The following is a 115,330-nucleotide window of genomic DNA, read 5'->3' on the forward strand; positions in this document are numbered from 1 at the left end:
TTTCGGGAAGCTCTAGAAGAAGGAAACTTTCCTTCTATACAAAGTGTGCCAACTTTGTGATTAAATCACAGTTTGATTTTACCTTTTCTACTTGATTTTTTTTAGATAAGATAATCCAGAAGATAACACAACCAATGGAAGGCTAAAGACATTCAAAAGACCAGCACCTTTAAAAAAAAAAAAAAAAATCATCGCCTTCATCGAGCTCTTTTTAGAGAGTAAACATACAAACATCAACATAAATCAGTCTTGAATGAATTCAATCATGTTTTGACCATGATAATCCACATATACAATAAGAGGATGAGCAAATCTTCATCCAATCTATGTTTTTCTAGGAGAGAAAATCAAACTTCTATTCTTAAACTGGGATTTTACATTCTCTTGCATGATTCAAAGCAAGTCAAGCATAAGAAATCATGTATGAGATGTAAATGGCTCTTCATCTCCTGCTTCAAATTCATCTCATTCATCTACATGAAATTCAACTTCAAACTTGGTGTTAGTGTGGACGCGTTCATGTGCATTGAAAAAGAGTTTCTAGTGTTAGTGCCCCAAAATGAGAAAAATATAAAAAACAAGAGAATGAGTAACTTGTAATAGTATACTTAATTAAAACATAATACTTAAACCCAAAATTAGGTCAAACAAACATGATTACTACACGAATAAGTAATTTAATGTATAATTAAAATATATTAATATACTAATTAATTAAATTAGATATTATTTTATTTAATGATTGCAGTTTATTGTACATTAATATAGTAATTACGTGAGCCAATTAACTTTGCACGTGATTAATTATAAAAATTAAATAAATAAAATTAATCAAATGTTAACTTTAACACACTATATTTTTACGTTTAATTGCATCGTCTGAAGGAAAATCAGCACTAGAGGTGATTGGGGCAGATGAAATTGCATCGTCCAGAGGTTAAGCAACGACAGAGAATAGGATTTGCAAAAAAAAATTATAAAAAAATCGCATGTGCGAAACTCGCACGTGTGAACTGCACGTGCTAGTTCGCATGCATAATTTCCTCCCCCCCCCCCCCCCCCCCCCCCCCCCCTCAACTTTGGTATCCAGGGGGGTTTTGTGCGGTGCCAGCGAGAGCAATGGCCGGCTGATCTGACAGCGGCAAGCGATGGTAGGAGGTGACGACGACGGGAGAGGGTTCAGAGCAGCTACTCTGGCTGGGGTATAACGAGGCGAAGGTGAGGTTGTGGGAGTCGACAATGAGGGCAACGGGCGGCAAAGAAGGTGATGCGCAGGGAGAAGGATTAGGTGCAGTGCCGGCGACAACGACAAGGAGAAGGGAAAAGCAAGAGGGAGAAGGGATGGAGGCTGAGAGGGAGGAAAAAAAATTCGGAGGAAGAAGAGACGAGAGAAGAAGGAGACCGAGGGAGGGGAGAGTGCGGGAGAGCGTGAAAAAAAACATCGACGAGGTTTTGACGCGTCCTGCCCGCTTCATCCAGATGATTCGCAATATACTGCAGAATCCAGATTCCCGAAATTAAACCGTGAAGATGATTTTTGGATTCATCTGATTCATCAACATGATCAGGCGCTGGTGTTCCACTAACGACGTCAGGAGAGGGACTGAGTAATACAGATGAATTTCAACTCTTGCGTCCCCCCAATCTTTTATCCAAAGAAGAATCAATCAGTAAACATCTTGCCAAGATCAAAACATCTCTTGTAAGGTAGAAAAGAAGGAAAAGCAACACTAGAGGCGGTTGGGGCGGACAAAATTGCATCATCCGGAGGAAAAGCAGCAAATGAGAATAGGATTTGAGATTTTTTTTAATAAAAAAATCGCATGTGCGAAACTCGCACATGTGAATTCGCATGTTGTGCGGGACGGAACGTCGAGGGGGGAAAATAACATCTCATGAAAGGTAGAAGAAAAGAAACTTATCTTTGCTTGTTGAGCCTTTGCTTCACTAACAAAACCACATGAAGCTTGATAAAACTCACTTAATCACCACCTTAATTTTGTGATCCTAAATCCATAACTCTGACACCATGTTGAATTTAGGATCCCATGATAAGGTCCTCGACCAAGATGGTGAGAGAGGGGAGAAAGAAGAAGAGGAGAAGATGTAGGAATTAGACGCCCTAATTCCAACCTAACGAGAACAATAATAATAAATGCAGAAGAAATGAAAAACAAGCACAGAAAAACACAACAAGATTTATACAAGTTCACCTCAAGGTGAGACTACGTCCTGTCTTCCGTCGCTACAATAATCTATTATAAAGATAAAATAGTTTACAAGAAAAATCACACCCACTTACAAATATTTTTTCTCTAACTTCTCCTTAGGCTGCAACTCAAGATTCTCCACAATGATCAAACCCTAATAGCAGCGCCCTAAATATAAAGAGAAAACTACCGCAATACAAGAGTAAATTTTCTAAATTGCCCTTAATGAAACAATAGTTAATATTCGTGGGCCTGGTGGGCGTTCTGCCCCCTTTCGCGTACCGACTCAGTGTAGGGCGTTAATTAGGCTCCACAACTTAACAGAAGAAAATGAAAGGAAAAAGGAAGAGAGGGAAAAGGAGAAAGAAGGATAGTTGAAGAGATGAAGAGAGAGAAAGAGAGAGTTTGAGAAAAAAGTCTAAGGACGAATTTGAGAGAGAAGAGGGGAGACTTAATGATCTACCCCATGCCTTAGTCTAAAAAGAAATTTAAAATAACTACAATGCCCTTAGGGTTACAAACTCTAAAAAGGAAAAGACATAAATAGACATACACCATCTTCTGTAATTATACCCTTGTATTATCCTTACGAGAAAACCTTTAAATTACATTCTTTGACACCTCCTTGACATGGAAAAGGTATTTACCTTAATGACACTTTAAAATGTCTTCCAACACAACCAATAATCGATCAAATAAAAAAAAAGTCACCAACGACCTCTTGTCTGATCAATCATCTTAAAAAACACTCATAGATGAATCAATATACAAACCAAAGATCCATCAATGCCCTTTCAGTCATCAATCAATCGTTGGAAATACAAGAGGTTCAATTTTGCCCTCAAAGACCAAATAACCCATCTCAACTTCACCTTTTAATATCAAACCCTATCTCTTCCATGAATTTCATTTCCAAGCACAAACAATAACCGACCAATAGATTTTGGCACGAAAAAAAATATATAAAAAAAATTACTGTCTGCTACTAACAATGCAGAGTCCAAACAGTGCAAAATAATGGGAAACCTGGCATTCACGGCCTCCCTGTGATTTTGCACTGTTCGATGCTGCTTTCCGACGAACCCAACAGGCAGCTTTGTCATATTCTTCTCCGTCCAGTCCTAAATAATCCTTGAAGCAACTGGAAGCAACTGTTAATTTTCTAACTAAACATCTTTGTTTTCAATAATATCTTGCGTGCCTTTGAATCAAAGGATGTGAAATGATTGTCTTCTGGGCGTGTTTTTTACTCAATACTCTCCTGTTTGATGCACTGCATCATTTCAGTCACTGTCATCTGGTAGTGATATATTCCAATTCTTAAGAAGAGACATCTCCTCATCAAGCGGAACTTTTGAGAGAGAGAACTCCCCAATGTGAAGGATGGCTTGTTTACACAGGGCGTCGCCAGCACTGGAGGAGATTTTGCACAAGTTATACAGGTAATATCAATCTCAGTTCAATTAATGTTTCTGTAAGGCCTTTTTCCCAGGCGTTAAACTTCCAGTTCATGATATAAAACTAACTGAAACTCTTAACTGCAAATCATGTTGAGAATTACGTTTTAAACAACAACGCCGTCAGGAACTGCAAAAGCATATAACATGATCTTTGCCATTTACTGAACAAAACTAGGACAGTAAGGACTATATAGGATGAACAGAAAATCAAGAGATGCCAGTTTAACCGATTATACAGATGAAGTATTACTGTTTACTGCTGCCTCGCCGAAAGATCAGAACTATTAGATTGCAAACTAGTCGGCAAGTGGCTCAAAACCTCCTCAGGATCTTTGCATTGGAAAAATGGAACAATACTATGCAGAGAAGTACAAAAAGCACAGAATACTCTTTTTCGCAGAACAACGACAAAGAAGCAATTTCATCTAGAAATAAGCTGTAAATCTGGTACTAGATAGCCATTGGGTTTCCCTGCTCTAGAATTGGACTGATGCGGTTTTTGAATATCTTGCATTTTCGCTGAATGGTTTATGTTTCATATTATTACAAATACAGTTGCACTTCAGCCAAGTGAACTTTCTAGTGAGTCACATTTGTCATATCCTTTTCTCACTTCGACAGCAAAGAGAAACCTATGGAGATTGACCATAATATATATGAAGCTGGATCTGTCGCCTACCACATTAAGGTATTCACTATCTGCTTTAACTGTATTAAAAAAAACTGAAAAAGACTGTATTCTTAAGACTTTAATACTTCAGAAAATAAAAGATTCCTTTTGTTCATTTCCCCTTTCACTTAACCAGTTTGAAAATTCTAGCTTTGATGTCCCTTGAAATGGCATTGCCTAGGGCTCAGCATCAGAAGCTCAGGAGCTGCTTTTGTCAATTACAACCCCTTTACTGTCTCCGGAAGTTCAGCCAGTTAAGGACATCCAACATAATACCCTGCAGACGATAAGAAAAGCTTACTCCAATGTTGCAGCAATTGTTGAGCCTCCAAGAGCAGGATTTCAACTCACTCTAAGACTTGACTTCAGTAAATTCCCTCGACATAAAGGTCTGAAATCTTTGCCTACTATCTGAAAATTGGGTTGGAATTAGTTATATGACAAGACATTAATTCTGCTCATTCAGATATTGATGAACTTTTTTCTTCCAGATGATAGCTCCAAATTGATCACAGAGATTGCTTCACTTCAAGGAGTAATTCTCAGTTCACAACTGAAAGATATTCTTTGGAATCTGGGGTCACAGGTGCCCTCTGAAGGGATGTACAGACCCATCAAACTTATCCACCATCCAAAGGAACCTTTCTTCATTATTAGAATGGTGATGTTATAATCTAAATGTGTTTATATTATACATATGCAACTCATAAACCTTCACACAGTACCTAGAATTATCATCCTTATTAGAAAAAAAATGTCTTAACATCTCAGCCAGACAAGATTATTGCAGTTTTCCCCATGCGTTTTAAAGAGGATTCCGATGTCATTCTTGCAACAGCCTTCTTTCAGGTTGGCTTCTGATTACTATTGACATGAAGTCATCAACATTTTTCACTTTAGTAGTATAGCATTTCTCCTGGCAATCTCATTACTGTTGCTCAAAGCAAGAAATCTGAAATCCTTCCACAGGAACTAATGGATGTGGGAAGCTCAACAACTTGGGCCAAAGCACCTTTCTGCACTTGGTCACCAATTCCACCTCCAGAGTTGAGAGGGGAGCCATTCAACGATCTTAGTACAAATGCAGGATTTGTTTCTTTTGGTGCTGCCTCTCCTTCATTATTATTATTATTATTTCTTTTTTGGAAAGTTCTTTCTTTCATTAATATTTCTTGACTTTAAATATAGTAAGCTTTTCTAGGGTTTGATTGAGAAAGCATTGAGAAAAGAACAGGTTAGTTGTAAGGGAGCTTCAGCAAATCTAATGTTCAAACACTTTCTCATCTATTTGCTCAGACATCCTTTCCCAGCATGTTGAAGGTGCAAAGCTAGACAAAACAGTATGGTGTCTACTGAATTTTCCTGCATATGTTAAGTACCACATAAAGGTTGGGCTTCTTCAGGGATCTCATATTTCCTTCCTAGTTCAAATTAACAGATATTAAGCACTAATAGGACTTAGACCACGCAGTGTACAAGAAGCTTCATTCAAAGGAGGATGAGAAGGCGATTAGAAAGATTGGCTGAGGTAATTTAGTGATTCACAAAAGCTCACTGAATCAGAGTACACATATCTTCAATTATTTTGAACCATGAAGCATAGCATGAGGATATAGAAACCTAAAAAATATTCTAATATTTGAAAATATATCGCAAGAATATCATCCTGCAATCGCAATTGCAAATTTCTTTTTCATGATTCATAGGTGATGCAAAAGATAAAGGTAGAGGAAGATGCATATGGAGATGGAGATGGAGATAAGAGCAGGAAAAAAGGTATGTAACCAATCAAATGCACTTGAACAACAAGTTTACTAGAATCAATACTTATCACTACACCGCAATGTAGGTAAATCCAACACTTAAAGCAAATATTGTTTCAAAGCTATCTATATCAAGACTAAACCATGTGAAGTCTTCACTTGGAAGCTCTTGGAGCATTTCATCTCATGTCAAAAAAACGAGAACCTTTACGTTAACTGATAAGTAAGAAGTATTCAACCCAAGTTCCACATCTAAATGCAGGACGCAGGTATGTGAAGAAACTGATGCCCATCTCCAAACCCATGATATTGAGAAGAAATTGTAGCGCTTTCAAAAAACACCTCAGGAGAATTCCTTCACCCATCAAGATTCAAGGGTTTGCTCGCTTCCGTAGAAGATGGTTGAGAATTCCCAGGTTCAGTACCTTAAAAAGATGCAACAAACTAGAATAGAAGTCTCGTTTAAGGTTCAAACACTTTCTCCGTTAACTTCATTATTTTGATTACTTGAACAAGGTCTGTATATTAACTTGGACGTCTTTTGAAAGCTGGTACTATGATTATTCGTGTCATTTCCCTTTTATGATGAAGAGACCATGATTTTCAGTTTTTAGATGAAGCACAGAACCTGATCATACTTTGGTGAAATGATCAAAGGCATGCATACTGATTGTTATTCTCATTAACACATGTTAAAATAGATATTTGAACTTCACCAGAAAACAGTTAATTGAAGCAGAAGTGATGCTCAAAAGAAATACAAAGCACTGCATCATCTGTAAAATTGCAGGGTCAGGACCAAGCCCTAAAAGCCTTAAACAGATGACCGAAAACACACATACCCGTCCCAGAAGGTAAACTCTTTCACAACCGATCAATCTCGCAACTCCAGTCAGGATCAGCAGCAAGACACTAGTCACCTTTACAGACAACACTCACCCTTCATTCTAGCTCAAACTCCGGAACATGCCGCATTACTAAATTCTCAGACTCAATTTCAGACATCGTCAAAGAACCAAGCCCACCACATCTCATTTTCCCTTTCCATGACACTGATCCGAACCCCAAAAAGATCAGCAAGAAAATGGCAAGCGCATGAATAACAAACAAGAAATTAATTAAAGCCAGGCCCCTCAATCTATCCTCGTCAAGCACACAATCAACGTCAGTCTTCTCCAAGGCTAGCGACACTGGAATGCTCTTGCAACCCCTGGGAACAAACGTGTCGGAGAAAAGAGACAAGCCGGCCTGCAACACCCAGGTTGCCTTAAATACAATTCCCGATGACAGAGCGACGTCGGCGAAAAAAGCCGTGGGTCTGACGGCGAGAAAAAGGCAAGAAGCCGCGCAGAGGAGCGTGCAAGCAGAGAGCAAAGCGTAGACGTGCCCCCCAAGGCCCGTAATCCCCAGACCTATTACTGAATATTCCACCAGAAAAGCGATTGCCGCAAAGAGGAAGATCAAATTTTCGTGTAGCAAAAAGATGTCGAAGTTTTCGCGGAGGACGATGGCGAAGGCGACGAGCCAGAAGAGGGAAAGGACTGCTGACTGTTGGAAGAAAGCAAAGCGGTAGGTGGGGTGACCGGAAAATGTCAAAAACCAGAAGACCTCAGAGAAAGCGGCAATTGGGAGAATGATTAGAATACCATAGAGATCGAGGTTCTTCCATTTTGACTCGGACAGGTACCATACCCTGGATCGGTAAAGAGCAGGCGATTTCAAGTACAGAGAGAAAGAGGATAGAAGGCGCCGGAACCCGATCGGGAAAAGGAAGACGAAAGCAGAGAAATGAGTGGGTAAAGAAGCCATCTGTTTTTACTTCGCTGCTGAGATTCGAGTTTCTGAGTGTACAAGATCATACTCGAAAAGATTTAAGGATCTGAGAAATGAAACCAGCATAATGAAAGGAAAATTCAGACATGAACGGCATTTGTTTTTGACGTTTTTTCCTAGACCAATAACCAATTGCATTAACCAAGCAACATGTTTTTTATATTTATAAGTATATTCTTTTAGAAGGTAAACAATTGGCTTAAATCAGAACCCAACTTCGTTCTGATTATTAAGATCTCTTCTTTAATACTATGACAAATCTTAGGATTTTCTTAGAATTTGTTTGAACCCCAAAAAAAAAAAAAAAAAAAAAAAAAATTTGATCATCGCTCCTGCCAAGTCCACGATATATTAAAGGCAGTTTGAGAATTTTACTCTTGTATCGTGATTACCCTAGTTTCCTCTTTATATTTGGGGCATCGTTATTAGGGTTTGATCATCCGACGGGGTTAGAGAAAAACAACACATGTAAAGTGTTCGATCTCTTTTGTAAACTATTTCATCTTCATAGTGGATTACTGCAGCGGAGAAAGACAGGACTTAATCTTAGTTTGAGGCGAACTTGCATAAATCTTGTTGTGTTTTTTTTCATGTTTTTTTTTTTACGTTTATTATTATTACTCTTCTCGTTAATTTAAAATTAGAGCGTTTAATTCCTAACAACACTTTCTTTTTTAAGAGGTACAACTTGTAAAAAATAGATACGAGAGAAAAAAAATCATCCAAACACAGCAATCAAAAACTGGTCTATCAATTTCAAAAGAAAAAAAAAACAATTTTAAAGCATTGAAAAAAAAAAGACTGTAATTTGGTTATTACTGCATTGTCGGAACTACTTTCTTGATGAGGCATTGCAGGCAGTATTCAATCTCGATGAATTGGATTGACATGTAGAAGGTAGAATCAAGGAAGAGAGTCGATCGGGCAAGAGGTGAAACCATAAGAAAGCTGCTCGTTTTCGATTTCCGTGATTTCAGAGTCCAGATTCCCTCCGATGGGTAAGAGGTGAAACCATACATGGAAGAGCAGTGGAAGCAGCCTCATAGGGAGGGAATTTTGTGCCAAACACGAATGGAATTTGACCACTTCAGTTGAGTAGTAACCTTTATCAGACCACCACTGCTCTTTCTTTCAATTCCATCAGAGGAAAAATTGAGCAACCTCTCTATGCAAGGTTCAAGTTCATATAAAAAAATGGATGTATCCTGTGATCATGCATGGGTACTGTGTGAGGCTGGTTTTACAGAGCCAGCCAACCCTCGACAGTGAAAGCTGAGGGAGGCGCCAAGCGTGCCAACTGTGGTTGTGCACCAGACGCATTTCTGGCGCACGGGGTGCGCCATCATCGATTTTCGACGAACCGCGCACGTATCTCCTGCGTCTCCCGGCAATTTATGTCGTGGAGTTGATTCTCTTGCCCCACTAAAATGCAGCGTTAAGATGCTGTCACAGAGCGTCGCGAGGCAGACAGCTGTGAGTACCTGGAGTTGTGCGCACGTCAGAGGCACATTGACATAGTGGCACCAGAGAAATGAGATGGAACCACCGGGGAAAGGAGAAAGGAGACGGTGCAGGGGAGCAATTGTGAGACAGCTAAGACTGGCGCTTGGAGCGTTGGTGACGAGCACACGACGAATAACTCCCTTGGTCCGACGCGTTCTTGGCTCTGCAGCGAATCGAGCTAGCACAGGGTGCGTCGGCACCGATTACAATGGTGGCATGCACTGAGATCAATCGCTGCCTTCTCTGAATGCAAAGCCGACTAAAGCTGTGTGCAGATGTTCAATGTGCTCTTGGTGGAGGGCTGCCTAAGCCAGGTGCGCCAATGACGATTACAATAGTGGCCGGCGTTGAAGTTGTGTTGGAGGCCAGCGCATGACATTGCTTTTAGCACGAGGTTGAAGATAGACCTCCAGCCTGCAGAAATAAAAAAATTAAATGATTAGTATAGTTGAGCACGACATTAAAATGTTGAGTTGGTTCACACGGGTTGAGTTGGCAGTGACTAGCTCATTCCAACCCACTCAATCGAGTCGTCTGAGTGAAGGTCGGGCTACCTCAGTTCACATAAAAAAAAAAAAAAAGTTAAGGGAAGCTTGAGCGGCAACTATTTGTTTGACAAATATCAAACCATACCTTGAAGTTGCTAAGACTCAACTTCTTAGCTCTTCCGTACTTCCATCATTTGATGATATCAGTACCACATTGTTGCGAATTCCCAATACTTCTCCTACCTCAAATAATGATACTTCATCTTCTGTGTATTCAGGTAATAAATGTACTTCACCCTCCAACTGAAATCGCGATAGAAATTATAGAAGAGGTCGAACAAGAGGTGGTGGTAGAACAAGTTCTAGTTCCTCTCGCACAACGCCTCGAGTATGCCCTTATTGTGGTGGTAAAAATCACCTTGTGAAAACTTATTGGAAGTGCCATGACAAACCGGAATGGGCCACAATTAATCCAGCCTCTGTTACTAATGATAAAAAGGAAGAAAATGATGAACCACAATCTGGGAAGGTGACTCTCACTCATGAAGATTATAAAATATTTCTGAAAATGAAATCATTAATGGTGTCTTCCCTTACATCTTCTCCTACGCCTGTTGCCGCTATTGTTTCAGGTATGCTTTCTTTTACTTCCTCCTCTTCGTGTTGGATAATAGACTCTGGGGCCTCCGAACATCTCTTAGGTAACAAACATGTGTGACATTATTTATCTCCAGGTGTTCCCGATAAGTTTGTTACTATAGCTAATGGTTATCAAACCGAAGTACTTGGCAATAGATCATCTTCTATTATATTTTCTATCCCACTTCGAGATGTCCTATTCGTTCCTCAAATCCCTTTAAACTTACTCTCGGTAAGTCAACTCACAAAACATCTTAATTGCTATATCACCTTCTCACCCTCTTTTTGTGTATTTCAAGATCTAACAACAAAGCATGTGATTGGTGGAGGCCATGAACAAGGGGATTTGTATTACTTAGACATGCCTCCTTTAGTTGCAATTTTACCCTCTCCATACGAGGCACAATTATGGCACAACTGTTCTGGCCATCCTTCTATATTTTCTCTTTGGCATTTATTTCCTTCTTTAAAGTCTTTGTCTACTTTAAATTACGAAGTTTGTCAAGCAAACACCAGAGGAGTACATATTCTCCTTGCATTACCAATAAATGTGTTGCTCCATTTTCTTTAGTACACTCTGATGTATGGGGACCTTTGAATATCTCAAACATGTATCAAGTTAAATATTTTGTTACCTTTTTTTATGATTTTACCCAAGTTACTTGGTTATTTTGTCTAAAGAACAATCTGAATTTTTTTCTATATTTAAGGTTTTTCATGCTATGGTGTTAACCCAGTTTGACAAGAAAATTCAAGTACTTAGGTCTGATAATGCCAAAGAGTACTTGTCTAGTGAATTTCAGTCTTTTTGCTAAGATAATAGCTTATCCATCAAACATCTTGTGCTTACATGCCTCAACAGAATGGTGTTACTGAAAGAAAGAATCTCTATTTTCTTGAGGTTGCCCGAGGCCTCCTCTACTCCATGAAGATACCCTACTTTTATTGGCTTCATGCTATACTAACAGCCTGCTTTCTTATAAATAAGTTACCTTCATCCATACTAGGTTTAGGGTTTTATTCTACACTATTTCCTACTGAAGTCACATTTTCTCTTCCTGTAAAGGTCTTTGGGTGCACTTGTTTTGCAAGAACATGAATGATGGCTTGTCACCCATCAAAGAATTGTGGGTAAACTTTTCTAGCTCATCATAACTAGACTAGACATCTCATATGCAATATATGTGGTGAGTCAATATATGCATAAACCACAACTTACCCATTGGCAAGCTTTGAAGAGAATATTTCGGTATTTAAAAGGAGCCCCAGGAAGAGGGCTTCTCTATAAAAAGAATGACCACTTCAACATAGAAGGTTTTTTGGATGCAAATTGGGTTGTATCACCTAATGATAGGAAATTTACTTCTGGATATTGCACTCTTGTTAGAAGGAACCTGGTTACCTAGAGAAGCAAAAAGCAGAATGTGGTTGCAAGGTCTAATGCAGAAGTAGAATACAAGGTTATGACACATACAGTCAGTGAACTCCTATAGATCGGGTCCCTTCTTACCAAATTGGGATTCTATACAAGGAGCTCTATGGATCTATATGGTGATAATCAAATAGTTATTCATATCACTTCGAATCCGATCATCCATGAAAGGATAAAACACATTGAAGTGGACTGCCATTTTATACGGGAAAAATTTCAAGCAGGTATAATCCCTCTAAAAAATGTTTCATCACAAGAGCAAGTAGTAGATATTCTTACAAAATCGGTTATATCTAAGATTCTATCTTTTATATGTGGCAAATTGGGTATTTATGATGTGTTAGATGGGCTCAAACTCACATGTTCAAGAGGCGGTATCTTGGTAAATAAGGAAATTTCTCATAAGGATGACATGAAGATGTAATTACATGTCTATTTATGTCTCTTCTCTTGCAAAGTTTGTAGCCCTAAGGGCATTATAGTCATTGTAACATACTCTCTAAAACTATAAATAGAGGCCCTGGGCTAAGAGGTAGAGTATTAAATTATCTCCTCTATTCTCAAATTTGTCCAAGCTCGACTCTCCCTTTTCTTGGTAACCGAGCTCTAAACCCTCTCTCCTTTCTCTTTTCTTTCCTTTTTCTTCTTCTTCCTCTTCTTCTTCTCTCCCTCTTTTGCTCGAGATCAATGTGATGGAGTACTAAATTCTACAATTGTTAGAAGATGGGAGCAAGTCCACACGTCTAAGAGGTAGGCATCTTGGTAAATAAGAAGATTTTTCATAAAGATGGCTTGAAGATGTAATAACATGTTTATTTATGTCTCTTCTCTTGTAAAGATTGTTGCCCTAAGGGCATTGTAAATATTATAACAACTCTCTAAAACTATAAATAGTAGCCATTGGCTAAGAGGTAGAGCATTAAGTCATTTCCTCTTTTCTCAAATTTGTCCAAGCTCTCCTCTCCCTTTTCTTGGTAGCCGAGCTCTAAACCCTCTATCATTTTTCTCTTATTTCCTTTTTTTTTTCCTCTTCATCTTCTCTCCCTCCTTTGCTCGAGATCAATGTGATGGAGTCCTAAATTCTACAATTGTTAGTACACGTCTAAGGAAGAAAACATACACGTCCAAGAGGTGGCATCTTGGTCAATAAGAAGATTTCTCATAAGGATGACATGAAGATGTAATTACATGTTTATTTATGTCTCTTCTCTTGTAAAGATTGTAGCCCTAAGAGTATTATAGTTATTGTAATATACTCTCTAAAGCTATAAATAGAGGCCCGTGGCTAAGAGGTAGAGCATTAAGTCCTCTCTTCTCCCTTCTCTTGGTAGCCGAGCTCTAAACCCTTTACCCTTTCTCTCTTATTTCCTTCTCCTTCTCCTTCTTCCTCTTCTTCTCTCCCTCCTTTGCTCAAGATTAATGTGATGGAGTCTTAAGTTCTACATGGTATAAGAGCATAGGATTTAGGATTACTTTTGAGGAAGAAAATTATAAATTTGATCTTCAAGTCTGTTTACCATATAATTCTAAACAAACCCTGTAAGTTCACAAACCATTGTATATTAAGCAAGCGGTCGCTCTAAATTAGTCACATTAAGCTACTAATGAGGATTCTAATGTCTGCTTAGCTCATAGTAGGAAGTTTTCCACCTTATTATATTTTTATCGGCTACATCTTGGTAGTCTTACTCATTCATCCATTTTTTTGTCATTTATTAAATAGAATAAAAAATTTAAAAAATTCTTACGTAATTTGAAAATTAAATATTTTACCATATTATGCATTTATTTACTATTTATTGGTTTTATTTATAAAACGTTTACACCCCTATAAATCAGCCTTCAAAAATAAAAAATAAAAAACCTAAAAAAATTATCAGAAAAGTCATTGGCTAATTTTTAATAATAGTAATTAAGCCACTTTGCTTATTTCTTACAATATAAATTGATCCCCGAAGAGGAAAATAATTAAAAATAAATATTAATAAAAATACACATTTCTATTTCTTTTCCCGAGCCGAAAGTCCACTCTCCTTTAGACATCAGACATCGACGACTTTTAGATCGCATTGCAGCGTGCTGTTTAAGTCAAGGTCTTGTATCGGCGCATTCTAGTGAATTCATCTGCCTGACAGGTTAAGTTACGCGAGTTACAACTGCAAAAACCTGTCAATCACATAATCGTTCAGAGCAACTCCTTCCCTTCTCGTTTACACTTGAATAAACTAGTCAGCCACCACTTCCAGGTCCTCCTTTACTTGATTCTTCAGTGATTGTGACGCAAAATACTGTTTGATCCGGCCTTTCTTGGCTTTCTCTCTTCCTTTTTTTTTGTGTGGTAGCTGAATTTCAAAAAGGATCTTTCTTTCAATTTGTTATTTTTTTTTCTTTTTTTCCAAATATTATCTCTTTTGATTCTTCCTTTCTCTTCCATCTTCTTGACCTTTGAAAAAAACATCTGGATACAATTAAGTTTGAAAACCGCATTTAAGGATTTTTAGATCCGCGCGGCCGGTGGAATTCTAGGGCGAGAATTCTGAATTACGGCAAATTAAGAGGAAATGGATCTGCGTATGCAAGCTCTCCGAATTCTCCTTTCCGGATTGCTCTGTGTCTACTTAGCTTCATGAGTTTGACAAGCTTTGGGACCTTGTCGTTGCCTTTTTTAACTAAAGGATGGATTCTCATGTATTGAACCCTAGCTATTGCAAAAAGGGTAGTGCAGAGGTACAGCCTCCAATAGGGGAGGATGGAATTGGCAAAGAAGATGATGACGAGTTAAATGCTTTGCTATCACCTCAAAGAAGTCAAATGTTGAATAGGCAAAAGAACTCTCGCCGGAAAGTACAGTGGAACGATAGGAATGGGAACAATCTTGTGGAAGTTTTAGAATTCCAACCAAGGTATAACACTTTTTCTGTAAACTATGTTGCTAAGATCCTAAGTTGATTTACTCAATACTAACTATGCTTTATTTGTTTCTGTTTCTGTAATGATTTTTTTTATTTTTTATTTTTATCTACATGAATTTTGTGAGAGAATGTAACACTTTTCTATATAATATGTCGTTAAGATCCTAAGTTGATTTACTCGATCGCAATTATGCTTTAATTGTCTCTATTCTGTAATGATAATTTTTTATCTACATGAATTTTGTGATAGAACTGGACCTGGACAAAGAGCTGTGACGTGTGGAGAGTAAATTCTAGGTTAAGTTTTAGGCCTTTGTGATATTGGTTTGTTGGATATGATTTTCGGTAAGGAACAAGATGAGTGCATGTAAACCAGCTTTTGGCATCTAGTAGAGTGGGCCCTGTGAATTAATTGAATCAAACATGTAGACTCATGAAGTAACAGTACCAAGTCATGAGAACTTCAGCCAGTGAAATGGAATTAAAACGCATGCTTTATGCAATTTTAAGTTTGGGAATTGGTGACTGTTGACTCATATTCTGTGTTTTGACAAGCAGAAGAGATTGTTTAGCTTCCATGAGTGGAAGGTATGATAAATGAGAGTAAATCATAAGTGAAGTCTGTTCTGCTGCTTCCTTCATGAAAGTCGTCGCGATAGTTTGACATGCAAAAGAGCATGTTCTTTATCGTTATGTTCTCAAAAGATTACTTTCAATAGAGTTTGTTACATTCTGAGTGAAAAGCAACGTGGTTTAATGGCCAAATTTCTGATTGTCTCTTAGCTGTAGAAGGAGATAGAGAGCAGGGAATTTCCTAATTTGCTTTTTTGTTTTAATTTTTTTGTATGCACCAATGCCCTCCTTCCCTGTGCATGGGCAGGGGAGGGAGGGGTAGTCGTGTTTATTCTGAAGTCATGAAGCTTATTATTATCCTTACATTTTCTTTATTGTCACCTTAATTTTCTTTCTTAGATTTGATTGTCCACCTTATTCATATCAAATTTGCTGATGTGCAGATCACTTCCATACGGTTTTTAGACAAGATATTTGTGAAAAATCAGAGAACGAGAGTGTAAAAGATAGGAGAAATCATGAACTCAAGGAGAGCAGGCTGCCCCCTCAAGTCACACTCGTTTATTAATAATATGATTGAGTTTCCTAATTACATTCTAACTAAACTTCCAAATCACCCAATTATACCTAAATATAAATTTTTAAAATAAACATTAAGGAAATTACTTAGGATAAATCAATAACTAAAACAAAGAGAACTAAAAATTAGGAAACTAAACACATATTGCTTTATTCCTCCCTTGCTCTCTTGCATGCCTCCGACTTTCCTTCTTGAGGTGCCTTCTCTTGTGAGGCTTGCTCTTTCATGAGACTCTCCTTAGACTCCATAAACCATCTTTTCATGCTGCCCGTCAAGCTGGAGTTCGCAACTTCAGCTTGTAATGGAAAATTTTCTTGGTGTTTGATCTCCAATCTTCCTCTATCTTCAATACTTTTGGCTGCAAATTATTTAGCTTCCATTCTCCCCCTTACTTAGATGTTCTAGTCACTTTGATTGCAATGCCCACCACTACTTGTGGAACCCTTTCTTGTACGCTCCTCCCAACACCTCCTTTCTTTGTGCTTCTCCTACTATTTGTCTCCCTCAAGCTGGGGATGAATGACACTAAGAGACATGGCTCGTTCCGAACTAATATGAGAGAAGAAACACCACTCTTAGTCAAACAACAACTCTATTCTCCTACAATCATGAGGATCGACATTTACCAAGCACTGACACAAATGCTCAACCCCTCAATGATTTCCTATCTTGCCACAGCCCCTTGCAGTGATAGAACTTGAACCCAAGGACAAAGGTCCTGCTTATCGACTCTAGTTAGACATACTCCTTTTTACAGTAGCATAAACACGTGTACATCCTTCAATTCTTCAAAGAAGGCATGTTACAAAGTGCTGCTATGGGTAATGGGTGTGTAGGCATTGCTCCGGATTGAGGAAAAACATAACCAGCCAAAGAAGTGCTACCATTGATCATACATGAATTTCCCCATTCATATATGTATGGACTACCAAGAAAGAGATTGACCAGATTGACCCACAAAACTTCAAGATTGACCAGCTATTAACACCAAGTAAAACCAGAGAAAAACAAAACTTTGATAATGCTGGACTAACACATGTAAAAAGCCTTCTCCTGTGACACTAAGCTCCATTTGAGCAAGTTACTAAGCTTCTGTTGAATTAGCAAAAACATGTTGTAAAAGTCAATACTTAAAACGATCCTTTAACACAACCAGACAGACATTGATAAAGGCCAAGCTGTAGGTCTTATTTGGCTGGTTTAAATTCAATTTTGTAATAGCAGCACCGGACTCCCACCTATCACTGACCCTGTGCTAGGAAAAGTAGAAGACATGGAACTATGATGAGCATCCACTACGAAATGAAGTAGAAGATGGAAACTTTAGCAGCTGGAATAGGTCAGCAGTGAGCTCAAAAACAGCATCCTGTTTGACTAAGGACAACTGGACGAACATACTTTAAAACACTTAGAAACACCTTAAGAGGAGCAGAAACCAAGAAAGTTAAAACACATTAGAGGTCTTTCCACAAGAGACAAAGACATGCCATGCTATGGAAGAGAAATTGTAGCAGATAATCATGTCGGTTGATAAGAGAATCCTAAACAGACCTAAAGTCATATGGCGGAGACATCAATGCAGGAAGAAGACTAATACAGTACTTCTTTGTAAAGACGGCAGCAGCCAATATCAAGTGGGCCCTTCTGTCTTGATATCATAGTCAATACTTTATCAATTACAACAAGGCAGAGTAACCCAGAACCCAGAATATAACAGCGGTAGGCAATACGAACATCTCAGAGCCCAGCATCCATTGCTGTAAATACAGCAGCAGGTAAAAGAAGAGCTAACAATTAGGAAACTCAACATACATTGCTTTATCCTCCCTTGCTCTCTTACATGCCTTCTACTTTCCTTCTTGAGTTGCCTTCTCTTGTGAGACTCTCTTCCATGAGAGTCTCCTTGGACTTCATGAAACCTGCTTCTTTTACAAGATCCAATTGAACCTATGAAGTTGAGGCCTTTAAGGTTATGCATTGTAGCTTTTTTTATGTTTGGCCATATGATGCCATCCAATCGGAGACTTGTTTAAGATATGTATTATCCTTTTTGTGTGGAAATTTCAGTTCAGTAATCTTGCATGTAGGGAAGAGAGACTGCTGTACCTTATGAGGATATGACAAATTGTGAGAAGCTTGTATCTTTTGTTGAATTGCTTTCATTTCATGGGCTACATTTTGATTGGGGACAGAGTGGTGCTTGAATGTCACTAGTCTTACTGTGAGCACGATGAATCTGCAAACTGCCACATCTGAGAAATAAAAAGGTCTACTAGATATTTTCACAATAAGTCAAGTAAGGGAACATGCACAACAATCTACTGAGTTTCTGCAGAAACATTGTAGCAAAATTTTTGGAGTATTTATGTTAGTTTCTGTAGAATTTGTAAGTCGTTTTGCTAATTTTCAGAGATTATGCAACACCTATTGGGCAGTCTATGAGGATCATCTACCTCATTGTCAGATCTCATGGTTACTGGTCAAAATTGTGCTGATGAGACATACAACACCAAAACAAATACTTGATGTTCTGATGAAGAAAATAATCTCCTTCTTCTAGGGAAGCTGACTTGATACTCTTCCTTCTAAAGCTAGTAGCATTTTTAATTCTCAATTTTTTTCTCATTAAGAATATTTGTGAAATTTGTTCTTCCATAGAATGTTTGTGACAGCATGCTAGTATATAAAAATTGATGTGTTTATTTAGGAGATAATACATATTACCCTTTAATTTGTTTTTTTTCCTTTTTCTCCCTAGCAAAAGCTTACAATTTGTATACTAGCTTATTTAGTTGTTTCTTAATTTATTTTAGATAAAAGGCAAGGTGTAGTGGAGATTCTTGTGTAATATTTGAGGCATGTTTTAATGTGCCCTAGGGACTGGAAAGAATTGGCACTTGGAATCTTTGTGCTGGCTAAAAATTATTTGCAAATTTCTTGTGTTTGTCTCAGTGAAATGTGCTAGAGATGTCTTGATGTCCTATTCCATTATTTGAGAATGAGAGGTCTGTTTTTTAAGTCTTTGGTAGATGCCCAGTTATAAAATATCGAATGAGCAAATGAGAGAACATAATAATCCCTAATTTTACATTTTTAAAGAATCATTTGCATAATATTTCATGCAATTGAAATATTATAGACTTGTAAAAAAAAGTGACTATTCTTGAGCTCTTTAATAAGAATTATTTTCCTGGGTAAAATTTCATTATTCTCTTGTTTTTATGTTCTCATATTTCCCAGTCTTTGGTTTGTTATAGTGATTCAAGTGACTCCGATGCTGAAGAAGATTCAGATTCTTGCTTATGTATCATAATGTAAACCTCGAGCAGTCCATCATTTGTTGCCTTTTAACTTACTGCCAGCAGCCCAATCACTCGAAGAGGTTAGGGATCTGGGAGAGTTTGCAACTCGTTTCGATTACTGGATAATGGGATCGAGGGTCCAAAAAAGGAATGCCAGGATCTCCATGTTGTAGTATTTGCACGGTTAATCCATGGTGTGAACCAAACTTACGGATCAACAGATTTCAGGCCACACATTCAGACACTTCAATTTTCTCGTCCTGCTCTGTAAGATGATAATTGTCTCGCTACTCTTTACGAGGAAGAACAACTCTTTTACCATCAGAAGCAATTTGGGTTCTGTAATATTAGTTTTGGCATTTCTTCACACTTCACTGCAATAACGAGTCCCAGGTCCAAATGCTTTGTTACCAAATGGGATTTGGACTGTACAATCATTCCCCCCTGATGAGGAAATGTTCTGAACAAAGGTAAGATAAGTTCCATTTCTATATGAACAAAAAGATCAAACAGCATCTGCTAGATGGTATCGTCGATCTCATTCCAAAAGGTTGCCTCTCTGACCTTGAGCAATATTCCATTACTTCATTGAAAGGAGAAGAGAAAGCCCAAAGTTGCATGGGCAGATGTGGCTGTGTGGTTGTTGGGAATGCAGGTCTCATTAAAGAGAAGCAGTTGGCTACTCACATGGTTGTTGGGCCTCATATAATGTGCTTAGGTGAACCTATCTACTCTCCTGAACGACCCAGCTCATATTAAATAAACAAGCTTAGGGTTTATTCCCCACGGATATCGACGGTGAAATTCAGTGGGGCTGAGGCCTGTTCATCTGCTGTTTTACAAGGCCCACTTGATAACAAGAGGCATCTGTGTATGATGACTCTGTCTTCTTGTCCTTGGGTTCTTGAAAATCAAAACCAACTAACTCATAACTTCTGTCTACCTGGAAGCATTTGAGCCTAGCACGACTCATGGACCAACGATGCTGCCTTGCTTCTTAATAAATAACATGGTCTGGTACAGCTTCAACTGGACTGGGCAAACTGCCCCTCATTCATAAAACCTGAATCATAAATTCATAATACCATCAAGTGCCTTCTCTGTCCGAGCTTTAATGGGACATTAAGCTTAGTTCCCCAAAGGGGAATCTCATGGAAAAGAAAAAAAAATAAGAATTTAATTATTATTATTCAAAAAACATAGTAAGTGAAAAAGGGAATTTGATTATTATTTTATTTTATTAACTATTTTTATGAATAATAATGATCAAATTCTTATTTTCATTTTTTTTCTTTTCTAGGCGATCTGAATCCATTGGTTCTTTGATCATCGTTCAAGTTCCTTTAAAATGTTTTTCATTTGATCCCTATCTACACATTACAATGATCTGAATGAATTTTACATTTCCCATAATTGAATTGAAGTATGGTAAAACTATTGTCACCAAGAAATGATGCAGGAGTGAGGTGAGATGCAGGAAGGTTAGCATTTCTCTCCAGCATTAAAGAGTAGTTATCGTCCATGTGGAGGACTGAAGGTCCTGTAACCACGAAAAAGCCAACTACTTCCCTTGGACTGTGATCTTAATTTATGCATTACCGTTGGCATCTTCCAAAGCTTTCTGTTCACATTGCATGCCTGCGTTCTCGAAGAACTTCAAGCGAGTATAAGTATCAACTCCTTTGGAGAAGAAGGACAACCCATCAGAGGAAAGGAGGACGCCCAGAAATGGCTTCCAAACCAGGTTATCTCACTCAGTGGCCATGGCAGAAGCTTGGGGCATACAAGGTATTCCTCATTTTTGCTTCTTCTTCTTCTTTCTTGCCATCTTGCTAACTTGAATTTTTCATGTTTATGGTGTTAAGTACGTGGTAATAACACCTTGGGTAGCACACAGCATATACTCGTACGTGACTAAACCAGAGGGCGAGAAGGATCTGTCGAACCTCCTCATCTTCCCGTTTCTTTTGTGGAGGTGGCTTCACAACCAGATATGGATCAGCGTCTCTCGTTTCCAGACAGCTCGAAGCAAGCACAGGATTGTTCACAAGGGCATCGACTTTGAACAAGTTGATAGAGAAGGGAACTGGTCAGCTTCTCTCTCTCTCTCTCTCTCTCTCTCTCTCTCTCTCTCTCCCTCTCTTGCTTATGAGTTTGGATTTTTAAATGGCAGGGACGACCAGATTCTTCTCAATGGCTCATTTCTGTACTTGTCAAGTATGTTCCTTCCTGGGGCAAACTATTTACCCTTCTGGAACACAAAGGGTATAGTGATGACCATTCTGCTACATTTGGGTCCGGTGGAGTTTCTATACTACTGGGCGCATAGGGCACTTCATCATCATTACTTATACTCCCGCTACCACTCTCACCATCATTCCTCCATCGTCACTGAGCCCATAACTTGTAAGCTTTTTCAGTTTCATTTGTTCTACAGCAAATTAAAAAAATCATAAATGCTTTAGAACCTAGTAAAACCATACCTGAAGAGATGAATGCCTGGATCAACTGTCAAGATATATGTTCTAATCTGTCAAACTGGTGATTCCGCAGCCGTGATTCATCCCTTCGGAGAGCATCTGCTTTATTTCTCACTTTTCACTATTCCACTCATAAGCATGACTTCCACTCGAACCTCTTCCATCTTTGCCATAGCTGCCTACGAAACTTACATCGATTTCATGAACAACATGGGGCATTGCAACTTCGAGCTTGTTCCTAATTGGCTCTTCCATGTCTTCCCCCCTCTCAAGTATCTCATGTACACTCCCTCGTAAGTTCTATAACCCCCAGCTCGCCGCAATATATATTTTACAGATTGTGTTGCCAGTACCTCAGGTGCTTGTTTTTAATTTTTCAATCTAACCGGCCTGGTTTTATTTCCTTGCTCACAGATTCCACTCTCTCCATCACACACAATTTAGGACCAATTATGCTCTCTTCATGCCATTTTACGACTACCTGTATGGCACAGCAGACAAGTCTTCTGATTCCCTGTATGAAGCATCTCATGAAGGGACGAAGGAGGCTCCAGATGTGGTTCATCTCACGCACCCAACAACGTTGGACTCCATCTATCACCTGCGCCTCGGCTTTGCCTCCTTTGCCTCCAAGCCATACTCTTCTAAGTGGTATTTAAGTCTGGTTTGGCCCTTCACATGGCTCTCCACGCTGCTTACCACTGCCATTGGTTCTACCTTCACGGTGGAAAGGAACCGGTTGGATAAACTGAAAATGCAGACTTGGGCGATACCCAGATTTAGTTTCCAAGTGAGACGATGATCCCATAGGCTTAGTTTACTCATTTGTGGTAACCATGTCGAAAATTAAATCTAACATCTGGTTTTGATTCCGTAGTATGAGCTACCATGGCATAGAGCTAAAATCAATGAATTCATCGAGAAAGCCATTTCAGAAGCCGAGCAAGGAGGGACGAAGGTGATGAGCTTGGGATTACTAAACCAGGTAAAGACAACTCACGTGCCTTCTTATGCCTGTTCCTTGGCTGCACGATCAGTACATCAGATCTATTCAATGCACCAACTCAAGCTAGCTAGTATTTGGTCGTTGAAAGTATTAAATGTTCTGGATGTTGAAAACCCACCCCAGAAATTCTAACCAAAACTGTAACTGTCTCAAACACCAGGGTGAGGAGCTGAATGGATATGGTGAATTTTACCTCCAAAAGAACCCGAAGCTCAACGTCAGAATCGTAGATGGAACCACATTAGCAGCTGCCCTTGTGATTAATAGCATTCCTCAGGGAACAAAGGAAGTTCTGATGAGAGGACGCGTCTCTAAAGTCAGTTGTGCCGTAGCAGTAGCCTTGAGCCAGAAGGGTATCCAAGTAAGGGAATCGATTTAGCTGAAGCATTTATTTCCATATTGAAACAACAGTTGGTTCTCAAAGGAACTGAGTAAGACTTTGGTACAGGTAAATACAGTTCGAAGGGATGAATTTGAGAAGCTGAAGCTCCTAATGCCTGCCAAGTTTGCAAGTAAACTGGTTCTCTCAAGCAGTTATGATGTCCAGGTACTGCTGTTAATCCTTTAACCAGCTAAAAAAACAAGCCTTCCGAGGTGGATTTAACTAATTTCACTAAAATGGCAGCGGCAACATTTATCATTCGAGTTTAAAATTAGTAATTATGATGGTGAAAAATTTACAGACATGGTTGGTTGGTGATGGGTTGACGGAAGAGGAGCAGAGGAGAGCACAGAGAGGCACAAGGTTCATTCCCTTCTCGCAGTTCCCTCCATGGAAATTTCGTCAAGACTGCGTTTATCACTCCACTCCAGCACTGCGAGTTCCCAAGTCCGTCGAGGATATGCATGCTTGCGAGGTAACTTGTAGATCGATCATTCAGAGACACAGAAATCCGTTTTACATAAACAGAACTGAGAGCAAATTAAAAACTTAATCCATTTTACTTGAGCAGAACTGGCTTCCGCGGAGGGTGATGAGCGCGTGGCGAGTAGCAGGTATTGTGCACGCTCTTGAAGGATGGGACACCCATGAATGTGGGAACAGACTTCTGGACATGGATAAAGTTTGGAATGCCACTCTGCGTCGTGGGTTTCGTCCCCTAACACAAGTGTGATCTTTCGGAATAAAGCTAATTTCTTTCGGTACGATATGGAAATAATCCTATTTCTATATAATGTATACAGACGAGAAAGTGAAATATGAGTGGCAGCATTAATAATGTTGATTTTATGCAATAAGCTGAGAGCAATAGACTACTCCATGTAACTTATTCAAGTGTTTGGGGTTTGGTATATATTTTTCTGATTTTCTAGCAAAAAGAGCTGTCCATTACTCCATCATTAGTCAACATAACTCACGACATGATCTTCATGCGCATTATTCAGTTCATGTCCTGATGTCATTAGGGAGTGCCAAACTTCATGTCATGTACATGATCATCCATGACTCAGGAATTCATGTCCCAAGAGTAAACGGCGGAAAGTGTTTTCCGCCCGATTTTGAGAATCATGTACATGACTCACGCGCGGGGCTCTCCGTCTCGCTCATTTCTGCTCATTTCGTTCCCGCTCCCCTCTGTCGTCTCCCTAAACCCCAAGCTCTCTACTCCCTCTCTCGTCTCCACCGTCCCTCTCCGGTCTCCCTCTCTACGGCCTCTCCCCCTCAACCTCCGTTGTAAAGTACGGGAAACCGAGAGGCTCTGCGACAGAGGTCGAGAGGGAGGGAGGCCTTCCTCCCTCGGCGACGGCTTCTCTTCTCCCTCGGTGTTCCTCTACCCCCCGTCGGCCATCCTCCCTCTCCTCTCCCTCTCAACCTCCGTGGTAGAGCACGGGAGGTCGAGCTTCTCGGCATACCATCAGAGCGCCACCTCTATCGGCGTTGCCCACTGGCCTGTCGTAGTTGCCCGTTGGCTCGCCGCTGAGGTAGACGACAATGATTTAATTTTTCCTAAGTTAGAAAAAATTAAATTATCATCATAAAAATCATTAATTTATAAATTTTATTTATAAAAATAATTATTTTTATTTATAAAATAATTAATTTTATTTATTTAATATAATTAGTTTATAATTGCTATATTAAAATAGTGATTTAATAGTCATAATTAAAATATTGTTAAAATAAATATTTGATAAATTATTTTGGCATAATTATCCAATTGCTATAGTTAATTAAACCAATGGTTTTAAATTTTGTGATAATATATTATTAATTAATAATACATAAAATATATTATGTACAAATATATAGTGTGTTAAAGTTATGATTAGATCAATTTTTTCTCTTAAATTATTTATTTTTAGCTTAAAGTATATCATATGTTATTAATAAATTAATAACTCAACGTATTACTTTCGTTTTTGTTATTTATAACGTTATTTATTTATTATTTGTAATTAATCATGTGCATATTTCATTGGCTCATGTAATTACCATATCAATGCACAATAAAATATCTAATTCAATTAATACATATATTAATATATTTAATTATACATTAAATAACTTATTCGTGTAATAATAATGGTTGTTTTACCTAATTTGGGGTTTAAGGATTATGTTGTAATTAAGTGTACTGTAACGGTTTAGGGATTCTCTTGTTTTTTATGTTTTTCTCATGTTGGGGCACTAACACTGGAAACTGTTTTCCAGTGCACACGAAGTCATCAACACTAACACCAAGTGCGAAGATGATCTTCATGTACATGACTGACATGATCTTCATGTTGGACATGAACTTGAACTTCAAAATCCCATTTGGGGGACTAACCCCCCTAAGTATTTCATTGTGTTGATTTTCAGGACTCCATGGATTACATCTTAGGTGAAGAAGAAAATGAAGAAGATGATAGCAGAGTACACACATTGGAGAGAAAATAGGAGAAAGAATAGTCCAAATCCTTACCCTTAAGCTTTATTTATAGATGTTAAAAGTGCCAATATTATAATTATACCTTTTACCCTAGTAAAAGTGAATAAGAGATAAAAAAAAACATAAACTAATTATATCAATGACACTCCAACATATTCATATATTCTAACACATTGTTATCAACTTATTTTTTTGGAGTGTAGGTTTGGTAGTATATGTACTAGTCCCTTTCAATCACATGAAAATGATGAATGAGACCCATTTGTTTACATAGAGAGGTGGTCTTATTGATCGACCCATATAATTGGAGGAGACATGTCCAACTAGCATATCTAACCACCTTTGTTCATTTATAAATGAATGGAAAAAAAATATTTCACCCCACAAAAAGATTTACACTGATATGTATGTAATTGTAATTTAATTTGTTACAAAGAATTTTTTTTGCCATTAATAACTTGTTTCTTGTTTTGTTTTCCAACAAATTTATTTCATTGTTAAACACATTTAGTTTATTTTTATTTTTAGTTTTATTTTCCCGGTAAAATTTCAAAATTTAAAATCTCATCATGTAATGTAAGCAATCATACAAATCTAAAAATAAATCTCACTTTAATGAGAAATTCATTAATATAAAAAGTTAATTAAGTCACAAAATTTTGAAGTGTACTTAAAAATACTTGAAAAAAAAATAAGTTTTTTTTACATCGATGGATCCTCTGAGGCACTATCTTACTGAAAGGAAGGAACCCCAACAAATCTAGTAGCTATCAGTTGCACTTGAATCATAAGAATATGAATCAATACTTATTGTTGCTATAGAAGTTGCTTTTGTGTTCCTCCCTCACTCGAGTTACTCCAACCGATTCTTCATATTTTTCTAGCTCTTCTCTTGTTCAGGCTAACTCTGTCATGATGGTTCCAAGGTGTAGTACGAGTAAGTTCATGAACACCCATCCCCTTGACAAAGTTTGTAAAGTGGTCATACAACTACTCCTAATTCTTGAACCCCTTGTATTTGTTATGCCAATCTATTTTGGTAATCCCAAAATGGGTTCCTTGATATAGATCAACACATCACTGGATGTACAAGTGTACAAGTGTACAAACTCTTTCAAACAAAAAATTGAAAGATCAATATCAAAATTAAAAACAAAGGCAAATACAAAAAGAAAAAATTATTACCTCGACATAAGGGTACGAGTGTACAAACTCCTAGTCTGTGTAATCCTTAGACTTCACCTATTTGCATGCATGAGGTCTTCAAAACATGACTAAGATATGTCTTCAAAACTCAGGTTGTTGATCTATTCGCAGGTGTTTGCCTTCAATTTAAATCCATTATGTGAATCATCAAGTGGCACTTACAACAATGAAGACACAAAGGCTATTTAAATTAGTGTCCATTAAGGGACTTTATATAAGCGTATTAAAAAGCTTACACACAAAAGTCAATAGTTGCTTTGACTACGAAAGCGAATAGACCACAAAGGCCACAACATCTTAGGGTACAAAAGCTTAGCCCCAGTTGCGCACACAACCCAATAACAACTAAGTTTCTCTACCACAATTGTCTAACAAATATTGAGTATGAAGGTTGAGGGTTAAGTTAACACCAATCTCTCTCAATATAAATAGCACGATATACTTGCTTTTACAATTAACCTCACCCAATTCCTGTTTGATTAGACAACTAAAACAATGGAGCACAAACCAATTGTACCCAAATCTTATGTGCCCTCCAATGAAATAGTTATTCAAGGGTATGCAAATTTAATTAATTTGAACAATTTTCAAATCTAAAGAATGATTTGAAACTAAAAGCTTAAATGAATATTGTCCATTATATTGATGGATTTGAAAATATAAAATTGGTATTAATTTGTTGAATTGTAATTGATTATATGAAATTCAATTAAGTTTAACATGGAAAAAAAGCTAGTATAATCACATATTTAAAAATAAAAGTTCTATTGTACTTAGTTTTCAAAAATGGAGCTCAATGGCAAGGAAGATTTGAAAATTAAGGTTCATAGAAGCTTGTTGGGCTATATAAAGGGTTTAACAATCTAGATATATTAACAACATAACAAACTCAAGTTAAAACAATCAAGAACTTAAAATTAAAGCTTCCACTTTCCTTAGCTCATGTAAAAACATTTCAATGATAGAATTGATTTGAAAGTAAGAGCACCAATGAACTTCTCAAACCTTAACTATCATTCTAATGATCAATTCACAAGAAATCAACAAAGATTAGATTTAAAAGTAAGAAGCTTGTGTACTTAGCCTTTTCAAGATAGATTGAGTTCTTAATCTCTAAATCAATCTCCAAAGATGATTTCAAAGTGTGGTAATTCTTTGGAAATGGTTGGTTTATAAAATCATTCTCTAGTGAAATGAGGCATAAAAATACTTTCAAAATGAAACCCTAACTTTATAAAATAGAGCCGCTAAGTTTATAATGTGATTTTTTTTCTGTTTATAAAATCTACCAAATTTTGATAATAATTCTGAAAATTTTTAATTTAACTTTTTAACCTTATTGGTAGGTCAGTTACAAAGTTTTGAGACTTAACTTGGTCGAATCAAGGGTCAAAATTCGCTTTTGTATGGGCTTGGAAAATACCAGTTGAATGATTTACTTTTTGGCCAGCTTCTATTCATCCACCATTTGAATGGTTTTGACTTCTAGACAACTTTTGTGCAATTCAAAACGTTGAGTTCAACTACTTCTATTTAAGCACCATTCAATTGCAATGTGGAAACCATTCAAATGGTGGTCTTCTGGGCATTGTTTTTGGATGTTATCGCTACAATTATTCGAATAATCCTACCATTCTAATAGTAAGTATTTTGGAGGCTTGAAATGATCTAAAACCAAGTCAAAGCTTTCTTAAAACACACAATTAATTACAAGCATGTGTAATCATCAAATCTTCATGGAAAGAGGATCTTGAGATCAATATCCTCCCAAAATATTCGAATTCTAATTTATCTCATATATCTTTGGTTTATTTACATGGTAAAATAGAATCAATTGTTTCATTACTCAAAACAGTAAGCAAGAGGCTCATGACCTTGGCATTGGCATCTAAATAACTTGGTAACATCCAAGTCATCTCAATCACAAACAAGTTTGGAATCATCCAACTATTTATGTTCTAAGACAAGAGGAAGAGTCCCCATCTCCAAAGGATTCCCATAAATCAAAGCTCATTGACTGGATATAAATTTTTATTCTAAATTTTCAAACTTCACATTATTTTTCATCAAGTATTGGGGTAAAGGGATCATGACCTTCTTAAAGTATCAGACTATCATGGATTGTCATAATTATTGAGATTTATGAAGCCAAATGCGGTGTTGTTATCCAAGTGCTTGTTTGGGTTATTTGGCACTCAATCTTAAGACCAGGTTATCAAACCATACTTGCTCTAATACTTCTTGTTTGATCCCGAAAGGCACAAACCTAGGGAGTGGGAAGGTTAAACAATTTTGTGGGCATTAACATCGATTTTAAAATATTTTTGCCAAACCTTGTGTAATACTTTCTTGTGTAGAAAATTTAATTTGAAAATTGATATGAAATTAAAGTACAAAGTAAATAAATCAAGCCACACAATAAGTACACTTTGATTTTATAGTGAACCATAACCCAAACTCGGGTTGTTAATCCTCTCCTAAAGCATTTATTAGGAGTTCGATCCACTATTAAAGTTGTCTAGTGACACTTACAGCTTCAAGGCTACAAAAGTTAAATTACATTAATTGCCCACAAAGGAATTTACAACGACTTAACTAGGTTCTACAATCCCATAGGTATTAAGATCCCCATGGAGATAATTTTTAAGATAACACACAATTAAATTACTAATGATGTGGACTAAGTATGCCTTACAACTCAAAAAAAAAAAAAAAAACAAAGAAAATTTTAGAAGCCTATCCATTTACCCAATCAAAGATTGACTTGATGGACCAACAAAAAAGGAAAGCAAGGAGCTCATGACAAAAAGCATTGATCGAACGGTCTAGTAACACTATCCAACCGCGCATGAGAACACAACACAACAAGCTACACAGAGTCATCCAATTGGTCATCCCTTGTCAAATTGGATAGAAGAAAGAGAAGAAAAGAAAACAAGGTCATGTGAAGAAGGTTCTGACCGAACCGTCCTCGAGAGAGAAAAGGTCTTGTAATTACCTTTTTGATCATCCAACCATTTGTGTTGAAGAGGAGAAGAAGTAGCATATAAAGGCCTATCGAGTGGACTACCCTCGTTTGCTCAAATGACCGAACAACCAGTTCAAATGAAGTTGAACATCCATAACTAAACAAAAGATACTTCTAATGAAAACCTTTCGAATGACCCTCAATCGTCTGAACTACACATTCCAGAAAGTTATGGAATAAGATTGAAAGCTTCAATTTAGCCAATATAGGTGTGTGTATTCTATAAGTGACATGCCTATGTAATTAGCTTCTCGTTATAAAAAATTTAAGCATTTACTTGAGATTTTTAGTCGAGATTTGGAAAAGATTTGAGAAAGGATAAAATTTCCCTTTCCCAACTCAATAGTTTAATTTTTGATGTTGTGAATTGCTTTATTTAAGTTGATTTCGCCCTAAGATTTATTGTTCTCGGTTCCTAAGGCATCAACAACCACTCCAAAGTGGACTCATACTTTGAAATCAAATTTGGAGATTGGATTTAGCTTTTTGAAAAGGCAATCCCCACAAAAGCTAAGTATTTTTTAGTTTATACTTTGAAATCTTTCTGTTAAGCATATTTCATACTAGAATATTTGCTATCACATTTTAAAGTCATATTATAATTAACTACCCATATCCCGGTTACACCCAAAGTCTATCTCTTAAAAATAAATCGTTAAAATAATAAAATCCTCCCATGAGACTTCGACAAGATTCTATCATATTAATTATTTCTCAGTGAGAGTCATGTAAGACTTTTCATACCTGTTCTTCAATTGGTTTTAAAGTGCAAGAGAGCTCTGAAGTGGTTGTGAGAAGTTAGTTTTCTTTACTCACCTATTCTTCTTCTTGGAGCTTAGAAGTGGTTGTGAGTACTTTGTTTTTCTTTACTCACCAATTCTTCTTCTTCTTCTTCTTCTTCTCTCTCTCTCTCTTTCTCTCTCTCATTCTTCGTCTAACTCCACCTTCTTCTTAAACACTGAGCGCACATCTTATTCTTAAATTTGAACTCCATAAATTGATTTTAAAGTGCAAGTGAGTTTAGAAGTGGTCGCAAATACTGTAGCAACTATCTCCAATTTTCTTAAGATGGAAACAACTTAAATACATGACATCTCAACATTCAAAAATTAAACTGTTGAATGCAAAAAGTAACATTTTGTCTTGTTAAAAAACTTTATAAAAATTAATTAAAATTCACAAAAAAAGTATTTTGCAAGCTCAGTGTTGAACATAGTGATAAGTCAATTACATGATTTGGAGACCTTAATTGATTAGATCAAACCCTAAAAAGATCTCCTTACAACTCTTTGTCCGATGGCATTTGAATCACAACAGTTAATGTTGTAGCTTCATACTCCTATTGACTTTCAATGAATTTTTTGACAGACTTTATGTTTATGGTATTTGAGTTCTAGCTAGTATTTGAATGTCATATTTTTTTTGCATTTTTTTGCTTTTTGACATTCAAATATTAGATCTTTTAAAGAACTCTTAGGGCATTTTTTTGTTTTTTGACATTCAAATATTAGATCTTTTAGAGAACTCTTAGGGTATGTTTGGAACCCTTAGAAAATAAAAGAAAATGAGAATTTGACCATTATTATTCCCAAAAATAGATGATCCCTTCTCACCAAACGGGCTCAAATGGGCCCCAGGAATATGTGCCACTGCCCCCACAGTTTCAACTTCCTCGTTTGAAAGTTTCCTTATGAATGGGCCGGTCCCACGTAGAAGAGGTGAAACACCAGGCCTTGCTAACGGCCACTCCCGCAAGGCTCCCTCGTCTCAACAGCTGCAAATTCTGATTTATTTAATTAAAAAAAGTGCTTCCCTACCATTGCCTCCAACGGTCATATTCTCCAAAAATCTTCTTGACCTGAAACTTCGAATTTCCAGACCCTTTTGTCCTCCACTTCCGCCTTCCCCCCTCCCCCTCCCCTTCCACTTCTGATTTCTAGGTTCTAGGTTCTAGGTTCTAGGTTCGCCAGCATGTTCTAGACAGAGAAATCGAGCCTTCCCTTTCCTTCCTCTTCGATACATCTCCAAGACCAAACCCAGATCGTCGATGGGGTGTTTTCTCGCCTGTTTTGGTTCGGTTGATGGGAGACGGAGGAGGCGCGGAAGCAAATCGTTACCCCGAGATCGAGTAAGAAATTCTCCTAGCTTGATAAGTGGTGAAGAGTAATGTTTTTAGTACCCTCTATGTCATGGCCACTGATCAAATATCTCTTATTTATTCAGAGTCGTAAAAACTATGAATCTCTGCAAGCTTCTTCTCCTCCGACGCAGTCTGCAAACGAAGAAGCGGTCGTTGCCCCACTGGCATCGAGGTAAGTATTACAGTTCATGTTCTTCTTTTCCTTTGGGGGGGATATATTGCGTTTTCTTGTTAGTTTGATCTACCGCGTTCTGTTTTACTTGTTTAAGGGTTTTCACCAAAGTTAACAAGTTTGTTCTTGTACACGTTTGACATCTTGGCTAGCTGAAGATTTCTTTGTTCTCTTTATATATATATATGTATATATATTTATTTATTTAACAGGGAAAAAACGGAGAACTTGAGCTTCAATAGTAGAAAAAAGGTCACCTTTGATCTGAATGTCAACACATATATCGAAGTACACAACAGCACCGAAGTTCTAAGTTCATATGAAGCAGATGAAGAGAAAGAAAGGGAAAACGGTGATACCAAAGCTGAGAAACAGAACGAAGCTTCAACAGATAGTGCTAGTCGGCCCAATCCCATCTCTTTCCCTTCAAATCATCGATACCAAAATTGTGTGCTTAGTGACGGAGAAGTAGATGATGACGATGATGATGTTGAATATGGGAGTAGTGATTTTGAAGAGGACGACGACGATGATGATATAGAAGAGTCTTACGAGTCCTGCTTCTCCATACCATTGGGAAGCGAACAAAAAACAACTCCTGATTTTGAAGCTAAAAGAGAAGTTAATAGCCCCACGCCTATCATCTCTGTCAATGGGCCGCGAGACCGAAGCCAATATGTGCATTCTGTACTCAACCCTGTCGAAAACTTGTCACAGTGGAAAGCCGTGAAGGCAAAACCAATCCCATTAGAGAATAGAAAGGAAAACATTGCTGTGGAGGAAGGAGTACAGGTACCCTTAAGTTTTGAGCCAACTTTCCAGACTCCCAAGCCTAAAAAGGCTTTTGAAAAAGACAGTCTCTCAAGTCCATCTCCAAATCAAGAAATTCGTGTTGATGCCAGCCTCTCAAATTGGTTAGTTTCACCCATGACAACATCAGACACAACTGTATCATCAGAAAAGAATGTCTCTCCGACATCAAATTCATCCAAAAAGTACGAGGACAGACCAATCTTAGGTGCTTTAACAGTCGAAGAGATTCGGCGGTCAGCATCTTCATCACCAAGAAGGTCACCCAGCAGGAGCCCCGATGAAATCCCAATCTTGGGAACAGTGGGAAATTACTGGAATCATCAGAACAAAACTAGTGATTTAAAAGGGATACCAAATACTACGAGCAAGTACAGAGAGGTACGAGGTTGCAGAACTGAAGAAACAGTGTAACTAATTAAGGTGTTCTTCATATTTGCCTGATTAAGTATCATATTTTGGTGTGAATGCAGGATAAGAGAGTGAACTGGCATTCTACTCCATTTGAGGTGAGGTTGGAAAGGGCGTTGAAGAGTGGCGATGCAGAAATGAGTTATTAAGGAATATGTGTGTGTGATGCTGTTGTGTATTTATGAGGTTTGTCGTGTGTACCTTTTGTTGAAGGCTTTAATGGGTTTTTGTTTGTTGTAATGCCTGTGAAATGACTTGGTTATAGATATATGTATTTGTTATTCTTGAATATAGTAAATAAACAGAGACTCTGCTTTACCCAAAAATATGAAAAAGGAAAAGTGTTTCTGACTGGCAAACCCCATTATATAGTGTATATAACAATCACAGGAGAAGAGGAGAAGAGCAGCAGTGACCCTAAACCCTAAACCCTATATAACAATCACAAGAGAAGAGGAGAAGAGCAGCAGTGACCCTCACCGCAAATCCCAATTTGTAACTCAACGAATTGATTGAACTAGCTAGCCAATGAAGCGTTTAAAACAAATGCAGAGTGTAGAGAAATTCTGCCTTCAATGGACTGGTGTGAAGATAACATCTATCGAAATTCCATTTTGAAGATTGTCTTGGCAGTGTTTATTGAGGGTCATTTTGGGATTGGCCTTAGACCCAATTTCACAGTGTTTAGGGGCCTAAACTCCTAAATATGAGATTACTTCTACGGTATACAAGAAGGGCTTATCAACCAACTCTTCTCATATAGTTGCTGCCAAAAGACCGATTTTGTTTCTCTGTTTTACTAAATTTTTGTCAAAGTTTTTTCTTCAATTCTCGTAAGCCAGACCCCGGGGCTTCCGTTAAGTATGAATTTGCTGTTGACACCGCCGTTCACCGGTTTTAAGTTGATCAATTGAGCTAGAGAGGAAATACATTGAATGACTTTTCTTTTGATACTAATAAAGGGAGAGGATGGTGATACTACAAATCAACCATTCAAAACTAAGCTCGTTCGAAATTACAGGGACTTAGACACCCTAATTCAATACTAACGAGAGCAATTATAATTGCATAAGAAGAAATAATCAAGCAGAAAAAAAAAACACAAGATTTATACAAGTTCACCTCAAGGTAAGAGTCTACGTTCTGTCTTCCGCTGCTGCAATAGCTCACTATGATGATGAAGTAGTTTACAAGAGAAATCGCACACACTCAAGTGTTTTTCTTTAATATCTCTTAGCAACTAGGGCAACCATAATACAAATATAAAATCCCCAAACTAACCTTAATGAAACAACAGTCAATATATTGTGAACCTTTCGGGGGTTTTGCCCCCGAACCCTCGAGAAGTGGGCTACCGACCCTTCCAACCCCCATAGTGACCTTATCGTGAAGGTCGATCTACATGCTAACTCTCCATAAGGAGTTAATTAGGCTCTACAATTCAACACACCTAATATGACTCGAGGGAAAAATCTTTTGCTAGACGAAAGTAGGAAAAGTTGGACTAGAAAGAGGAAGAAAACCCATGGATTGAAGCGTTTTTATTTTTCTGGAAAAGAAATTTTGTTAAGGTATGAAGAATGGGAAAAAGATCCTTTAGAGTCAACAATACAAACTCACTGCTTTGAGTTGAGTTAACAAACTCAGTGGCGAAGGGGCCTTTTAACGTCTCAATGCGAAAAGTCAAAAAGTGTTTAAGCAGTAATTAAGACAAATTTTAATACATAATTACCAAGCTCTTCTGCCTATTTGACCGAGTAAAACATGGAACCACCACATTAGGGAGGCTAAGCCTTAATATAGGAGAGACAGCAAAGAAGACTGAGAATACGAAGAACAACCTCAAAGCTCTTCTTCACTGTTAACGTTTGTCTGGTTTGAAAATGGAATCGAACGGTATTAAGAGGATTACAGAACGAACGGACGCAAAAAAACACATGCCAAAAGAAGCATTCCAACCTCTCCCCGCAAATGTTTCGCTGGATCTCAACTCCCTTGAGTTGTCCCTCTCCCCTGGTTTTCGTCGGCGAGAGCGCCGGGTGGGTGAATTAACCAACTCTCCTCCTTTTCATCTCTTTCTCTCTCCAACAAAACACACCTCCACCGCCCTCTCTCCTCTGTCTCTTCTTCGACAACAGCAGGAGATGCCCCGGATCCCGCCACCATCGTGAGACCACAAATAGAACCAACCCAGTACCACCCAATGGGTCTCTACCCCCGCCGGGAGTCCATCACCTCCACCTCCGATGTCCTCGACGCTGAACTCGACTGGCCGTTTGGCAAGCTCGACGCCGTCGACCGGGATGACCTCAGAGAGACAGCTTATGAGGTTTTCTTTAAAGCTTGCCGATCGTCGGCGCGGTTTGGAGGAACTAAGCTCAGCTACTACCACTCGGGGGCGCACCAAGATGGAGAGAACTCACCGAGCGCCGTTGGGTCGAGCCCCGGAAGGAATGGACTTGGGTTGGTAGCTACCAGCAGAATCAAGAGGGCTCTCGGGCTCAAGCCGGCCAAGCTTTCCTCCCCCCGGAGGAGTTTGTCCACTCCAAATTCCCCTGGTAATAATACCACTGGTGGCGGTGGCCCGACAATGGGCAGCGGTGGAGGAGCAGCGGGGCCCTACGCCACGGTTCCAATCAGACTCAAAAGGCCGTTGACGTCCGCAGAATTGATGAGACAGCAGATGAGGGTGTCTGAACAGAGCGACAGCCGCCTCCGGAAGACACTCGTGACAACACTCCGCGGTCAGGTACCAATTTTCTCTATTCCCTCTCGTTAACATTCATGCTTGCTCATATTCTTTCAATGTCGACGCAGCTCATTTAGATTCCCATTCCCATTGATCATAGATGTGTTGGTAGTCATAAAGTGCTCGATTCTTCCTGATTTTTAACTTATTTCGAGCAGAACGGGCCGCGTGCAGACACTATTATCCTCCCTCTCGAGCTCCTCCGACACCTAAAACCTTCTCAGTTCAATGATTCACACGAGTATCACCTCTGGCAAAAGCGCCAACTAAAGACCCTCGAAGCCGGACTACTACTCTACCCTTCCATTCCCTTAGAAAGATCCAACTCCTCCGCCATGCACCTCCGGGACATTATCCGCTCCGGTGAGCTCAAAGCGATCGACACTGGCAAGAACTCTGAAACCTTGCGAACCCTCTGCAACTGCGTTGACGCCTTATCTTCGCGTGGACCTAGAGGATTCCCTACCAAAACTTGCCACTGGGCTGACGGATTCCCTTTCAATCTTCACCTTTATCTCGCTCTCCTCCAATCTATCTTTGATCTCAAGGATGAGACCGTGGTTTTGGATGAAGTGGATGAGCTAATTGAGCTGATGAAGAAGACGTGGTCGACGCTGGGAATCAATCAATTGTTACATAACGTTTGCTTCACATGGACACTCTTCCACCAGTTTGTTCTGACAGGGCAGACCGAGCAGGACCTCCTCGTCGCAGCTCTTACCATGTTGGCTGACGTTGCCAATGACGCTAAGAGAGCCGACCGGGAATTCATATACATGAAGATCTTGTCATCCGCATTGACGTCAATGCAGGGCTGGGCAGAGAAAAGATTGCTTGATTACCATGATAGCTTTCACAAGAATGCAAGTTTAATGGAGAACATTCTACTTCTAGCACTTTCAGCAGTCAGGATCTTAGCTGATGATGTTTCTGGCAATGGATCAGCAGGTGCACAGGACAAGGAGCATGGGTCCATGGATTCCACCAGGAATAAAGTTGATTACTACGTCAGATCATCGTTGAGAAATGCATTTGCTAAGGTATTTGGAACTATTTTTTTCAATTAATGATGCACGATCCTCGTCTAGTGGATGAACTTCTCCTTAGGCTGTGAATTGTGATCCCTATCAATGAATGTAAAAATAGTAGCCTACGTCTTACCCTTTCTGACTCTTGATGGACAGATCCTAGAGGCTCATAATTCCAGCGGTACCGGGGAGGAAGAAGAAGACATGAGCGAAACTCTAACTAAATTATGTAAAGAAATAGAGGAATTAGCTACAAAAGAGAAGGAAGTATTCAGTCCTATCGTCAAGAAATGGCACCCAATTTCTGCAGGAGTGGCAGCGGTCACTCTTCATAATTGCTACGCAGTGGTGTTGAAGCAGTACTTGTCGACTGTCGCCTCCTTATCAAGCGACGTTGTTGAGGTCTTAAAGACAGCCGGCAAGCTAGAAAAGGTATTGGTACAAATGGTGGTGGAAGAGTCTATAGAATGTGAAGATGGAGGGAAGGCGATTGTGAGAGAGATGATACCTTACGAGGTAGATTCAATCATCGTAACTCTCACGAAGTCTTGGATCGAGGAGAGGTTGAAGAAGATGAGGGCTTGTTTGAACAGAGCAAAAGACACAGAAGTAAGAACGTGTGTATGCCTAACATGTTTAGCTTTCTTGGTTATGATTGAATTCTTTTACTTGTTAAATTTATAGAGTTGAAAGAACTCCTCGTTCTACAGACATGGAATCCCAAGTCAAAAACAGAGCCCTATGCACAGTCGGCGGTAGAAATCATGAGGCAGGCCAAGGAAAGTGTCGATCATTTCTTCGATATCCCAGCAGGAGCTGGCATTGACATGATTCAAGACCTCGCGGATGGTTTAGAAAATCTCCTCCAGGACTATATCACCTTTGTGGCTTCATGTGGTAAGTCGATTTGGTTCTCAATTGAAGTTCCCAGTAACTTTGTTCCCGCTGTTGACTGGTAATTTTTAACTGTCCGTCTTCCTCGTGCTTCTTCACAGGATCGAAGCAAAACTATATGCCCACATTGCCTGCTCTAACTAGATGTAACCAGGACTCGAGGATAATCAAGTTGTGGAGGAAGGCCAGCCCATGCCGGGTGGGTGTAGAAAGAACGACACAATCAGCGTCCAACCATGGTCACAACCCTCGCCCTTCGACCAGCAGAGGGACTCAACGTCTCTACATCCGCCTGAACACACTCCACTACCTCCAGGCTCACATTCACTCTCTTGACAAATCCATCTCCCTTTCCCCGCGACCCATCCAGTCTCCTCGCTCCCGTTACGCCAGCAGACGTCGCGGCCTTACCACCGGCCCCTCCTACTTCGACCTCGCCCGTTCCTCCATCCACACTGCCTACCAACATGTCTCCGAGGTCGCAGCGTACCGTCTCATCTTCCTTGATTCAAACACTGTATTCTACGAGAGCCTCTATGCGGGCGACGTTGCAAACGCCCGGATCCGACCGGCATTACGTATACTCAAGCAAAATTTCACACTCCTGGTCGCTATTCTGACCGATAGAGCCCAGCCGCTGGCTCTGAAAGAACTCATGAAGGCTTCGAACGAAGCCTTCCTCATGGCGCTTCTCGCCGGAGGAGGATCCCGAGTCTTTTTGAGGTCAGACTATGACATGGTCTCCGAGGACTTCGCGAACTTGAAACGTGTGTTTTGTACCTGTGGGGAAGGGTTGATTCCAGAGGAAGTGGTGGAACAGGAGGCTGAAGTGGTGGAAGGAGTAGTGGGTCTGATGGGACAAAGCACAGAACAACTAATCGAGGATTTTACCATCGTCGCTTGTGAAGCTAGCGGAATACGGCTTGAGGGATCTAGCCAAAAGGTGCCAATGCCCCAAACCACAGGGAGGTGGAATCGCACAGATCCGAACACCATTCTCAGAGTCTTGTGCCATAGGAACGACGACGCAGCTAACCGCTTCCTCAAGAGGACATTCCAAATACCAAAAAGAACATGAAAAGGAGTTTCAAATAACAAGCAGAGTCAACAGGATGATTTTACATCTCCCATGAATATGAGGAAAGAAGGGACGATCCTGGAGCTTCAAAGAGTTAAGAATCGTGCATGTTTTTTTGTTGTCGTGGGGTTGGTTTGACATAAATCTAGTGTTGGAGAGATGTTTATAGAGGTCAACTGTTTCATGGTTATGCGTGACTGTTATCTTCAAGCTAAATTAAGATATTTGTGTAAGAGCAGGAGTGTATCAGTGGGTTAAAGAACCCCCAAAGTAGAGATCCGTTATCTGATGTTGAGAAAAAACATGAAGAGAGCATTACAAGGAGCATTCAGATTTTGTTGATGAAAGGACTGTAGACAGATGCTTAACCCGTTATACACCTTTCTACGATTGAGGAGCTCGTAATGAATCCTCAATAAGCTTCCAAAACTGCCAATTATTTATTGAGGCTTTGCCAGTTTCACAGGATTTGTTGCCATCTCACTAAGAGCTTCTTGATGATTGAATGTGACTATCATTTGCCTCTACTCCACTTGGTTCCTACATCTAGAGGCATCTCCTTCGAGTGGACACAAAGGACACAACCTAAACCGGTTGTTTGACCTAGCTTCAGTCAGACATGGTCCCCTTTTTTGGTCTAGAAGTGTTACTCTTTTAACGGAAGGCAAAAACCTACCGATCCAACCAATTTTCATGGTAAAAAAACACTCCTCTAAAAGTTATAAAATAAGAAAATTTCATCTATGGAAGTAATAAACACCAAAGTGGGCAACCGGACCAATTCGTCTCCCGACGAATTCCCCCCCATCCCTTCCCCTCCTCTCTTCGTCCTCTCGTCTTCGCACTCCATTCTCATCGCCATCGCATCTCCTCTCCCCTCTCCCTTCTTCTCGTCTATTCATCTCCTCCCCCGTCTCTCTTAGCCTCCCTCTCGCTCTTCTCTTCCCTCCTCCCCCCCTTCCCCTTAATTTCCTTTGATTTAACCCATTTCGGTTTCGATTTCTTTTGATTTTTTATATTTAGGCTTTGATTTTCCCATTCGGCTTCGTTTTTCCCCAAATTTCAGAAGTTAAACCAAAATCCAATTTTTTTTCAATTGATTTAGTGTTGTATTTGATTTAATTTTAATTTATGTGCGTAATTTGTATTGATTGTGGCCTCATTATGGGATTGAGGGTTAGGGTTTATTGTATTTAGGGTTCAATTTCGTCTTTATAGGGTTTAATTTCAAGATTAGAGTTAGGGTTTATGATATTTTTAGGGTTTAGGGTTTTTTTTAATAGTTTTAGGGTTCTTGATTTTTGGGGTGATAAGGTTTAGGGTTTGGGGCTTTTAGGGTTTTTAAGTTCTAGGGTTTAGCCTTTAGGTCTGGAATTAGGGTTTAGGATTTTTTCAAAAAATATTAAGGTTCTCGGTTTTTGGGGTGATAGGGTTTAGGGTTTAGGGTTAGGGTTTGGGGGTTTTAGGGGTTTTAAGGGTTTAGAGTTTAGAGTTTTGGGCTTTTATGGGTTTTAAGGTCTAGGGTTTAGGGTTTAGGGTTTGGGATGATAGGGTTTAGGGTTTGAGGTATTTAATCCAGTTCAAACAAGGCTGAGTCGCCAACACAGGCGTCCATTAGCCAACGAAACCCGACTCCTTTCACTGACAATGTACGGTTCGTATTGATTGCGAAGTCATATGGGGCTCTACCAGTGGTTTTCGGTGAATTTGGACTTGAAGAGTTTGTTTTTGCATTGTTCTAGGCATTTATAATGGAATTAGTTTGATTGATTTTGAAATATTTTAGAATGTTGTTGAATTTTTTTAAGTGCTATGGAATGATCTTGTCATACGGTGTTATAAATATCCACCACATGGTATTTTTTTTTTTTTTGTTTGTGTTTTCATTTGTCCCTAGTTACTATGACGGGTAAAGGTTGTCTGATAAAAAAAAATTCCATGAGGACCATCTCGAATTTAGATTATAAATGGCTGGAAGAAGACAACAAACTCCTCGATCATATGATATTTGTACCTTCGAGGATGACAACAAAATGCTCGATCTCTTGGTTGAGCAAGTTAATATGGGGAACAGGATGCCCAATGGGGTTTGGAAGCATGAGGTGTATTTGGATTGTGTCAATAGGTTCAATGAAGACGCAGCTAAAAAAAAATAGTTGAGCAGTTCAAGAATCGAACAAGATCATGGAAGAAAACTTACCAAACAGTAATGAGTTGTCTTAACACTAGTGGGTTTGACTGGGATGCAACCACACATCGAGTTAATGCCTGTTATCCTATATGGCAAGACTACATCAAGGTCAGTAAATTATGATGTACTGTAAACAATTTTGTATGTTTTCCGCATTACTAGAACTCTATTCTAAGTCGTCTAAATGATGTTTTATTCTTGTAGGAGCATAAAGATGCTGAAAAGTATAGACAACAAGGTTGCCCCCTTTATGACAAATTGACTTTGGTAGTGGGAAACTCAATAGCCATGGGGACAGTAAGTCAAACTAGCGTAGACATGTGCAATGATATCCAACATGAGCAAGAAAATTCCTTGGACATGCTCAAGGATGTCGATTTTAGGTAGAGGTACTCCATCACTATTCTTTAGCGGGAATGAGTCGGCACCTGATCAATCTCGAAGTGGTAACTCATCAACTTCAACTCGTCATAGAAGAAGACCGGAAATGTCTACTGATGACACTTTCATGTTCCTTGAGAAAATGAAGGAAATTGACGTGGTATGGCATGATGCTATCAAAATTGGTTCGAAGCCCTCACGAAAATCCTGGACCTCCCAAAAAAGTTGAAGTTTTACGCTCCTCGATGGTTGGATACGAAAATTAAGAGGGACATGTTTACGAAGCTGACAATGGAAGAGCGGCTCAAGTGGCTTCAAGATTGTTCTAATGAAGAAATATAGTAATAAGTTTTAAGTACACTATCTACTTAGGGACGAGTGTTTTGATTTTTAATGATGTTTTTTTATGAATGACATTATGGTTAAGATTTGGGTTTTCATGATTGTTGGGTTCTTATTGTGTGGATGAATATTGTGGATGTGTGATTGGATATGGTCGTATAAAGCTGTGATTGAAAATAGGTTATGATTGAAGATAAGGGTATGTTTGTGTTTATAACTTTTAGGAAGAAACATGAATTATTTTTGTAGTCGTCATTGTGTTTGTGGTGGTTGTATTTGTAGGTTTCTATGGATATTAAGAAAGACAAAGAAAGGATTGTAAGTATGATAGCATTCACATGTATTTTTTACACCATGGGAAGATACTATCTCAACCATAGGAATAGACATGCACTACATCCTCGTGGGATTGGTGGTCTGATTTATTTGCAAAAGGCATTAGAGAAATCACCTATTAAATTTCAAAAAAATTATAGGATAATCAAATTGTATTTCATAAATTGGCAGAGATACTTTATAGTAAAGGATTTTATCACCTACAAAGACCATTTCAGTGGAAGAACAACTTGCATATTTTCTCCTAACTGTTGGTAAAAAATAATCGTATAGTATCACAAAAGAGATGTTTGATAGATCAAACTAGACCATAAGTAGGTATTTCAATAAGGGGTTGAATGATATTGTCAAACTTCAATCTGATTACATCAGACGGCCTTCAAAACGCACTCACTCAAAGGTTTTAAACAATCCAATGTTTTATCCGTATTTTAAGGTAATATTATTTGGCCTCTAATGAACAATTTTAGATTAATATACAAAGTTACTTTGTATTAATTGAAATGGTATAATTAAGATTGTATTGGGGCTATTTATGGAACTCATATCAAAGCAAATATCCCACTTGAAGAACAACAAAGGTTCTGAAACAGAAATGGCTATCCCTCACAAAACGTGATGGCAATATGTATATTTGACATGCAACTCACTTATGTTCTTGCTAGATGAGTGTTAAGTACCTAGCCAATACTACCCAAAAGACCGGCTTGTTAGGAGCGGAAGACATAGGTACTTAACCCCGGGACCATAACAGTACACCCCACCTTTGTGAGCTAACGTCCACGGCAGCTTAACACTCAACGATGGGTGTTGGGTCAAGATCCCATAATCCCTTACAACGACCACATCCGGGGTTCGCGACACCCGCGTCGGGACTCTCCTCGGGGATTCGAACTCCCGACGTGGGAGCCCGCTCTGGTACCAAATGTTAAGTACCTAGCTAATACTACCCAAAAGACTGGCCTGTTAGGAGCGGAAGGCATATGTACTTAACCCCAGGACCTAACAATGGGAGGGATCAGTAGCTGATTCCTGTGTACTGAAGAATGCATTGACTCGGGAAGATAGAGTTTTTGTATGAAAGTAAATAATAAATTTTTATTCACTATCTTTTTATCTATTATTATCTTGAATTATTTTAGGTGGAATATATTTTATATTGTAAGTAAATATTATCTAGTCGATGCTAGTTATGCAAATATGCCAAGATTTTTGGCTCTATATCAAGGAACTCGTTATCATCTACAAGAATTTGGAGACAACCTTCCTAGAAATGATAAAGATTTATTCAACTGAAGGCACTCATCTTTGAAGAATACTATTGAACGAACTTTTGGTGTTTTAAAAGTTCGATTTCAAATGTTGAAAGGCGCTCTTTCGTTTTCTTATAAGATTCAGATAAAAATTGTAATAGTTTATTGCATATTACTTAATTATATATTAGAGAGGATTACAATGATATGTTTGAATTGGAAGATGATAATTCGGGTGATGAGCTTGGTGGAGGAGGTGATGAGGTCTGATTAGCAGGTGTAAATAAGGATGAAACTAGCGATGATAGCGATGATCTTGTGGAAGAAGACAACCTATCAACAAACATTCGGAGGCGGCGTGCATTGGAATCCATAAGAGCCGCACAATTTCGAGATGTCATAGTGACTAGCATGTGGAGTGATCATTGATGGTTGTATCTTATTGCTTTTGAACATGTATTTTGTCGTTCGTATGTACTAAACTAGTAAGTTGATGATTTTAATATTAAATGCACGAACTCGTTGTTATATTCCAAGGCATAAATGTTTGCTTTATGCTATAAATTGTGGACTATTACGAGTAATTTAGTTCATTTTCAAGCATTTTTTTAAAATTTTTTAATTATATATATATATATATATATATATGTATATTATTAATAATATATCCTAGTTTATTAATAAAATGATATATTTATTTATTTATTATATTCATTAATGTTATTACTATATTAAATTATAAATTTAAGATTGGTAATTAAAATATTTTTAAATATAGGATTTGATAAATTATTTTGGTTTAATTATCTCATTTTTTTAATTATTTAAACTAATCATTTTTTATTTTGTAAAAATATATTATTAATTACATAAAAAATTCATCTTCTGTTATTAATAAAAGAATTGTTTTCATTTATTCATTTAATTTAAATAATTTATTCATTAATTATATTCGCTTATGTTATTTTTTACTTTTTTATAATTTATTCTTGTCACACGTAATTATTATATTAATTTATAACAAAATGCGATCATTAATTGGTTTAATTATCCCATATCTATAATTAATTAAACCAATGGTTTTAAATTTTTTGGTAATATATTATTAATTAATAATACATAAAAATATATATTATGTTATTGATAAATTAATATATTTATTTATTATTATATTTTTTTATTACTGTATTAAATTAGTGATTTGTAACGTTAAAATATATCTTATGTTATTAAAAAATTATTTATTTATTATATTTTTTTTCTGTTATTTTTTACTTTTATTTTTTTATTTATTTTATAATTTATTCTAGTCACGCTTAATTATTGTATTAATTTATAATAATTATAATTATTAAGTAATATAATATAATTTGTTTTATTAATTAGTTTATTTATATATTTTAATACTACACGTTAAAGTACTTATAAGTGTAGTAATTATATTTATTTTGGTTAATTATATATTTAATATATATTTTATTTAAATATATTATAAAAAATTACTAATTCTCTTATTTATATCCTCGTGTCCACCGACCCACGAGGATGGGAAACGGGTAAGTCGTCCGAGTGTTACGTATTGGGACACGTAGTTCTGGTCGAGTCGCGGCCAGAAAACAGTAGGGCGTTCCTGTCTTCCAGAAAGAGACGTGGATGCTATCCCTCCATACAATCTCGCAGATTAGTGGTAAAGTTTTTCCGACAATTGGTGCGGTAAGTTTCTACGAATTGCCTCTTTCCTCTACCCGTCTATCCGTCTATGTCACTCGTCAGTCGTTACCTTCTGGAAGAGATTTTTCTTTTCATCTGCTCCGTTCATCTTTGCGTCACTCATGTGTGTTCTCCAAAGGCGTCAAAACCTTTTTTGAGCGGCCGAAAATACGACAACGCGTTCCGTAATCTTTCGTTTACCTTGATCTGTGGCGCTGCCGCGGATTTAGACGGAGGCGAATCGAGCAGCATTACCTGGTTTTTGCCGTGCGGATCGAGCGGCATTAAGCTCAAAGCAATCTGCTTGCACTTTCAGGTAAACGAGATCAGGTTTATTAATTCAGCACTGTATAATGATTTGAAAATGAGACCTGCATTCATGGTTTCTAGTTCTATACGGAAGACACTGTCCGAACAGATATTACCTTAGTGAAGATTTTCTCCGAAATTTGATGCGTATGAGGCTCTCGTAGACTTTCCTGTTGTTTTTCTAGGCTTTTTTTTTTTTTTTTTTTTTCTGGCTTCTTCTTCCGTGTTACAATGCTCTCTCAAGTCTAGATTCTTTGCTTGAAGCATCGTTGCTTGCAGAAACTCCTCCAGAGGATAAGAATTTGTATTTCCAGGAGCTAGATTTCAGAAGTAGTCGAAACAGTAACAGATTCAATCAGTTTTCTGAGGAGCAAATGTAACTTTTATTTTTATTTTTTTTATCATCCATTGCGTGAACTTGATGGCTTAATCATTCCGCCATTGCTTCTTTCTGTTTCCATTTTATGAATTCCTATTCCAGCAACGATACCATAACAAAACTTAGTAGTGGAAGAAGAAGAGGCTATCCTTTTTGCCGAAACATCCCTCCATCCATTCCGTACACATTATTCTTCTTTTGAAACTTGGAAGCACGTGCACCAAAAGGATCATCCATGTAGCGGATGAGGAATCTTCATCTTCATCACCGCTGCCGTGAAAAGCAGACCTGTCACGCACACACACTGTCCCTTGCAAGACCAAGTTGGCATTATCTGATTGTCTTCTCTTAATCACAGTAACTTTTTTACGATTTGAAAGTGACGACAACAAGTCTGTAAATAAAGAACAGGAAGGAAAACGCCTAAAAGATAAAAAACACGTGTTCTTCATTACTGTTTGCTTTTGTTCCCCAGGGAAAGCGGGCGAGGGAGGCGAAAGAAGCTTGATCAGAAATATGAGGATCGCTGTTATTGGAGCCGGGATCAGCGGTTTGGTTTCAGCTTATGTTCTCGCCAAGGAAGGGGTAAATGTGGTGCTTTACGAGAAGGAGGATTACCTGGGCGGCCACGCCAAGACTGTCACCGTCGATGGCATCGATTTGGATCTTGGATTTATGGTCTTCAACCGGGTCAGTATTTACTATTTTCTCCTATACATCTGCATTTTGATTTCTTTGACTAGTCAGTTAACTTCAGTAATTCATTCCTGTCGAGGTTGACTGGAATCTTTATGGGATATAGATTGGCTTGATTTTTAACTGGGTGGGGCCTCACAACGGCTTAATGGACAGAGGTAGGGCAAGCTCAGTTTCGCTTGTCATTTTCTTGTAGTTAAATCGCTGCAGGAGCCTCCACTTCCGGGCCCATCATGAGTTGTCGTTGACTCTTCGTAGTAGCCGATAGCGGACTGACGTGAACCTCACCGTCCTTCATTGTCTGGGTTTTGCCCTCGACAAACCACACTTAATCTCGACCCATTCTTCCTAGGCAACCTAAAAGCCCAAAACAAAAAAAGAAAAAAAAAGCTGGAAATCTCAAATCTGACTCGTCCAATCACTGTCTGCTGCACCCGTTCACGTGCATCGTTTTGGTGAAATCTGTTCCCCATCCTGAACCCAATGAGTTCTTGTCCCCTCTTGACCCCAAAATCTGAAATCCAACCTGAGTTTTTGGGTTGGATTTGGTTCGCTGTGAAATCCGACTCCATGTATACCCCTAATTCTCAATAAGATAGGACAGTTTTCAGTCTATGGGTTTCCAATTAGAAGCAAAAATAAAAATTAAAAATTAAAAATTTTAATTCATTTTATTTGCTTGAGATTGATAAAAGCATATTATGTTGAATACTAAAAAATAAAAACATTTTAGAGATACACCTATTGTATAATGACAGGGCATCAAATCTGTTTGGATTCAGGGAAAACTTAGTCTAGGAGTATGAGTTGTTTAGGATATTGGGATATTCAACATACCTCGTATCAGTTGATACAGGCTAAAATAGAGGGTGTATGGGCTGTTATGTACAAAATACTAGATAGTATTGATGGTCGCCACATGTTTGTAAAGAAGAATTAGAAATAAGTAACACCTAACAATTTATCATAAAGAGGAACTAGAGTTATATAGCAGGTGTATAGGTTGTTATTCACGTCCCAGATTTTGGCACACCAAATATTATTAATGGTAAGATATGATCACCATTGGTTTGTAAAGGAGTAGAAATAAGTAACACCTAACAGTTTATCATAAAGGAGAACTAGAGTCACTAGAGGAGAATAATAGTTTATTTTATTAGTTATAATTTATGTTCTATTCATTATAATTTTTAATCTTAATCATAACTTAATTTAGATTAATTATAATTTATTAGTAATAGTAATAAATTTTTTCAAGTTAATTATAATTGATTTATTTGATATGATAATTAATTTTAAATTATTATTATGATTATATATAATTTATTTATACTTAAATATTATTTATTTGAATTATATTTAATTTATTTATAATTAACTAAAAAATTAATTATATTAGTTATTATTTATCACTATTACTAATAAATATATTAAATAGATTACAAAAAATAAAAATAAAACATAAAATGAGTTTTCCAGCTGATCTTATTAATGGATCCGCTTACATGCAATTTGTTAGCCATCTCTTATGAAGCTCAGATCTAGAGATATTTTTTGGTAGAATCTGGTTGTTATTTCATTTTAGAGTACCACTTTGAGAGAAAATAGAAAAAAACAGCACATAAAATATATTTTACCTAGACAAACTTTATGGAGCGATCGATGGTGATGAAATGAAAGGCACAATGCTCGAAATTGAGCCAGAAGCCTACGACTAAAGCTTCATCGCCAGAGGTTGCACGGTTTGAGCAAAAGACCAATGACTGCCCTTCAGAATTTTTACCTACCGTCTCCGATGTACCGGATGTATCGGAGATTGGTCAACGTGTGTGGGCTGTTCTTAGCGATGTTACAGATCCACCCCCCCGCCCCCCGCCCTTGTGGGGGCGTATCGTGTAATACTAAGGTAAAAGACCGAGACAGGAGACCTCTCGGCAATGCTAACTCGGGTCCAGTCCTAACTTTTTCCAGCTATTGCCACTAGCGGATATGTCGTACTTGCTAAACTAAATTACTTTTAGGCGATAGGGGAGTCTGATTAGGCGATAGGGGAGTCTGAACAGCCAAATATCTTATCTGAAAATGAATGGGACCCACAAGGAATTCAAATATAATAGATATCTGCCTACAATTCTATCAATTCATTATTGGTATTTAAATGGTTGGCCCATGCCGGACCTGCATCCTTGGCGTTTCCTTTGGGCAGTTCTTTTGTGTATTAGAAATCTATTCTCTCCGAAGAGGGTTTAGTAGATTATGAAATGGCAAATAGGTATATGAGTTCTTTTTAGTAAGGTTGATTTCTTTTTCAGTTACATTGAATTAATAATACTGCATTTTTTAAATGTCCTATAGCTCACATGATCTCTTAACATATATTTCTTACTATTATACATAGTAACAAATATACAATGCAAATGCCTTTGCTATAATGAACAATGATGATTTCTAAGTATTGTGCAATAATTTTAGAAAGGATAGACTTAGGTAAATATGGATTTCAAAGTGAAAGTGCAAATTTACGTCGCTCTTGAGCAATATACATGTTAAACATATGGATAGGTCATGTATGGATAGGTCACTACAAAAACACAAATGTAGACTCTAATTTCGATTTCAAAATATAAGGGTGCTTAAGAGTACATGGTTTTGAAGGCCTTCGGAATTGAGAGTCTAGTTGTTGTTGTTTGTGTCAAATAAAAATTTAATAACAGAGTTGTTGACATTCAAAAATTGAACTAAAAGAACATTTCATCCACTATAAAAAATTTGATGAAAATTTAGTTAAAAAATTAAAAAATACTTAAAATTTTCTCTTTGAATCATTAAACATATGGATAGGTCACTTAAATGTTTTAGAGACCTATCTTGACTAGGTCAAACTTCAAACAATTCATTCACAACTTTTTGGGATACAATATTCAAATAATACTTTTTGTTTGTATATTATTATTCAGCAACATGCTTCTAGTTTGTAATGTGTTTAAACAATTCTCTTTATTCGAATATTTCATCTTCAAGTGGAGCTTTTTATTTGGAAATTTGTTTGAGCAAACTCCTTTATTTGAACAATTTTTCTCTTTGAGTCTTTGGTTATTGAGCTTAGTTCTAAAAACTTCTTTTCTACGATCTTTTGCTTTTGAGCTTTGCTCAATCAATATATTTTGGTTTATAATTTCCTATGTGATGGGACTTTTGCATTTGACATCTTGTTCAAATAGTTTATTGAGCAAACATTTTCAAGCATGCTTTTTATGCACGGAGTTTGATCAAACAAATACATTTGTTTGATCAGTGAATGTAGCATATACTTTTACACTTAAGATCAATTGTTCAATTTTTTTTAAGACACAATTAGTTTTGAATAATTTTTTTTACACCAAAACTATATGAATGAAGATCTTGAGACGAATACTACCTCACCTTGTAGTCTATTACCCTATAGGGGCAAACTCTCCTTATCATTAATAGTGACAAGTAAGCCAACAAGCAATTTTAAAAAAGCAAAAACATGATGATAATATACATTTAGGATATGTTGTCCTAGGAAGAAAATTAATTCTCATCATTCTTATCAACTTATCTCGTTGTTGGCCCTAAAGATTCCCATGAAGTTTGGATGATAGCAAACACTTGATAATTAATTGTAAAATTTACTTAGCCATCTTAAATAGAACAAGCGTCATAAAGAAATATAGTACATGATCCATTGGATTGTCTAAGCATGTGATCGACCAATCTGGCCAAAAGGCTAGGTAGGATGACAAGAGAATAACGAAGTTGGTTTGACCACCAAGCATTTGGACAATAAACTAGGAAAAAAAAGGCATTATTGTTGTCCATTATCAAGGTGCCTGATTGGCCCAAAACTACATAGGAAAAAAGAGACTGGTATTGCTGCCCATCATCATTCACAGAGGTCAAGGCACTTTCCTAAAGGGTAGACAGATTCTGGATTTCACAATGGCTGCACACGAGCTTATGGATCATTTCAGGCGTAATCAGGACCCAAAAATCGCCCTAAAGCTTAATCTTGAAAAAGCTTTTGATTGAGTAAATTGGATCTTGCTTGATGAAATAATGGAAAAAATGGGATTTTGTGAAAGATGGTGATTTTGGATTCGGAATTGTGTGGGTTGAGCATCATATTCTCTTCTACTCAATGGCTCGGTATGTGGATACTTTAAAGGAATCAGGGGTATTCGACAAGGGGACCCTCTTTCCCCTCTCCTATTCAACATAGTAGCAGAATTCCTGTCCGCTATGTTCTATTCAGCGGTCGACCTTGGATGGCTACCTCCAACAAGTCCGCATTGGGCTTTTGATATTCCGATTCTTCAGTACGCGGACAATACTATTATTTTTGGAGTCGAAGATATGCACAGTGTTAGGAGGATAAATGGCAGTATTGGGTCTTTTTGAAATAGCAATTGGGCAGAAAGTTAATTAGGGAAAAACATCTCTCATAGGATTTAATGTGGACCAGGAGAACCTTGCAGAGATGGCAAGTTCATTTGGTTGCTCTACTACTGCACTACCTGCAAAATATCTTGTTCTCCCTCTCTTTCATGGGCGAATTTCTTAGAACTTATGGAACCCGATGGTGGAAAAAATTGAAGCTCGGTTAGCAACTTGGAAGGGGCGGCTCCTCAGCAAAGCAGGTAGATTGATACTCCTCAAGTCATGTATTACTGGCATCCCAAATTATGCGCTATCCTTTATGCCCTGCCTGTCATCGGTATGCAAAACCATGAATAAATTGAAAAGAAGATTCATTTGGAGAGGTTCGAGTGATTCCTTTAAATATCACCTGGTTATATGGGATGAAGTTTGTTTGCCTAAGAAATTAGGTGGACTTGGGATTCGAAAATCAAAAGAACTGAACAAAGCCTTGTTTCTTAAGTGGATATGGAAGTTTAACACAAATTCATCAAACCTTTGGAAGGATATGGTTCGTACCAAGTTGGGTTGGAATTCTTTATGGTGGATGTCAGGGGGAAATCGGAGAAGGCTATCATCAATTTGGAGATATCTTCATTTACTTCTTCCAGATTTCTCCTCAGCTTGTAGATTCTTTGTGGGTAACGGCAGGTCTCTTAAATTTTGGGACGATTGGTGGACAAGACAGGAACCATTGAGAAACTCTTTTACCAGTCTTTTTCTTATCTCCACTCAAAGGGAGATAGCAGTGGTAGATGCTTTCGAGGGAGGTGTTTTGAGTCTCCATCCCAGAAGGGGTCTTTCCGATGTAGAAGCAATGGAAGCAAGCTGTTTACTGGATTCTTTGAACCATGTCAGGATGAGGCCTTCTAATGCTGACAAGCTCATATGGTGGCCTGACAAAAGCGGCAAATTCTCAGTTGCATCTGCATACATACACATTAATGGTTGGGACTCAACGCATAGTGAGCTTGATATTTACTTTGTGTGGCGTCTTTGTTGCCCTCCAAAGTAAAATCCTTCATGTGGAGTGCTTGCCAAAATAAGATCCTTACAACGGATGTGCTTCGAAGAAGGGGTCACCCCTCAATAGACTTGCTATGTCCTCTTTGTAACATTGAAGATGAATCCGCCAGCCATACCCTGTTATTATGCCCGTATTCTTGGAAGGTTTGGTCCTCTATCTTTTGAAATTTCTATTTGCAAATATGTATCTCTGCAGATCTGTTCAGTTTTAGCAAGTCAATCTATGGTTATCCCCTTCCTGGGCTCGGTAAAATGATGCTATCGGCATGTGTCAGTTTTGTGCCATGGGGGATTTGGAATGAACGGAATAGGAGGCGGTTCGAGGCTAAATTTGAATCTGAGAAAAATGTAGCGGACAAAGTGATGGGCCAAATATCCACCTGGCTCTTGACAAAAAAACCTTTTTGTTCTTTCAAGGGCACTTCTATTCGTGAAAACTGGAGCAATCTAGCAAGGATGCATTCGGGGACCAAGATTCAAGTTATGAAAGAGTGGGCGCCCCCAAAGGTTGGATACTTAAAATTGAATTTTGATGGCTCTTCTCTCGGTAATCCGGGGATCGCAGGTTTTGGAGGTGTGATTTTAGACTCATTTGGCAATTAGTGGTTTTCTTATGCGGGTCCATTAGGCATCTCTGACTCAACGTCTGCAGAGCTTCATGGTCTTCTCAACGGGCTCCGGATTTTCAAAGATAAATGTAGTGGCCCAATTCACATTGAAGGGGATTCCAAGGTAGTCATTGGATGGGGCTGTGGCACTTCATTTCCGCCATGGAGGCATTGGGAAATTTTCCAGGAGATTTTAGAGATTGCCTCATTATTTTCTTGTATTTGGTCTCACACTCCGAGATCTGTAAATTCTGCAACAGATGTGCTTGCCAAACAGGGAGCATCTCTTCAACATCTTGTTGTTATGGATCTACTCCCTATCTCTTTGTAATTTTTCTTTTGTTTTTAATGGATTACATCTTTATAAAAAAAAAAAAAAAAGAGACTGGCATTGCTAAAGGCCATTTGATTAGCTCACATCCATTTGAGTGACTAAGAGAGAGAAAAATCATTGTTGATGATCGGTGCCATCAATGTCTAACTAGCCTGCTTCAACTGAGGATAAAAGAAAAAAAAATGAAAAATATCGAGTGTTAAAGAAGGTCATCCAATCAGACATATGTTGTCTTACCATACTTAAGAAAGAAAAGGTATTGTAAATACTTGTTTGCCCACCAACTGGTAGATCGAAGAAATAATAGGATGCAACTTAGGAAGGACATATGATTGATCGTTAAGTGATTGATCGACTTATTTGAAAATTTCAGCTTGTGAAATTTCAAAGATTTTATTTAACTACCATAGATTACTAAAGTTCATATGTGACCTGCCATTATTATTAGTAACTCAAATAATGGATTTAACCCTTTTCTGAGAGTTATTATTGCATTTGATTTGACCAATTTTTGTTAAATGACTAAATATCATTTTCTGGGAGAAATGATTCTCCAATAGCTAGTTTTTAGACTATTTTGCTTGTTTTTTTAAACAATTTAGCACCCTACATTGTTTATTAAGTGCACTAAAGTGAAAAATAAAAGTTTCCTCTACATTTTCAGTGCTTTGTGATTTTCAAATCATTTCAAAAGTTCTAAGACAAAGAAGTATTTCAAAAGAGCTGCACGTGATTATGAAAGTGTGCATTTGGTGTTTTTCATTTTGAACATGAGTGAGCTGCACTACTTAGGATTGAGTGTACTTTTATGTACTTTGTTATTGTAATAACTACCTAAATAAGAGGCTTTGAGTTTAACTGTAAAATATGTAATCTTCTTGTGTTATAAACTAATCTAGATTTCAACATCATTTAAAAAAAAAAACTAATCTAGACTTAGATAAATAGATTCATAGTTGCTATAGAGAAATCCCTTTAAGGATTTCTCTATTTTGTACCTAATTGTCACTTATTATAAGTTCTAAGTGTCAGGTTGGTGTTGTAATTTGGACCTTTTAGGTTTTTGTACTACTACTGGAGATGTTGTTAGCTTACTGATTAGTGGATTTAACTGTGCGGTACAAAAAACTTAGGACTGGACATATCAACCTGATTTTAGGTTATGAGCCTCTATATATTTGTATTATTTATTATAGTAATTTCCAATTACATGCATTGATTGTTTTAGTGAGCTTAGAATTTGAAAGTAGCCATTTAAATTTCATAAGCCTAATTACTTGTTCTTTATGTTTTTTCCTTATAGAACCTAACACTTGTAAGCATTCTCACTACATTGTCCATTGTATGCACAACTAAAAAAATCATGTTTCCTTCTTGAGACTGATTATGTTGACAATGCATGTCACTTAATGGTAACGAGTGACATAAATTTTGAGCATTTAAGGTGAGCAAGTCTGTTGTTGGTAAATTGTTAAAAGTATTGTAAAGACTACTAAAGTGTTTTACCTATCCTTCTTGTAGTGAATTGTTAAAAGTATTGTAAAGACTACTAAAGTGTTTTACCTATCCTTCTTGTAGTGGCCATTTGTTAGAGAGTTAACGAAAGAACCCCTTAGGTCACCTAGTAGTTCAATGCCCCAAGGCTACTATCCAAGCTTATCTTCAACGATGGCAAGAAAAACCATACACATGATTCTAAAGGATGTGGAAATAATAAGAGGACATTACAAATTAATAGCCATTAGAACATTCAACACGAGACAATCTATAAAGTCCTTCTTGTCTAAGATGCATAGGGAGAAAATAGGTCCATGACACAAGGCTACTCATTGCACTTGTCAATCTTCAACAAATATAGTTATTCAATCTTGATCCCGTTTCAAAATCATCAATGTGCAACTGTTATTTGATTGACATACTAAGTTAGTGAGGTGTTTGTTGACAACCATCCTACAGAGTTTGAGGGACATACTATGATGCCACACATGAGTTGATGGCTTAACTATCATGACTAAATTCTTTTGGGTGGCTAGTGTATTTAAAATTATATTTTTCTCAAATTTTATGAAAAATATACATTTTAGAATAAATATGTTTAGAATATAGAATGTTATAGTAGTGTAAATAATTGAATTTATTAAATAAATTGTTTAATTATAAAATACTATAAGTAATATATTAATATTCTTATTATATAATTATATATAACATAATAATAAATGACTCAAAAAATAGTAGAATCATTTAATATTTATATGAAATAATTGTTAGCAATTGTTTATAAAAGGCAAGTTAAGATAACAAAAAATATCACAAGAATTTATTAGTTTCAAGTAGAGATTTTTGAATATAATTTAATTAGACATTATAATATAAAATGACATAAAGTTAAATAATATAGTATAATTTTAATTTAAAATAGTAATTTACGTAAAATAAGTTGGTTCTATTCTTTAATAGAAAATATTATAAATATTATTTAACTAACATTAATTTTTTTAATATAATACTATTAATATTTACCAAGTTTAATTATATAATAATTTGATTAAAATTAGTTTACAATAGAAAATTAAGTGTATATTACACAAAGTATCGTAATATTTAGCACACAATTGTTTGTTGTTTTTAAACAGTTTTAAGTTGATATTTATATTTATTATATGAATATTTATTATATGAATATTTATTTGTTTACACTTATATATGATATGTCATAAAATTTTAATTTATATAAATATTATTAGAGTTGATTGTTAGGGAAAGAGGCAAGGAGGGGATGATTTTCTATATCCTCCCTCGTGGCCTCTACTAGACTGAGGAGGGAGGTGGTTTGAAGTTGTAGGTGAATATTAGGCTCGTTTTGAATTTCATTCATAATACTACATGGGAATGTTGCTTATTTAGTAGGAAATTTATTATCAAATAATAAAGAGCAAAAGAATCTCAAAATGCACAGGTCACGTATCCGAACATGATGGATTTCTTCGAAAGCTTGGGGGTGGAGATGGAACTATCAGACATGTCGTTTTCTGTAAGTTTGGACAACGGGAAGGGTTGTGAGTGGGGAAGCCGAAACGGTCTTTCTGGTCTCTTTGCTCAGAAGAAAAACACATTCAACCCTTACTTTTGGGAAATGATAAGAGAAGTTATCAAGTTCAAAGCAGATGTTCTCCGGTGAGTCTTCCATTTCAATTTGGAATTTATATGCTACTACAACTATTGAACATGCATTAGTTTGGGTTTTTCCTATTGGTTTTCAAAGATGCTTTCATGGTACTAGGGTTGGAATTGCACACACTTTTTAAACTAGTTACTTATGGTCATTATATAGACTATGATTATTTTAATTATATACAACGTGGTTTTTGTAATCCATTCGAAAGATTTAACTTAAGCCAATTTCTATAAGAATCAAATAACAATGATATCACAAGGCTATATTCAGAATTACGATATCAATTAATTTGCTATGGGAGGTTAGACAGATAGGACTATGTTAGTTTTGTTTAAAATTGAAAAAAAGGCACGATCTATTCATTAATTTTTAAATATTTGCAATTATTTTATCTCAAAGCAGATTATGTTAGTTTTGTTTAAAATTTGGTGAAAAAAGTGGAAAACTTAGATTACTGTATTTACTATTTAATTCTAAATCTATCACAAATCACAATTAATGCCATATTCAGAATTATCTAAAATTTCTATTAAATTTTCTGGCTGTGACCCTGTTTTGGGTTACCGACGGCCTAGGAGCTCTGTGACGGTGGCTGCAATGGAAGTCTGAAACTCTCAACTTCCAACGGCGTCAATCTGTATTTTGATCGAATGGCGAGTCAATCTTTTCCGTCCGAGAAGAGCCTGAGATTGTCAGTTTGTTGCTTCTCTCCGATTTCACCAGAGAACTTACGCCGTTTACGGGAACCATGGTTAACTTTCGTGCCTATCATTCAAAATAAAGAGAGTGGCTTGATTATGGATAACCCCGATCCTCCTCGCTCAGGAAACCTAGACAACGGACCCATTGAGGACCAAAGATTATTGGTAGTTCCAAAAAGTAGGTTATATTACTCTCGTTGTCAAATTTGACACAGGAAAAACAAAACAAAATGGTAAGCTCCAAGGCGTAAGATGTCCTGTTTCCATTCATGTATCCTACCGATTACTTATCATCTAGTACTGGGTAGCTGTTCTATCTCCCTTTCCTTCCCCCACTTTAATTAGTTCCGTAGTGATGGTTTTGAATTGATATTCTGTTGCCTTATTTGTTTGAGCCCAACTCTTTATAGATTTTCGAACAAAGTTGGGCTAATTTCGAAATCCCAAAGCTGATACTGAATGCTTTTTCTATTTGAAACTTCTCACCTAAATTAGTGAAAGAAAAACATTTTGATATGCAATACAAATTGTTATTGATGGTCAGGGCCGAGTTTGGTCCATTTGACACTCTCCGTTAGTTTTTTCACGTCTTCTCAACGATATGAAACACTCAGCCAAGCTAGACTCGTAAAGATGTCTTTGGTATTATATTTGCTCAAAATCCATGTTGCTACCCTTCTCTAAAATCTGTCTATGAGAAAAACCACCAAGTTCAGCTCATGTTAGATATTGAATCTGAATTTTGCTCAAAATCCATGTTGCTATCCTTCTCTAAAATCTGTCTATGAGAAAAACCACCAAGTTCAGCTCATGTTAGTTATTGAATCTGAATTACATCACCATAATTTTGGAGTTTTTACTACAGTACTGTTTTTGCAGATCAATTCATAAATATTCATGATATCTTATCTCGTGGTAAAATGTCCTTTGAAACACTTGCAATACAGTTGCTTGTTATCACACTAGGAGGGGACTTTCTAAAAAAAAAAAAGACTAGGAGGGAACTTTCTAAAAAACAAAACTAGGAGCAGGAATTGCAAGGGGGGTTTCATTTAAATCAGGGAAGTCTTGCTTTGGAATATGCGGACATGTTTTCATCTGCATGTTGTATTTTGGCACCTTTCGGCAAAGTGCATCACTTTGCTGGATTGCATCTCTTTTAGTGTTTCAAATGTAAATTTCTTCAGCTCCTCGTAGGTATCTTGAAGAACTTCAGAATAACCCAGATTTGGATCGTAATGAAACCCTGGGCAGTTTCATCAAGAAGCATGCTTATTCTCAATTGTTTCAAGAGGCTTATCTGGTGAGATTCCATAAATCTTTTTTAACAGTGAAAACTCAATGCATATTGTTTTATTTCTGCCTGTGTTGTGTTATTTTTGTAATGAAATTCTGCAGATTCCAATTTGTGGTTCGATATGGTCATGTCCTTCAGAACGAGTAATGGATTTTTCAGCTTTTTCTGTGCTTTCTTTTTGCCGTAATCATCACCTTCTTCAGGTAGAGTTTTTACCACCTATAATTTTATTTTCTTTTTGTTATGTTTGTGACTGGCAGCTTTCCTACTCAAGTATTTGGAAACTCTTCAAAGTTACACTGCAACTAATTTGTCTTACTGTCATTCAATTCTGCTCTTCAGCTTTTTGGTCGCCCACAATGGCTCACAGTTAAAGGACGATCCCATACTTATGTTACTAAGGTGACTTCTTGTCTGAAAGAATCAAATTGTTGGAAGATGCCACTTTTTGGAATGTAAACGAATCTTTTTCTCATGCTATTATGATGACCCATCACCTTGATTTGGTGACATAATATTTTACAATCATGAGCAATGATTGACATGGGTAAATGCCTGATCAGCATGTCAGTTGTGTTAAAAGGTGGACACTGTGCTTTTTTTAGAAGAATATTACATAAGAGTGCTATGAGAACCTTTTTACACATTCTGCATGACTTGTGCACAATTTCTGGCCATTGATCGATAAATTTCCCGCTTAAATGTGCTACAGATGTAAACTAACCTTCCTAGCCACACAAGAAGCAATTTTGTGCGATTGTTTCTCTGTCAATTTGTTTCACATCCAACGAAATGGTTAAAATTGTAGGATCAGGGACTTGTTTTATTGTAACTTACCATATTTTATCTAAATCACCTGATTTATTAATGTCTTTTAATGATTTTGTAACTAACAGGTCAGGCATGCGCTGGAGAGCAGATATTGTCAGATACGAACAAGCTGTGAGGTTGACTCTGTTTCAACAGCCAATGGAAGTAAGCCTTCAAGAAAAGAGTTAGGGCATCCAAATTTTAATAAAATGATTTGCTATAGATTTGGTCCGTCATGCAAAGTTATAGAGATATTGTTGCCTACTAATTGCATCTTAGATCAAGTTCTTCTGGTGCTTATTTGTTGAGGCTTCAGCTGTTACTAGTTCCTTGTGCCAGGTTGTTGCATATCAGTTGTAAATGGTAATCAAGAGACGTTCGATGGATGTATCATTGCTACTCACGCACCAGATGCCTTGAGAGCATTAGGAGAAAAAGCAACTAGTGAAGAAATGAGAATACTTGGTGCATTTCAATATGTCTACAGGTAACTTTTCTTCAGCATATCTTGAGAGTTTTATATCCTCCTAACAAGATAGTTTGCAGAGTGCATACCCTGTCTCACAGGTGTAAATATTTTTTAGCATCAACTCTTGTGTCTTTTATGTAAGATTACTCTTGTTAATGTGAGGAAATAGAACAGGGAGAGAGGAAGAAGAAGAGAGAAAGGATGAAGAGAAGAAGAAGAGGAGACTTGATGCAGAAAGAAGATTCTGGTTAGGGGTTGAGTTTGACCTCTGGCCTCTCTTATAAACTCTAGTTAAGAAAGAGATAGAAGTAGAGAAAATAATCTCAGCAGAGGGGAAACATTAAACATTAAAGTATTGAACTACCCTTGATGTAAAAACACAAAATTGCCCTTAGGACGCTTGTATCTCTGCAGTTACTTAATACCTTGACATATGTCATTGTGCTGTTTTTCAAGGTTATTTTATTTATTTGTGTACAATGAGACAACAAGAGTAATCCAAATACCTTTTTATGCCGTAAATTTCTCATTAAAATCTTAATAATTCTATATTGGCAGTGATGTTTTCCTTCACCGTGATAAAAATTTGATGCCCCAGAACCCATCTGCATGGAGTGCCTGGAATTTTCTTGGAACCATGGGTAACAAAGTATGCCTCACATATTGGCTCAATGTCCTTCAGGTTGGTAACATGTTCTTTCTTTGCATGATCTGGTGTTAATTCTCGGAGGTAAATCCTTCCATATATTCATCCTGGGCAATGATAAAATTTTAATAAATATACTTGCAGATAAAGCCTAAATGAATGCAGTTCTAAGTGTTGATCTTAACTATAACATTGAACTTAAAAATCTACCTTAAGATCATGAAAATTGCTTGCTGAATCTGCTTGTTTATTAAACAGTTATTTTAAACTTGCAGAATATCGATGACACTGGGCTTCCTTTTCTTGCGACTCTGAACCCACTTCATCAGCCTCAAAATATTTTGTTCAAGTGGTCAACAAGCCATCCTGTTCCATCAATTGCAGCCTCAAAAGCGTTGCTTGAGCTTGATGGCATTCAAGGAACGAGAGGAATCTGGTATTGTGGTGCATACCAAGGTCAGAATATGATTTATTTACTGGAATGTTCATAGTGTGGTTTGCAGTAGTAAATGCCTTGAGTTCTACAGACAGCAGGATAAAAATGAGTGTGCAGTTAGGTTTGTTGACCACTTAGGTTATAATTATTTCAGGTTTTCTCAACTATTTAATACATCCTCTTTGCAGGGTATGGTTTCCATGAAGATGGCTTAAAGGTGACCATGACTCTTGCTTATGAAAACTAAACAATCATTTGAAACGGTGGCTTGCCTACATTTCCCCTTTAATGTCCTTTTCTTGCTACCTTTAATGCTCCTGAACAATTTGTAGTATCATCTTTACAAACTATATTTTGCACTTTCATCGTTTCAGGCTGGCTTGGCTGCCGCAAATGGTGTACTTGGAAAAGCCTGCAATCTACTGAGCAATAGAAAACATATGGTACCTACTATGGTCGAAGCTGGAGCACGACTTATTGTCACTAGGTTCCTTGACCGTTACATCTCCACCGGTTGTGTTACGTGAGTTGACATCCTAGTGGTGACAAGACACACATTATAATGCCTTGCTGATTTTCTCTGAAGTTTTTTCCATTCATTAATCATTTTAACTTATTTCAGCTTATACATTATATATAATCATTTTTGGAACTACTACACCCTTCGCTAGTAACATTGAGGCTATGGAAAGAAGATCCTATGGTGGACCTCCATGGAATTTAAATACCATCTGGTCAATTGGATGGTGTTATCAAACCAGAACAGTTAGGTGGTCTTGGCATTAAGTGAATCAAAATTATGAACTCTACACTCTTCACAAAAATGGTTGTCACCCCTTGTGTGTCCTGTCTTGGGAAAACCACTTGAAAGTTGAGATACTTTTTTTAGATTGGGTTTTCCATCCGTGTTGGAAATGGCGACCTTACTTCCTTCTGCAATAATACTTGGCTAGGGGAAGATTGCTTTGCTTGGGCTTTCCTAGTGCCAAGAGACTTGTATGTTTTTGCTAAGAATTTGTCACACCAAGAAAACCAATAACTGATCTTGAAATCTAAACCTTAGGAGAACTTTCTCAAATGGGGAATCCGCTGAGGCTGTAAAACTTCTTTCGCTTCTCAAATCGAAGTACATTAGGAGTTGGGGGTTGGACATCATTGTATGGAATTCGGACCCCTCGGGAGCCTATGTGGTTGCTAATCAATACTCATTTCTCTGTGACAACAATCTTGGCAAAAGTAACCTTCGTCCTTTGGTGTGCCACGAATGGCAAAATCCTCACCATTGACCAACTATCTAAGAGGAGATCTTTGGAAGATCAACTTGCACTTTGCTCCAATCAGTTTGTATCTGTAAACCAGCTTTTTCATTGGCCAACCACTCAGCAAATTTGGACAGCCTTCTGTCTTAAATTTGGCCTTTCAGTTTTATCCCCCCTCCTCTTCCTCTCTCTCTCTCTCTTGTGATCCTATGCCATGTGACAAAATAAACAAAACACTTTGGAGCCTCACTATTGTTCTAGTCCGGTGGAACATTTGGGACTGGAAAAAGAGAAAAAAAGATAGAATACGAACCTAAACTACTAGAGATGATAGATCACAAAAGGATCACATTATTTCTGTGGGTTGACCAAGTCAACTGACAAAACCTGCTTTGATACCATGTTGAATTTCTGGAAAAGAGAAAAAATTCACTAATTTTTTGTAATCAGAGTACATGAGCCTCTATTTATAATAGAGGAAAAAAGTAGAATACAATTACAATTAAACTATCCTGAACCCAGTTACACCCAAAGTTTAACACTAACAGATAATTCCTAGAACAATTGAACAATTGAACATAAATAGAAGATTAACATAAGTAAAACACCTTTAAACTGAGATTCTTCTGTGAGACATCCTTATATAATAATTCTGGCTTTGTAAGAATTCTTGTTGTGAGAGTTATGAGAGATTCTTCTATACCTGCTCTTTAACAAAAGATGAAGTAAAAAGACTAAAATACCCTTGATACTTTTTTTCAACAACTAGATTTCAAGTTGTTTTTTCAAATAAGGGATACAACACAAAGCAGTTCGACTCAAATATGATTTCGCAATACAACAAGTAATGATCTAAATAGTAATCAAGTTTAGTCTAACTTCACCCATTAAATAATTATAAGCTCAATAATGCTTGGATTTTTGGAAACAGCCCCCCGAATATTCACCACCATATAAGACCACCCTTTAAATGTTCCAACAAATGAATATGTTAGAATAATATGATTTGAAAGTATTAGAGCACAAATTTCGCAAGAAAGATGCTAAGTAAAACATATATCAAAATATGAGCTAAAAAATACTTAGCTCTTTTGCAGATTGCTTTTCAAAAACTTAAATCCAATCTCCAAATATGTTTTCAAAGTGTAAGAGCGATTTGGAATGGTTATGGTAGTGTCAGGAGTCACGAGTCACGAGAGATGTTGTTAGGGGTGAAGCCATCTTAAATTGATCTGTTCTTGATATTCAGATATAGAACTGTTGAGCTAGGAAAGGCATCATTTGTCTATTTTTAAAACTTGGTGAAATCTTGACTAAAAATCATGATAAGATGTTTAATATTTTCATTATGAACTACTAATCGCATAAATAGGTTATTTTATAGATTTTGAAGACCTATCTTGGCCTAATTGAAGCCTTCAGTCTCGTTCCACAACTCTTCTGGTACATGTTGTTCAGATGGCTACAAACTTCTCTTTTGGGAGTTCAGATTCTGTCTTGGTTGTTCAGATGAATCGTCGAATGGATACTTCTGCTCAGTTGGATGATATTTGTTCAAACGGTTCTCTTATTTCAACTCTTTGTTTATGTCTGTTCGACCACCCATTCACATGGACAGTTTGGATGAACATATTGACCATTTCCAGTAGTTGCTCTCCATTCCACTTAGTCCATCACTTAGTCCATTTGTTCCAATCATTTACTTAGTCATTTGTCCCAGACATGCACAGGTGTGGGGATCAATCTACCATTCACTTTTTGTGATGGGAAATGGGGTATATTGCAAATGGCTGCCCACATATCTAGACTCTTAAGAGTGAACGAAACTTTCATTCTATATTTCCAATATTAATATTTGGTCTCATCAGACATTGGAGGGGCAAAGTGGTCATGGCCCTCCAAAAATGTGATGCTCTCATATGCTGCTTTATCTAAACTCTCCTAAGGTAATAGGGGTAAGGTAGTATTGATCTAATTCTTCACTTAGAGTAAATTGCTCTGAGATTACTTGTTAGGTCCGGTGAGGAACAAACCATTGAGAGGAGGAGGTTTGTTCACTTTGTTGCTGATTTTTCTATTAATCCTATGTGTGTATTCATATTTTCAAATATTTCTGTGTAATACAAAATTTACAATTCAAGTACACGCAGAAGTAAACACACAACGAACACAGGATTTATAGTGGTACACAATCCCACTTCAGATTGGTAGTCCACCCCCAAAATGTTTGTACACCTTGGAGTTCCACTATGCTTAACTCAACAACATGTACAATTAATTGCCGCTATGGCTAATTATAATATTGCTCACAAAGGGGCTTATGTCACTCAATTGATCACAACAACCAACTTACATACCTCACTCTCACATAGATTTACAGTAGCAAACTTGGTACACAACTTAAACCCACAAAGGGAATTTTCAATAACTAACTAGTAAATCCTGCCTACTCGTACACAAATATTTACAATAGAACCTCACTAGGCATACCAGGCCTAGATCTAAGAATGAAATGTTTAGCATTGCCTGCCTACACAAGGACTTAAGGCATAACAACAGTAGCAAGGCTTCACAGACTTTCTTTCTTAGCCACACAAGCTTTTCTCAAACAACTTGAGATGAGGACGGTCTTATGTTGCTAAGACTTGACCCAAATTGCAAAGGGTACTTGTTTACACCTCTTAATTGGTGGATTTAAATATTCAAGCACAAATAGATAGGTACACTAATCCTAAGTACCTAATCAATGTAATAGCAGCTCAATAGTCATTGAATGACCAGAATTCAAAAGTAAGCTTGATAAAATAGTATTGATTTTTCGAATAGGGGGCAACATACAAAGGAGCTTGACTCAAACATGATTTAACAATACAAGTTCATAAGTAATGATCTAAACAGCAGGTCAAATATGCTAGAATAATATGATTTCAAAGTATAAAGCACAAATTCTAGCAAGAAGATGCTAAGTAAGCAAAGTTTTCAAAACATGACCCTATAATTACTTAGTTCTTTGGTAACTTACTTTTCGGAAACTAAAATCCAATCTCCAAATATGATTTCATCGTAGTGCTTTGGAGTGGTCATGACAGCCTTAGGAGTCGAGAGAGATGTTGTTTAGGGTGAAGTCATTTTAAATAAACCAGTTCTCAACGTTAAAAAATTGAACAATTGAGTTGGTAAATTGACCTTTTGTCCGTTTGTGAAACTTTGTGAAATCTCAACTAAAAATCACAATGAAATGTTTACTATTTTCATGATGATCTACTAATCATATAGATAGGTCATTCACAAATTTTGCAGACCGATCTACGCCAAATTGAACCCTTCAATCTCGTTTTGCAACTCTTTTAAAAAACACCATTCAGACAGTTGCAGACCGGTTGGATGGTCTTCATTAGGCGTCTTTCTTCTCTTCTGGAAGTTTGGCTTTTTGTCTTGGTTGTTCGGACGGATCATAAATTGGACACTTTTGGTGCCTATTCTTTTTCATCTTTGATCAGATGGTCTTGGTCTTGTCGGCCGACCTTCATAAATTGTTTTTTTCTCGTCTTTAGCTCGGTCAGTCACCTAGGCAAACGAGTACTTCTAGTACTTTTTCCCTTTCATGTTCAGTCAAATGGGGGTAGTTCACTTGAACTGCTTACTTTGCAAGGCCTTAGTTTCTTCTTGTCTTCTTCTTGTCTTCATTGGGCTGGCCTTTCAGTTGACTAGGTGGACAGTCTGCTATAGAGAGTTTTCTTTCTCTTCTTAGTTTGATGGCGGGCTCTTCTTCGTCCGGTTTAATGGACTTATATCTTGTTGAGTTGAACATTCGTTGGGGTCGATCAGATGGTTTCCTAGACGATTGCTTGCAAAGATTTTTCTCCCTTGTTTGGTTGATCAATGTTGTGAGGTTGATCTAATGGTGCTCTTTCGGGCATGAGCCACTTGCCCTTTTTATATGGGCTGTTTGAATGGTCTTTTTGGCAATCAAATAGGAATGTTGCTAGAAATTTCTCTGGGGGCTTTTGAGTTGCATTGCATACTTAAGGCATATCATTAACAACATAAGTTTTTGTTATCCTCAAAATTGTCTTCATGGGGATCTTGTGACCTATGGTAGGTGTAACCAAGGCTGGTCAGACTTGAGCCCGACCTCCTTTTCTTCTCTCTTTCTATATATATACATGGAAACGAGGAATATGGACCTAAGTCCATATAAGTTATGTGAAACCATTATTTGATTGAATCATAAAATTTGAATTGAATGACTTATAGCTTAACTTATTCTTATTCTTATTTATTAGCCCCTGCATTCTTGATCGATGTTAATTTGAGTTTTTTTTCTTATTTTTATCATTTTTAATGATAAAGTGAAGATAATGACATCGTTGTAAATATAATAAGTGACATTCTTGTAAATTAATATCACCTTTTTAAAGAAGAAAAAGTTGGGTGCAGCTATGGTTGGTCCAACCTTCCTTCCCTATATATATGCCCTTCATTTTGTGTTTATTGGTGGGGAAGAAAAACTCACTTCAAAAAAAAAAAAAATTCACAATACTATTTCAGAAAAACAAAGAAGTTCATCGTTCTATAGTTGTACATGTGCTCCAGTTATTTGAGAGTCGAAGTTAGTGTGTGTTGGAGAACAATTTCACATTAGTTGGGGTTTGGAAAAATCCTGAACTTCTTGGTTGGGAAGAGGCATCCTAACTTTGACTAGGAACTAACTCAACTTTATTTAGTAGCAGAGCCAACCTAAACCTATGTTTGTGTGGCCCCATGTATGTAAGTTCTCCATGTCTTGAGCTGGATTGTTTGTTTAGTCCTAAACATGAGAGGGTGTGTTGGAGTGTTAAAAATTCCAGCAGTCTATATTTGTACTCGTACTCCATGTCTCAGGCTAGTTATTATAGAATGAGAGTTAGTGTGTGCGAGAGAAAATCCTACATTAATATGGGCTTGAAAAGATCCTATCCTTATTAGTTAGGAAGATGCTTCCTAACATCAGCTAGTCATTGTGGGAAGATCTGATCCCATTTAAGAGTACTCATTCTAATCTTTATGACAATTACATTATGTAGAATTTTCACACAGCTTGTACTTTTTTTTTTTAATATAATTGGTTATCATTTGTTAAGTACATAACCCAATCCAGAGAACAATCTCTGGATGAAGATAGAGACAGTAGACCTACTTTGTTGGTAATTACTTATTTACTTCACCTGTAGTTATTAGTTGGTTCTACGCCAACTTTTTTTTTGGCATGGTTAAGAAGTCGTATTTAAAAATGACTCTGGATTCTGTTGGTTTAAGGCTGAGTAATAGGACTCCTAAGTCACTAGTAATTTTGGAATGGAACCGGTCCAAAATTTAACATGGAATCAGAATTAGTTTGGTGCTTAAGCTGGTATATTTATCCGTTGTATGCTACACCGTTCATGTCACAAGCACATTTGTTTGTCTGTTCTATTAGACCTGAACACAGGACAAGGTGTTGGCATGGATAGCTATTCCATATTGAATTTTTTTTCCGAGTGTTGCTTTAAGGTTGGATAAAAGACCTCCCCAGTGGCTAGTCATTTTGGGTTCAAATTGGGCCTTAACCTTACAATTTTATTGTTAGCACTTGATACACAGTTACTGAACTGACAACCTGCCTCTTACGACTAGTATCTTTTTTCTTATGTATTTCTTTTTTATACCTAGTTTGCTGGAAGAAGGTGGTACTATCTTTACTTTTGAAGGAACCAACAAGAAAAATTGCCTGAAGTCAGTACTGAGAGTTCACGATCCCTTGTTCTACTGGAAGGTACCCATTTATAGATATTAAATTAGATTTTAAAATATCACTTGTAGGAAACCATTACCATGCAATAAGTTACCAAAGAAACTCCTTGATTAACAGGTGGCCACCCAGGCTGATCTAGGTCTTGCAGATGCATATATTAATGGTGATTTTTCATTTGTGGACGGAAAAGAAGGCCTCCTAAATTTATTCACGGTGATAATCCCACACCTTTTTTCCAGATTGTCGCAACTTCGCTTTGAGCTACTGTAGATGTTTTGCATTTTTTTGACCCTATCTGGCCTTTCTGCAGATTCTTATTGCAAACAGGGATCTGACTAGCTCTGATGCAGCACAGAGACACAGAAGGTTCAGTTTTCATGATAAAGAGTGCAATTCTTTTCTCATTATTTACCCTAACATAGTTCAAACAAGTCGATTTTGATGCTAATGAACTATTTTCTTCTAATTCTCTTGTGATTAATTACAGACCAATATTGTTCGCATTCGCCTAAAATATGAGTACTTGATGATCTGCTGCATACTTTTTTCAGGGGTTGGTGGACACCAATGTTTCTAACAGCTGCAGTAGCATCTGCCAAATACTTCTATCGGCACCTTTCCAGGCAAAACACTCTTACACAAGCTCGCCGAAACATCTCTCGTCATTATGATCTGGTTTGTATATAAATTATAATGTAAAGCTAGTTTTGTGTCAACGTTTCATTGATTGGAGATAGCAATTTCAACCTTTCTTCTCAAGTTCTCAAGCTAAGAAACTATTACATTTTTACACTTTTTGCTATTATTTTATGATATCCAATGTGTACTGTAGTTTGGTTTTGTCAATCTGGTATTTATCCAGCAAGTAATATTTCTGATACAGTTACTGTTCTATTACAGAGTAATGACCTCTTTTCGTTGTTCTTGGATGAAACAATGACGTATTCATGTGCAATATTTAAGGTTCGTATGACTTCTTGCAGACAAATTCTGACTCATTTTTCCATACCTCTTTGGCAATTATAAGTGTGCTGATGAGGAGTAAATGTATAAACTTGTTCATTTATTTCTGTAGCATGTGACACGTTAGGTTTGCTGGATCTTTATCCTATTTGTAAAATCTTTTAATAAAAAGTGCTGAATATGTTTTCCTGTTTGTAAAATCTTATACAGAATGAGACAGAAGAACTAAAGGTTGCACAGCTGCGAAAAATTTCTCTCCTCATTGAAAAGGTGAGGCCAAACATCAAGTAGCTTGTTGATGGTTTTGACCAGGATAAAAAAAACATCAAGTAGCTTTTTGATGGTTTTGACCAGGATCCAGGATTTATCTACTTTGTAGATACGCTTATTATGCTTATTAAAATATTTATAGGCTAGAATTGAGAGAAAGCATGATGTACTTGAGATTGGCTGTGGTTGGGGGAGCCTGGCCATTGAAGTTGTGAAACAAACAGGATGCAAATACACGGGCATCACTCTGTCTGAAGAGCAACTCAAGTATGCTGAGAGAAAAGCAAAAGAAGCCGGTCTTGAGGTTTGCTATATTTTAGATTATCCTTGTTCACATGTTTGCCTCTTTAATTTAATTCTTCTGGTTTGGGTAAATGTAGTACTTAAAATGAGTTTCATTTACTCTTAACATAAATGATTTGTATTGAAAGGATCGCATAAAGTTCTTTTTGTGTGACTATCGTCAACTACCCATTAGTCACAAGTTCGATAAAATTATATCTTGGTAAGCTCATCCTCTTTTGAACTTTTATCAGCTTCTGATTATGTAGTTAATTAGCTGAGATTGCAAGTATTTTTCCTACAGTGAAATGCTTGAAGGCGTTGGTCATGAATTCATGGAAGAATTCTTTGAATGTTGTGAATCAGTTCTAGCTAAAGATGGCCTCCTTATCCTACAGGTTATAAAGCTGAAATTAGTTATGGTACTCTTATGGTTCTAAAATCATATACGAATGACCATTTTTACCTGTTGGATGACTTCAGGTAATTTTACTGCCCAGAATTTATGTGTGTTCTTTTTAGTGACTGATCCCTGATTTCCGTTTCAGTTTATTTCAATACCAGAAGAACGATATGATGAGTATAGGAGAAGCTCAGACTTTATAAAAGAATATATTTTCCCTGGAGGATGTCTTCCCTCTTTAAATAGAGTCACTTCAGCCATGGCAGCTGCTTCTAGACTCTGGTAAAACATCATTGTTTTTACTGTTATTGACGTTTTGCCTCTCTCTCTCTCTCTCCCCATTGGAGAACACTCTCAAGCTCTAAATACTCGTGGAATGTAGTGTCGAACATCTGGAAAACATTGGCATTCATTACTACCAAACTTTGCTATATTGGCGTGATAATTTTATGACAAAGCGGAGGTAAGGGTTGTTGACCTTAGTCAATTAATTCACATATGAGTCTACTTTAGTGAGTTTAAAATTTTCTCGATCTGACATAAACCATAACTGTTTGCTTTTTAGAAAAGTTATTGACCTGGGTTTTGATGAAAAGTTCATACGCACCTGGGAGTACTATTTTATTTATTGTGCAGCTGGTTTCAAATCAAGGACACTTGGTAATTATCAGGTATTAGTCTGGACTTGCATCAACCTCACTTAGGAATATATGCTTGTAGAAGTATTTCAAAATGAGAAGCCTATAGAAGCTAAAAGATTTTAGAGTGCATTGTGATATGATGGCAAATTTTTTAATTTGTCTTCACGAACCAATCATCATTATCTGTACCAAGGTATAGTGACCAGATCTCAGAACTTGACTCAGGCTCAATGAAATCTGGGTGGGGTCACCTGAGTTGGTAGCTTTTCCCAAGTCAATAGGAAGGACACGGGGTGGTTTGAGAGGAACTTGAAAGAAATAGGAGGATGAGCCCCTCGCCCCTTCGCTCACTAACCCAACTCACTGCTTTCCATATCCAGTTTGACCTGTCTGAGTCACTAACCATAATCTGTACAACTAATTTTTACGTAGCTGATCCTTTAATAAGTATGCTATTGTTGTTATTTTATATGATGCCCCAAAAGATATGCAAGCTATTTAGACAAGAGATATAGTTAGGAAAATTTTCATCTAATAAAATGAAACTTCATATATAACTTTATTTGTATCAAGATTTTCTCCTTTCAAAAAAGAAAAATGTAAGCATATTTATAAGTGAGGGCATTTTGCTAATTTCGAGGCATGATGGGTGAGGAAGGATTCTGAGTTTGGGGCAGCAGGCAGGTCCCTGACCCGACATTGTTCCATCTGTAAGAAAGAGGAGGGAAAATGAGAGAAGAGGGGAAGTGTTTGGCCACCCACCTGCCAATCTTCCAATCTCCCAATCTCCTAGCAAAACTCAAACTAGTTTCTTTGAAACATAATAGAATAAATTGAGCTGTGGGAGGCTGGCATTTCCTCCAATTAATCAAGTTGTCTCCCCTTTCTCACCAAAATACTTTCCCTTTTTTCTTTTCTTTTGTCCTTACAAATCTCTTCATCACGTGAATCTCTCTTCCAAATATTAAACAAAAAATCACTTCTTCTTTTTTTCTACATTTTGTGCTCCAAAAAACTTAAAAAAGCACTTGACCCATGATCAAACTACAATCCATGATTTCTACAATTCTGTACTGCATTAAAAAACACTTTTAACTCATGGCTGTCCAATGATGCAGATTGTCTTTTCCCGGCCTGGCAACCTGGACGCATTCTGCAATCCATACCAGAGCCACCCATCAGCTCACTGAGACTTCTCTATTACCTAGCTCCAAGAACATTATTTTGTTTTCAGATTTTTTCTTATTCTTTTCACCTGAAAATCTTGAATATTGTAAAATAATGAGAAGAATTATGGAATGGGTTGTAAGCTATGCCTAGATCTCGGACAAGTGGAAATTTTATTGATAAGACCTCAATTGTAGCCCATATCTTATTACCAATAATTCCGACAACTTAAGGAGAAAAAAGAGGCATTTATCTATTACAGAGGGTGTGATTTGATTCTTTTTTTTTTTTTTTTTTTTACTTTAACCTTTTTGTATATTAGTGATTTACAGAGAAAGTGAGAGGGAGAGAGCCTCCTCTCTTGTTTGTGTTGCTATGCCAAAAGCCCTTGTTAGATTCTAGATCTCTAATGAAATTATTTTGATGATAGTAAATATTTAAGTTACTAATAATATGTATTAAAAATATCTCATAGCTAAAAAATGACAAAAAAAAATTCTGGCAATATGCTCGTTCACTTGGCTTATGATTGATTCGATATCCATATAAAAGGGAAGCAAGTGTTGGCCAAAGTGGCTTCTCAAGGGAGGGGTTGAATCGAGTTTTTAATCATTTGAACTTAAAGTGTGTGGGAAATAAAGTATACAAAAATTCAAGGATGAAGATAAAGTTATATAATACAAATGAACATCAAATGTTTTGTTATTGATGTTCCCTTATTGGTATTCACCATCCAAGAAACCGTGCTCGAAAAATTCCACTATTAATCTCTCTATTAGCTTGAAATTACAAGAAAGTGATTCTGACTCTCCTTCAAGTCATGTGTATACCCAAATATACGATTATAAATCAATCGAGATTAGCTAGATTCTAACTCTAGCAGGTCTTTCTATTTAGATTGATCAAGGTTCTAGATGAACTTGTCAAGAAATGAAAAGTTACAAAAGAAAGATAAAACTTTTGACCATTTAAGACTGGAGAAATAATCTTTTTCCTTGAGAGATCCAAGCATTCAACATTTTATGTACAATGAAATAGACAGAAGCTTGACAAAAATTTATGCAAAGAATTGGAATAGAGAAAGGAATGAAAGATATATGCCAAATATGGATTTTCTTTCTTAAAAAGGGACTTAGGAAGAAATTTTCAAGAGAATGCTTATGAATTCTAATAGGTATGCCAATAAAAGCTCATTTACTTCTTAATGGGGTGTTTTATTTATAAGTTTTCTAAGCCAAACTAGTCATTTTTTGCCTATCTGCAAAAAGATGATATTACATTGATCAATCAATGTAAAGTGATTAATCGATCAATTGTTTGTAATGAGTATATTTTTGTCAAAAAAGACTTATTGATCGATGTTATGATTGATCAATATCCTCCCATTGGGCCTGACATTTTAAGTTGATAGATTAATGTACATGGTGATCGATCAATCAAAATTCTTACTGGCAATCATAACAAGTATTATCAATCAATGACTTTGCTATGACAACCATACTTTATGTCCTTAGTTAGAAAAGTTTTGTATGATCGATTAATCTTAAGAGGTTGATTGGTCAATTAACATGAATTTACATTGCTAGGAAGTGGATTGACTGATCATGTTTTATAGCACAGATTGGCCATGTTTCGGATGATCAATCAATCTTAGTTGTTTGATCATACTTTATATTTTTGGCTTGTGCACTTCTAGTTGATCAATCATTGGCAAATGTCGATCGATCATTCTAGTGCCAATTCATTATGTGAATTTTCAAAGCATGGATTTTTGTGATTCTAAGTGATTCTAACATGTATAAAATGTAGGTAAAACATGTTTGAATGCAAATATATCTTAAAGCTCCAAATTTGCATTATACCACAAGTTTTGGAAGGATTGATGTTGCTCTCTTACAAAGATTGAGTTTCGATATTTTTTCAAGATTTCCTAAATTCTAGTCTTCAGATCTTTCTTTGTTCTATCTGAGGATGCTTTTTCAAGAATACTTTGACATTCCAAGGAGCTCGAGGTCTTTGAGAAGTTTGTGCTGGTTCATTGTTTAGACCTTTGAGTTTTATGCCTTTTGACGAAAAATACATCTAAAAATGTTGGAATTTCAATTGTTTGATCAATTAAGTTTTGTTATTATCAAAATCAAGAAGGGAGTCACCACATTTTCAACAACAAGTAGCTTATGATATAATGCACATTATCCAAATGGCGTATCATTATTGTTTGACCAAGCACTAGAGCTCAACACAGTAAACAAAAAACCCCCATTAAAATAGGGAAGAAAAGAAAAGAAGAAAAGAAAGCCCACGAAAGAAGGTTGTTTGACCATATGTAAAGGAAGAAAATAAAAAAAGTTGTCCAATTGGAGATGGGTCATCAAATGACTCATGTAAATAGGCTAGAAAGAAAAAGGAATGATGGAGAACTCTATTACTCCGAGTTAGTTCGATCAAATGTTGCATACAAAAATCCCAAGAGGAGTTGATGAAGGCTGGCGAGTCGATGAGCCATCTACCATTGATCGAACGATTGGAGATAGAAAAGTTTCAAATGTAAGTCATACATTGAAACAACCGAATGAAGAAGACAGATGAAGTCTTGAAGAAGAAGGGGCACTAAATAATGTTGACTGATTGATATCAATTTGATTGGACGACTGGAGATAGAAAAATCTCTGCCTAGAGTCATATGTCTAACCAACCAGAGGACCAGTTTCAATCAAGCTAAACAAGCAAGAAGCACGCAATGAAGATTGACTTACCAAGTTAGAGTTGATTAGATGATGTGTTCCAAAAAGTTACAAAACAAGATTGAAGGCTTCGATTTGGCTAAGATACATCACAACAATTTGTAAGTGACCTATTTAAGAGAGTAATAACTTAAAATGAAAGTTTTAAATATTCTCTCATGAATTTTAAGCCAGATTGATTGAGATTTAAAAAATGGCAAAATGTCTTAATCCAAGTTCAATAATTAAAATTTTTAATATTTAGAATTTGTTTGTTTAAGTTGATTTCACCCCAAGATTTATTTTTCTCAACCCCTAAGGCAAAAATAACCACTTTCAAGTGCTCTTATACTTTGAAATCGATTTTGGAGATTAAATTTGAATTTCAAAAAACCTATTGTCAAAGAGCTAAATGTTTCTAGGCTTGCCTTTTGAAATCTCTATTTAAATAGCATATTTTCATACAAATATCTGAGAGGGGGTGGGGGAGTTGTTGTTTTGAAAAACCAAAACTGCGTACTTCGAAATATATATCTTGGTCTAGAAAATCCGAAGTCAAGTATTTAGTCCAGATTACTGACTAGTGGGTTGATATTGTGAAATCTATTTTAATTTGAGCTGCTTTTAAGAATGCCCTTTTATTGTGCTTATACGTTGAAATTTGGTCAAGTAAGACCTTTGAATTGCTATTAAATTGCATATGCACTTGGGATTGGTGTGCCTATCTTGTTGTACTTGAATTGTGAAATTTGCCTATTGGAAAGACTTCTGATAGGGCTGAAGTGGAAAACAAGTAACCCTTTCAAATTGGGTTAAGCCTCGGTAAAGCTAGATCACACGTCTTAATTTGATTGAGAGTACCCGTGTGGCATTGTAGAAGCTATTGTAAAATCCTCAAAGCTCTACTCATGTGTAGCCTAGTTAACTTCTGAAAGTCCCTTGTGGGTCTCAGCTATATACCTAGTTTGTTCCTAGACTCCTAAATAAGGGTAAGTTTTTGTAAGTTGGCTGCTATGGTCAATTGAGTGGAGTAAGTTCCTTTGTGGGCAACATTATAATTGACTTTAGAGGCAATTTATTGTAAGTGTCATTTAGCAACCCAAACTTAGTAATTCGAGGTGATGAGTAAATCAATGACTTGAAATACAACTATGAACTACTATAAAATTTGATGTGTTGTTTGTGATGTGAATGCGCATGTATATTTTTTTGATTGTGAACCTAAATTTTCATGTTGAATTGCAATTAATATTGGAAACACACTTAATTTTAAGAGAAAAAATGAAATAAAAGTTAATTAGCAACAAAGTTAACAAACCTATTCACCCCCTTTGGCAAGAACCACTTGTCCTCCTTTTTGTATGAAATTTTCAAATGGTCTTTTACTGATAGAATAAATATGCTGCATTTTTTTATAATTTTTTAGGCTTTTTTTATTTTTTCATAGTCATAATTTTTCTAGCGAATTTAATTTTCGCTTGTAGAAAATTTCTTTTTGCAAAAACTCTGCCAGTAAATTTTAATTTCGTTGATACAAAATTTTTTCAGTGAAATCTCTGTTAAAGAATTTTAATTTCACTAGTAGAAATTTTATTTTATTATTTTTATTATTAACTACCTATTTAATGATTCACATAAATAATAAACATTTAAAAATACATAACCAAATAATTATATTATTAAATAAATAATTTAAAAATTTACAAAACTATGTTAAAAAATAAAAAAATTACAAAAATAATATATTATTACAATAAATTTGCCAGAGTAGGATCTGGGGGTTGTTGGCTCTTAAGTCTGCATCTGTTGAAAGAACCACTACATCCGCATCTCTAAGCTCTTTGTCTTATTCTCTTGATTAGCACGATATTCTACGCTTCTCAACCCTTCCTAAATTTCAGATAGCTACTCTTTATGTGCTTACAACTCTTTAATTACCCGCAATTCATCCTCTATATGTGTTGGCAGTTGGGACAAAGATGGTCAAGCCATCCTCAGTAGAGGCGATTGAGACAATCTCTACCCCTTAATGTAGCCAAACCGAGATCCACAAACTCCACTTAATGGCACTCTCAACAACTAGTTCATCAACCTCCTTTACCTCTAGAACAAGTTGTTGTATCTCGTCTTGTGAAAAAATAATAGGTGGTAATTTATATTTATTCAAGCCTAAAAAATGTAATATTTCTATGAAAGTTATACTTACATATTATTCTTCAAATCTGTCAATCCACCCGCCTCCATCGGACTGAAAAACCGAAATTGGTCATTATTAGAGAGGGGTGAATTAATTTAAATTAAAATTTTAACTAAGTTAAGGGTTCATATAAGTTGTGATTAATTAAACACATAAATCTCAATGTGCATATGGATAAAAACATTCAACACACATACACTCAACCAAGTGACTCAAGATCTTTTTGTTATTGATGTTCTCCTATTGGTAGTCATCGCCCCAAGAACCCATGCTTGGAAAATTTCTACTATAGGCTAATATCTAAAAATTAAAAAAGATTTTTTGGTACTCTTAAGCTACGTATAATCCCAATTACTTGGTTTCTAATCTCCTAAGAGATTCAACACAAAGGACTAGATTCTGGCTCTAGTCAAGCACTCCCCTTCTAGATTCTTGGTTCTAAAAACCAATTTCTCTAGATTTCCAGGCACGAGAAGCTATAGGTATGCAAGTAAAATCTCAACTCATTAACTTCAACATGTTTGGAGGGGTATTTATAAGTTTCCCCTTCAAACTAGCCATTTTTTGCCCATTTGAAACAATTTGACTTGACATTGATCGGGCAGTGCAAAGTGATTGATCGATCAATCGTGTATAATAGCTATATTTTTGTCAAAAAAGCTTATTGATTGGAATAATCAATCAATATTTGACTATTGCCTGCTAAAATAAGTTGATCAATTAATGCAACAGTGACTGATCGATCATGCTTTGTAATTCTTGGTTGTACAATACAAGTATGATCGATCAAAGTAAGGATCTCGATTGATCATGCTTTGTGTCCCCAAATGTCATTGTTTTGCCTAATCGATCATTGATACAATGTATGATCGATCATGCTTTGTAAATTATGTATGCCTAGACAAGTATGGTCTATCAATCCAATAGTGGATGATCGATAATGCTTTATAGCACAATTTGATGCAATTCTGGTTGATCAATAAATGTGTAATTATTGATCGATCATGCTTTGTAATTACTACTAGTGCACATTCTGGTTGATTGACCGACCATTCATAGGTATTGATGGATCAATCCAATGCCAGCTTTTAGAATTGACATTCAAAACATGAGAGAAGTCATTTCTAATTGATTTGAACATGTTGAAGATGCAAATGAGCTAAGATGGTTTAGCGAGTTATAAAATATTTTAATGCACCGACTAAATACGATTTTGAATTATGCATGTTCTAAAGTTTTTTCATGAGTTCAAATGATATTCTAGTTTTGGGAAAGAGCTAAAGTTTGTGTCATAATTTCAAAACCTTTGTATATGATCATTTTGAGCATAGTTTTGAAAAAAGCTCCAATGTAGGTATGTGCTTAAATATCATAATTTTAGATGGATATCTACTTACATGACTAGAATTCTTGAGATTTTTAATTTGGATTCAACTCTAAATCTTCAATTCCATGCTCATCTTCTTTTTGTAAGTTTTTCTTCTTAACAACAATTTTCAAAGTCATTTTGCTTCGGGTCTTGACTTGGCAACTTGACGAACCAACATTTTTGTCTTGAGCTTGCTATAGACCACATAATGTGGGTGATGGAAAGATTTGTATCTAATCACACTGATAGTACTGTTAGTACCATAATTTTAAGTTACCCATTTTGTTATCATTAAAATACTAGATACCAATATGATTTTATCATAGGTCTGACACGATCTTCACCCTACACATTTATAAGAATATATGCATGAAAATATGTTAAAATAGTAGTATATTTGAAATAAAATATACTCCAAACCAAAATTACATACCATCTCCTCTCTAATACGCATAAAAGACTTTGATCTTGTAGTATGTTGAGCTTTTTGTTTTCTAACATTTCTTACATTTATTTGGGAATGTCTCTGTAAATAAAAAGTAGACATGAGTAAGATAAAAAATAATTGATATTTAAAAAAATCATAAAAATCTAATTAGTTGGAACCTCTCTCCTCAAACACGTTCATGCACAACCACTATCAGTCCTCAAAGGAAACCCCTCTATAAGGAGTAGACAATGTCGAGGGGTGGGCTCCACAGTCCTTATACCACCTATGCATAACAATTTGGAGTTGTCAAAAGACAATAGAGGAGTAGATGGTGTCGAGGGGTGGGCTCCACAATCCTTATACCACCTATGCATAACAGTTTGAGTTGTCAAAAGACAATAGAGGAGTAGATGGTGTCGAGGGGTGGGCTCCACATTCCTTATAGCACCCACATATAGCATTTCGATGTTGTCAAAATGCAACAAAGGAGTAGACAATGTCTCCAAGTTGCTTATACCACCTAGGCAGAGCAGTTTGGTGCTGTTAAAATGTAACACCCAATATTTCATGTATGACAGCTCATGCCACCGCATTACTAGTGAAATCGACACCAAAAATTTTCTATAACACAAAACATTATCAACCTTAACATTGTAAACTAGAAAAACTAGATGGAAAATTAATTGAACAACTTGTAATATTTACCTCAATGTAAGGATAAACATATGATGTCTGATTCTCAATGTAGGACTTGAATTTTTCCACATATACCGCCAAAAAAGTCCTCCATACATGGCCCACCCAATGTGAAAATTGTAGTACAAAGTCCCAATGCCCTCCTATGCGCATCTCGAAACTCCACTAGAATCCTCCTTTCATCGAGGTTTGCCACCAGCTCATCAACTCTGGAGCCCATTCTCAGATCTCGTGATCACCTCGCATATGGGGATGCAAATGGAGTTGATGTGGATGGACCCACCTGTTTAGATGGAAATGATGTGAATGTATTAATATACACAACATAAATTATTGTGGGCAAAATATAATTTAGCATAAATGAGAGGGGTTTAGTTGAATTTTTTACTCTATATCACTAGGACATGATAATCCGTCCCATACAACTCACTATTAGATGGTGGCGGTGTCGATACCATTTCGGATGATGCAAGGAGTTCGGCCTATCGTACCCTAGGTGGATGAGGAGGCATGATATCAGATGAATTTGCATATGGAGTATTTCTATAACATCAATAATGATATTTCTAAAAAATAAATAACACTAATGGTGTTTGAAATAAATAACTTTACAAACAACTAAAGTTGCAGAACCATTAATTTTCTTTTTCAATTTATCATCGTTTAAGAACATCATATATCTTCATATCTTTCTTCCACTTCTTCTTCTCCTCCTGTTTCATCTTTTCTGTCACCTATCTTCTACCTCAACTGCATCTTCGTCTTCAACATCCACTTTGTTGTTTTCATCCTCACCAATGATACCCCAATACAAACTGGAGGAACATTTGATCTTGTCAACTCCCCAACATCATCATCCACTTGGTCAACATGGAGTTTAATATTTGACGACTCATGTTGGTAGAGTCTCTTTCATCAATTGTAGATAATTATTTCTCTAATACATCAAACACATTTCTCATAACCATATTCTAAACTTTGCACCATGAACCACTATTTTTTGGTCTTCCATGTAATACATGGGTAAACAAGTCATTTGAATTAATGTGTAAACAAGTCATGCACTACTAGGTCCATGATATATTAACATGGGTAAACAAGTCATTTAATACATGATAGTTGTTGCTTATATAAAATATACATTTTAAAAATTGATTAATTTTACCAGATTTAATTCTAGACTTGCTTGATTAAACTTTTTTACAATATAAAATTTGTCATATCATACTTTAAAAAGTAACTCAGTAATTTAGACACAATTGTTTGATTATTTTTAAAAAAATTATATCAATATTTATATATATACAGTAAAAATTCTAATTTAAAATAGCGTAAAATATGTCATGAATATTTTATTTTATGTCGTTATCTAAAATTGAATTTTTGGAAAAGAGTGGGGGAAGGGGACTGTGGCTCCATTGTCCTCTTGGGGAAATGTTCGACTTTTTTTGAGTTTCATTGATGTTAGTAGACATTGCTTATTGAGTGAGATATTTATTATCAAGTAATAAAGAGCAAAATTATTTGAAATTGTGCAAAGGTAAGATATCCAGACACGATAGAAAGCTTGGGGGTGGAGATGGAGAAGTCAAACATTTCCTTCTCTGTAAGCTTGGACAATGGAAATGGTTGTGAGTGGGGAAGCTGAGATGGCAACTCTAGTATCTTTGCTGAAAAGAAGAACACACTCAACCCTTCATTTTGGAAAATGATAAGAGAAATTATCAAGTTCAAAGTCGATAGTCTCCGGTAAGTCTTCAATTTCAATTTGCCATTTACGTTCTTCTACAACCATGATTTACAATCATAAATATTGGGTTACTAGACATATACCAGCTTGTATAATTACAATTATATGCTATGTATGGAAGTTCGTATTATTTACTAGTCATGCTAACCCTACACGTGGATGACATTTTAACGATCCCCCTCAAGGTGGTGCATAAATATCATAAATTTTCCACTTTGGAAAGTTTTTACTGTTACTGTGGTGAGGATATTTCCTAGTTGGTTTTTTAGTAGAATATAGTGCATGGTGATGTCTCTTGGTTTTAACTTCTCTCTTATGAAGTAGCAGTCTGACTTCAATATTCTTGGCCATTTCATAAAAATACTGGGTTCGTTGGTTGTGAGTTGCTTTTCTGATTATTGCAGTGGATACTGGTATCCGATTTGAAATGAGAAGCAGATAGAAGAATTAGAAAATGATAAGATCCGATTTGATAGTAGATACTGGTATTCGGGTGGTTCTCTAATCACATAAAGATAAAACTCATTTTCCATATAAATTCATCCATTTGATTGAAAAAGACCAGTCACAGTTGTCAGCAACTTCAACGTAAAACAAAAAGTGCTCCAGTGTCCAGCCTTTAATATAGGTAGACATGGCTGCAATACTCCTTTCTGTTTCTCTGGAAATGGTACGTAAGACTATTAGACTATTACATTGTAAGAGAAAGACGTATCCTCTATGCCCTTCATACAGTTTCGCTGAAAATGGTAACTAGACTATTACAGTTTCTGCAATTCATGCTTTTATATTTGGTAAGACAGATTCCAATTGCCTCTTCGAGCAGCATTACCTGGAGTCTCAGAGGTGGAGTTTCCAGACGACTTCGTTGGCTCTTTCTGAAACCATTTGCTGCTAGAAGAAGCCTGCGTAGTATTTTTTTTAACAAAAGCCTCTGCTTGCACCTGAGGTAAACAAGCTCAGAAGTCGAAGTTACAGAAGTCTTTCGTGATCAGTGTTGAAACACTTGGTCTTACGTAATCTGCTTTTATTTTCTTTGCCAAGGAAACCGGGAGAGGGAGGTGAAGAAGCTTGTCCAGAAATATGAGAATCGCGGTGATTGGAGGCGGGATCAGCGGTTTGGTTTCGGCCTATGTTCTCTCGAAGGAAGGGGTGAATGTGGTGCTTTACGAAAAGGAGGACTACCTGGGGGCCAATGCTAAAACTGTAACCATCGATGGCATCGATTTGGATCTCGGATTTATGATCTTCAACCGGGTCAGCATTTACTGTTTCATTTGATTTCTTTCAAAAATTTAAGTATTTCATTTATTAAATAATTGATCCAAATAAAAATTCTTTTATTGATATAAGTTAGCTCTCAATTACCGAAATATTTATTATCAAATAATAAAGAGAAAAATATTTGAAATTGTGCACAGGTAAGATATCCAAAAGCGATGGATTTCTTTGAAAGCTTGGGGGTGGAGATGGAGAAGTCAAACATTTCCTTCTCAGTAAGCTTGGACAATGGAAATGGTTGCGAGTGGGGAAGCCGAAATGGCATTTCTAGTCTCTTTGCTCAGAAGAAGAACACACTCAACCCTTATTTTTGGAAAATGATAAGAGAAATTATCAAGTTCAAAGCCGACAGTCTCCGGTGAGTCTTCTATAACAATTTTCCATTTACATTCTTCTATAACAAAAAAATTCTCTGTTTAGAGTCATTTACTCAACTAATTGACCACTCCAAATGAAGCTTGATGAGAAAGAGGCTTCCAATGAACTGGTCGAGTAAAAGAATGTTGCACTCCAAAAAGTTGTGGAATAAGATGGAAGGTTTTGATTCAGATTTGTAAATTTCTAAGTATTTTCTCATGAATTTTAATTGAGATTTGTCGATATTTCAAAACAAACAAAAGGTCCCTTTATGAACTCAATGGTTCAGTTTTTTATCATTGAGAACTCGACTAAATCTACTTCACCCCAAAATTTTCTCTCAACTCCTAAAGGAAAAAGGACCACTCCTAAGCACACTCACACTCTGAAATCAAAATTGGAGATTGGATTCGCAATTTAAAAAACCACCAAGTAAATAGCTACATGCTTCTTGTTCTTTTACTTTGAAATCCTATTTGCTTAGCTCAATTCTTACTAGATTTCATATACCATTTCATTGAAATATTGGTTTTTCTTGAGAGAAAATTTAAAGTGGTGGTTACATTGATTTGAAAGGGACATTTATCTAGAACCTATCGATTTAGGGACATTTTCAAAATCCAAGCATTATTGTACTTAGATCTTCTGATTGAGCTTGGTCTAGCAAATCAAAATACTGAAATTCAGATCCCTAACTACTGTAATTGTATCGTAAAAACATATTTTAGTTGACTTGTTTTATTTGGTGTTTCCTTAATTGAAAAACCAATTCATTTTCTCAAGCTTATTTTGAAATATGGTTAGCTAAGGAAGACGGAGCTGCTATTACATTGCATAGGTACTTGGATTGGTATGCCTATCGTGTTTGTACTTGAATTATGAAATCCACCTATTGAGAGGGATTATTTCAACCAAAGTGAAAGCAAGTGATATCTCTCTTGTATATGCAGCCTTGATGTGATTTTTCTACCCCTACATGTTGATATCTCTTAGTGTAACTCTCACGCACTTTAACCAAGGTTTCACGCTTATGAGAGCCTACCTCAATGTTAATGTCACTTAAAATTTCTTTCTCAATCCTTTCTTGATTAAACATCTTGGTCAACTTCTTGTTCTTAACAAGAAGGTACTTACATTACTGATTAATTTTTCTACATCAAACTCATCATTCTCAAGTTCAGAACAGAACATACCTCATTCCCACTCTAAAGCGCTTTCAAAGGGAATTTGCAAGATAGAGAATAATGGCTTGGGTATTTATCAATAAATGCTCATTCACTTCACTATGCACAATTTGGTGGGGTATTTATAGCTTCCCCAACTCAAACTACCCATTATTTGCCCATTTTCAAAAGTCAATACTTCGATTGATCAATCACTAATAAGTGATCGATCGATCAATAGATCATAATGACTATTTTTCTATTTAAATGACTTATTTATCAATGGATTGATAGATCAATGTGTTACTATTGGTCTAGAAAAGTTAACTTGATTGATCATTATCAGTGGATGATCGATCAATAAAAAATTCCTCCAACTGTGCAATACAAGTATGATCGATCAAAGCAATTTCCTGTGATCGAGCATGCTTTATGTCCCTTACTGGCAAGGTTTTGTCTGATTGATCAATTAGGTGGGACGATCGATTATTCCATGTGAAATTTGCTTGCCTGGATAGAAATGATCGATCAATCGAATATGGTTGATCGATTATGCTTTATAATTTTGGCCTGTGAGTTTTGGATGATCGATCATTACCAGTGGTTGATTCATCATTCCAATGCCAGTTCAACAATGTTGACTTCCAAAACAAGAAAATATTTTTCTCTAAGTGCTCTAGCTTGTTCTAAATGATGTTCATGATGATCCTAAACATGTTGTGTAAATTATGACCTAAAGCTCCGATTTCACATTTTTACCAAAAGAATGGAGTTTAGAATACTCTCTTTCATAAGTGATTGAGTTTGGACATCTGACTATTACATTTGAACTTTAGTCTTCTTGTTATCTTCTTCTTTATGGGTGCTTCTTCAAGAAACATTCTTCAATGGTGTTTGAGGTCTTGAGTTTGGCTTGAAGCTTTAAACCTTGAGATGCATTTACTCTTGAAGGTAAAGTATATGAAATACTTAGATTTTCAAGTTGTTAGATCTATTAAGTTTTATTATCATAAAAAACAACATGGGAGTCAACCTACGGTCAACAATCTCCCCCTTTTTGATGATGACAAAACCTAACTTGGAAAAATAAAAATTACACATCCCTAAGCGTTGGAGTTAAGCAAATGATGCAATTTTAACATATGCTCCCCCTTAATCTTTGCATAGTGTGTTTTGATCCTTTTTAAGTATAACATTTCATCATTGTGCCTAAGGTCATATTTTCTATCTTCCTTTCTTTCTTCCCATTTTTGTCATTCTCAAGAAGATATGCAAATTAAGACATAAGTAGTAACAAAAAGTGCGGCTCTATGGCCATGCATAGATATATCAAATGATTTACAAAATTTGATTTACAAGTGCTTTAAAATAATTTCAATCATATCAAATCTAGTGTTAATACACAGGGAGGCAACAAAAAGGATGATCCTAAAGCCTAGGTAGCTAAGCTAGAGGCAGGAGATGGCTAACGATGTGTTGACCATAGGTTGACTCTCGCATTGCTTTTGATGATAATAAAACATAATTGAGCTAATAACTTGTAAAACTAGTATTTTAGAAGCTTAACTCAAGAGCATTTCAAGGTCAAAAGCAACAAAGCCAAAATGAAGACCTCAAGAAATAAATGAAGAACATCTCTTGAAGAAGCGCCCACAAGGAAAAAATCAATGTGAAGACTTGAGTTCAAGCATAAAAAGATAAAAGAGTAAACTCAGTCAATTTATGTATGAGAGTATTTTAACTCCTATTCCTTAAGCACTTGTGAAGATCAGAGCTTTAGGATATTAAATTATATATAGACATGTTTAGAATTATGATACATATCACTTAGAAACATGTTAAAGCACTTAGAGATAAATTCTTATGCTTTATAAAGACATTTAAGTTTATCTGGCATTGGAATGATCGATCACTCACTGACTATGATCGATCATCCAGAACTGCACAAACAAAAAATATATAGCATGATTGATCTACCATAGCCAATTAATCGATCATCCAAGACAACCATTTCATGCTATGATGCATGATCGATCATCCCATCAGATTGATCCATTAGTCTGAACCTTGCTAGTAAGGGACTTTAAGCATGATCGATCAAATGAAAATTCACTGATTGATCATACTTGGATTGCACAACCAAAGGGAATCTCGATTGATCGATCAACCACTAGCAATGATTGATCAAATTAACTTTTCTGAAGCAACGATAACATATTGATCGATGAGTCCATTGATCAATAAGTCAATGTCTGATAGAAAAGTAGCAGTTATGATCGATTGATCAATCAATCAGTAACCAGTGATCGATCAACCAATGGTTTGATTTTTTTCTTACAGATAAATAAAGGCTAGTTTGAGTTGGGGAAACTCTAGATACCCTAGTTTGAGTTGGAGAAGCTATAAATACCCTAGTTTGAGTTGGGGAAGCTATAAATACCCCACTAAACCATGAGTTAAGAGACACGTGAGCATTTATTGGCATATATTCAAGCCACATCTTTATTTTACAAAATCCCTTTCAAAAAGTACTTTAGAGAGAAAGAGAATGGTCCCACCTTGAAAACCCTTCATATTTTTCAATCATCCTCTCATGCATGATAGTACAAGCTCCTTGATCATTCTACTACGTGCTACAAAGGAGGAAGCTTGAAATCTCTCTAGGAGAAGCATCTCTCCAAGTAAGTGTGTAAACATTTCCCTTTCTTTTATGTTATTGTCAAAGGTTCATATAGAACCTGATAATCTAGATAGAAAGGCCTAGCTAAAGCTAGAATCTAGCGACAATTTCTTTGGGAGATTGGATTGTATGAAAGTCGTGTATTGAGCTACACGTGGCAGAAGAGAGCCAGATTCTCTTTTTAATTTTCCTGCTATTAGAGTGTTATAGTAGAAATTTTCTCAAGGAAGAGTTGGAATCTCTTCAATATGTTAAGTTGTGGATCCTAATTGACGCCTTATGCTGAGGAAGTGAGCAATTTCTCTTGTAAACTATTTCATGTTCATAATAGATTACTGCAGTGGTGGAAGACAGGACATAGTTTCACCTTGAGGCGAACCTGTATAAATCTTGTTGTGCTTTTTCGTGCTTGCTTTTCCCTAATTCTGCATTTTTTATTATTGCTCTCATTAGTTTGAAATTAGGGCGTCTAATTCCTAACAACTAGTATTAGTGCTTTGGTTCTAATTGAGAGTAATGGTTGACGGAGAAGGATCGACACTTAGAATCAATAAGTTCGATTGTGTGGATTTTGCGTCTTGGAGGATGCTGATAAAAGATTATCTGTACAATAAAAAGCTACACGCACTACTTCTGGATATGAAACCAGAAGGTATGAAAAATGATGAGTGGAATCTCCTCAATAGATAGGTGTTAGGAATAATTTGGTTAATATTGTCGAAGAACGTTGCTCACAACGTGACATCAGAGAAAACCACAGCAGGGATGATGAAGATTCTGTCCGAAAAGTATGAGAAGCCTTTCTACAAATAACAAGGTACATCTCATGAAAAAACTCTTCAATTTAAAGATGACAGAAAATACATCAGTGACATCGCATGTTAATGAGTTTAGCATGATTGTCAATCAATTGACTTCGGTTCAGATTAAATTTGATGACGAGGTTCGTGCTTTAATTCTTTTGGCGTCTCTGCCAAATTGTTGGGAGCCTATGAGGGCTGAGGTCAACAACTCTATAGGTAACATGAGATCATGGAGAATTACGTTTCTGGAGATCACGAGAAGGTGTATCTTACTGATGGAGAACCTTTAGATATTATCGGTATTGGTAATGTCAGTTTGAGGATGTCAGACGGGTCAGTGTGGAAAATTTACAAGGTGAGACATGTACCAAAACTATGTGTAATCTGATCTCAGTAGGGCAGCTTGATGATGAAGGTCATAATGTTACTTTTAATGGTGTTGCCTGGAAAGTCACTAAGGGAGCCATGGTTGTTGCTCGAGGAGTTAAAACTGGAACTTTGTACATCACTTCCAGTTGCAGAGGCATAGTTGCAGTTGCTAAAGTTGTTACTGATTATGATTTGTAGCATTATAGGATCGGTCACATGAGTGAAAAGGGAATGAAAGTGTTTCAGTCCAAAGGAAAACTACCATGGTTGAAAACTGTAAATAACAATTTATGTGAAGGTTGTATCTTTGGCAAGCAGAAAAGGGTTAACTTTTCTAAGGTTGAAAAAGAACAAAAGACAACAAAGTTGGAGTTGGTTCACACAGATGTGTGGGGGGCTTCAACTGTTACCTCCCTTGGTGGTTCTAACTACTATGTGACATTTATTGGTAATGCAATCAAAAAGTTATTGGTTTATTTTCTTAAAAAGAATTCTGATGTCTGATACCTTCAGGAGATGGAAAGCAATAGTTGAGAATGAGACTGATTTTAAGGTGAAGTGTTTGTAGTTAGATAATGGGGGAGAATACATAGATAATGATTTCAAGTGATATTGTGTTGATAATAGAATCAAGATGAAGAAGACCATACCTAGAAAACCTCTACAAAATGGTGTGGTTGAGAGGATGAACAAAACTTTGAACGAGCGTGATTGCTAAAGATGTTCTAGTTTGAAGCTGTTAGCATTGCTGCTTATTTGAGCAACAAAGGTCTCTCAATACCATTGGATTACAAAATACCAGAAGTAAAGAGGTAAACCTTTCTTTCTTGAAAGTTTTTGGTTCTATTTCTTATATTCACATTGATTATGTAGCTAGAAGTAAACTTGATGCTAAATCTCAAATATGTTTCTTTATTGGCTATGGTGGTACTGAGTTTGGTTATCATTTATAAAGACAGGTTGAGAACAGAGCCTGAGAGCACAAGTGATGAAGCCAAGAAGTCTGAAGTGATTCGGTTGAGAGATCTTCGAGCTATTGAGATGGAAAATATTTCTCTAGAAGACCAGGAAAACATACCCCCAGAAGTAAATTAGGACATTCCTGTGACTGAACTCAGGAGCTCTGCCAGAACTAGCAAACCACCATAGAGGTACTCTCCTGCACTGAATTATATTTTATTGACTAATAAAGGTGAACCAGAGAGTTATGAGGAAGTTGTGCAAGTTGATGAATCAACCAAGTGGGAGTTGGCCAAGAAGGATGAGGTGGATTTACTGTTATCCAATCAGACATGGCAGTTGACCGTGTCACCAAAAGGGAAGAAGGTCTAGCAGAACAAATGGGATTGCCAAATAAAATATGAACATAATGGCAGCAAGCGGTACAAGGCAAGACTGGTGGTAAAAGGGCTTTCAAAAAAAAGAAGGCATTGACTACATTGAGATTTTCTTTCCAGTAGTGAAATTGACTACTATTAGATTAGTGCTTGGACTAGTGGCAAATGAAGACTTGCACTTTGAGAAGTTGGATGTAAGGAGATGTCAGCTCTAGATGAGGTTCTGGTACTTCAGCTTCCGGAGATATCTCTGTATTAGTGTCCTTGAACCACTCAAATGTCAACCAAATCAACTCTTCTTTTCGTGTCTCCCCCTGAAGAGAAGAATTGAATGCGGCAGGAGAGTAGAAAGGATTGGATTCCAAGAACGTGACATCCATAGTCACATATGTGCGTCGAGTAGTTGGGTCGTAGCATTAGTACCCTTTTTAATGTACCGCATATCCCAAAAAAAGACACTGAATAACACAAGGATCAAGTTTCGTGCACTGGTTTTTTTGGAGATTAACAAACGCAACACAACCAAAAGTTTGAGGTGGAAGCATAAACACCGTAGGGAATGAAACATAGGTTGACAGGACCTGTAGTGGAGTCTTGAGCTCAAGCACTTTGGAGGGCATGCGGTTAATAAGATAGACTGTCATAGCTACAACACCAGGCCAATGGTGCTTAGGCACATGAGTTCCAAGTAAAAGAGCTTGAGCCATTTTAAGGATATGGCGATTTTTTCGCTCTACAATACCATTTTACTGAGGAATTTGGGGGCATGAGGTTTCATAAATCATTCCATGATGTTGGAAATAATCACTGAACTGTTAATTTACATATTCTCCAGCATTATCAGATCGAAGAATTTGAATCCTAGCGGAGAACTGAGTTTGAATCATTTATGAAAAGATTGAAAAATCTAGAAGACCTCATCCTTATGTTTCAAAAAATAAACCCATGTCATTCAAGTACAATCATAAACCAACGAAAACCAAACAGAGTATATACAGGGGAAGGACCCCACATATCAGAGTGAATCAAAGCAAAAGGGACCTTACTCTTATTCAAGCTTACAGGATAATAGACTCGATGACTTTTAGCTAGAATGCAAGTTTCACTGTTAAAGTTTAGACTTGACAAATCTGAAAATAAATGAGGAAACACATGTTTCAAATAACCAAATGAACGATGACCTAACCGATGATGCCATAGCCAAATCTATTCCACTTTGAGATCACTTGGTTGGCGCATGTGATATGCTCGACCCATACTGAAATCTTCCATGTAATAGAGCCCCCCTCTCTTAGTACCACATTTAATGATCTCCTTGGTAAGAACATCTTGAATAAGACAAAATACAGGATACATAAGTACAATACAATGTAGTTCTTTGGTAACTCAGCTTACAAATAATAACTTGTGAAAGAGTCGGCACAATTAATGTATTTGATAGTGGTAGGGATGGTGACAACATCATCGTTCCCTCTCTTGTTACCGAAGAAATAACTCCATTAGCATTGATAATGCTAGTTTGCTGGGGAGGAGAGGTCAGATAACAATCATTCACATCAAATGTCATATGGGTCTTGCTCTAGAATCAAGTATCCACGACCTGCAATTAGTTTCACCAGTAGATCCGCGGATAGCATTACCTAGGTCCTCATCTATCTGAGGAGGATCACTGTTCAAATACCCCAGCTTGTCTTTGTCTGAGATACACATCTCGACAACTTGGTATAGGTCCGAGTCTGGTCCAACTCGAGTCCGTTCCGAATCTGGTTCGGGTAGAGTCTTGGTTTGAGTCTGGTTTGAGTCGAGTCCAATCTGAATCTAGTTCGGGTCGAGTCTGGTCGGATTTGGTCTGGTCCGAGTCGAATCTGGTCCAGGTCGAGTTGGTCTAATTCGGTCTAGGCCGTAGGGTTGGTTCAGCCTCGAGTCTGGTTTGTTTGGTCTGATTCGGTCCGGCCTGGCTCAGCTCGATCCGGTCCTGTCCCAATTAAATCTGCCTAAGTTAGGAAGTAGATTTAATTAGAAGGTTCATCACTGAAGACGGCCACTGAGCAGTGTCGGACGAGAGTTCCCTTTCGCAAGAGATCCCCTGAACCGCACGGGATGGAAAGGTTGTGCCGGATGGGATTTCCCTTGCGCAAGAACTCCTCTAAACCTCATGGGATGGAAAGGCTTCCGTCCTCTTTGGAAAGTTGTTCCGCACGTCGGAGGTTCGGCAAGAGTCTACGGTCACCGTGACCGTCGCTCTGTTTTCTGCCAATTTTGGAGAAGATGACTTCGCACTATTTTTGATTTGGGAGATGGGTCTGTAGCCGAGGAACAAAGTCCTCCCTCCGTCACACGACTGGAGCCCACTGGTGGCGTCGCTGAAAGAGGTAACCAGCTCTGATACCATGATAAATTTCATCGGGAAAAATAAACTTCTTTCATATATTCAAAACAAAACTTTACACACTTCAATGTACATATTTATACAATCAATAAAGAGAAACCATAAATTACAGGATTCTATCCTATAATCTCTTGGAGGAAAATCAGAGGAAATATTCCTCTGATTTCTCTCGAACAATAAATTAGAATCTTTGGATTTATTGGGATACAACTCTCACTAACATTATCCTGTAATCTATCAGAGGATAAATCAGAGGAAATCTTCCTCTGATTTCTCTTGGATGACAAATCAGAATCCTTTGATTTATCGGGATATCGCTAACAAATAGGGCTATCAACCAGCAAGAGCAAAGCATCTTGACTTCTTCAGTCATCGCATTTGCAGCATCGTTTTTCTTTTCATCCTTCTTCGGTGCTCTCCAGTTCTTCTTTATGTATCCAGACTTGCCACAATTCTGACACTCCACATTCCTTTTGAATTGGGACTTGCTTATTCCATTCGTTGACTTTCCTCTACTGTTGCCCTTGTTGGAATTGCTCTCGAAGTTCTTGCCCCTAGTATCGACATTCAGGGCAGAGTTAGATGTCAATGATTCTCCAGAGTCTTTTTCTACGAACTTCCTCTACAACAATGGTATCCCAAATATTAGTAAAGATCAACTTCCCGTTGTTTATAGAGTTGCTGACGGCAACCCTCATAGGCTCCCAACAATTTGGTAGAGACGCCAAAAGAATTAAAGCACGAACCTCATCATCAAAATTAATTTGAATGGAGGTCAATTGATTGACAATCGTGCTAAACTCATTAATGTCGCTGATGTATTTTCTGTCATCTTTAAATTGAAGAGTTTTTTCATGAGATGTACATTATTATTTGCTAAAGGCTTCTCATACATGTTAGATAGAATCTTCATCATCCCCGTTGTGGTTTTCTTCGTTGTTATGTTGTGAGCAACGTTCTTCGACAATGTTAACCGGACTACTCCCAACACCTGTCTATCGAGTAGATTCCATTTATCATCTTTCATACCTTCTGGTTTCATATCTAGAAATGGTGCGTGCAACTTTTTATTGTATAGATAATCTTTGATCTGCATCCTCCAGAACTCAAAACCCTTACCATCAAATTTGTTGATCCCTAGTGTCGATCCTTCTCCACCAGCTAATGCTCTCAATCACAAACCAAATCTCTGGAACCACTTGTTAGAAATTAGATGCCCTACTTCCAAACCAACACGAGCTATAATAATAATAGTGGAAGAAGGAAAAAAAGAAAGCACGAGAAAAAAAAATAAGATTTATACAAGTTCGCCTCATGGTGAGACTATGTCCTGTCTTCTGCACCGTTGCAATAATCCACTATGAAGATGAAATAGTTTACAAGAGAAATCGTATACTTACATGTGTCTTTCTCTAACCTCTTGGGGTCTGCAACTCAAAGTCCTTTTTTCGGTGATGATGAAACCCTAATAGTGGCACTCCTGATAGTGATGATCCGCATACCGACTCAATGTAGGGCGTTGATTAGGCTCCACAACTTAATAAGACTCGAGAAAGTCAATATTAGGATATGTTTTCTTATTAGCTAGAGGCACCATTTCTTGAAGAAGTGCAAAACAATCTTTGATTGCTACTTCTACCACAGAAACAGAGTTTGTAGCATATTTTGAAGAGACATCATAGGATATATAGTTGAGGATTTTTCTTTCTGCACTTGAAATTGTAGACACAATTTACAAGCCATTTAGGATTTATTGCAATAATTTTATTGCAGTGTTTTCGGCCAGAACAATAAGAGTGGAAGTTGTAATAAACACATTGACATTTGAGAACATGTCAAAGCAAACAAACTGGTTGTGGACAATTTCAACACTGGATTGATGATTGTTGATTCGTTGACAAAAGGTCTACCACCTATTGCTTATAAGTGACATGTTGAACATATGAGATTTAGTTCTACTATGTAGTTTTAATCTGATTGAGATAACTTTTATGTTAGTATCACATTTTTTCAATTAAAAAAATCCATTAATTTCATATTGTCATCTCTTATTTAGTTTTATACATGGAGTTTAGAGAATGACAGTGTATGTTTAAATTTTTGTGATCCTAAGTGAGCATTTAGAAGTTCATTCATAAAGATATGTGCCACATATGATTCTCATTCAAAGGAGAAAGTTGCATTGTGATACGTGGAAAGTAATACTTGTTCTAAAGGACTTACCGTCACAATCCATGCAGTTTAAATTCTTTTGTTTGGGTATAAAGGATATTATGTCTATGAGAAAAAGTTTTGAGAATGTGTTAATATTGGATGGTACATATAAAGTATTGAATGGGTTAAGTGGGAGAATATTAATTGTTCCCCTTTTTTAGGTTTGACCCATTATTAGGTGGTTTCCCTTAGATATAGGGATAGTGGGCAATTACAACTTCTTCCTCTTTTAGACGGGAAAGAGGGTTTTAAGGAGTACTTTAAATGAGATTTAGTCTAATAAAACAACCTGAGTTTTCTCCGTCAATGGGACTTTGGATAGACTAGACGTGTCTCTGAAAATTCTTGAAAGTTTGTCTGCCATAGCTTGAGGTATGCATCTTGGGCTCTCGCTTTTCTATTTATGAACGTCATCATGCTTTAAAAAGAAAGAAAGAAAAATTAGGAGAGTGACTTGCACGGGGAGTTTTCATTTAAATCAGAAAAACTTAGCTTTGGAATAAACTGAAGTGTTTTCATTTCCTTCTTCTATTCTATTTTGACTAAGTTCAGTAAAGTGCTTCACTTTGCTCGTTTGAATTTCTTTTGGTGTTTCAAATGTAAAATTCTTCAGCTCCTTCTAGGTACCTTGAAGTGCTTGAGAATAACCCAGATTTGGATCGTAATGAAACCCTGGACAGTTTCGCCAAGAAGTATGCTTATTCTCAATTGTTTCAAAAGGCGTATCTGGTGAGATTCCATAAATCTTTAATAAAAGTGAAAGCTCAATGTCCGTTGTTTTGGTTTTACTCATGTTGTGTTATTTCGATAATGAAATTTTGTAGATTCCAATTTGCGGTTCGATATGGTCATGTCCTTCAGAAAGAGTAATGGAGTTTTCAGCTTTTTCTGTGCTTTCCTATTGCCGTAATCATCACGCTCTTCAGGTAAAATTTTATATTTTATAATGTTATTTTCTATCCATCATGTTTGTCACTTGCAGCTTTCCTATTTGAAAACTCTATGGAGTCACACCGCAACAATTGTCTTACTTCCCGTTCAATTTTACCCTGCAGTTTTTTGGTCAGACACAGTGGTTCACTGTTAAAGGACAATCCCATTCTTTCGTTACAAAGGTGATTACCTTCTTTTTGTTCGTACTATTATGATGAACAATCACCTTGCCATGGGCAAATGCTTGCCCGCATCTCAGTGATTTAAGAAGAATATGTATCCGACAATATCGCTTTAATGTTCTTAAAACGAACTGGTAACTAACAGGTCAGACATGCACTGGAGAAACGATATTGTCAGATACGAACAAGCTGTGAGGTTAACTCTGTTTCAACAACCAATGGAGGTAAGCTTTCAAGAAAAGAGTAACAGAAGAAGATTCATCAAGTTCTTCTGATGCTTAGTTTTCGAGGGTTAAGCTGCTACAAGTAGTTCCTTGTGTGCCAGGTTGTTGTGTATCAGTTGTAAATGGTAACCAAGAGATGTTCGATGGATGTATCATTGCTACACATGCACCAGATGCCTTGAGAGCATTAGGAGAAGAAGCAACTAATGAAGAAACCAGAATCCTTGGTGCATTTCAATATGTCTACAGGTAACTTGTCTTCACCGTCCCTTGAGAGTCCCATGACATTTAGACAACCATTCGTGAGAATGCTAACTTTAGTTTGAGAAGGGATGAAATTATGTAAACACCATCTTTTCCTTACTTACATACGAATCTATATTCTAACCATTAACTAAACTTAAACCTAAGGAGAGGGGAAACACTGAACATACAAGTACCTAAACTACCCTTGTCACAGAGATACATATTTGCCGATAGGATCAAGGTTTGTTTATTTATGTAAAATAATGCGAAAAAGAGTAGTACAAATATCTTTTTATGCCATAAATTTCTCGTTTAAATCTTAATATTTCTATATTGGCAGTGATATTTTCCTTCACCGTGATAAAAATTTGATGCCTAAGAACCCATCAGCGTGGAGTGCCTGGAATTTTCTTGGAAACACGAGTAACGAAGCATGCCTCACATATTGGCTCAATGTGATTCAGGTTTGTAAACGCTCTATTTTTGCAAGATCTCGCGTTAATTCTTGAATAAAAATCCTTCCATTTGTGTATCATAGGCAATGAAGAAATCTCTATTGAATTTTACAAGTAAGGAAGAATACGAGAGAATAGGATTTACAAACTCCTCTCTTGTTGATATCTAAAATAATTACGAAATTATATCGTTTCCCCTAAATCACTTAAAACCTAATAATTTAACCTAATATCTATTCAAACTAATGTCTTCCGTCACTGACCCTCAAATTGGAGCATATAAGCACTTTAAATTTTTACAAAATTTGTCTCATAATCCCATAAAGTAAAATACATAAATGAAAATACAAATTTGATCTTTTAAAATTGCTTATCTATGTAGCTTCAAAAGCTTCAAAATTCGTAGCTTTTGAAGTCTTTGACTTTTGAACTTAACTGAAAACATATATTCTTCTTTTTCTCACCCTCAAGTTAGAGAGCATATGGCAATGTTGACAACTTGCCCAAATAAAATGTAGCAATCTTCTTCGTTTCCACCAACCAGACCTTCCCGACCCTCACCGAATTCCCAGCGATGTTGTCGTTGTCACCTCTCACCGACACCAAGCTCCTTAATTTTTGAACATTTCCTTACTCATTATCGACCTTCACCTCTATTGCCATCGCCGAAGACCATCACCTATGTCGTCGTTGTCAAAGATTGCGAGCTAGCCAATCACGCTCCCCCTGTGTCGAGCTTCGATTAATCTGCCTTATTAATTGAAGCCCTAAAGGGGAATTGCGCACACGTGTGACTATCATACGTGTGACCTCGGTCACTCACATATGTGAGAGAGAGAAAAAATCCTCACAATCAACAACTGTCAGTGTACTATTTATCAATTCCAGCTCACTGCAAATTTCTCTCCCAATTTAAGCATCTTTGTCTTGGCTCAAATTTATCCTTATCAGGTATGATTTTCTTGGGTACATTAATGACTCAAAAAAAAACATTCCCTACAAATCTCTCCCCAAATTCAAGTCTCTCATTCTTGGCTCAAATTCGTCCTTATCAGGTATAATCTCCTTACAAAGTCAATGCCACATTCATAGTTTTAGTTGCTACGAGACAAGGTTGGCCTCTCTAACCGTGGCCTATCTTGAGGGGGCATGATAAGGGATTATCTTCCCTTCTGTTTAGGAGATAAGATTTCTTGTCTTCCCTTCAATTTAGGAGATAAGATCTCCATGATTTTATTTATCCTTTTTGTTCTAAATTATATAAATATCACTCTTAATCAATGCAAATACGTCGTTCATATCAACTTATCATATTGATAAGGGATTATCTTCTCTTCTGTTTAGGAGATAAGATTACTTATCTTCCATTTGGTATAGGAGATAGATCTCTATGATTGTATTTATCCTTTATGTTATAAATTATATAAATACCACTCTTAATCAATGCAAAGATGTGGTTCAGTTCGGTTTCTATCTTCACTTTTGTTTAGGAGAATTTCTTATATTCCCTTCGGTCTAGGAAATAAGATCTCCATCATTGTATTTATCCTTTTTTTCTAAAATTGTAAATACCACTCTTAATCAATGCAAAGATGTGGTTTAGTTTAGCTTCTCATATTGATAAGGGATTATCTTCTCTTCTATTTAGGAGATAAGATTTTTTATTTTCCCTTCGGTTTAGAAAATAAGATCTCCATGATTGTATTTATTCTTTTTTTCTAAATTATATAAATACCACTCTTAATCAATGCAAAGATGTGGTTCAGTTTACCTTCTCATATGGTATCAGAGCATATCGATTAATCCTCTACATTTGCCTTATTCTAATTTTTTTTGTTCAAAATCCTTTGTGTCGGTCACTCCCTCTCTACAACGCGCTCTCTGACAGAAACTTGCACAGGTTGACTTTCGTGCGCCTCCAACAATTCAAGTTGAGTCACCAGATGTGATGGATTGCATCCCCACCATCTCATCCTCTTCCCTTTCTCCTCTGCTTATGCGACACCTTTGATCCACCCTACACTGACAATCTCGTCATACCCAAAATTGATTGCTCCGTCCTCAACGAGAGCACCAGAAGTAGCAAGCAAACCTACTCACGTCTCTACCATTCCCCTTCGTTCCATCTTTGCTTGCGACCTTTTCTGACAAATTTTCAATCACTGTTTCAAGCCTCAGTCACCATTTCTAAAAGGAGACCATCGCAAACCACTATCAGGGTTGTCACACGACATCGCATCGATTAAAACTCGTTGTCAACTTCACCGTCCATTGATTCGGGCCTCCCCGTTGCCACTGCCTGTTGATTTTGAATTTTGATCATCGATTTTTTTTTATGATTTCATGTTGAATCACCGACCGCACAGTTGTTGATGTCGATGGGCTCTTTCTCTCCCCCAAATCTCACACTGTGGGCTTGTCGTACCCCAACCACAACAACTAGACCATCCCGACCCTTGCCGGATTTGTAGGGATGCTGTTGTCATCACCTCTCACCGGCACCGAACTCCTTCCTCCATTTTGGGAGATTTCCATTGTTGCCATCGACCTTCACCTACGTCACCATCGTTGAAGACTGGGAGCCAGCCAGTCGCACTGTGTCGAGCTTCGATTAAGCTCTATTAATCAACCTAATTAATTGAAGCCCTAAAGGAGAAATCTGCACGTGTGACTATCGCTCGTGTGACCTAAGTCACTTACATGAGCGAGATAGACAAAAAAAAAATCATCACTATCAACAACTGCCTACTTACTATTTCTCAGTTCCGGCTCACTGCAAATCTCTCTCCAAATTCAAGCATCTCCCTCTTGACTCAAATTTGTCCATATCAAGTATGATCTTTGTATATTCATGGCTCCAAACCTTGTCCATTGAAAACCTTCACTGCAATGCAAGGTAGGTCTTAGGATTACCTCCGGTCTCACCAAGGTAAACAACAGCTATGGTCGAGTTGACACTCGTCTTCTAGCTTCGAAATGCCAATAACTCTACTCCTTAAATTCCCTTATCCGAGAAAAGAAATTTCTGTATAAGCGTATGCTGCAGCGGAAATATATAGCTTAGTCCGAAATAACGATCGAAGATTCAGCACCAACCGAAACACTTCTTCGTCTCCAGTGGTGGTAGATTATTGGCGCTTTTCTTTCTATGATACGCCATTCAAAAATCTTCACATTGCACGGCAAGGAACAAATTCTGCAGTGACCAAAAAAGTTGCTGCTACTCGGTATTGAAAGGCTGTGGAATGAGCGAAAACTTGAACGAGCCGATCGAAAACTAGGTCATGGACAAAACCTTCATCTAGAATTTTTCGATAGGCAGCGCAGTCACCAACGAGATCATGAGCGGCACCATCCGATAGCTGAAGAACCGCTTTCACCAGAATCCTTTGGCAATTTGGCCTGATGATTATTACTCTAAACGATCTCTGTCTCACCAGAATCTGATGATTCTTTCTCTTTTTTTACTTCGTCATAAGTTTTTTCAGTCACTGTAGTGGAAAGACAATGTTGTACTGGAGGTTGGAGAAAACACAGGTAGCTCTTGGACTGAAGTCTGTTGAAGGACCTATTTCTGTAATAATCCAAGAGTGGAAGGGAGATCATTGGTTTTAGCATCCCTTTTTGCATAGAGGAAACATCCAGACAATCCCAATTGTCGCACTTGCCAGAAAGTGTATAACTAAGATTTCCCACTGAAACTTCCATCCTTTCCACTTCTCAACAAAGCAAGGGAGACCGAATCGCCCATAACCTGGAAACTAGCCAAAATTTTCCATTGAACCTACGACCAATCTTAATTACAACTACTTGCCTAGCTACAAACGACAAAAAACTTTGTGGATTCTTCTTTTTTGCCTATGGATGTTGATTGTAGAGGTAGTTCTCAAAATTTTCAGCCTGACCGAAGGAATTTAGGTCAAGGAAGGATCAACCTTTCTCATGGTTTATCAAATTGATTTACATGTTGCCAAGAGAGAAGAGGAGTTAATCTCATGGTAATCAAATTTTATGCAAAAAAAATTCAGCTTATGGATATCATCATTGACTTGCTTTCTAGCAATAAGGACTTTTTCTTGATGGAAATTTGTTGATGTCTAAGGCCTTCACATAAGCATAAGCGATCTCAAGGGATAGAGAGAAGAAAAGGGGAAAGAAGAAGAGGAGAGAAGAGAGTAAGGAGAGGAGAACAGGAAAGAAGAGAGGAACTCTAACTTTTGGGAGAGAGAATGGAGAAATTTCAAGAGGGGAATGAGGCTCAAGAGGTTAGAGCTTAATGCTCTTCCCCGTGCCATTGAGTTGTACTTATAGTTGTAAAGAATATTTTCAAATATCAGTAATGTCCTTAGAGTTACACCTCTTAAGAGAAGATAGACATAAAAGGACATACACAAGTTTATATAATTATAAAGTCATGCCATTTCTTATCAAAGAGCTATCCTATTTGCCATAATGCCTCCCTACACTCGTGGATGTCTTTTAACACTCCCCTCAAACTGGTGTTTGTAACTTCATTTCGTAAATAATTTTGATCAAGAAACTTGTGTGGCTTCAAAAAGAAATTTTGATTGTCTTTCTTCAATTCGTCTTGTTCTTGTTTGACTTGCTTGTAGTCTTCATCTTGTTCTCCGTCTTACTTGAAAATTTTAGTGACATAAAATTTGGTTATCACAACACGTGGAATTTTTCATTGTTGGTTGTGTTTTTCTCTACTTCTCCTCCTCAAGCTAGTGATCTCTTTGTTCTTTACCAAGAGACCCAAATTGTACAATGAGAAGAAAAAAAAAAACACCCCTATCCCAATGGCAGAATTCCAACCTGAAATAGTCACTCAAATTTAAAGGCAGCCCAACCCATTTTAGGGCAATGAAAAGACTCTACTCACATTTTAAGGGTAACTTAAAATAACCACTTGGAAAAAAAATTGAATTAAGATGGATGTTGTACACACTTCTAATTTGCAAGTAGTAGTAGCTCTATAGGCATTGCTTTAAACCAATTTAAAAAAAATTAAAGAATAACTTAATGTGAGATTAAACCAATTTGAATCATTAAGGGTGTGAATAAAAAGATAGAACTCTTAGAATTCAAATGGAAGGATGCACATAATACAACTCTTCATACTTTCAAATAAGACGGAAGTGTTTTTAGACCAATGGATGGATAAAAAGTGACCACGTTTGACTCAAGAGGGAGATAAAAAATTCCTCTATGAACATGATGATTGAGGAAACTTACAAAAACTCTAATAAAAATTTTTGAGATGGAATACAATAATAGAAAGTTTCTAAAAATAGACTTTTTATATAAGGCAATTAGTTTTTAACTCAACTTAACCAATTTGAAAAGAAAACATTCAAGAGAGAGATATTGGAAAATGGAGGTTTAGGACACTAATATTTGGATTTTAGAATGAGGAAACAAGACTTTCTAACTTAATATTTTCAGACTTTATCAAACAAGAAACTAAACTTATATAGGAAAGACTTCTCTTAAGGAACTTAATGTGAGATTAAAGAAAGAAAACTTTTAAGGAAGGAAAGTTACTCAAGTTGGTAAAATTTTAACTATAATTTGAAACAAATAGGAAACTTAACCAAGATTAGCAACTCGAAAAGTAAAGCAAAAGAATTGGTTTAAATTCAGATTTTTGCATACAACAGGCTATCAACAATGACCTTTGATTCTTCCAATGTGGATATTTCTCCCTAGAAAGATCATATTGAGAAATAGTTTATTGGAATATAAATTAGGCATAAATATTTCTTTTGAAATAGATATCTTTATATAAATTCTCCATCATGTTGGTAAAAATTGTTCAGAAAGTTGAGGTTGTCTACTACTACTCAAATTTTGTTTTTGTATGATCTTTGTTGCTTTTGCTATTGATTTTTCTTTTATAAAACTTTGATTGAAAAAATTATTTTTTCTTATGAAATTAGACTCAAAGTTATTTACAGAAGTATATAATTTGCTATGTGAAAATGATGGTAAAAGAGTGACAAATCCAACAAAAATAGGAATTGGAATGAAGAAGGTTAAAGGGAAAAACAAAAAACCCCTCTTTTTTATTTTTCTTCTTTTTCATATTCTCCCCTTTCTTCCCCATCTTCTTCTCCTTTTCCAAGTCAAATCTTTGCATGTTTCAATACTATGTCGATTCCTAGGGCCTTCACATAAACACAAGTGATCTCAAAGGAAGGAGAGATGAGAAGAAGGAGATAAAAGAAGAGGGAAGAGAGGACCTCTAGATCTTGGGAGAGAGAGAACGAACGCATTCCAAGAGGGGAATGAGGCTCTAGGGGCTAGAGTTTGATGCTCTTCCCTATGCCCATTGGACTACATTATAAATGTAGACAAATTTTTACAATATCAATAATGCTTTGGGAACTACACCTCTTAAGAGAAGAAAGAGATAAAAGGATATACACCAACTTGTATAATTACAAAGTCATAGCACCTCGTATTGAAGAGTTGCCTAATTTATCATAATGCCACCATACATACGTGGATGTCTTTTGACAGAATTTATTTCTAATGAGTATTGTATTTAGCATGATTGATGGCCATGAATGGAAATCGAACCTGAGCAATTTAAAGTGTTAAAAGCAATTTGTCAAAAAAGAAGATAATTGGTTGATTTATCCCACAAAACAGTTGAAAGCAACGAAACAATGAGATGTACCATATTAGTGAACAAAAACAACAAGATAGGCAAGGGGGAGACTTAATGAAGGACAAGAACCTAAATGGAGATTGCAGTTGGAGACTATTTCAATAAATTAACAAGAGATAAATAAAATAAATAGAAGCAATTAATAGAATATTATGAACTAATTGACCCTAATCAAGGTGCTCTGATATTGTATAAGAATTTTAAAATAAAAGAATAATACAGATTAAGGTTTATTGACCCCTTCCCAAATTTATAATTAAAATAATATCAAAATTATATTTATATCTCTAGAACTCACAAAACTTAAGAATTTACTTTCTCAATAAAATCTAATTAACTCAAAATAATATCTTTCAAAAATCTTAGTGAATATATGTACAAATAATGCTTAGATAAATGCAGGTCTTACTATTCCTTTTAACTATAATGTTGAATGTAATTATCTAACTTAAATTGTGAAAATTTCTTGTTGAAACTCTTTGGGTATTAAATGGCTATCTGAACTTGCAGAATATTGATGACACTGGACTTCCTTTCCTTGTGACTCTAAACCCACTTCATGAGCCTCAAAATATTGTGATCAAGTGGTCAACAAGCCATCCTATTCTGTCAGTTGCAGCCACCAAAGCCTTGCTTGAGCTTGATGGCATTCAGAGAACAAGAGGAATATGGTATTGCGGTACATACCAAGGTCAGAATATGATTTATTTATAGGAATGTTTGTAGTGTAGTTTGCAGTTGTAAATTCTCTAAGTTCTAAAGACCCTAGGATAAAAGTGAGTTTATGGTTAGTGTTTTCACTTGAGTTTATAGTTATCTCAAGTTTCCTCAACCGTTTATACATTCTTTCAACAGGTTATGGTTTCGATGAAGATGGCTTAAAGGTGATTACAACTCTTGCTTATGCAAAATGAACTATCATTGTAAAGGGTAGCTTGCCTATAGGTTCATTTACCTTTATTCTTGATGTCCCTTTCATGCTATCTTTGATGCGTCTAAACATTTTTTTGTATCTTCATTACAAATTTTATCTTGAATCTTCATCGGTTCAGGCTAGCATAGCTGCTGCAAATGGGGTACTTGGGAAAGCTTGCACTCTAATGAACAACAAAAAATATATGGTACTTACTATGGTTGAAACTGTAGCACAGTTTATCGTCACTAGGTTTCTTGACCGTTACATCTCCACCGGTTGTGTAATGTGAGTTAACATTTGTTATCTTGTACTTCTTTCTTTTTCTGAACTTTTATCAATTCATCAATTGCTTTTACCTATTTCATATTTTACATTTAATATAATCATATTTGGAACTCATGGCCCTCCTCATTGGTCACATTTGGGGCTATGGAAAGAAGATTCCTATAGAAGGGTACCTCCATAAAATTTAAATTTCCTATGGTCAATTGGGATGATATTTGCACACACACACACAAAAAAAAAAAAAAAAGAGATTGTCTTGGCATTAAGTGAATCAAAATCATGGACTCTACACTCACAAAAATGGTTGTGACACCCCTTGTGTCAACCTTGGGAAAATCATATTATGTTAAAATTTTAGGAGAGAAAAATAATCAAAGTATAAATAAATTACCTATGTCCCAGTTATACCTAGAATAGAACTCCTAGAATTAAAGTAAACAACTATTAAAGAGAACTAAAATAACTAAAATACCTTTGAAGTAAGACACTTTATGGGAGTTCGTCTCATGAGACTCTATTAAGTCTTAATGGCTTCTTTGAGAGATTTTGTTCTATCAGAGTCATGTAAGATTCTTCAACAATATACTTTTTTTTACAATGGGTTTTTTGTCCATGTAAAAAATTGGAGATTTCACTTCCTTTTGGCATGATACCTTCCTTTAAAATGTTATGCTTGGCTAGTGGACCCTTGCTAGGGCCTTCCAAGTGTCTACGGATTATAGACCAAGCAAAACAATAACTATATATGTAGGAACTTAAAGGTAAAATAGCCATTATAATTGTAACAAGGGCTCTTTAGCATAATTTCTCTACTTCAGTGAGACTTCTTATTGTGAGAGTCATGCAAAACTCTTCCATAATTACTTTTCAATACTCCCCCTCAAATTGGAGTTTATAACTTCAGAGTCCAAGGAAAAATATTATTAGTCATCAATCTTCTTTTGCTGAAAAAAAATCATGATAAATGCAAAATCTTCATATTTTGTTCTCACCCTTTCTTGAATATTTTGGTCACATAAAAGTTACCAAAATATCTTAAATAAAATACCTCTTTCTTGTACTTTTTCTTCTACTTTTTTCCTTCAAGTTGGGGATTAAAAGGACATAGGGATCTAGCTTGGACAAAACACAATAAGGGAGAAGAAAATTAGTCTTAGGCCTACGACAAAGTTCCATACACCAGTCAAAATGGTCATAGTTTAAAACATTGTTCGCTCAATTATAAAGGCGAAAAAGACCCAACTTTAGGACACAACAAAGAGACTACTCACTTTTTAAGGGTATCTCAAACACAAATCACTTCTTGGGTGAAGAAGGACTTTACTCTAATTGGATCTTGGACACACGCCTATATTTTTTAGGTAGTGGGTTTTAGGCATTGCTCTGAAGTGATACAAACACAAGATGATAAACTGAAGAAATACTAGAGGAAAATAAATTTAATCGGAAGAAGATGACTATGCAACACTCATACTTCTAAACGAATCTAGAGTGAACCTTTTAAAAAAAAACTAGGGGAGATTATAATGGTAGAACTTAAATAACTTAACAAATTTCACCAAATATGAGTTTTGGGGGGTGACCGCAAGTTTTCAGAGATAACAATGTGGAAGATAATTGTAGAAACAAATAAACACAATTCACATAAATGCATGGAGAGATAAAAGGAGAGAAAATAGGGAAATGAGAGACTTTTGGCAAAACTAACCTTTACTACTTCTGAGATTGGTATCTCCAAAGTTCAGAATCACAATTAATTTTTTTCTCAAGAAACTAGACTCAAATAGATTTAAATGTATAATTAATTTGACAAAAAAATCTCCATCACTAAATCTTTTATGACAACTTGATTTGCTTCATTTTGTAGTATGACCCTTGAAAACTCCAACAAGAATATCTCCTTATATATATATATATATATATATATATATATATATATATATCAGATTGATATAAAACTCGCTCCATACGAAACTAGACATTGATATCTTTCATTCAAGAATAATATTCCTTCTTGAACTATACTTCTTCTAAGAGAAGAATCTGATAGATTTCGGATTATGTAATCGAGTCAAACTGAGTACTCTTTCTTCTTTGGCTAGCATGACCATTGAATCTTTCGATATCAATATCTCCCTCCTCTAGAATACTCAGATTGAGAATTCATTTGATATTTTAGAAAGTAGACTTACATATTTTTCTTCTGACATATATTTCTTGAGATAAAGTATCATTCTTGATAGCAAAAAAGGCCTAAAAATTGAAGTTTTCTATTACTTCTTGAACCTCTTCTGTTGTCAAACCTTTGCTACTTTAAATATCGATTTATCTTTATAGAAAATTCCGATTGCCTAAATTATTTTTGTGTTAGAGATTAGTCACAAGGATCATTACATAAATATATAATTTTCTATATGAAAATTTTAGTGTGAAGGTTTAAATGCCAAAGGAAACAATGGATACTAGAAAAGGAAAGACACAAAAAAGGTGGAATACAAACCTAAAATACTAGAGATGATAAACTAGAAAATGATCATATTATCTTTGTCAGTTGACTGCAACAACACACAGAACCCACTTTGATACAATGTGAAATTATTGAAAAAGAGAAATATTTCACTAACTTGTTTGTAACTGACTACAATGAGCCTCTATTTATAATAGAGGAAACAAGTGGAATCAGATTACAAATAAACTACCCTTTTCCAAGTTACACCCAAAGTCTAAGATAACTCTTTGAATAATTAAATATCTAAACATAATTAGAAGACTAATATAACTAAAGTACCTTTAACTGAGACTCTTCTATGAGACCTATTTCTATGAGACTCCTGTAAGACTCCATTATATTAATTCTAGTTCTATGAGACTTCTTTTTTTGAGAGTCCTGCAAGACTCTTCTATACATGCTCTTTAATCAATATCTAATTACACTTCCTAGTCACTCCAAAAAAAATCTCATACAACTAGATTCTACCTCTAGTGGGAATTCCCTTTTAGACTTAAAGGTTCTAGATAACCACTTGAGGAGGGAGAAAACATTAAAGAGAAATGGAAAAGTTACATTCTTTGGAGAGATAGCCACTTTCAGAGTGTTTCTAAGCATCTAGCATTTTAGAGAGAGAAAAAAAACAGAATGTATTTGGAGCATTTGAAGTGCATGTAGATTTTAAATGATTTGACTAAAATAAGGATTTCTCTCACAAAAGGGTAGAATTAGAAATTAACATTTGAAAATACTTATTAAAGACTTAAGTTTGAAAATAAATGCTCAAGGTATGCTTAGAGACAAATTTGGGTCCCTGTTTTTAAGTTTCATGGTGAAACTTGCCACTTTACACTGTTCTACAAAAAGCTACATGAAAGGTTGATTGATGATTATTTAATAGAACTCAAACCAAAGAAGAGTCTATTGGGTATTTATCAATATGAGACTATTCCCACTCAAAAAAGTTATAAATACAAGAGAGAGATTTGAAAATCCTAATCCATCGCACCTCTATTGCAATTCCATCAATGTCCTTTGGAACACCAACAGGAAATGACTTGGCTAGGGATGGAGTTACTCACCAACACCCGCTATTTACAATTCCCTTAGTGGAATTTTGGAGTTTTGGGCCCTTTTGTGTTAATCTTCCTCTTCCTCTTAATGCAAAACTGAGTTTGTGTTTTATATGGCCTCATGTGAGTAGGTTCTCAATGTCTTGACTAAGGTTGTTTGCTTAAGCCTAAGCATTAGGGGAATGTTGCTAGGTATAGAAGTCCAGCATTCTATTGTTGTACATGTGCTCTACTTCTCATGCGAGTTATCTAAGAATGAGAGTTTGTGCGTGAGAGAAAATATCACAATTGGTGTAAGCTTGAAAATTTCCTATACGTATTGGTTGAAAGATGCCTCTCAACTTTGGGTATTTTGGACTAAACTAGTCCAAGTTTCACAGTGCTCATTCTAATCTTTAAAATGATTAAATAACCTAGGACTTTCTAAAAATTTGAACATTTTTTTTGGTTATGCATAATCAGGTTTGGAGAATGATCTTTCATGAAGAGAGATCCAATTTTTTAACTTAATAATTATGTATTTACTTGCCAATAGTTATTAGTTGGTTCTATTGGGCCAGGTTGTTTCTCAAGAAGGGGGTGAATTGAGAATAACAGTAAAAAAAATTAACTCAAGAAAATATGAACACACCACAAGGAGGCCAAGAGTTTTTGTTTTTGTTAAAATAACAACTCAACGGTATTTTGATCATTTCATATATTACGTTTTTATCTTATATGATGTTTGTTAGGTAAGAATGTCTTCATATGCCTACGGCTCAATTTTTATTCATTTTAGAGATGTATTTTAGAAGATATGTAAGTTTATTTTTAAGGGGTATTGTTATCTTTTACGTAAAAATCACTTAAAACCTTAATTAAAAGAAAAGGGGGCGTCCTTATTAGACACACATTCCAAAGCAGCAATTGTTGCTCCTCTCCAAGCTCTTCTTTGTAACCCAAATAGCAGATTTTTCAGAGTATCAAAGCAAGATTATGCACTTCTTGGGAAAATTTCTCTCATTTTTGTGATTATTCCCTCAATCCTTTTGTATAGATAAAGACATCATTCACCAAAATTCTTGTGTTTTCGCACCACAAAAAAATGGTGTGGTTGAAAGAAAGAATAGACACCTTCTTGGGGTTGCACGTGCTTTGTTACATCATATGCATGTGCCTCATTTCTACTGGCCACATGTCAGCCTTATGACATGTTTTCTTATTAACAAGTTACCTTCTTCAATGCTTAGTAATAAGACACCATACTCTCATTTTTTTCCTGGTAATGAGCTATTCTCTCTTCCTTTCAAAGTTTTTGGGTGTACCTATTTTGTTCATGTTAGATCCCCCCATACTACTAAATTAGATTTTAAGATGATAAAATGTCTCTTTTTGGGCTATTCTCGTACTCATATAAGAATATTTGTGTTACAATCCTTCTCTCAAGCAAATGTTTGTTTCTAGTGATATAGCATTCTTTGAAGAGCATTCCTTTTATTCATCCACCCGTGTGCCACCTGGTTTCTCTATAGCCAATGAGTTTTCTAAGCCTATTGCGTCGATTGATGACTCAACAGTTCATGGTCGTGATAACATACCTGCTCTATCCCCTGAACCATTGGCCAACATTACACTTGTTGAGTCTCCAAACCCATCTGAGGTAAGTTCCCTCTAAGAGTTATACCTTTGCAAATCCTACTACTATTTCCTCTTTCTTTCTTTGCATTTCATATTAGACAAGCTCCCTTACTCTATATTGTATTGCAAAAGAAGTGGATGCATGGATCTCTCAAGGGGGAGGTACTCTCCAAGAATTGGGTGTAAGCCTATTTTTCCTTTCTTTGATTTTATTTTGTAAAAGGTTCATCTAAAACCTATCTAATTTAGATAGAAATGGCTAGTTAGAGCTATAATCTAGTTAATCTATTGGGAAGATTGTACTTATAAAAAAGATGTATTGAGCTACATGTGACTTAAAAAGAGTCGGAATCTCTTTGTATAAATTCCAGCTATTAAAGTTTTTGAATAGTGGAATTTCCAAAGCAAGGGTTCTTGGGCGGTGAATAGCAAAAGGGAAACATCATTAACAATTTTTTTTGCCACCTCTGGTGTGTGAAAGTTTACTTTACATTGAATTCATAATATTACATGTTTTTCATTACATGCCTAATTTAAGTTATTAATTAGAAGTTACCGATTCTCCCCCCTCTTCAGAAGCCACCTGGGCCAACAGGTTGATCAATCAAGCTTGTAAAGTTGGAGGCTTTCTGCCAATGTGTGATTGATTAAACCTAGTATTTGTTTTGCAATCTTTAGAATAAAATGCTTTCCATGATTTAGGCTTAAACAAAGTTGATGAAACTTGGAAAACATGGTCTTGGAAATAGTTTGCATGTCCTAAACTCCAAATGCAAATTCATACCTAAGGTTTGGAAACTGGACGCCTAACACTTTACAATGCTAGAGTTCTTGAGGATTATCTCATTTGCTTAACACTTTACTAGAGTTCTTGGATGCTGATATTAAAGTTATTGAACTGACAGCCTGCCACTTAAGACCAGTATTTATCTTGAGTATTTCTTTTGTATACCTAGTTTGCTGGAAGAAGGTGGTACAATTTTTACTTTTGAAGGAACAAATGAAAAAAATTGCCTGAAGTCAGTTCTGAAAGTTCATAATCCCATGTTCTACTGGAAGGTACCCATTTTTTTAGATATTAAATTGTATTTTAATTTGTCACTTGTACATAACCATAACCATGTAATAAGTTGCCAAAGAAACTCCTTGATTAATAGGTGGCCACCGAGGCTGATCTAGGTCTTGCAAATGCTTATATTGATGGTGATTTTTCATTTCTGGACAGAAAGGGCGGCTTCTTAAATTTATTCATGGTAATAGTCCCACACTTTTTTCCAGATTGTTGCAACTTCCCTTTGAGCTGATTTTTTGCATTTTTTACCCTTTCATGACTTTCTGCAGATTCTTATTGCAAACGGGGAGCAAATTCGCTCTGATGCAGCGTGTAGACACAGATGGTTCAGTTTTCATTACCATTTTCTCATTATTTCCCTACCATAGTTCAAACAAGTCTCTTTTGATGCTAAAGAACTATTTCAATGCATGATGATCTGCTACGTACTTGCTTCAGGGGTTGGTGGATACCAATGCTTCCAACTGCAGCAGTAGCTTCTACAAAATATATCTATCGACATCTTTCAAGGCAAAACAGTATTGCACAAGCTCCCCGAAATGTTTCTCGTCATTATGATCTGGTTCGTATATAAATGTAAAGCATTAGTTTTGTTATTGTTTCATGATTTCAATGTGGACTGCGATTTGATTTTATTAATCTGGTAGATATCCAGTGAGGAATATGTCTGATATAGTTGCTGTTTTTTTTCTCAGGGTAATGACTTCTTTTCCTTGTTCTTGGATGAAACAATGACGTATTCATGTGCAATATTTAAGGTTCGTTTCAACTTCTTGCGGAGAAACTCTGATTCATTTTTCCATAATAGACTTGTTTCTTTGTTTCTGTAGCATGTGATACATTCTATTTGTTGGATTTTTATCCTATTTGTAAAACCTTTTAAAAGAATGAGACTGAAGACATTTTCCTGTTTGTAAAATTTTAAACAGAACGAGACAGAAAACCTAAAGGTCGCACAGCTGCGAAAAATTTCTCTCCTCATTCAAAAGGTTAGGCCAAACATCAAGTGGCTTTTAGAATGGTTTTGACTAGGATCAACGATCTGCCATCCTTATAAATTCGCTTATTATGCTTATCAAAATATTTGTAGGCTAGAATTGAGAGAAAGCATGAAGTACTTGAGCTTGGCTGTGGTTGGGGAAGCCTGGCCATTGAAGTTGTGAAACAAACAGGATGCAAATACACAGGCATCACTCTGTCTGAAGAACAACTGAAGTATGCTGAGAGAAAAGTGAAAGAAGCAGGCCTCGAGGTGCTTAATATTTCTAGATTATCCTTGCTTACAAGTTTCCCTCTCTAATTGAATTCTTCTGGCTCGACTGAATAAAGTACTTCAAACATACTTCATTTACACTTAACATAAATGATTTGTTCTGTAGGATCGTATAAAGTTCTTATTCTGTGACTATCGTCAACTACCCATTAGTCACAAATTCAACAGAATTATATCTTGGTAAGCTCATCATCTTTTGAACTTCTATGAGCTTCTGGTTTATGTGGTTGATCAGCTGAGACTGACAATATTTTTTTCTACAGTGGAATGCTTGAAGGAGTTGGTCACGAATTCATGGAGGAGTTCTTTAAATGTTGTGAATCAGTTCTAGCTAAGGATGGTCTCCTTATCCTTCAGGTTATATAGCTGAAATTAGTTATGTTACTCCTATGGTTCTAACTTTATATTTCTTGACCATTTACTAGTTGGATGGTTCAGGTAATTTTATTGCCCAGAATTCATGTCTGTTCTTTTCAATGACTGCCTTTGGAATTTCCTTTCAGTTTATTTCAGTGCCAGATGACCGATATGATGAGTATCGGAGAAACCCAAGCTTTATGAAAGAATATATTTTCCCTGGTGGATGTCTTCCATCTTTAAATAGAGTTACATCAGCTATGGCAGCTGCTTCTAATCTCTGGTAAAACATCATTGACTTTACTTTTTTTTCTGAAGAAGTTTTGCTTCTCTCTCTCTCTCCATCTCCTTCGCGAAACTTTCTCCAGCTTTAAATATTCGTGGAATGCAGTGTCGAGCATCTGGAAAACATCGGCATTCATTACTACCAAACGTTGCTGTATTGGCGTGATAATTTCATGGCAAAGCAGAGGTAAGGAATGTCGGCTTTTAGTCGATTAATTGACATGAAAGTATAGTTTTATCTGAAATCTGCAAAAGCATACTGCACTGTATTCTTTGGCTGTTTCTGTGTTTTCAAAGTATAGTGTTTGACTGGACATTCCTCTGGTTTCCACTATGGTAAGCTTAAGATTTTCAGTTTATTTATCGTTAAATCCTCATGGATCTGACTTAAAACCAGTATTTCTTGCTTTCTAGACAAATTCTTGAGCTGGGTTTTGATGAAAAGTTCATACGTATGTGGGAGTACTATTTTATTTATTGTGCAGCTGGTTTCAAGTCGAGAACACTCGGTGATTATCAGGTACAAGTCTGGACTTGCATCAAACTCACATAGGCTTAATATACCCATGATCAAACCACAGTCCATGATTTAAATGATTCTGTTGAGTGTTTGTAGGTTTTCTTTTGAGCTTTTTTAACTCTTTTCTGTACAGCATTCAAAAGCTCTAATAATGGCTGTCCAATGATGTAGATTGTCTTTTCCCGACCTAGCAATTTTGATGCATTCAGTGATCCATACAAGACCCTGCCATCTGCATACTGAGACTTCGCTATAAGGCCCATGCTTTTCTTTTTCCTTGCATGTCCTCTAGGGCTTATAAGTATCTGTTTCCATAGACTTATAAAACGATAATTACATGTAATAAATAAACCTGTTTGTATGAGTATCTATGAGTTCCCAGGAGTTGCTATTAGTTTCTATTTGTTTCCAGTTGAACAAGTAGATACCCATACATGTTATCGATAGATTGATTTTTCCTAATATTCCACCAATATCCATTTTCAACTATTAAGTACTCAAGGAGCAGAAAAGGGTTGAAGTTAGCATCTCGAGTTCCTCTTTGATTATTTTATAAAAGTGGATGTTTTAGCCCTTTTATGTCATATACTTGTCCCCCTTCTTACAACCAATTCATGACATAAGTTAACTTTCCAAAACAGTTGATTAGGTAAATAAACATCTGCTAAAGTAAACTAATTATATGAATCTACCCCTAGTAAGAGAACTTTGTTCTCAAGGTTCTAAATATCCGGATATTTGCTTTTGAAAGCATCTTCATCGTCCCTAGTTGTCACATAACCAGCACTGCAATGAGAGATAGCTTCCAACCAACAGTTATTATTCAACAATATTTTTTTATTGGAAAGAATTCAAAGGTAATTAAGTAATCAATTTATATTTGGTATACCTAAGTATGATATATTACTGATTGTTTAGGTTGTTATTATTAGGTCCTACAAGGATAAACTTGGGGTGATTACATTTATGAAATTTTAATGGCTAATTTCAAATTCTAAAATAGTCAAAACAGACAAGGCATGCAATTATCAACTGATCAAAATAAACATAGCATGTGTATAGTCGCTTACAACCCAAAATCAGGTTGCTATGTCCATTCTCAAGGTGTTTACACCTAAGAGTTGAATTTACTAATTAGTAGTTTAACGACGTTTAGCCTAAGGAGACCAATTCTATGAGAAAATACTATATCCGTATTAGTTCACTTACTACATGTGGCATGACTCTGTATTCTACCTTTGCACTAGATCTAGCAACGATATTTTGCACTAGATCTAGCAACCACATTTTGACTCTGTATTCTACTCTGTATTTGTGATTAGGTTCCTCTAGAACCTATTTAATCTAGATAGAAAGGCATAGCTAGAGCTAGAATCTAGCAACAATCTCTTGGGGAGATTGGCTTTCTAAAAATCGTGTAATGAGCTATACGAAGCCAAAAAGAGCCAAAATCTCTTTTGTAATTTTATCTATCAAAGCTTTTAAGAATAGTTGAATTTTCCCAAGTAAGGATTCTTGGGTGGAGATTATCACTCGGAGAACATCGATAGAAAAAAACCTATTTATCCATGTGGTATGTACATGTTATATTTGATTTTGAACCAAGGCCAACAAATACCATAACAGTGAGTATATCCTTTAGTAACTAATCGAGCCTCAAGTTTTACTATTGTACCATCTAAGTTATTTTTAACAGTGAACACCCATTTGCTTGCAACTATCCTTTTTGTGTGAAGGTAGAAGAACTAATTGTCAAGTCTGATTTTAATATAAAGCTGTCATTTTTTCTTCCATTGTTGTTTTCCATTCTAGATGTTGAAGAGTCACCTTATATGACCTAAGAAGATGGTCAAACGAAAGAGAAGCAAAATATGTGCAACAAGCAAAAAACAAATGAAAGGTGGATAAAAAATTAGATAACGGGTGAGATGTAGAGCATTGAGTGCAAGAATGGGCTGGGTTCTTTTCTAACAATAATAGGAGTGGTGTCATAAAAAGGACCAAACACAATAGGGGAACAAGGAGGAGAACTTACCACAAGTGAATTTGCAAATTCCATAGGATGATGGTCGACGAATGAGGCAGGGGATGGATAGAGCTATCTTTGTTGGAATTGAATGGATAATGGCACCATAGGCTTGAGAAAACCTATAGAAGGGAAGAACCCTAGTGACGAAGCATCTATGGCATAAAGGGTTGTTCCTCAAGAAAGTCACATTTGCTTATACAAATAACTTTTTTAACTAGGGACTATAAATGATTTTATTAAATGATTTTCCTTTTTGTCCCTTGAATTGGCTTCACCTATAGTTTTCTTCTTCCTATAAATCTTTCAAAGATGTCTAGTAATGATGCCCACTTCCACTCAGGCGTCTATGGCGATCTGATGAGGTGGATGTAGGGCACAACTTTCACTCGGTACGATCAAATATTAATATAGCGTACGCATTATTGAGGCCCGGAGGGGTCATCATCGTGCATGACTACTTCACAGTAGCAGATGACAGAGGCTCTGTCGGATCTTCTAAGCTCGTTGTTATCTTTGTGGGTCCCACTTGATCTTCTAACAATCTCGTGGTTATCTTTGTGAGTTTTTCTTGATCTTCCAACTAGCTTGTGGTTATCTTTATGAATCCCACTTGATTTTCCAACTTATGTGATAAGGATATCAGCTCGTGGTAATCATGGTGGATCCTACTTCTTATGGGTTTGGACCCATCTTACAATGTTCTTAGATATGTGGGTCTTCCTTGGTCGTGTGGGCTTGGGCCCATCTTCCAACACAGAGCAAACAAGGTGTTCACTAGTGTTGGGCTATTTAGAAAGTACGATGACACTCTACAATCTGAGCATGATGAGATACATGAGTTCTATTTACAAATGAAAAGGCTCAACATAATCATGAGTTAACTTTGATGACAATAAACACTTAATAACTAATTATGACATTTAAATAAGCAATGTGGATAGAAAAGTTACTTGAAAAGCAAGTTGAAAGTGCACTTATCCGACCAAATCAAATAGTTTGAATGACGCATGCAAAAGTAACATAAGTAGTGATTGAATTCGACTGCACGAGTGCAACTCAACCAAATGACTTGAGAAGAAAATTCCTCAATTGGGAGGACTAATTGAGCATTGTACATGAAGAAAAGAAAGAAAAGAGAAACTAAAAGAAATTCCTCTAACCAATTTGAAGAAGATAGAATGATTTAAGAGAGAGAACTCTTTCAACTCATTTGCTAACTCAGCTGGATGACCTATTGAATGACATAATTTAGAAAGGATTTTGTTGAAATTGTTTACTACACTAGTTGGACAACTTGAAGAAGTACTAGAAGCAAGAAAAAATATCAATTGGACAATGCCAACTAGTTCGAATGACATTATTGGGATTGAAATTGCATAAATGATTTAGCTGCTCAATTCG

At 36.5% G+C, this 115,330-nt stretch overlaps 7 protein-coding genes across 8 annotated transcripts; 6 read left to right on the forward strand and 1 right to left on the reverse strand.

Annotated features, from left to right (window-relative positions):
- The first annotated feature begins 3,568 nt into the window (after window positions 1-3,568).
- LOC137950939 (actin-related protein 2/3 complex subunit 2B) lies at window positions 3,569-6,716 on the forward strand. Its single transcript, XM_068797599.1, has 10 exons — window positions 3,569-3,652; window positions 4,292-4,358; window positions 4,522-4,729; window positions 4,832-5,001; window positions 5,112-5,189; window positions 5,310-5,442; window positions 5,637-5,728; window positions 5,812-5,868; window positions 6,047-6,116; window positions 6,366-6,716. Exons 1-10 carry the CDS (start codon window positions 3,594-3,596, stop codon window positions 6,554-6,556), a joined length of 1,125 nt encoding a protein of 374 aa, XP_068653700.1. The 5' UTR covers window positions 3,569-3,593; the 3' UTR covers window positions 6,557-6,716.
- A 329-nt stretch (window positions 6,717-7,045) lies between these two features.
- LOC137948768 (uncharacterized) lies at window positions 7,046-7,912 on the reverse strand. The gene has a single exon (XM_068794935.1). It carries the CDS (start codon window positions 7,910-7,912, stop codon window positions 7,046-7,048), a length of 867 nt encoding a protein of 288 aa, XP_068651036.1.
- Window positions 7,913-21,030: 13,118 nt separating this feature from the next.
- Window positions 21,031-24,192, forward strand: LOC137950955 (very-long-chain aldehyde decarbonylase GL1-5-like). Its single transcript, XM_068797600.1, has 10 exons — window positions 21,031-21,153; window positions 21,231-21,454; window positions 21,539-21,771; window positions 21,919-22,138; window positions 22,260-22,635; window positions 22,723-22,830; window positions 23,012-23,212; window positions 23,300-23,398; window positions 23,535-23,708; window positions 23,805-24,192. The coding sequence occupies exons 1-10, from the start codon at window positions 21,094-21,096 to the stop codon at window positions 23,964-23,966; spliced, it is 1,857 nt and encodes a 618-aa protein (XP_068653701.1). The 5' UTR covers window positions 21,031-21,093; the 3' UTR covers window positions 23,967-24,192.
- Window positions 24,193-31,846: 7,654 nt separating this feature from the next.
- LOC137960300 (protein JASON-like) lies at window positions 31,847-33,806 on the forward strand. Its single transcript, XM_068807883.1, has 4 exons — window positions 31,847-32,086; window positions 32,182-32,270; window positions 32,483-33,461; window positions 33,554-33,806. Exons 1-4 carry the CDS (start codon window positions 32,006-32,008, stop codon window positions 33,638-33,640), a joined length of 1,236 nt encoding a protein of 411 aa, XP_068663984.1. The 5' UTR covers window positions 31,847-32,005; the 3' UTR covers window positions 33,641-33,806.
- Window positions 33,807-35,238: 1,432 nt separating this feature from the next.
- On the forward strand, window positions 35,239-39,559 carry LOC137960307 (protein unc-13 homolog). Its single transcript, XM_068807893.1, has 5 exons — window positions 35,239-36,240; window positions 36,399-37,280; window positions 37,425-37,877; window positions 37,979-38,165; window positions 38,264-39,559. The coding sequence occupies exons 1-5, from the start codon at window positions 35,695-35,697 to the stop codon at window positions 39,238-39,240; spliced, it is 3,045 nt and encodes a 1,014-aa protein (XP_068663994.1). The 5' UTR covers window positions 35,239-35,694; the 3' UTR covers window positions 39,241-39,559.
- A 5,989-nt stretch (window positions 39,560-45,548) lies between these two features.
- Window positions 45,549-71,813, forward strand: LOC137950971 (uncharacterized). 2 transcript variants are annotated; one of them, XM_068797601.1, is made up of 25 exons: window positions 45,549-45,769; window positions 46,617-46,831; window positions 56,205-56,422; window positions 58,322-58,427; window positions 58,523-58,624; window positions 58,764-58,823; window positions 59,318-59,396; window positions 59,571-59,718; window positions 60,259-60,382; window positions 60,622-60,802; window positions 60,971-60,999; window positions 61,157-61,305; window positions 67,733-67,835; window positions 67,932-68,027; window positions 68,125-68,180; window positions 68,366-68,489; window positions 68,715-68,777; window positions 68,988-69,047; window positions 69,190-69,351; window positions 69,479-69,552; window positions 69,634-69,751; window positions 69,878-70,014; window positions 70,115-70,195; window positions 70,298-70,403; window positions 71,492-71,813. In XM_068797601.1, exons 2-25 carry the CDS (start codon window positions 46,658-46,660, stop codon window positions 71,561-71,563), a joined length of 2,622 nt encoding a protein of 873 aa, XP_068653702.1. In that variant the 5' UTR covers window positions 45,549-45,769; window positions 46,617-46,657; the 3' UTR covers window positions 71,564-71,813. The 2 variants fall into 2 exon arrangements, with proteins under 2 accessions (XP_068653702.1, XP_068653703.1); XM_068797602.1 differs by having other exon boundaries at window positions 69,634-69,727.
- A 9,746-nt stretch (window positions 71,814-81,559) lies between these two features.
- LOC137951041 (uncharacterized) lies at window positions 81,560-112,273 on the forward strand. The gene is made up of 25 exons (XM_068797610.1): window positions 81,560-81,654; window positions 81,750-81,962; window positions 82,127-82,344; window positions 93,922-94,027; window positions 94,123-94,224; window positions 94,354-94,413; window positions 94,559-94,637; window positions 94,739-94,886; window positions 95,224-95,347; window positions 102,525-102,705; window positions 102,870-102,898; window positions 103,067-103,215; window positions 109,350-109,452; window positions 109,551-109,646; window positions 109,735-109,790; window positions 109,904-110,027; window positions 110,161-110,223; window positions 110,395-110,454; window positions 110,556-110,717; window positions 110,845-110,918; window positions 111,002-111,095; window positions 111,242-111,378; window positions 111,487-111,567; window positions 111,795-111,900; window positions 112,072-112,273. The coding sequence occupies exons 2-25, from the start codon at window positions 81,789-81,791 to the stop codon at window positions 112,141-112,143; spliced, it is 2,598 nt and encodes an 865-aa protein (XP_068653711.1). The 5' UTR covers window positions 81,560-81,654; window positions 81,750-81,788; the 3' UTR covers window positions 112,144-112,273.
- The last annotated feature ends 3,057 nt before the right edge of the window (window positions 112,274-115,330 follow it).

Source organism: Aristolochia californica, unplaced genomic scaffold (assembly GCF_029961685.1).
Source record: "Aristolochia californica isolate CCGP_79_NKW_82.1479 unplaced genomic scaffold, dmAriCali1.0.hap1 SCAF_1, whole genome shotgun sequence".
Lineage (NCBI taxonomy): Eukaryota > Viridiplantae > Streptophyta > Magnoliopsida > Piperales > Aristolochiaceae > Aristolochia > Aristolochia californica.

Bases quoted from the DNA above. Each gene is read 5' to 3' on its own strand.
- LOC137950971 (XM_068797601.1), top strand. From the start codon at position 46,658: ATGAGGATCGCTGTTATTGGAGCCGGGATCAGCGGTTTGGTTTCAGCT. The intron at 58,824-59,317 runs GTGACTTCTTGT...TGTAACTAACAG, and splicing joins CCCATACTTATGTTACTAAG to GTCAGGCATGCGCTGGAGAG. The intron at 61,306-67,732 runs GTGAGTTGACAT...TTTTATACCTAG, and splicing joins ATCTCCACCGGTTGTGTTAC to TTTGCTGGAAGAAGGTGGTA.
- LOC137950939 (XM_068797599.1), top strand. From the start codon at position 3,594: ATGGCTTGTTTACACAGGGCGTCGCCAGCACTGGAGGAGATTTTGCAC. The intron at 4,359-4,521 runs GTATTCACTATC...GGCATTGCCTAG, and splicing joins CTGTCGCCTACCACATTAAG to GGCTCAGCATCAGAAGCTCA. The intron at 5,002-5,111 runs GTGATGTTATAA...TTAACATCTCAG, and splicing joins CTTTCTTCATTATTAGAATG to CCAGACAAGATTATTGCAGT.
- LOC137960300 (XM_068807883.1), top strand. From the start codon at position 32,006: ATGGGGTGTTTTCTCGCCTGTTTTGGTTCGGTTGATGGGAGACGGAGG. The intron at 32,087-32,181 runs GTAAGAAATTCT...TTATTTATTCAG, and splicing joins AATCGTTACCCCGAGATCGA to AGTCGTAAAAACTATGAATC. The intron at 33,462-33,553 runs GTACGAGGTTGC...GTGTGAATGCAG, and splicing joins CTACGAGCAAGTACAGAGAG to GATAAGAGAGTGAACTGGCA.
- LOC137951041 (XM_068797610.1), top strand. From the start codon at position 81,789: ATGAGAATCGCGGTGATTGGAGGCGGGATCAGCGGTTTGGTTTCGGCC. The intron at 95,348-102,524 runs GTTTGTAAACGC...CTGAACTTGCAG, and splicing joins ATTGGCTCAATGTGATTCAG to AATATTGATGACACTGGACT. The intron at 111,901-112,071 runs GTACAAGTCTGG...CCAATGATGTAG, and splicing joins GAACACTCGGTGATTATCAG to ATTGTCTTTTCCCGACCTAG.
- LOC137948768 (XM_068794935.1), bottom strand. From the start codon at position 7,912: ATGGCTTCTTTACCCACTCATTTCTCTGCTTTCGTCTTCCTTTTCCCG.
- LOC137960307 (XM_068807893.1), top strand. From the start codon at position 35,695: ATGGGTCTCTACCCCCGCCGGGAGTCCATCACCTCCACCTCCGATGTC. The intron at 36,241-36,398 runs GTACCAATTTTC...TATTTCGAGCAG, and splicing joins TGACAACACTCCGCGGTCAG to AACGGGCCGCGTGCAGACAC. The intron at 37,281-37,424 runs GTATTTGGAACT...CTTGATGGACAG, and splicing joins TGAGAAATGCATTTGCTAAG to ATCCTAGAGGCTCATAATTC.
- LOC137950955 (XM_068797600.1), top strand. From the start codon at position 21,094: ATGGCTTCCAAACCAGGTTATCTCACTCAGTGGCCATGGCAGAAGCTT. The intron at 21,772-21,918 runs GTAAGCTTTTTC...GTGATTCCGCAG, and splicing joins CGTCACTGAGCCCATAACTT to CCGTGATTCATCCCTTCGGA. The intron at 23,709-23,804 runs GTAACTTGTAGA...TTACTTGAGCAG, and splicing joins AGGATATGCATGCTTGCGAG to AACTGGCTTCCGCGGAGGGT.